A 112,121-nucleotide genomic window follows, 5' to 3' on the forward strand; every position below is an offset into this window, starting at 1 on the left:
TGTTCTCTGACTCTGACCTTCTTGCCTTCTTCTTTAACTTATAAGGACCCTTGTAATTACATCGGGCCCACTCAGATAATCCAGGAAAATCTCTCCATCTCAAGATCCTTAACTTCATCTGCAAAGACCCTTTTGCCATGTAAGGAACATATTCACGTGTTCCGGGGATTAGGACGTGGACATCTTTGGGAGACGTTACTCTGCCTCCTGCAGCCAGGGACTAAATCCTGGAAAACACAACTACATATGGAACAGACAAGCCTTGGAACAAATAGACAAAGAACTAAAGGCAGGGATGACTTCCAGGCAGTCAGCTCCCAGTGACATTTTCAATTCCAAGAGTGTTTTTTCTCTAGTTAAAGTTGCTGCATTGAGAAGTGAGGTTTGGGTTTTTTCCCCTCTCTGTTTCTCCCCGTGATCTACTTCACCAACTCAAGAGTAAGAAGCTATTTTTGGGTGGAATAAAAGCCCTTTAGGCAGCACAAGGATATGCATAAGAAATTTTGCAGGCACAGAATAATATTGTCATTATCATTCTGAAGTTACTCCTCCCCAGAGGGAAATAGGCCTCTTCTGAAGGCTCGACTCCCTCACTAAAAGGGCTGTGACCTCATAAGGTTGTTCCTGATCATGGGAAAACTCTGGGTCTTGTGTGGACTCCCAGAGGCCCTTGTAGCTCCCTAGCTTGGTCCCTCCCTCGCGTTGAGAGGTCACGTCTCCATCTCTGATGACTTTATGGCTCTATGGCAAAGCCAGGAAAGCTAGGATGTTACACTCCCCTCCTGACTCAGGGTCGAAATAAGCAGCCTCTCTCTGACATTTTGCTTGGAAAATGGCTGGCTTCAGAAGTTTGTGATGAACTGGAGAATTTATTGAGGTGTTTATAAGATCCCCTCTGAATTTTCTTCTCCCTCAGCTACAAGCAGGGAGTCTGGCTCTTGGAATTTCCTTGCCTCAAGAACTTTCTGTCATTTGTGACAGCACGAACTTAACTATGAGATGATGCCAGAGGTCAGAGAGTGTCTTAGGTCAAATTCCCCAGAAGCAAACCCAGAGACAAGGATCCATTTACAAGTGATTTATTAAGGAAGTGCTCCCAAGAGAAGCTGGTGAGGGAGTAAGAAGTAAAATGGCTAAATAGGGTGCAATATCAAGGTAGGTGCAGTCTCAGCCTGGTCCCTGAGGGAGCCCCGGAGGGCGGATTACACCTCAAAGTTTGTCCTGCTGAAAGCAAGGGAGCTAGGCTTTCATAAACCCGCACTAGTCAGTCATTGGCTAAGCGCCACCTCGGAGGAGGTGTTCTCCCAGCCGCTCCAGCTCTCTGCACATACACTGAGCATAAACAGTGCCTGGCACAGAGCAGGTGCTCAGTCAATATTTGTTGAATCCATCGATTAATACTATAATATTAATATTATGATAATAGCCTTTTTATCGTTGTCGCTGTCATTGCAACATTAAATAAGATATATATTACATAAAGCACCCAGTACAGCCCCTGGCCCACCAGGCCCTCTGAGAAGGCGTGCACCCTCCCTCCGCGTGTGACTCTGAACATGCGCATTGCATGCATGCGCATGGCATAATCTCACGTAAATCGTTCGTTTTTATGCAAATACAGGAAGCAGGTGCTGCCACTCCAAAACCATCACCAATATATTTTTACTGTCACTTCTCCGCAGCTAAACACAGGTGTGACAATGAAAGGAAAGGATGCAAAACTGGGCATCCTACACTGGAATTTGCCTGAAAAAGAAGAGGGTGACAAAAAGGGGGGAGGACAAGGAGACCTTGAAAATAAATACGGCCTACTTTTACCTGAGACTTAATTATTGCTTGTCAATTGCCTTGGAAATGGAGTCCAGGCCTGAAATCAGACAAACCTGAGTTCCAAAGATAGCTCCCGCAGTGATTACCTGGGTGGACTTGGGTGAGCGGCTTAACTCCTATGGGTCTCAGTTTCCTCATTTATAAAATGAGGATAATAACAATCGCCCTCTCCTCCCAGGGTTATTCTGAGTTAGCGAATGAGGAAATGCTTTCACCATGCCTCGCAAAGAGTACTCAATCGTTCTTACTATTGTTGTTGTTGTTGTTATTTGGCTTTTAGTCCCTTCAGGTCCTTCCTCTGTCCTATTCATTTAGTCACTCAATTAACATTTACTGAGTGCTGACTCAAGTCCACATACTAGAGTAGGCCCGGGAAACACAGTAAAAAATAAGACAAGTATCTAACAGACTAAGAGTTAACACTGGTAATAATAAAGCATTTATCGAGCATTTACAATAGACCAACTTCAATTCCAAATGCTTTATATACATTATCTCACTAAATATTCTCACAGCATCTCTACGACATTGGTCCTTTTGTCATCCTTGTTAGACAGCCCAGGATTAGAGACACCAAACTACTGGTCCAAGGTGGTAGAGCTGGGGTTTGAACCCAGGCTGGCTGGGTCTAGAGCTTCTCTGCTTCATCACAAGGCAATATGATGTCGCCACTTCCAGGGCCTCACCGGGATGTTACAATGATCTCCACTATGTGACGTGAAGTTGTCAACCAGCCTGTAAGCCTGAAGTTCAGGAACACTCAGTACTCAACAAACCCAGTGAATTTTGAGGGCTTTCAGGGAATAACAAATTCTTCTCCTACTAGACCAAAGTTGTGACAAATCTAATTGAATGCTGGAAGCTGCATGATTGCTTATGATTTTCCCAGGATGAATGGCTCTGCTTGTCTTCATTTCAAAAAGCATCACTTCCTCCCTGCGACATGCAGCCCTAGAGAATATATATTCCTTCCCCAGAAAATCAGCAAAAACTAATTTCCAAAATATTGCTAACAATCCTCCAACCCACAAGCCTAGCCAAATGAAATTAAATTCCCCCTTTCTTGGAGTTCAGTCGTTTTTTTAAGCATGAGCTATAGACTCATGATTTATTTCAAATCCCCAAACATTGAGGCTATTGATCTTGATAAGTGTAAAGATTAACATCTCTGAATAAGATATATAGAGGGAAATATCCAGGCAATTACAAGTAACATCCAATAAAGAAACATAATAAATATTTTATAAGTTGAAGGAACTACTGATATAGGAGAAGATGAAAAGAGTTGGAAGATCAGAATACATGTGTGTAAGTGTGTGTGTATACACGCATATATACATCCATACTTGTGTGTGTGTTTGTGTGTGTATATGGAGAGAGAGAGAGAGAGAGAAAAATTACCACTTAGAAAAAACTAGTCTCTCAATTTATGTTTTTATTAGGCCAGAGGACCAATCTGGTCCTATCCCCAGAATTTGCACTTTTCTTCCCAGCCCCTTCTGTTAAAACCTAAAAATTCATACATGTTTTGAGAAATACATATGGAACATGTGAATTTGCAGCGAGAAACATGGCACTAGGGGCTAGCAGTGTGTTATCAAAAAGGAAGAGCTCCATTCTAAAAGATCTAGGGAACAAGAAACGGTGAGACAAAATCAAGTTAGACTTGGAGCCAGCCCAGTGGCATAGCAATTGAGTTCGTGCACTCCACTTTGGTGACCCAGGATTTGTGGGTTCGGATCCTGGGTGCAGACCGACACACGGCTTGTCAAGTCATGCTGTGGCGGCGTCCCATATAAAGTAGAGGAAGATGGGCACAGGTGTTAGCTCAGGGCTAACCTTCCTCAAAAAGAAAAAAACAATCAGGTTAGACTCGATGTTTATACTCTCTGAAATGTACAACACAGAACTTAACTATAGGCAGGTCTTCCAAAAATTTAAAATTCTTTTTTATATTGAGAGAAAAATCTTTCCCCCTAGTGCTTCTGCGTAAATTCTGACATAAATCAACACTGCGTAAAAAAAAAATGGGGGGGCCAGCCCTGTGGCTTAGCGGTTAAGTGGGCGTGTTCTGCTACTGGCAGCCCGGGTTCAGATTCTGGGCGCGCACCAACGCACCGCTTGTCCGGCCATGCTGAGGCAGCGTCCCACATACAGCAACTAGCAGGATGTGCAACTATGACAGACAACTATCTACTGGGGCTTTGGGGAGAGAAAAGGGAAGGAAAAAAAAAGGAGGAGGATTGGCAATAGATATTAGCTCAGGGCCGGTCTTCCTCAGCAAAAAAAAAAAAAAAAATAGGCCACTGTATCATAGTGAGGTTGTGAGAATCAAACGAATTAATATGTATAAGAAAATAAAGGAGTACCTGGCACCTGGTAGGTACTATATATTAGTTAGGGATTATTTGGGGATTTTAAGGAGAACAGCACGAAAAGTTTTACATTTTAGTAAGATCACTTGAGCAGTGGGGTGGATGGAGGATGGATTGCAGGAATGAAACTGAAGGCAGGAAGATCCACAGGAAAGTTGTTACAGGAATCCTGGAGAAAGGCGATGGTAGCCTGGACTAGCTGGCTGTGTTGAGGGTAGAGAGGAGGAGAGAAATTCTGATGAATTTAGGAAGTAGGACTGACAGGTCACGGCAGTAGTTGTCTATGAGCGTAGAAGTAAATGGAGAAGTCACGGGTGACACCTAAATCGTTTGGGCAAATGAGAGGATTGCAGCACCATGTACTAAGATGGAAAACATGGAAAAGGAGTGGATTGGTTGGAAAATTCAGGCTTTATGCCCCAAATCCTTCAATGATTTTTCATGTCACTATTTCAAAGTGGTTTCAGTACAAAGTTCAGAGTGTGGGCTTTAAAATCTGAAAGTCTGGTTTTGAATCATGACTCTGCCATCTTTAGCTCTATGTCCTTGGATACATTATTAAGCATCTCTGTGCCTCAGTTTTCTCATCTGTAAAATGGGATAATAATAGTAATCTGCCTCATAGAGTTATAGGACTTAATTAAATACTTTAGGTATGGCACTTGGCATGGAGCCAGGCACATTGAAATGTTCTATATACATTTTAGTCCTTGATATCTTTACATGATTATCGATAACAAAGTCAATATGCATAATGATCATCTGATTTACTCGCCTCTGAATGGACTCAGTTGGTTTAAGCTCCTGTTAAATTGTTGAGCTCCAATACTAAAGGCAAAGACATTCATTTCCGGTGTTGCAGGGACAGCCTGTGGCCAACCATCGACTGATATGGGAACATAAAAGTCCATGTCCCAGCCTCAAGACAGGGCAATCTCTGTGATGCAATTCATACTCCAGAGCTCTTTCTGGGGTCAGGCTGGACTTCATCTGATAAACACATCTCTACTTACTCCTTACCCATCCCTCCCTCCCTTATGTCTCTGCTAAGATATCCCCTCAATGAATCGCTTGCACGAGAATCTCCACTTAGGGTCTGCTTTTAAGGAACCCAGCCTAAGATATAGGCCCCTGACAAGTCAAACTAGCTGTTAATAGGGTTAACAGGGCCATTGTAAAAGGGACTTTAGTCACAATGCATGAGGATAATGGACCACAGTATAGAAAAAGGAGACATTTTAAATCATTATCAGTCTCATCATTACCCCTTAATTTTCCATCACTGTATAGTATGCAAAAATCTTTCACATATATGTCAGACAGGTGAGCACTGTCCTTCCTTTGTTTGAGATGGACAAACTGAGGCTCAAAGAGGTTCGACTTAGCATATTTAGATACATAGTAAATTTTTGGTAGCTATTGCTTGAATTAACGATTTAAACACCAGTGCCAGATACTATAGGTTGACTCACTCAATACCAACCCAACCATCTTCTCTTCCTCTACTCTAAAATCTTGAAAGTGCAATGCATACTTTCCCAGAATCCTTAGCACCTAGTGGTATCCATGTGACATATCTCTGGTCAATGAAATGAAAAGTCCTGGGGAGGGCTTTTCTCCCAAAATAGAAAGGCAACGTCTTAAAATGAAAGACATATCTTCTTCCTGCCTGCCTGGAACAGGGACATGAGGCCAGAGGTGCAGCAGATATTCAGGAATGAAAGGAGAAGGATGAATAAATCCAGGTGTGGGAGATAATGGAGCAGAACAAGACAAAGATCCTGGACCGCTGAAAATATCATGGAGCCGATGTATAAGCTGTGGACAGCCTGCCTCCTGGTATAGGCAGCCAAACGTAAATATTAACTCAGCTAGATCTTGATCCTGGTTTAGAGAAATTTGGAAATGTTGCACATGGCTAGAAGATAAGTAAAAGTGTTATTTAGAAGGTTCGAAAGGGAGGTGTATAAAAAGAGTCAATGTAGGGCCGGCCCCATGGCTTAGTGGTTGGGTGCGCGCGCTCCACTACTGGTGGCCCGGGTTCGGATCCGGGTGCGCCCCGACACACCACTTCTCCGGCCATGCTGAGGCCGCGTCCCACATACAGCAATTGGAGGGATGTGCAACTGTGACATACAACTGTCTATGGGGGCTTTGGGGAAAAAAAAAAGGGGGGGGGGGAGGATTGGCAATGGATGTTGGCTCAGAGCTGGTCTTCCTCAGCAAAAAGAGGAGGATTGGCATGGATGTTAGCTCAGGGCTGATCTTCCTCACAAAAAAATAAATAAAAAAATAAAGACCCTATAAAAAAAAAAGAGTCAATATAGTGGCAAATTTATTCAGCCTGCTAAAGAGGAAAATCGCGGAAGATCATGACAAATTGTTCTGTTTTTCAGTGATGGAGGACCTAACTCCAACCCTCCGAAAAATGAGATGTCCTTGCGCACCTGGATGCAAATGCTTTCATTCCTACTGAACGTAGTCCAAACATTATTTCACGTTATCTAACATATATTGATTAATAAATAGCAGCCCTATGAGATAGGTTCTATTATTACCTCCTCTTTATATGAGAAAATCAATACTCTGATACTATGCTATCTATTATGATAGCCACTAGTCACAGGAGGCTATTTGAATTTAAATCTAAATTAATTAAAATTAAACTAAAAACTCAGTTCCTCGGTCACACTAGGCATGATTTAAATGCCCAACAGACACATGTGACTAGGGGTTACCATATTGGACAGCACAGATTTAGAGTATTTTCATCATGGCAGAAAGTTTCAATTAGTGAAGTTGCTGTAATTGGTGAAGTAATTTACCCAAGATTCTATGACTAGTAAGAATTTGGGCTTATCCCAGGCTCTACCTCATAGGACATACAACCTCTCCTTGAGACAGTGTATTTGTTTCCTGTTGCCATTTAACAAATTACTACAAACGTAGCGGCTTAAACACCACAGGTTTGTTATCTTCTAGTTCTGGAGGTCAGACATCTGAGATGGGTCTCACTGGGCTAAAATCCAGGTATTAGGAGAGCTGCATTTCTTTTGGAGGCTCTAGGGGAGAATCTATTTCCTTGTCTTTTCCAGGTTCTAGAGGTCACCCCATTCCTTGGCTCACAGCTCTCTTTTCCATCTTCAAAGCCAGCAACATCAGGCTGAGTCTTCCTCACGCTGCCATCTCTCTTATTCTCCCTCTTCCGCTCATAAGAACATGTGATTACATTTGGCCCACCCAAATAATCCAGGATAATATCTCCATCACAAGGTCAGTTAATGAGCAACTTTAATTCCATCTGTAACCTTAATTTCCCTTTGCCACATCACCTAACATATTCACAGGTTCCAGAGAGTGGGATGTGGATATCTTTGGGGGCCATTATCCTGCCTTCCACAGACAGCATTCAAGGCCCTCTAGGATCTGACCGCAACTGTTTTTCAATCTTCTTTCCTTCGAATCTTCTCTATATTCCTTGTGCTCTAGCCAAACAAAACTGTTCACCCTCCCCTACAAATGCCATTCATTCCAATCAACATGATTAAAGTATCTTCTATGCACTCTAACCCAGGGAAATAAAGCTGATTTAGAGCAGGACCCAACCTAAAGGACGTCTTCTCCATGCCTTTGCTTTAGAATGTTCCCTCTTCCAGAAATGGCAATTTGAAGCCCAACCTACAGCCTAATTTAAGGACACCTAAATTCTACTTATACTAAAAATTCTGCTCAAATACTACCTCATCCATGAGACAATGCCTGAGATCACTCCAGATACCAGATGACAACAGGTGAGTGGTGGAGCATTTGGTTGTAGCTCCAAAGATGTTTCCAGTCACATCTAGGTGACCCCTTTGGTAACTCTGAGAGGCAGGATGTACACATGCAATGGAATGTGGATCAGAGTATGGACTCTGAAGCCAGAAGGCCTGGGATTGAATCCCACAAGAACTGGCTTTACCTTCTAAGAACAGAACACATTTGTCCTCCTCTCTACTCTGTGTATATGTGTGGGGAAAGGGGTGGGAGCTAAGGGTCAGTGAGAATATTAAGGTATTTATTTCACCTTGTTTATTTCTTTCTTTTTACCCCTCCAGCTGAAATCGACCTTACCAATATTCCTTATCCTTACATTTACCCATGTCCTTTTCAGGATCTTTGTTAGCTGGTGGGTAGAGCATCCAGCCAGGGTCTATGACGCCTAGTGTCACAACATGCCAAGGACAGGATGATAGTGATAAACGAACTTAAACTCAAAAGAAATCTGGGACCCTCCAAGGAGGACAGATGAAAATTAGAACCACATTTTCCAATGTGATTTATCTAAAGTCATTTATGATAAGACACTTCAGGGCAAACAGGCCACATCAGTGGTGCATATCTCTCAGGGAAATTCAACCACCAAGGAGGGCAAGATCGTTTCTGTACAGCAGGGCCCCTCAGTGCAAGCCAACTACTTCATCTGGTGCTAAAATAAGAAGCAGGGAACTCATACAACACCAGAGGCGGAGAAATGACTTTGTAAATCTTCAGACTGACTGAGAACTACAGCATATACACAAAGTCATGCTTTTTTTGGCGCTTTAGTGATGACTTAAAGGATTTTTAAGGGTAATTTTGACTCTACACAATTTTTGCCTTATGTGCTGACATTAAAGGCTAACTCCCACATAAGGTATGACTCTACTCTTAAGTCCTTTAGCACCTGAGGCCTTGAGAATCATTCATATTGTATGAGTTTCTTGAAAGGCTCTCTGGTTCTAATTGAAACTGGTTGCACTAAATTCAAGTATTCATGTTTGCTTTTAAACAACTCTCACCTTGGTTTAATGCGTAGGAGCTTTTCCCAGTCTCATTTCGGCTGGTTTTAGCATTGTGGGCCCTGGTCCCAAAGAGCTTAGGGTCAGATGGGCTTTGAAGTTTAATTATTAAAGCAGCAATTATACAACTGAGAAGAGTGAAATTGAAAATGAATCCAAGAGCTGATGGTGGGGTGAGTTTGAGGGGAGTCACGGGGACTGTAAGGACTGAGAGCCCCAGACACCGCTAAGCAATTCAACCAGGGGTTTACATAACCAAATGAGAAGTAACACAGTGTGCTTTAGGAAATAGCAAAATGTTTCTTTCTCTTTGTTATTTACACCTTTTAATCAAAAGAGTGAATGTAATTCTAAAACATTGCCTAGCCACTGGAAGAGAGACGATGAACCTAGAAGGAAGGAGATCTCAGCTTCAGACTCATCTTTCAGCTCAGCAGCAGGGGGACCTTGGCAAATGATTTCATTTTCCTTTTTAAAAAGAGGAGAGGGGGCCGGCCCTATGGCTTAGGGGTTGAGTGCGCGCGCTCCGCTGCTGGTGGCCCGGGTTCGGATCCCGGGAGTGCACCGACGCACCACTTCTCCGGCCATGCTGAGGCCGCATCCCACATACAGCAACTAGAAGGATGTACAGCTATGACATGCAACTATCTACTGGGGCTTTGTGGGAAAAAAAAATTTTAAAAAAAAAGAAAGAGGAGAGGGTTTTCTCATAGTGTGTTGCATGGAACATCAGTTGTGAACAGTGTTCCATATGTAAAAGGGTTCTGTAGTCAAATAAATCTGGCCTTGTAATTTTCCCTTCATATTCCCTTCTTGGAAATTCACAACGTATATTAGCATATTAAAATCTCTGAGGAGTCCTGTAGTAAAGAAACTTTGCTTCAACTCAGTAGTTCCCAAACATTCTTAGCATAGTTATTTTTGATGAAACATTAAAGTGTGTTCTAAGGGACACACTGAGAAAACTGAACAACTTCACGTAAGCTGTGTGAGGATAAAGGCCATGTCTATTACTTCACACTGCACCTGATACAGAGTAAAGTAGGGGCTGGCAAACTCTGGCCATTATACCAAATCCAGCCCATGAGGTAAGTGTGGTTTTTTTCATTTTAAGTGGTTGAAAAAAAGTCAAAAGAAGACTACTGTTTCATGACATGGGAAAATTACATGAAATTCAAATTCCAGTGTCCATAAATAAATTTTTTGGAATAGAGCCACACCCACTTGTTTATGTATCTTCTGATTGCTTCCTGCTGGAGTTGAGGAATTGTGACCAAGATCCCATGGCCCACAAAGCCTAAAATACTAACCTCTCTGGCTCTTTATAGGAAAAGTTTGTAGACCCCTGGAGCAGACAACTAAAGTATGTAAATAATGAAAAGTCTATTCTTGCCACCCTCCATACCAAACTGCCTCATTTTCTGGGGAGAGGATCAAGGTTATAACTGGTTCCAGAATGAGGCTGTCCTTTTTTTCAATTGATCTTAATTATCTTCTTTCTCCCGGTCTCTGCTGTAGCTCAGCGTTGACTTGAGCTAAGCGACAGCTTGAATTCCAGGTCTCTTGATTCCTCAAATTGTCCCTAGTTTTCTGCACAAGAGTCTTTCCCAGATAACAGTTATACTTAGGCGGCAATGCCAGGAAAGAGAGAAAAAAATGAAATGGAAAAAAAAAAAGGAATTAAAGTTTGGCTGACTTGGGCTGGGACATCAGGATTTGCAAAAGCATTACCCACTATTTTTGGGGTAAGGTAAGGGATGAATATGGGCAAGAAGAGGAAAGATGGGAAGGAGCAGGTTTGACTTATCTGTAAACAGTCTGATGGAAGGCAGAGGAAATCAGCCCACTGGGAAAAGACCTGGAACATGGGTTCTCATGGCTCCAACCCAAACCAAAGAAGCAACACAGGGCACAAGAGTCAGAGAGAACATCGTTTGAATCCTGGCCCTGCCACTTAGTTTCCATGTAAACTTAGGCAACAAACTTAACTCCTCTGGAAAATGGACAAAATAGAGTCACAGTGAGAATTAAATAAGATGGTTTTTAACAACCACCATTACAAGAATTAAGTCTCTTAATTCTCACCACAACCTTGAGGAAGAAACTGTTATTATTTTACAGATGGGAAGACTGAGACACAGAGAGGTCAAGTGGCAGAGCCTGGATTTGAACCCAGGAAGTCTGCTCCTAGCCTCTGTGCTCATACACACTGTACACACACAGATTGGCACAGCTTAAACATTTGGTAAATGTCAGTTTTAAAATATCTCTTAAAATTAGAAAAATACCAAAACTCCACTTTATTAGACTATTTCCCAATATGAAGAGCAGGGCCTCTGGAGTCAGACAAACCTAGACTCCAATTCTTTGTCCACTGTTTACTAATAGGATTCAATAAATATTTATATGAAGATTAAGCATGTCACTTAACCCCCAAACTTCAATGTCATCTATAAAATAAAGATAACAGTGCCCAATTTAAAGAGTCACTTAAAGATTAATTGAGGTAATGCTTATGGAGCACCTCTAGAGAGTCTGGAATATGATAACAGCACAATGTTTCACGGTGGCTATTTTTTATTACCTAGAACATCCTTCCCTGCCTTCTCTCTCATGAAATCTTGTTCCTTCTTCAGGCCCCCCTCAATCCCCTTCCTCAAATTCTCCTGGACATCTTGTTGGAATTCCATCTTCCTTGTATCATGGAGGGAGTTTTGTTTGGGTCTGTCTCCCTGACTCAGGTGAATTCCTGAGGTCAAGGATGATGACTCCTTAGAAGGAACTTCAGTAAGAGCCCACCTGAACATACCACCAAGGAGATAACAGGGTCTCTCCACTTCCCTAAGGACCCTGCTCAATTCTTCAGTCAGAACAATTTGACTTTTTAAATACATGGATCATGTCATTCCTCTGCTCGTCCTTCCTAACCACTCCTCAGGGTAAAATCCCAGATCCTCAACATGCCCCCAGTGGACCCCGCTACCTCTCTCTGCCGTCTCCCCTTTCCTCTCGGGACTCCAGCCATGCCAGCCCTCCTTCTCTTCCTCAAACTTGCCAACTCATATTTGCTGTTCTTTTGGCCGGGAAGGTCTTTCCCCTCCAGCACCCACCTCACTCTTCGCCTGGCTCCCTTTCCTCATCCTTCAGGGAACTCCTTAGGCAAGGTCGTATGCCCCTACTGGCTGCCCTCAGAGCTCCTGGTACTTATTCCTAAACTCTTGGCACCATTGTAACTACATAACCGCATGTCTACATTGCATGTATCGCCTTTCTTCCCTTTAGACCAGCACTGCCCAACAGAACTATAACACAAGTCATAGACGTCATTTTAAATATTCTTGCAGCCACATTTAAAAACACGAAAAAAAGCAGATGAAATTAATTCTACTAATATATTTCATTTAACCCAATATCCAAAATACTACCATGTCAATATGTTATCAATATAAAAAAAATTATTAAAGGTATATTTTACATTTTTTTCACACTAAGTCTTCAAAATCCATCGTGTGTTTTACACCTACAGCAGAACGCGTTTTGGACCGGCCACAATTCGAGTGTTTAATTGACACAGGTGGCTCGTGGCTATCATCGCGGACAGCTGGGCTCTGGACAGTAAACTCCCTGAGGGCACAGCACACAAGTCTTACTGCTGTATCCGCAGTATCGGACTATGTTTGGCTCAAAGAGGCAAATAAGTATTTGGTTTAAAAGAAAAAAAAATGAATATTTGTACAGAGGAAAAAATGGGGGCCCAGAGGGAGGAAGTGATTGGCCTAAAGTCACAGGACTAGTTAATGGTAAACCTCGCTAGCTCCCAACTGGAGCCATATACCCCAGCACCTCCTGGAAACTGCAGGAATCTCTCAGATCAATCTGCCTCTCTAGGTGAAAATGTGCACCCAAAGGTCAGCCCAAAGCATTTTTACTAAAAACTTTACCGGAAAAGACAGGAAAATTGTGATTTCGTGAAAAAGTTTTCTTTCTATTACTTTGTAAATCCTACAGATTGATAGGTATTATGTAAGCAGCATTAACGTGCTAGGCACTGCCTGCTGAGGAGGTTGTTTTGAAGCTCTCAGTACAGCTATTGTATTATCAGCAAGACTTCTTCAGGACTCAGCCCTCAATTTCTCTGGGCGAAGCTGCGAAGTGAGTCAGAGTTAGCACTCAGTCCCCAGGCTTGTGGGGGTGGGAGGCGGGGTAGGGGTCTGTGGGTGTGAGGGAGATGGCAGGATCACGGTCAGCACGTCTCCCATGCCTAGCCTTTGTTTACTCCCTCTGAAATCAGTTTTAGGGTGGTCATAAGAAAATTCTCCTTCCATCAGAAGCTTTCATTGTAAATGAAGGAACAGTAATCACCAAAAAAAAAAGTGGAAATGAAAGAAATATAGGCTCAGACTATATTTATAAGTAGAACAAAGAGAGTTACACAACGATATCACAATATGATACTATTTTCATTATAAAATTTATATTTCGTATATTTATGTTATAAGAAAGAGATCCAGAAGATTATTTTTCAAAATATTAATTACAGTTATCATTAGGTAGTAAAATTATGAATGATTTTTATTTTCTCTACTCCTGGTTGATCTACAGTTTTGAATTTTCTTCAATGAATATGTATTGCTTGTGTAAGAAGGAAACAAGTGAACATTTAAAGTAAATAAGTCTATGCACACATATATACACTCACATATGATCCCAAATGTTCCAACAGTATTCAAGAGCTAATTATTTTTAGAAGTTCCCAGGAAACTTGTTGTTTCTTTAGCTTTTAAGTAAATGACTTTGCCCCTTTAGTGCTCAAATTAGTCCCAGGGAGAGCAATCCAGCCCTCAGTACAATCAACAGGATGGGGAATGCAGCTTCCCCCAGTTTGTAAACAGAAACCAGCACCCATTTGCGGGCTGCCTAGGGGTGAGAGGCACTGCTGAGGACCGAGGTAGGGGAGTCAGAAGGCTGGTCCTCAGATTTGGCACAGCTGCCAGCAGCTTTGTCAGGAACTCAGCCTTGTTAACTAGGAAACGGGAGAGTCGCCCACCTTTCTTCTGTTTTGTTGATGATGAGTTCAAGGAGCCATTGCCCCCTCTCCTGAGAGAAGAGCTCAGACTGGGGATCAAGGCCAACAGAGAAGGAGTGTTTCAAAACATGCTAAGGGTTTCATTTACCTTACCTGGAGGCTGCCTCTCCAGGCAAAACTCTTAGACCAGTGGTTCTCAACCAGGTAGATTTTGCCCCCTCAGGAGACATTTGACAGTATCTGGAATCATTTTCAGTCATCATAACTGATGGGAGCTGGGTACTACTGGCATCTAGTGGGTGAGGACAGGGATGTTGCTAAACACCCTACAATGCACAGGACAGCCCCCTACGACAAAGAATTATCCAGTCCCTAATGTCAATAGTGCCAAGGCTGAGAAACCTTGTCTTAGATGATGGAAATTATTTGAATGCTTTGAAGGAAGGCATGCGTTTTTGCTGAAATGAGTCAGATCACCGATACCTGGCTGTATTCTCCATGGCCTGCAGGCCAAAGGAGGATTTGAGCTTGTCTATTTTTAGTAATTATTTGAATGTTCTGAGCATCTTGATAATACATCTATCAGTAAGCATTGGCCTTATGAAAGACAAGCATGGAAATATGGGCCAATTCCACACGCCAGCTCTAATCTGTGGGTGGTGACTGCCAGTTGGGTTCTCTGGAAGCAGACCTTGAGACGAAGTTTGGAGTATGAAATGTTTATTAGGGATCAGCACCTGTGAGGAGTAGGGATAAGATGCAGGATTGGGCAGTGGGAAAAGATAAAGCACAAAGCAAGCCTGACAAAGCCTCAGCCAACCTGGTGGGCAGGGTTGGGGGTGGGGGATAGCCTGAGGTAGGGAGGATGCTCTGGAGCCAGTATTTCCGAGTTGTCTGACAGTAGGCTGGAATGGCTGGGCCCTTATGACCCTCTCTCCCCTAGCCACCCACCAGGCTCAGTCACTAGGTGAAAGCTGCCCTGGGAAAGGTATGACCTCCAGGCAGGGGACACTGTGCAGCTGAGGCTGACCTCAAAGATGCTGACTGCTGGAGTGTCTGCTGACCACACTCACTGCAGCTGGACAGCAAGTCCTTCCTTGAAAGGGCATCTGGGTGGCACATCTCCATGTCTACCACAGGGTGCATCCACACTCAGCAAAAAGGCGTGCTGCAATCCATTAGCAATGTCTGCCATGGTACAGTGCAGAACGGTAGCATCTGTGCCAAGTATTTGGCAACCCTGCATTAGAAACAGGAGCCAATGGGTAAGGCCTATAACTGCAATATTACGGTGTTACTTGAAAACAAACTGAATCTGGAGGAGAACCAAAAAGCAAGTAAGTCAATGAGGAATGAAACTTGTTTGCCATCTAGTTAGCTAACTATTGGGCTGGATTGAATATAGAAACATTCCTGTGGTTTTTGGTAAGAAATCTCTTGCCCTCTCTTCATTTATTCCACATTCACTTATGAAGTACCCAGTATGTGCCAAGCTTGATGTTGGAACACAATAGAGATGAGCGAGCCATAAGCAACGGATGAGTTCAGCCTGAAGTCATCAGGCCTGCACTTCTTGCCTCATGGCTTTGGCTTTTTACCCAATTAATTATGTTTGTGCCATCAGCCCATGGGCTTCTTCAGTCTCTCCAGCCCGAGCTAGGAGATCCCAGTACTACAATAACACCGTGTTTGGGATCCATCTAACCCTCTCCGCAAATCCTCCGCTAGCTTTGACCTTGGAAGTCAGGTAAGAAGAGAGCTTACTGCCATAGTTACATTGTTTCTTGGACTAGATTAAAACAACCAAATTCTGTCTGGGAAGGAGAGAATGAATGTGCTGGTAGAGAAGACTCTGAGGATCCAGCATATAGTGTGAGGAGCTAGAAAGTTCACACAGCTAATAACAGTAATAGTACCAGTGGCTAGTAATAGTACTAATGAAACTGACGTTGAAGAGGTTAAAAAATCTTCCCTGGGCTAGAAGAAGAGAACAAAAGCTTTGAGATAAGCTTTGCTAACTGCAGCTGTGCATATGCAGCATAATCAACTGTTGTTTAAAACTAACCAGGTCTTGCTGTCCCTCCTTAGTATATGAGGGAGCTGTCTTTCCCAGGAAGTCAAGGTCTGGACATCAAGATTCAGCCTCACAAGGCCAAATGCAGGCTGAAGATGAAAACTAACCAGAAAAGTCCAGACAGTCAAGGGCAAAGAAATTCAGTCTTCAAGGCCGAACACAGGCTAGTGGGAAGGTGCCAACCAGCACGGCCAAATGCTCCCCTTCCCTTACCTAAAACCCCAGCACATGCTCTCCCTCCCCTATCTAAAACCCCAGATAAAAACCCCTACCTTTTTCCCTTCCACGAGGTGGATCTGAGTTCTGACTCCCATCTCCTCGTCTAGCTGCCTTTTGATAATAGTAAACCTCTTTCCTTGCCACAAGTCTGGTGTTTCAGTTTTTTCCTTTATTGGACCTACTATGTGGCAGTTAAACAAACCTGTGTTTGGGTTTGGTAACACTAATAACAGTAGTAGTAATTAATAGTAGTTATTATAATAACAAATGTAATTGATGACTCTGCTCAAACACTTAACTATACATTAGATACTTTGCTAATCACTTTATATAAATTGAATAGACTGCCATATTGACTTCTTAAAATTAAAGGAGGAGAGAGATAAAGAACTCAACTGATAGTCTTTGTCCTCAAGCCTTACCTACCATCAGGTAGGTTGGTGTCTGTTAAGATACTGCATAATATTAAATAAGGAACTGTTTAAATCTAATGTTACTGTTTACACAATAAACACAAATTAAATTTCTTTTAGATCCAATGGAGTGTCTGGACTGGCCCCACAGCCGTGTGTACTAGTGAGCGATGTTTGCAATACATCATGAACACAATAAAACCGCCAATTTTTCCTATTTAAAGCCATCCTCAGAGAGTTTAGATGATGAGCTAACAAAATTAGATACCGTTAATTACATTTCTAGGTAATTTTGATCCAAAAGGGATCATTTTGCTTCTTCCAGCTGAAAGTATATCATTTATTATAGAGGAAGGAGTGTAATTTTGGAGTTGGATGAGATATAAGGTAACCATACTGAATGGAAGCTATTATGCAGATGTTCTGGTCCACGGTAGCTTCATTATCAGCTAGTGAAAATATGCCTGTTTCATCCAACGGGGCTTCTTGATGAGGAAAAACTCGTGGTTTTTTAATTATTTAGCTCAGATTTTACACCATCAACTAGATTTCTTCTTTGCTTCAATAAAGTAATTCTAATAATTTTTGTCGCTTCACAAAAGAAAGAGTCGCCTGATAGGTAGTGAGTTCCCCATCATGAAGATATTTAAGTAGACCCAAGATCAACACAGGAAATGTTGTAAGGGAAATTAATTTCAATTAGTCTATCAGATAAGGATTTAACCAGGAACACCTTGAAGGTAATTTATTTAATAAATGTTTGTTGGACCTGTCTCTTGGGCCAGGCATTATGGAATGGAACTTGGGTAGGTCACAGCTCCTGTCTTCAAGCAAAATACAGTCCAGTAATCCTTTTTAGCTCTGAGGTTCTACAAATTTATCTTAAAGAAATTTATATCGCATCTCTCTTTTCCACCTTTTAAATATTTTCTTGGGTCTCAATTTTTTAATACCACCTGTTTGTGTGTTTTTTAAAATTGGAGAGAAATATAAGAAGATAGCATCCCATCTTCTTTCTGCTATCAGTTAGCTATTGCTGTATAACAAACCATTGGCTTCAAACAACAATCATTTATTGTTGTAGTTCACATGTCTGAGGGTCGGCTGATCCAGGCTGACCTCAGTTGGACAGTTCTACTCATCTAGGCTAGACTCATGCATCTGTAGGTTGGCTGGGGCAGCTACAGATGGTATGTAGATTAGGCATGGAGGGAATAATTGAAAATCTGCCAAGATTTTTGTCCTCTGAGCCAGAAGAGAACCATAGAACAAGCAGAGGAGAGCCCTACTGTGTGGATCTGAAAGGGAGGATCTCGCTCTTGGAGATCAAGCTCACTGGACGCCTCCCAACTGCCAGAAAGAGTAGGATGTCAGCAAATAAAGAGATGCCACGTCTCCTTGACCTCCCAAGACCTGCAGAAGCGCTGAAAGGGTGTGGGATAAGGCTCCTCTGTCCCTGGAACGGAGAGGCCAAGAGAAGCCCTGTTGTCACGAGGTCTGATGGACTGCTTCTGCTATACTATCAGCCCACATGGGGAGAGACAGCAGTGCCTCCACCGCTGCCTCAGAAAGATCCATAGCAACTCAACCTCAGCCCCAAAGCAGACAGAGAAAAATGACAAAAAGTCAAGGGGCCCAAGAGCCTAGGGGAGCCATGGAATCCTGAGTAAGAAACTACAAAATATTCAGAACAGATCTCTACTGAAATAGACGACAACTTCAACCAAAACAGATAATAAGATGACTTAGATTCGTGCATAATGTGCACGTGTGCATACCTTCTGTACACACACACACACACACACACACACACCTTCCTGGAACTAAAAATATGATGTTAAAACTTAAAAAATCAGTAGATGAGCTGAAACTGAGGGTGGTCACTGGTGAGACCCTAATTAATGACCAAAAAAATCAAGTGAGAGAAATCTCTGAAACAGCAGAGTAATAATTCAGTGGGTTAGAAATCATGAGAGGAAAGGATAAGAGATTTAGCTCCTAAATCCTGGAGACCTAATGTGAGGATGAGCATTTTCACAAGGAGAAAAAGAGACAGATGGAAGCGCAACAATAATCACATAAATCACGGAAGAAAATCCCAAGCGGTAGAAAGATCTGAACTGAGTTTCAAGTTGATTTGAAAGAAAAGCCTCAGATCACTTATAAAATTCCAGAATAAATGAAAAAAAGAATTGAATGTCCTAAATTCTCACCACTAGATAATATCTGCTTACATCATTACAAAATAAAAATAGGGGCCGGCCTGATGACGCAAGCAGTTAAGTGCACGCACTCCGCTGTGGCAGCCCGGCCCGGGGTTCGCCGGTTCGGATCCTGGGCGCGCACCAACGCGCTGCTTGGCAAGCCATGCTGTGGCGGCGTCCCATATAAAGTGGAGTAAGATGGGCACGGATGTTAGCCCAGGGCCAGTCTTCCTCAGCAAAAAAAACAGGAGGATTGGCAGATGTTAGCTCAGGGCCGATCGTCCTCACAAAAAAAATAAAAATAAAAATAACATATGTACAAAGTTAGGAAATTCTATGGTTCATAAAACTATGAGAGGAAAAGTAAAATACTGCCTTCATCCTCTGCATTTCCCTCCCCCCGAGTTTCTCTAAAAAGGTGATCACTGTTACCTGTTCCCTGGGATTTCTCACTGCCCCCTAAAGGTTATGCATATACCAACATATATATCTATATAGAGGCTTATTTTTATTTATTGATGTTAATAAAAATTCTGTTGTTTACCAAACTTTATCACTTAATATATCTTCCATATCAATATATGCCTAATTGTTTTTAATAGCCACATTGTACATTCCATAATATCAACATGAAGTGATTTTTCCAACCATTCACTTATTAATGGGAACTTTGATTTTATTCTTTTTTTTCACTTACAAACAATGTTACCATCAGCAACCATCTAAAAAAGAAATGTTGTAGATCTTTTATAAGCATATCTAAAGGGAAATTCTAAGTAGTAAAATTACCAAGTTAAAGGCATTTGCATTTTAATTGATTATAGGACTTGAAACATTCCTGGCCCATAGCAGACATTGAATAAGTAGTTTTTAAATAAACTAAAATGGTCGTATTTTTCCTCAGAATGAGTGCATTGATTTATACCCCAGATTAAAGACTTTTTTAATTGTAGTTTGTAGAATGATGACCCCCTAAAAGATATGTCCACTTCCTAATCCCCAGAACCTGTGAAGATGATCTTATTTGAAAAAAGTCTTTCCAGATACGATTAAGTTAAGAATCTTATGATGAGGAGAGCATCCTGGATTATTGAGCGGACTGTATATCCAATAACAAATGTCGTCATAAGAGTGAGGCAGAGGTAAATTTGACGGGACACCTAGAGGAGAAAGTGATATGAAGACAGAGGCAGAGATTAGAGGGATGCAGCCGCAAGCCCAGGAATGTGGGGTGGGGCGGCGGGGGCGGGGTGGGGGGGTGGAGTGGGGGCGCCCGTCAGAAGCTGGAAGAGGCAAGGAATGGATTCTCCCCTAAAGCCTCCATGGGGAGTATGGCCCTGCTGACACTTTGATTTTAGAATTCTAGCGTCCAGAACTGGGAGAGAACAAATTTCTGTTGTTTTAAACCACGAAGTTTATGGTAATTTGTAATGGCAGCCTCAGGAAACTAATACAATCATTATTGTTAAATTGGATCTTGTGGACATAGAAAAGAGCATCTAGAGTTTGGAGACAATTTGACTATGACACAATAGAGAGGTCGAGTTCCAGAGTCCTGCCCCTGAGAGCAGCCCTCTTCAGGTTCTGCCCAAACAACTCCTTTGTTGCATCCAGCTGGTGCACTCTCTCGGCCGTGTCTGAAACTGAGACCCCAAACTACTAAACAAAGGAAAAGCTAGCACCAACTTTACGATTTTTCTTGATTTTGGCACAGGCAGATTCAATATTAATTAATCCAATCCAAACTTTGAAAAGGAAGTTTATAAATGCTTTTTTCCCCCCTAAAACTCGGGTAGTGGCAGATGGAGATTCACACATCTATATCCATCTAATCGTAATTGATCCAGCGAGAGCCTTGCTGGAGAGGGGAGAGCATTTTCCCAATCTTTGGTCTCTCCCTGGCGAAGAATTAGCATGCCATCTGGAACAAGGCAGTATAATCCTGTCACAGAAGTTGTGAAGCTAATTACCAACCAGTTCCAACCAAGACTGGCTTAGAAACATGGAGTGACCCTCTCTGTATTGCAAGCCACTGCTCTCTCAGCAGCCAATTCTGACTTAATAAAACGAATCCTGTTTTACACTTAAATAGTGCTTACAGTTTAAAAAGCACTGCCAAATGTAGAATCTCAATTGTTTTATGTTGTTTCTCACAACAAAACTGTGAGATAGAAATAGGGCGGGAATTATCGTATATGTTTTCTAGAAGAAGAAAACTGAACTTCAGAGAGGCTACGTGACTTCAGATCCACTGATATCCTCCACACCATAATGCCTCCTGAGGATCGACCTATCTGAGCAAGACATAAATATGAAATAAGCCTGTTTATTTTCAGGTGCTCTCTCTCATTGGGAGGTGAGGTGTCCCTGGACTGAAAAGGAGTCGTCTGTGTGTACATGTGCAAAGGGGGATAAACATCAAGGCATTTCTGATCATCCAAGCCCCCATTATCCTCTGATGCAAATGTTAGTTCATTGCTCATGGTGTGTATCCCAGGCGCCGGCCCAGTTGCTCGAGCAGTTAAGTGTGTGCGCTCCGCTGCATCAGCCCCGGGGTTCGCCGGTTTGGATCCTGGGCATGCACTGAGGCACCTCTTGTTAAACCATGCTGTGGCGGCATCCCACAGTGGAGGCAGATGGGCACGGATGTTAGCCCAGGGCTAGTCTTCCTCAGCAAAAAAAAAAAAAGAGGAGGATTGGCATCGGATGTTAGCTCAGGGCTAAAAAAATTTATCCCAACTTGAACTCTATTTGGGGTTAAATGTGTAGTTAGCCTCTACCGTCAACAACCCTACTGGTCTTTTGCCATAACGTGTCTTCTGACACCTAAAGGGAGAGCATCAGAGAACTCATCTGTGTTTTAAAACTTATTTGTCTAAGCACATAGCTCTCAAAAGACTCGATTCTGACATTTCCTTGGCAAGTCATTAATAAGTAAAGTTTTCAGGTGGTCGTTTTCCATAGTGCTATAAAAAGAAAATCAAAAGCAAGATCAATTGTGCTTTTCAAAAATGCTGGAAAAAAAGATCCTGCATTTTTTGTGACTGCCAGTAACCAAAAAAGTTCATTTCTAAACATAATTCCCATTTCTGTTCCGTGGGAGTAATAAGCAATTTGAATTAAAGGCAAGAGATCTAAATTCATACATTCAAATTCATTTATTCACCAAATATGTATGGGGGCCCAACTATGAGCCAAGCATGTGCTGGGGTTATAGCAGTGAGCAAAACAAAGTCTCTAATCTTAACAAGCGTACGTTCCACCAACAAAGTTAAACAATGAACATATGTCAATTTAGTCTCTAGTTTCAGCAAAACATGTTCAGAGACTCAAGGTTCACCACTCCTGCTGCCCTCACCCAGACCACCTGAACTGGAAGATTACAGAGAGCTATAAACACAAAGCAGGGGGACTCACATCTGCATCTACAATTTAATTTTAGATAGCCAAGGAAAAACTGCCCATGTCAGTGACATACGCAAAAAAGCATCCTTTGGAGACACAGGAAAATGCTATCCTTGCATAGGAATTTTTAAGGATGTAGACTCCTCAGAATGGTGGCCTCTGGGAGGGAGGATATGCTTGCCAAGGACTCCTCCTTGTGCCTAGGGGGCTTCTTCCACTTTCTTGCACCTATTTTGCTGTTATATTCATACACATTCCTGGGGAGGAGAACACAAAACCTAGAGAAAGTCAATGACAATGGACTCGCAGAGCATTTATTCATCCCCCAAAGTGTTTATTGAGCATTTGCTATCTAGCTGGTATGGTGACGGGTTACTTGTCTTCTCAAGTCTTGGTCTGTTACCAAAGGAGAACTAGAAACAAAATTTGAAGCAGCATGTGATTTCACATGCATTAAAAATTGCCCCTTTAGCACAAGAGGGGTCATTTGTGGTGAAGGAGCATCCTTTATCTTGACCATGGTAGGGGTTCTATGAATCTATAAAAGTGATTAAACATCATAGAACTATACACACAGACATTAAAAAAGAAATGCAATACTGTCGTATGTCAATTATACCTCAAAAACAAAAATAAGTGTGTGCAAAAACTGGTCAAATCTGAGTAAAGTCTGTAGTCTAGTTAATTGTATTAATGTACTAATGTCAATTTCCTGGTTTTGGTGCTATGGTTATGAAAGATGTTACCTTTTGAGGAAGCTGGGTGATGGGTACACAGTACCTCTCTGTACTATTTTTTGCAAATTCTTGTGAGTCTGTAATTATTTTAAAATCAAAAGTTAAAAAAAAAAACACGTCAAACTATTTTTTCAATTGTCCCTAAAGTGACCTATCTTGCACAGTCTCTGAGTTTAATCAGCCAATTCTTCACAGAAACAATAATGAAATAAGAATAAAATACAAGAGAGAAGAAACAGAGTAAATAGGGCCTGATATAATAGGAAGACAACAAGTTGTTTCTTATATGACTAAGATATAATTAATAAATGAAAAAATAACAACAATAATAATAGCTGACTCCAATAGTATGTACTATATGCCAGACTCTCTTTTCATACATTAATTCATTTAATCCACTCAATATCCTTGTGAGATACATACATACATATTGTAAGCCACACTTAGAGATAAAGAAACTGGAACACAGATATGTTAAGTTAACTTATTAATGCCACACCATTTTGTAAGTGGCAGACCTAGATTTGAACCCAGAGACTCTGGCTACAGTATAAATCTCTTAGTATTTACGAACCACCCAGGGTAGGAGGCCATGTCTTCTTTTATTTTGATTAGGCTCCATGAATAAAACAGTGCCTTATGTGTCACATTCTGGGTTCCACAGAACATTTGATAAATGATGGTATGTCACAATACATACAGCTAAACTTATTTTTATTTTAAAATATTTCTCTTCTTTAAGTACCATGTGACACTTCAATGTGCTGAGTCAGGTCTCAAAAATCCATTAATTGAAAGGTGATTCTTCTGCTAGGCCACTGTCCTGGGGTAGACAAGACACTTCCCTGACAACCCATCCCTCTATCAAAAAAAGCTATACCATCCCTCAATAGTGCATGTTGGAACCAGAAAACTAACTGCTGAGTCACACATCAAACAAACATCCTGGTTCAAAATAAGCCAAATGCATCAGTCTAAACACACAGTAACTATGTCCTCAGTATTGAGAAGACCAAAGGTCATGAGTATCAGTCAAACAGTGAATGAGCAAAAAAGTCATTGCTATAGCTCGTTGTCTTTATTGGACCATGTACACTTGTTTTGTTTTGTTTTGTAGAATGGAACAATCTAGGGCCCAGTGTTTGTTAATGCACTGGTTTTTACCAGGCCGTTGGCAGGAGAGGTCATGACTAATATCAAAGTGAGGGTTCCTGTGGCAGGCTAACTGGCTTTTAATCCTGACTCCTTCCTCTCACTAAACTATGATTCTGGGGAAGTTACCTTGTCTCTCTGTGCGTTGGTTTTCTCATTTGTAAATGGAGGATAATAATAATAGTCATTACTTCCTAAATAGTTATGAGAATGAACAATTCATGTAAAAGCATTTTGACCATACTAAGAATTCAACAAGTATTTGCTATGATTTGATGTTAGAAATGCTCTAATAACATCTTATACTAAGTCTGCAACTGCATAGTTATATATAAAGTCTTTCAGTATACAAGGAATAATGTTAAAATTAAATAAGTTACATTGTGGCATTAATAGTCAACAAAAGATGGAAGCAATCCATGTGTCTATTGCTAGATGAATGAATAAACAAAATGTGGTATGTACATACAATGGATTATATCCAGCCTTTAAAAGGAAGGAAATTCTGACATATGCTACAACCTGGATGAACCTTGAAGACTTTATGCTAAATAAAACAAAGCAGTCACAAAAGGACAAATATTGTATGATTCCACTTATAGGAAGTACTTAGAGTAGTCAAATTCATAGAGACAGAAAATAGAATGGTGGTTGCCGGGGGCGGGGGAAGGAGGAAATGGGGAGTTATTGTTTAATGAGTACAGAGTTTCACTTGGGGAAGATGAGAAAGTTCTGGTGATGGATGGTGGTGATGGTTGAACAACAATGTGAATATCCTTAAGGCCACAGATCTGTACAATTAAAAATAGTTAAAATGGTAAATTTTATGTTATGTATATTTAAGGTTAATAGAAAGCGCTTATAACAAGCCTGGTACATTGTAAATGCTAAATAGGTGTTTATTAAATAAATATTTTTAAAAAGTTTTAGAAGGAAACAAGAAATGGCATATGGTAATTTTTATTATTTTCAATAATAATATTTAAGTAGAAAAAGAACCAGAAGAGCCTGGAGGTGTATGGCAGGCCACTTTGCCATTCTTCCACCAAGAAGTCTGGTACAAGACACTCCACCCATCGTGGGCACACATCAGTCTTCTCACTGCTCTCGCGGCCAAGTACCTACGTCCCTCCTCCTTGTCTGCCTCTGTTCTACCACTATTAAGATTCAGTCTCTGTTCTAAAGTGTTCTACCCACTCTTTTCCTCCTTTTCTTTGAAAGGAAAGAAAGCCATGTGACCGTATACACATTCCATAACCTCTCTGAGCCTTTGTTTCAAAGTCCATAAAATGGGGACAATAACGCCATTTCCACTATAGGGTTGTTGTGAGGATTAAATGAGACAAGGCATATCTGGTGTTGGTAAGCACTCAATAAATGTTCACATATGCTTTTAAAGAATTCTCGGAAATTGGCAGTCGTAGAAGCCCAGTTATTTAACATAGATCAGATTAGGATATAAGTAGTACATTTTTAATTTAGTAGTAATATTTCTTTATGAAGAGCTTGGCAGTCAGTAATAAAGCATCAGTAATCTCATGTCAAGACATCTAGAACTGTCAGAATTTAACTTGCTGTAAAGTGTCACAAGCTGTTATAGCGCTGAGTCTTTTGCGACTAATACCGCATGTGAATGACACTTTACAAAATGATTTTTGCATTCATTGCCTTCATGTTTAAACTTCACAATCACCCCATGAAACAGACAAAGCCCACACTGTTATGTCCATTTTTCGGCTGGGAAAAGGGAGACAAGGAAGTTAGGTACTTTGTCCAAGTTCACATGGAGAGTTAGTGGTCGTGTCGATACTCAAACCCAAGCCTTCTGATTCCACACCCAGGGCTTACCAATACCTCTGAGGACTTCCTATTCCTGCCCCTTCCTTTAAGGAAGAAATGCATGGAAAAAGAAAAACTTCTGAAATGTTTTATAAAATGGAGGTGTGATCAGCTATGCAATTTCAAGGTTCATGAGAGAGAAATCTTTAGAACAGGAATTGCAAATCCCTGACCTATCTGGCCTATAGATGTTGTGGCTGATTAAAGATGGTCACAAATTCTTTGACCCTCATCCCTTGACAGGTGGGGTTTATGCTTCTGTCTCTGAATCGCAATAGAGTCGGACTGCTTTAACCAATAGAATGTGGCCCAGGCCTCAAGAAACTGGCAACTTCACCTTCCTATCTCTTGGAACTCTTTCTAAGAGGTCTAAACTGACATATAAGCTATCCAACTTACACTGCTAGCGAGGCCACATGAAGAGGCCCTGAGATCACATGAAGAAAAGGTGGCAGCCACCTGAGCCCAACCCTGAAACTGTCCCCGCCAAGCTGTCAGGCGTGTAAGTGAAGCCACTTTGGACTCACCAGACCAGATCAGCTGCCAGTGAAATACCATTGAAGTCCCTTTTGATATCACATAAAGCCAAAGAATTGCCTAGGTGACACCTGCACAAAATTGTGAGATATAATAAAATGGTTGTCGATCTAAGCCAGTAAGTCTTGGGGTAGTTTGTTACACAATATATAAGCAGAGGTGAAAAAAATACGCTTTATTTGGCCTGCACAATGCAGTGTGTTTTAATTGAATTGGTTACCTACATTTAAAAATGGGCTAATTTTGAGCCAGCCCTGACGGCCTAGTGGTTAAAGTTTGGCACTCTCACTGCTTCGGCAGCCCAGGTTTGTTTCCCGGTGGTGGAACCACACTACCTGTCTGTCAGTTGCCACGCTGTGGTGGTGGCTCACATAAAAGAACTAGAAGGACTTACAATCAGGATATGCAACCGTGCACTGGGACTTTGGGGAGTTAAAAAACAAATGGGCAGATTTTATGTAACAATTTGGATTTCCAGCTTCTTTTGAAGCATCAGAATTCTGGCAACTCCAGGCCTATGACCAATGTGGCAGTAACTTGAAGGAGCTCAGTAGTAACAGCCATGTCCCCCAAGCATCAGTTGCCATTGATGATTGAACTTGGTCTCATATGGCCCCTGTCAGTCATTTATTTTACCTGCCTGGCCCTTGAATGTTTGCCAAAGCAAACAGAGTCTCATTGCAAAGCGTAATAAGTTCATTCACATGGTTTAACATCCAAATAGGCAAAACAGGCTTAACTCAAAAGGTATTTAAGTGCCATACCTGGATCAATGGCTTCTCCATCAAACACAGTCTCATACACAATGGTTTCCTTTTAAAAAGCGCAAAATGTTAGCAATAAAGTTGGCTTGATAAATTAGTTTTGAGGGGCCAGTCTGGTGGTGTAGTTGTTAAGTTCGCATGCTCCCTTCAGCGGCCTGGGGTTCGCAGTTTAGGATCCTGTGCATGGACCTACGCACTGCTTATCAAGCCATGCTGTGGCAGCGTCCCATATAAAGTAGAGGAAGATGGGCACGGATATTAGCCCAGGGCCAGTCTTCCTCAGCAAAAAGAGGGGATTGACAACAGATGTTAGCTCAGGGCTAATCTTCCTCATATAAAAAAAAATCAGTTTTGACCTGTGTTGAGTACTTTGAGCAGACGACTTCTTATAAATTACCTCATCTCTCTAGTCTAGAGGGCCACAGCCTAGGATCCAAAAACTTCCTGCTGCTCACATCTTCTCCCAGCCCCATACCCCACATCAGTCTGCCTGCCATGCCCTCCCTTAACTCAAATCTTTTTATTGATGCTAAGTCTCTTACCTTGGATGGGAGGTGTTATTGCCTGAACTGTATCCCTCCAAAATTTATATGTTGAAGTCCTAACCCCCAGTACCTCAGAATGTGATTGTATTTGGAAATAGAGCCTTTAAAGAGGTGATTAAGATAAAATGAGGTCATATGGGTGGGCCTTAATCCAATATGACTGGTGTTGTTATAAAAGCAGGAGATTAAGATGCAGACAACACAGATGAGGGACAGACGAGGGACAACCGACTGAGGACACAGGGAGAAGGCAGCCATCTGCAAGCCAAGGAGAGACACCTCAAAAGATACTAAATCTGCCAAAACCTTCATCTTGGACTTCTAGCCTCCAGGACTGTGAGACAATACATTTCTGTTGTTTAAGCCACCCAGTCTCTGGGATTTTGTTATGGCAGCCCTAGTAAACTAATATAAGAGATTGGCTGGCATCATTTTCCTAAAGGAAGAGGCAGAGGAAGGGAGCACTGAAAGAGAAACAGCTCATGAAACAATGTCGTGGTCAGCCAGGACTCAGATAGGAATGTCCGTGGTAAACGGGGAAGAAAGTAGAGAGAAAAAAAGGAGAAATGAAGGCTAAAAATGCCATTTCTTGTTCCACTCCACATTTATATTTCCTGGAACCAGCCTTACCCTTGTACAGTGGCTCACATGGACCATTTAATGAATGAGCCTCAGCCAATTTCAAAATGATTTACATACTCCAAGGTGTAGATTTCACTATTTCCTAAGAAACTCCAGGGCTGAAGAACTTATTCAGCTCTATCACATATATAATCTATTTTCAGATCTAGATTTTATTTTTAATTATGGTGGATAATGCTAGATTTCCATTTGTCTAGGATTGTTTTTGCTGAATGCACACATAATATTTGAGGCAAATTTTGACCTAAGCCAAATTCCAAGACTGGATCTCAAATTCCAGTTTTGTAATGCACAGAAATTCAACAGGAGCAGAGAAATTGAAATTATTTTATTTTCTTTCTATGATGCCTGAGTAGAACTGCCATGTTTATATGGAAGAACTTTTCATTGAGCAACAATTATCGGAAAATATAGTCCTCTTTCTCCTTCTGTAGACAAAATCTCCTTCTGTAGATTTTGTAAATCACAAAAATGTACTTACTGTTAATACTTCTAGTTTTTTATTTCTGTTTTAAATGACTGTCTTTTCCTTTTGATTTCTATCTCCTGTTCAAAAAATAAATAAAAGGCAGGTATATGATGAGTGTTTTTTTTTTCCCCCAAAGTCCCAGTGGATAGTTGTATGTCATAGTTGCACATCCTTCTAGTTGCTGTATGTGGGACGCAGCCTCAGCATGGCCAGAGAAGCGGTGCGTCAGTGCGCACCCGGGATCCGAACCCAGGCCACCAGTAGCGGAGCACATGCACATTTAACTGCTAAGACATGGGGCCAGCCCTGATGAGTGTTTTTTAAAATCACGCAATTCATGATAATCATGTGACAATTAGCAATCTGTATCTTACCTGCAATATACTTCATTCTTCCATATGAAAAGAAAATTTGGCAAAATATCAGCTTCATTATGCTAACACATGGCAAAAAAGAGTTTTGTTTTTATGGCAGAACATGACTATTATCATATCTCTCCCACTCCCAATTTTTTAAAAAATGCTGTGTGGGGAATAATGGACTGTTCTCATTGCCATCACCACTCCTCTTACTGAATCATAAGTAAACTCTACTTAGTTAATAAAAATTCTTATCCAACTCTATTTTTTTTCCATTTAAAAAATTTTTTATTAATAGACTATTTTTTAGTGAAGGTTTAGGTTTACAGAAAAAAATTGTGCAGAAAGTACAGAGTTCCTGTATGCCTCCTCTTGTCTTGTTGCATTAGCTAGGATTTCCAGCAGGATGTTGAGTACTAGTGGTGAGAAGGGGACACCTTGCCTCGCTCCCAATCTTAGGGTGAAAGCATCTGGTTTCTCACTATTAAGTATGATGTTGGCTGTGGGTTTGTTGTAGATGTTTTTATCAAGTTGAGGAAGCGACACTTCATTCCTAGTTTGCTGAGAATTTTTATCATGAATGGATGTTGCTTTTTTGTCAAATGACTTTTTTGCTTCTATTGATATAATGATATAATTTTTCTTCTTCAGCTTGTTAATGAGATGGATTACCCTAATTGATTTTCAAATGTTGAACCAGCCTTGCATGCCTGGAATAAATCCCACTTTGTCATCGTGTATAATTCTTTTCTTTTTCTTTTTTCTTTTATTTTATTGTGAAATTTTTGTTGTACATTATTGTTTGTCAGTCACCATATAAGTGCATCCCTCCACCCCTCGTGCCCTCCCCCCACCCCCCTAGCCCCTGGTAACCACCAAACAGTTCTATCTGTCCATGTGTTGGTTTATCTTCCACATATGAGTGAAATCATGCACTGTCTGTCTTTCTCTTTCTGGCTTATTTCGCTTAACATAATACCCTCCAGGTCCATCCATGTTGTCGCAAATGGGACGATTTTGTCTTTTTTTATGGCTGCCAACTCTATTTTTGAAGCCATGATAGTCTGTACTCTGAAGAATTATTTTTGGATGGTGATGAAGACAGCTGCATTTTCTATCCATTTCTCTGGCCTCTCTGCCCAGCTTCACAGAGATTCAAAACAAGTACAGGGAGGGTACCTGAATTTATCACCTGTTTCTAGGCTGCTTCCTGGGGGTTGTCAGACACATGCCCATGAAACTGCTTGCATCCAAATAACATGGGGAGTTGTTTGGCTTGTCTGCTCACAGACTGATTTGTTTAAAATATATTCTCATGGGAAATCTGTTTCAGATGTTCTAAGGTAGAACCCAAGAATATGTTGTTGCTGTTTTGTAAAGAAAGCTCCCCAACTGTTTCTGAGATACAGCAGGTTTGGAGCAATGGTGACAGTGACCAAGTCTTGTATCCCAAGTACTTTCCTCTCTGCCTCTCAAAGGCAAACTTAGGCAGAAGCCGTCAGAGTAAGATCACCAAAGCCCAACTGATTTCAACTCTTTATATCAGAAGCTTAGGAAGAAAAATCACACACATGGGTTTGGACTTGGAGACTTCCTTGGCCACTTTCTGACAGCGTTCCCTAGGGTTTCCCTATCTCCAAAGCAGGAAACCAACCCAGCAAAGAAAACAGGCATCAGAGTGAAGTGAAAGGAAGGTACTAGTCACTGGACTTGTATGTGTTGATAGCTGTGTACACAAAGGTCAGAACTTTTCTTTGCCAGGAAATATTATTTCAAAGCAAACAGAGCATCAGTTTACATTTTCAGAGAGCATCTGTTTATACATAGTAGCCTCAGTATGGAGCCACGGTCCTACGCAGACGGTGGGGTGTTGACTCAGGTATATAGCTTTTTTAAACACCATAGGTGATGCTGAGGAACACCTGAGCCTAGAGAAGACATCAAATTAAGAATCTGAAGATTGAATGCATGTCTGCTCTGAAAACTTGAACAAAACTATTTCGCCTCATTGCCCTCAGTTTTCTCATCTGTAAAATCAAGGAGTTGAACTAGATGGTACCTGAGGTTCTTTTTGGCTTGTATGCCTCTGTATGCCAAAACAGGATAAACCGTTTTGTGCAGCTCGAAAGAACAGTGTGTTCTTGAAAATCAAATATTCTGGTGGAAAGATATATCATCTGTGTTGCATAAAAAAAAAAAAAGCCTCTATTTCAAAGGATAGAATATAGTAAAATACACTAACCATAAAGTCTACCAAACAGACTTTATCCTTGGGTAACTCAGAAGCCATTCTGAAGTTCTGCAGAGGCTTTGCAAATTTGTTTTTGAAATAACAAAATACTAAAAGGTCTGCTAAACTTCACTGGATTAGATCAAAGATTAGATGAAATGATGAATATAAGCCATGTAGTACAGTGCCTGGCACATAGGAGGCGCCCATTACTATGCATAGCATAACTACTAGAGAATAATGATTAAAAGCACCCATTTGTAGAGATTTTTAATTGATAGACTTCACTGATTAGTAGGCCCTTCTGGCGAGCAGACTTTCAGAACTTTCAGACATAAACAGCTGCTTGGGGATCCTCTATGCTCCACCGGCAACTATACAAATTCTCTCTTACCCACGCAGTTCATACTCACAGATGTACACTCTAAAATGTGGCCTGGCGGCTGGGTGTGGTAGTACACAAGTGGAAGGCATATGGGTGAAGGTGCTGCCCTGACTAGCTTTTTAGCCTTTCTAGATGAATCTTGAATTTACAATAGAATATTTTCCCCACACACACCCCCAAATTAAATTCCATAACTCTTTACTTCAGAACTGGTGGTTGGAGGAGGTGGCATATTGGCCCTTATCACATAAATATCTATAATAGCGGTGCCTGTCCTGGGCTTGGTGGCTTTGCCATATTTCAGGTTGTCATCAATTATGTGCACCACAAGATGGTACTGCCACTTCAGTTCAGCTCCAGATTCAAAGTTAAAAGGATTCTTCACAATTAATTTTGGAGTATATGAAACTTGAGTTGGGTCAAATCCAAAATGATTGCTCTCATTTACTTTAAAAGGCATAATTCAGAAATTAAAATTATTTTAAGATATGTTAAAAAGTTTTCTCAAGCTACCTTACATTGCTTTTGAAGCATAGTAGGTGTAAATAAATAAAATTTTTATTGTACTCTGAATTCCCATATCTATACAAGGCTTATAATGAAACTGAAATCAAGTAAACAATAAATTAAGTTGGTTAGAAAAAGTTGTTTTAAAGTTTAAGGTCATGGGTCTGATCCCCATATGTGGTCAACAAGACTTACATTATTATCAAATTATTCTGCCTAGTTGCTTCCCCTTCCTTAATCTCCCACTCAGAGCAATTTTGTTCCTACTTTCAGCTTAGTCTAGACCAATATCAAACGGGCCAGTCAGACTACAAATATCTATTGAGCCACCGCTAAGTTTCAAGTCAAGTCTCAGTGGCCCTGGAGACACTGTTGTAAACAAGATGCACATAGTCCCCACCTTGATGAAGCTTATCATCCAGCAAGAGAAGTAGACATGGAACCAGTGTTTATAATTAATTGGCAATGTGTTTACTGATGTCCATGCTCTCATTCTTTCAGAAACACAACAGAAGTTCTGACCTCCATACTTTAAATACTTCTCTTTGTTATACTGTCTCATGATACCAAGCAGTTTTCCTTTATAGGACTCATCATATTTTATAATCTTGCAATTGTTGATGTTACTACTAGTTTAATGAACAATGAGTTCCATGGATATAAGATCCATATCTGTCTTAGACACTACTGTGTACCTATTTGGTATCCAACAAATTTCTTCCATATGTCACAAGAGGATCACTAAAGCTGATAAGGATGTTTAAATCCAACAATAATACAATTGAAAACATCCATCCTAGTGAATCTGTATTAGCGTCACATGGAAAGGTGGCTGCTGTTTTCAGCTAGTACCACGGACAGCAGACTTAGCTCCTTGGAACTTAACCTTCAGTGTTTCCTACGTAGGTCCAAAGTTTCTTCATTGTCAAGTATCATTGAAATCACTGATCATTTCACCATAGGAGGAATTAGATTGGACATTTGGAAGTGAAAAGTGTTCCTTGAGGAAACTTAATGCTGTAGATATGAAATGGCCTAACCTTTACAAACATAGTTATTTCTACAGTTATATCATGTCAAAGAGGCTTTAACTAATGGCATTTTGACACATGCTCATGATTAAAAGAAATAATAAAATTATCTACCAGAAGCCATCTCACAACTCATTTCAAAATCTTGTGAATCTCTGTCATGGTAGTTTAGTTTGAAGCCATTGACGCTTGTCCCAGTAACAACATTGTCAAAAATGACTGCCTTCTATAGAGAGTTGTGTGCAGACAGGTGCTTCATCATTCTCATCTCATGTCAACATTGACCTGTCAGCAATGAGGGAAGAAGGAACATCACATACGTCATGTGACTATTTATACACAAAATCAGAAATAAGCATCTGGGTAGAGACAGATCATTTAGAATTATTAAATAAAAAGTCTGGAATTTTGAGTTTGAAGAAATGTTCCTGCAGATTTTGGTTCTGTCTGTCAATCAACTAGTCAGTTGGCTTATTATTCCTGGGTCAACTGTGACATTCGGGGTGGCCATTAGGGAGAGCTTCGGGCTCATTAGAAGAACCTGTGGAAAGCTCACAGATTACTTAAATGATAAGGGAAAAAAAGCTGAAGAATGACACCTCTAAAAATTGTAATCCCTTAAACCGTTTAAACATCTATGCTTAATGGCAAACACTTCCTGAGTTTGCCTCCTCTTTTGTAACTTAGAGGCTCCTCTGCAACATTCTCTCAAGCATAATATATTTTTTGGTAACAATATGGTTACTTCAAAGTCTGCTCTGACCTTAATTAGGGGCTGTTATCAACCCTTTCTTAATTAAAATATCATAAACCAGGAAACTGTGATTTACATGGGAAAAGATCAAAATATCAAGGATTTTAAAATGTCAATGATCAAATGCCAGTTAGTCTAGAAAGGTTATGTGCTCACCTCTTAGATGAATAATGACTTCCTCAATAACATTCGCAGGAGAATCCCTGGTGTGCTCTTATTTGCAAGTATTATCTTTTAAAAATGTTTTCTGTAATGTTTTAACAACACAGCTAAATTCTTGGGGAATAATTCATTCTTTAATGCTAACTTCTATAAATTGAATATAGCTACGTGTTCTATTTAATATGTGGTGTTTTCATGTGATTTTAGGGAGATCACTGTGATATGACGGAAACAGTACAGGATTTGGAACCAGAAATCTTTATTAAAATCATGGGCCTTCCACTTGCCAGATCCTTTATTTGGTACAAGTGACTCAATGCTGCTTTCCTCATCTGTAAAAAGATCTCAATCCCTCCCTTCCTAGGATTGTGCAGAGGATAAATTCATCCAGTCAACGAATATTTATTTAACAGCTACTATGTGCTAAACCCTGATCTAGACACAGAACATACACTGGTAAACCAAACAAGCTCCCTGCCCTACTGAAATTTACATTCTAATGAAGGAGGCAAAGCAATAAACAAATCAATAAATAAATATGTTAGGCAACATCATATACAATTAGTGCTCTGCAGGTTAAGGAGATAGAGAATAACTCATGGAAATGTTCTAACAGAATGTTCAGAGAAGTACTTTCTTTTTTGACTTACTCTCCTATTTCCTTCCTCCTCCCCTATATTTGATGCATGTCCTTAAGCAAGTATGTATCCTCACAGAACATGTAGTGTTTGATCATATGATGGTGATTTCCATAAATGATATTGTGCTGTAGTTCTTTCCTGTTTCCTACTTTTCTCACACAGCACCATATTTTCTTGCTCTTTCCATGTTGTTTGTAAAACTAGTTTTCTATTTCTTCTTGATTCTTAGTATTTCATAGCAGGCATCTACCATTTTTTACTCATTTATTCTCCTAATGATGAACTCATGAGTTGCTTCAAAATTCCACCATCACACACAACAGAAAAACAGACCTTGGTGAGCAGGTTTCCTTTGGGCAGAAACCTGATTAAAGAGAGAATGTAAGTCATGTGGCTATCTGGAGGACAAGCATTACAGACTTGAGCAAAGGTTCTGAGGTGCAAACGTCCTTGGTATGTTGAAGAAACAGCAAGAAGTTCATGTGGCTGGACTGAAGAAAGAAGCAGAGATCTAGGAGCTGAAGACGAAGAGGTAGCCAGAGTTCAGATCATACAGGTGACTGCAGACCTTAGAAATGACATAGGAATTTGTGCTGCTTAGTGGGAAGCCATTGGAGAGCTTTGAGGAAGAGGGTGACCTATCTTTTTAAAGGATCACTCTAACTACTGCGTGAAGAGTACATTGTAAAGTGCCCGAGTGGCTACTTAGGAGGCTGCTGCACTAGATCAGGCAAGGGATGACAGTGGCACACCCAGGGTGTTATCTGTGATTGGGTGAGAAGTGGAAGCATTCAGGATATATTTTGCAAGTGGAGACAACAGGATTTGCTGATAGATTAGAGAGAGAATTTAGGGTGCATGATAGTGATTAAATGCCCAGAGTTAATCCTTCTATCTCTTTCTAGCTGGGTAAACTTGGATAAATTGCTTAACTTCTAAGCCTTTGAAATCAAATTCTCCCACCTGTAAAAAGGAGTATCAGTAATGACCTCATGGGATGGAACTGAAGACTAAATGAGAAGCCATAGTACTTGGCCCTCATTAGGTTCTCAATAAAGGATGGATGATGATGATGATGGTGATGACAACAGTTGATGATGCATTCCTAAACTTTGGAGTCTAAAGAACTATCTCCCTTTTCTGAACTTGAAAGTCACATTCATCTGTATCATCAATTTACTTGCTATATACTGTTGAACTTTTCACATGTGAAAATTTTTAAGCTCCCTGAAGGCATATATGGTGTCTTATACTTCTTTGTATCCCAGGGTGCTGTGCTGAGTAAACACTCAATAAATATTTGTTAAGAGAAAGAGGGAATGAACAAGTTCCTGCTTTATCTTTGGGAAAAACATAATTCTTTTTATAAGAACATAGTCACTTGAAGTTGTTTTTTTATTATCTGCTTTCTCCTCTTCTCATTTGTAATAAGCGAACTACAATTGCAAATGGTGTCATCCTATACCATTTTAGAAGTTCATAAATGTCTACAGGAACAACTGCCACAGGTACCTAGGTGTAAAGATCTAGGTGTATGTCTCAGGTATCTTCCTGAGACAACCAAGCCCCATAATCCTGTCCACATGACTGTAGTTCAGTCCCTATGAAAGTCATTCTAACTGTTGATGTGAATGGGCCTGATATTTTCCTCACAATGACACAGACAGGAAACCTAATCACCACATAAGCAGCAAGCCAGATGGGGACCTTAAAATTCCTCAGTCCTAGAGAAAACTGTATTGTGATTACCAGGGGCAATGGGGGTGGTGGGTGGGCACAAGGGGTGAAGGGAGACATATATATGGTGATGGACAAACAAAAATGTACAACCCAAAATTTCACAATGTTAAAAACTATTAAAACATCAATAAATAAATAAATTAATTAATTAATTAAAATCTTCCCACTTGAAAGAAAAACAAAAAAAATTCCTCAGTCCTACTTCTGTCTCTTCTAATGACAAACCCTTATAATCATTAATAACACACACCACATCTCAATATAGCGGTATTCACTCTCAATGTCTTTCAAGAGTCCTTTGATGTTGCTAAAATAATTTAGAGGTCCACACTTTCCCCTACTGTGATTCCAAAAGAATGAACCTTTGTTAAGCACCCTCATCACCTTTCAATGAGGCAGATTAGGTTTGAGTCCGGTTCTATAAACTTTGAGTAACTTCAGGTAAGTGTCCTAAACTCTGTGCCTCAGTTTCCTCATCTGTAGAGTAGAAATAATGATAATATTGCCTACTATGAAGAGTTAAGGTGAAGAGTAACTACATCAACATATAAAACGTGCTAGCACAACATATAAGTGCTAGCACTTATCTTGATAAGTGCTAGATGCATATTTGCAATTATTATAATCTTTTTAATCTCATGAGAATTGTTGTTATCGTTTGACCATTTCTTGTTGTTATTGTTTGACCATTTTGATTGTAATAAATTAGAACCTAATAGATCATCTCTATTATATCAAAACCCGAGGCTCTCTACTTACCGTGGTCATTGCCATGCGAGGATAAAATCTGTCACAGTCTGCAGCTTCCACAGTGAGGTTATATTACTTCATGATCTCGTAGTCTGGCTGTGTGTGAGTTCAGTCATTCCAGAGAGAGGGTGAATCCAGAATATTTGTATAACCTGCATGTCTCCAGTGGTCATTTTGTACGTCACACAGTTTGGTGGGTGGTCTTCATCAATGGCAGTCACTCTTCCAACTTTGTAGAAAACTGCCAATAACATTTATTAAGATTCATTCTTGTCATGCAGATGCACCACTTTAAAAAGCTTAACGTGGTCAAGATGGCGGCGTAGGCAGACTCTGAACTCACCTCCTCCCGTGGACACAGCCAATTTACAACTACTCGTGGAAAAATTACCCCTGAGACAGAACTGAAAACTGGATAAGAGGAACTCCTGCAACAACGGACAATCCTAACTGAGGTGGAAGAGGCAGAGACTCCCTTCTGGAGAGGAAAAACGCCGCCTTCACAAGCCGCCAGCGGCACGGCCGCCGGGAGCAGCTCACAGGTACGCAGCCTCCCTGGAGGCGCGGGGCCCTGAGCCGGGGAGCGCCCCCGCTGTGGGCATTTTGTGGACCCAGCACAATCGAGACCAGCGGCATAATATCTGACTTTGCCTGCTACTAAAACATTGGGGAGCACCCCCAGAAAACCCGGTTCACAAAGAAACTAAAACTGGCTCTTAAAGGGCCCGCGCGCAAACTCACCCGTTTCAGAAAGCATCCTAAAATCACCACAAAGAAAGGTGCACAGTGCTTTGGTGACAAGATACTCACCTAATAGGCCCTGAGTGCATCTCGGTGAGGGGTGAGACCTCTCCAGGGAATGGGACATTGGCGGCGGCCATTGTTGTGGCCTGGTGTGAGTGTGCTGACACAGACGCCATTGGAGTTCTCCCTGAGGCCTGCTAGCCCAGGGTCTGCCCCACCCGCTAGAGCACCGATTTAATCCAGCTCAGCCAGGGCAGGCAGCCCACCCTAGAGACTGGCCCCACCCAACAACAAGCCCTCAGGCAACGTGTGGGCCTGCATAGATTGGTGACTGGATTCTCTGCAGCCTGGCAACTGAGCAGACTTGAGCGGGGCAGGGGGTGCACAGGGAGCCGGTGGAAAGTGTGGGGCAGTGGCGGAGTGTGTGGGGCTCCCGCCGTGGAGAGACTGGGTCCGCTTGGGGAGGTCGGGGTGCTCACACGGGGCAGGACTGTGTTGACTGTGTGTGTGGACCTGTGGGCGGCAGGGCTTGTCAGCTGCAGAAGACTTGTGCTTCTCAAAGACCCACATAGGAGGTTTGCCCCACCTTCCGAAGTCTGAAGCAATTGGGTGCTCCTGTGCCTGAGGCCAGCCCCACCCAGCTGCAATCCTCAGAGAGCTGACAAGAGACCTAATAGGCTAGAGGCTTACAGCAATTGTAAGGCCCTGAGCCTAACAACCTGCCACGCTGGGGGCCTACTCACTTAAAAGAAATACTGCAACACAAATGTGGTATTAGAACTTGCAGCCAACTGTGCTGCGGCTCCCCACACCTGATAAAGAGACTGAAGGGCCCACAACAACTACAAGCAGCTGAGCATTACAACAGCTGGCCAGGAGCATAACTCAGCCTCCCTGGGCGCCTATAGGGAGAGCTAACAGGCCACAACAGAAGGACACACGTAGCCCACATAGGGGCCACCCCTGGAACATTGAGAACTGAGGGAAGCACACTGGAAGCCTCCTAAGGCATCACTTACATAAGGTCACCTATCCAAGAGCAGGAGACGTAGCTGACCTACCTAATACGTAGACACAAGCACAGCGAAAGAGGCAAAATGAGGAGGCAAAAGAATACATTCCAAGTAAGGGAACAGGACAAAACCCCAGAAAAGGAGCTAAGTGAAACAGAAATGAGCAACCTACCTGACAGAGAGTTCAAACTAAGAGTGTTAAGGATGCTCACTGATCTGGGGAGAAGAATAGATGAACTCAGTGAGAATGTCAACAAAGAAATGGAAGATATAAAAAAGAACCAATCAGAAATGAAGAATACAATACTGGAAATGAAAAACTCATTAGAGGGACTCAAAAGCAGAGTAGAGGATACAGAAGAACGGATCAGTGAGCTGGAAGAAAGACTAGAAGAAATTACCCAAGGTGAACAGGTAAAAGAGAAAAGAATTAAAAAGAGTGAGGACAGTCTAAGGGACCTCTGGGACAACATCAAGCACACTAACATCCGTGTTATAGGTGTCCCGGAAGGAGAAGAGCGAGACAAGGGGGCAGAGAATCTATTTCAAGAAATAATAGATGAAAACTTCCCTAACCTAAGGAAGGAAACAGACATCCAGGTACAGGCAGCACAGAGAGCCCCAAACAAGATAAACCCAAAGAGGCCCACACCAAGACACATCATAATCAAAATGTCCAGAATTAAAGATAAAGAGAGAATCCTAAAAGCCGCAAGAGAATGTCAAGTTACGTACAAAGGAAACCCCATAAGGCTATCAGCTGACTTCTCAGCAGAAACCTTACAGGCTAGAAGAGAATGGCACGATATATTTAAAGTGCTAAAAGGAAAAAACTTACAGCCAAGAATACTCTACCCAGCAAGGTTATCATTCAAAATGGAAGGAGAGATCAAAATTTTCCCAGATAAGCAAAAATTAAAGGAGTTTGTCACCAAGAAACCAGTGCTACAAGAAATGTTAAAGGGACTGATTTAAGGGGAAAAGAGAAGACCACAAATAGGAAAAATTATCTATTTCCATGATTAGAACGTAATGGATACAAATGCACAAAAAAGAGGTTAGATATGATATCAAAAACATAAAAGGAGGGAGGAGGGGAGTTAAAGAGTACAGCTTTCAGACAGAGGTCAAACTAAAGTGACCATCAATTCTGTATAGAAGAAGAAAGGAACAGAGAAGGACCACTAAAACACTGAGAAAAAAAAAAAAGTTAAAAAATGTCAGTAAGTACATACTTATCAATAGCTACTTTAAACATCAATGGACTAAATGCTCCAATTAAAAGGCATAGGGTGGCTGACTGGATAAAAAAACAAGACCCATATATATGCTGCATACAAGAGACACACTTCAGACCTAAAGACACTCACAAACTGAAAATGAAGGGATGGAAAAAGATACTCCATGCAAATGGCAATGAAAAGAAAGCTGGGGTAGCAGTACTCATATCAGACAAAATAGACTTTAAAACAAAAACTGTAAAAAGAGACAAAGAAGGTCATTACATAATGATCAAGGGAACAATCCAACAAGAGGATATAACACTTGTAAATATCTACGCACCCAATGTAGGTGCACCTAAATATATAAAGCAATTATTAACAGACATAAAAACAGAAATAGACAGTAACACAATAATAGTAGGGGACTTTAACACTCCACTTACACCAACGGATAGATCATCCAAACAGAAGATCAATAAGGAAACGTTGGCCTTAAACGACACACTAGAACAGATGGACCTAGTAGATATATACAGAGCATTCCATCCAAAAACCGAAGAATACACCTTCTTTTCAAATGCACATGGAACATTCTCCAGGATTGATCACATATTAGGCCACAAAACAAGTCTCCATAAATTTAAGAAGATTGAAATAATACCAAGCATCTTTTCTGACCACAATGGTATGAAACTAGAAATCAACTATAGGAAGAAAATCAGAAAAGCCACAAATACGTGGAGATTAAACAAAATGCTACTCAACAACGACTGGGTTAATGAAGAAATCAAAGAAGAAATCAAAAAATACCTGGAGACAAATGAAAATGAAAATACGACATGCCAGAATTTATGGGATACAGCAAAAGCGGTTCTAAGAGGGAAGTTTATAGCGATACAGGCCTATCTCAACAAACAAGAAAAATCTCAAATAATCTAACAATGCACCTAAAGGAACTGGAAAAAGAAGAACAAACCAAGCCCAAAATCAGTAGAAGAAGGGAAATAATAAAAATCAGAGCAGAAATAAATGAAATAGAGACCAAAAAACAATAGAAAAAATTAATAAAACCAAGAGCTGGTTCTTTGAAAAGATCAACAAAATTGACAAATCTTTAGCTAGACTCACCAAGAAAAAAAGAGAGAAGGCACAAATAAGTAAAATCAGAAATGAAAGAGGAGAGGTTACAACAGACACCTCAGAAATACAAAAGATTATAAGAGAACACTATGAAAAGCTATGTGCCAACCAATTCGACAATCTGGAAGAACAGAAATAAACCCACACATCTATGGACAGCTAATCTTTGACAAAGGAGCCAAGAACATACAATGGGAAAAAGAAAGTCTCTTCAACAAATGGTGTTGGGTAAACTGGATAGCCATATGCAAAAAAATGAAAGTGGACCCTTACCTTACACCATACACAAAAATTAACTGCAGGGCCGGCCCCGTGGCTTAGCGGTTAGGTGCTCGCGCTCCGCTACTGGTAGCCCGGGTTCGGATCCTGGGCGCGCACCGACGCACCGCTTCTCCCGCCATGCTGACGCCGTGTCCCACATGCAGCAGCTAGAGGGATGTGCAGCTGTGACATGCAACTATCTACTGGGGCTTTGGGGGAAAAAAATAAATAAAATTAAAAAAAAAAATTAACTGCAAATGGATTAAAGACTTGAATGTAAGACCTGAAACTGAAACTTTTAGAAGAAAACATAGGCAGCATGCTCTTCAACATCGGTCTTAGCAACATCTTTTCAAACACCACGTCTGACCGGGCAAGAGAAACAATAGAAAAAATAAACAAATGGGACTACATCAAATTAAAAAGCTTCTGCACAGCAAAGGAAACCATCAACAAAACAAAAAGACAACCTAACAATTGGGAGAAGTTATTTGCAAACCATACTTCTGATAAGGGCTTAATCTCCAAAATATATAAAGAACTCATGCATCTCAACAACAAAAAAACTATCAACCCAATTAAAAAATGGGCAAAAGACCTGAACAGACATTTCTCCAAAGAAGATATACAGATGGCCAACAGACACATGAAAAGATGTTCAAAATCACTATCAGGGAAATGCAAATCAAAACTACAATGAGATATCACCTCACGCCCGTCAGAATGGCTATAATTAACAAGACAGGAAACAACATGTGTTGGAGAGGATGTGGAGAGAAGGGAACTCTCATACACTGCTGGTGGGAGTGCAAACTGCTGCAGCCACTATGGAAAACAGTATGGAGATTCCTCAAAAAATCAAAGATAGAACTACCATATGATCCAGCTATTCCACTGTTGGGTATTTATCCAAAGAACTTGAAAACACCAGTGGGTAAAGATACATGCACCCCTGTGTTCATTGCAGCATTATTCACAATAGCCAAGACTTGGAAGCAACCTAAGTGCCCATCAAGGGACAAATGGATAAAGAAGATGTGGTATATATACACAATGGAATACTACTCAGCCATAAGAAACGATGAAATCCAGCCATTTGTGACAACATGGATGGACATTGAGGGTATAATGCAAAGTGAAATAAGTCAGAGGGAGAAGGTCAAATACCGTATGATTTCCTTCATTAAGTAGTAGATAATAACAACAGTAAACAAACACATAGGGACAGAGATTGGATTGGTGGTTACCAGAGGGGAAGGGCGGAGGGAGGAGGGTGAAAGGGATAATTCGGTACATGTGTGTGGTGATGGGTTGTAATTAGTATTTTGGTGGTGCACACGATGTAATCTATGCAGAAATAGAAGTACAATGATGTACACCTGAAATTTTTACAATGTTATAAACCAATGTTACTGCAATAAACAAAAAAATTAAAAAAAAAAAAAGCTTAACGTGTCCTTGCCTTCCGAACAGTATCATAGTTTCTCAAAGGGTCAACCTAAATCCTTCTGGACGATGAAATGTGTTTGAAAAGCCCAACTCTACATGATGGAAGGCAGATTTACGGATGGTCCTCTGTCACTTTAAACCACATGGCATGAGTCAAATGATACAAGTTAACAATAACTTTATAATAATAATAATTAGTTTACTGGTATTGTATGCTTATTTTCTAGCAGGCATTATGCTGAGATTAGCATCATATAATGGTTCTCCTACAGACTCTGGAACCACACCGCCTAGGCTCTGATCCTCGGCTCTGCCACTTACTAGCTGTAACTAACTGGAAAATTCTGTAACATCTCTGGGCTTCATATTCTTTATCTACAAACTAGGAATAACAACTATCTATCATATAGAGTTGTTGTGAGGATTAAATGAGTTAAAACATATGAAGCACTTCAAATAGTGCCTGATATATATAATTCTTAAATGCTATGTTAAGAATTAACTGTTCTTTATACACATTATCTCATTGAATCTTCTCAACAGCCCTATGATATATTATACTGTTACTCTCCCCATTTTACAGATAAGGAAACCACAGTCCAGTGGTATTATGTAACTTGCCCAAGGTTTCAGGACGAGTATTGGTAGAGTTGGGATTCACATCTGTGTCTGCTGAATCTACAGCCCACGTTTTTTTAATCACTTTGCTATAATTCCAGTGTGCGGTTCCCCCAAATAATCTTTCAGAAGAAAGAGGGGTGGGGTAGATTGATTGCATTAATAGGCCCAAATTCTTTACCCTTCCTGTGTTCATGCTCTTCGCCTGCAACGTTATAGTGCCCTCCCATGTGACCCGTTTTGGCCAATGAGATCTTAGCAAACCTGCCGTGAGCAGAGGCCTGAAAAGCACTTGTGTGATAGGCTTGCCTTTCTCCTGCACGTCTCCTCTGCCCTGAGACTAGTCTGATACTCAGACTAGCCTGTTGGAGGGTGAGAGAGGAGTCAAGTCATTCAGGCACCCCAGCCAAAGCCAGGCTAGATCACCAAAAAGCCAGGCAAGCCCTACAATTTTGAGCAAGCCCAGTCCAAACCAGAGAGACAGCCCAGCCAGTTCTCAGATTCATGGACTAAATAAATGTTTAATGTTGTATTACTCTAATTTTTTGTGGATTTCATTACACAGTGTACTTACAGTATTAGATAACTGATATAAGAGGCTTACCCCTCAATCATTTTCTGCCTGGATTATAAACTCCGGGGCAGACAACTTACTTCCTCCATTTAGTGAAATACCACCGTACAATGACTGGGCTCACGAACATGTGTATAGCACTTTTTTGGTTGCTGACACTCAAGAATAAAAAACCACAATGAAGAAACCATTTCATATACTGTCCCCACCACCTTCAACCTCACGGGATTTCTTTCTCTGTTTGCATCTTCCTTTTACCAAGGTTCATCAGTCTCTCACAATGTGTTATTAAGCAGGCAATGAACACAACTCAAAACACCAAGAAGAGAGAAAATACATTGGTGAAAAAGAATGTGATATTTCATTATCTCAAATCCAGAATACAAAGAGTCTAATCCATTGCTTGTGTAAAAGCATCATTATTAAAAGAAATATCACAACTGACACAAGACCACATAAAATAGATTAAGGATAAAATTGCCATTTCTATCATGCAGTCCTGGGCAAAGATGGTGTCATTTTCTCATCTAACATCTTGGGAAATGTATTGGGAAGCTTATTCTTCTGTAGGTGTAAAATTAACGTTTCAATAAAACTAAAAGCTATCTTGAGCATCTTTAGCTAAAGTTTAAAGTAAAGTAATTATGAAACTATAATTTTGCCAAACTTCCTTATCAAAAACTATTAGAAATGAAATAGACTTTCCCTTGTGACTTGCAAACCAGCATGATTTAATTTTCATGTGTTTTCTTCTAAATCATTTCTGATAAAGGAATTTTTTTTTTTGCCCATGCTTACCTCCCTCCAGAGGCATTTTGTCAATAAAGATTCAGCCACCCATCACATACCATCAGAAAATTTTTTTTTTTACTTCAAAGATTATAGATTCCTGTAATTTTGTTAGGAGGAAAAAAACCTCATGTAGTCCTCAAGACACACTCAAATCCTCTGTGCTAATCAACACAGTGTGAAAAAACACTTCCACATTAATGGATTTTTTAAATGTCCTCAAGGTCTATAGGCTAAATGTTTGATATTCAGAGGATAGTTTGTTTCCAGAGTAGTTTTAACTTTCCAATTTCCTCCTATAAAGCAAATTGCCATTGAGTTGTGAAGATTTTGAATCCTCTGATGGGTATTGCCTCTAAACACCAACCCTTTCCTCACTTCATTCAGTTTATGTACTCGGGTAGGGAAGATCAAGGAATGGTTAAAAAAAAAGGAGAGAAAAAGCAAGGAAAAAGTCCTGGCACATTGTAGGCACTCAATAAATGTTAGTGGTTATTATTATTATTATTGGCAATGCTGCCATGGCTGCTGTTAGCATGAATCACATAGTTTACATATACACTATCAGTTAATCCTCATCTCAACTCTGTGACATAGTTATTGTAATCTCCATTCTACAGATGAGAACTTGAAGGCACACGGAGGTTTGTGACCTGCCTAAGGTCATTTGACTAACAGTGGCAGAGACAGAATTTGAAGCCAGTTCTATTTGACGCCAATGCTCGTGGTTTTTCTGCTACATCATATTGTTCCCTTATGAAGTCCTAGAAGTCTTCTCTCTGGTACAGTGGGTCTTTAGCCAGCTATTTGGAGAATAGCACACATAGGAATGACCCACTTAGCTCTTGGTATGAATTCTTAGAACTTGTTTTCAGACTTCTGGTGACCTGAGTCATCAAAATCTATCCAAGTAAAGCAACCTGGAATACTCAACAGAGAACTGGACCAGAAACTTGGAATTCTGCATTTAGCCAGCATCTCTGCCAGCCACTAACTGTTTCACCCAATTCTCTCTCCAGCCCCAATTTTCTCATAGTAAAATAAAGAGGTCGAATCTTTCTAGCCCTTCCAAATCAACAGTGCTATAATTGAAAATTCTAAATCCTTCTCCTCAGAAATCAAGAAGGTATTAAGTTATGCTTAAGAAAACATAGAAGTGTCCAATACATTTAAAGAGTTTTACCTTAAAAACATAAAAGTACATTTCAGGACAACTTTGGATAGTTGGAAAAGAAATTGACATAAAAAACTTGATTCCCATAAAATGCTATCTTTAAAAATACCAGTCTCAAAAGGCAAAACTATAGAGATGGTGAAAAGATCAGGAGTTTCCAGGGGGCAGGGGCCAGGGAAGAACGAATAGGTGAAGCACAGAAGATTTCTAGGGCGGCGAAACTACTCTGTATGATACCATAATGGTGGATACATGTCATTATACATTTGTCCAAATCCATAGAATGTACACCACCAAAAGTGAGCCCTAATGTAAACTATGGACTCTGGGTGGTAATGATATGTCAATGTAGGTTCACCAACTGTAATATCTGTATAACTCTGGTGGGGAATGCTGATAGTGGAGGAGGCTACGCATGTGTTGGAACAGAGGGTATGTAGGAAATCTCTGTCCCTTCTGCTCAATTTTGCTGTAAACCCAAAACTGCTCTAAAAAATAAAGTCTATTAAAAAAAAGCCAATCTCTATTTTAAAACCTAGACTGGTTATTGTTAACATTGGAGAGTCATGGAATTTCTTTGGTAATCTGAAGGCTAAGGGTCTTTTCCCTCAGGGACCCTTGAAGCAATGCTCAGACCCTCTGCTCCAGATTACAATTTATCAGCTAGGAGATAATTAGAAAACTGTGAACTATTTAACTTCTACATAAAGACTCATCATAATGCTCCTTTAACTCTAGAACTCCCTAGAGCTAGAAGACCACCACACAACTGGGAGAATATGAAGGGAGGAAAGAAGTTATGGTAATGCGGCTCTATCAACAAAAGATTACTCAGAAGTCAATATTGAGCGCTCCTGAAACGATAACAGAAGTCCATGGGGCAGGGGATGGGGGACCAGGATCCTGTTTACAATATTTCAATTTAGATGCATTTTATCTGTGATTGTCTGGTCGTATATTGTAAGATTCAACTGTGTTATGTTCCAGAACTAGGATATAAATAGGTGTGCATTTATTTTACAGAGAGCTTAAGAACTTGTTCAAAACTGCATGGTGAGGCAAAGAACTGAAATCCAAATACATGGGCTTTCTATTTCCTAGTCTCTCGTCAGAACAATTGTCTAATGAATGTAGTTGTCTGCCAAGGAAATAAGCTGATGTGAAGTAGTGTGGGTTCTACCCACTGATGTGCCGGCAAATGTTTAACAACCAGCTCCCTGGAAACAAAATGGTGTGTGTGTGTGTGTGCGTAAGTGCATGTGTGAATACATATCCACATAAATACATAAGCTTATTATAAATTTTACTCATATAAAAGAAGTATAGCATAAAATTTACAAATAATAATAAAATATATAATACTCTTTATTGTGAATTCCCATATAGAATTGCGGATCGCTTTCACTGATTTTTACCAAAGTCTCCCATCCACAACCATACTATGATTGCAACTGACAAATGAGGGTAATTCCAACATAAACGTTAGTTGATGTTTTCCTTTAAGTTAAAGAGTAAGGTGAAAGTAAAACAATGTCAGAGCTTCGTTACTTCATCAATGATGGCAATGACTTCTTTGCTGAATTGGATAATAGTTTTTGATTGCTAGAAGAATACTTCCACAATTTTTGTGATACAGTGATAGCTTCAGATACAACAGACTTTTAAGCTTAATCTGCATTATTAATATTTTCTCTATCACTTTCTTAAGTCTAGATGACCAAAAAATAATGAATCAAGTCCTGATATGTCGTATTTGGCTATTTCCCTGGTGTAAATACTCCCATCATAGCCAGTTTTAAGCAATGAGCATAATGACACTATGTTAAGAAGAGCTATATATACCATTATATATATAGATTTTCACCTTGCAGATCAAATAGGTGTAAATAACATCAAGGGTACAGATAACAGTAAAAAGTACAACATAATTAAGAAGTGCTGAGCTTTGAGTATTTAATTTTGTTTTTAATATAATTTATGTAACTAAGTTTATATCATTTTATTTTAATGACAATTATTAATAATTAGGTCATAAAATTCCTGAAAATTTAACAATTGGCCCTTGTAAGCCAGTATGATTTGACTCCAGCACACAATTGGTTCCATCCATCCCTTAAAGCGTTCAAACCAAGCCTGGAGGACCCACCATCCAGAGATGCTGAGGAAGGGATGTATTCCTCTCTTGAATGACAGAAGATGCAAGTATTACCTCTGCTGTCACTTCCAAATCTAATGTGCTTTGGTTTATGCTAGCAAATATGTTCTAATTCATGGCTGAGATAGGACCTTGACCAAAATCTTGACTCTGGACCTAAAATCTGACCTCAGATGTTCACGGGATTTAAATTGCATGGACAATGACCACATTGTCCCTACCCTCTTTACACTTGGACCTAATTTAGAGGCGAGAGGGAAGAGAAATGGAAAAAAAATTAATACCATGTGTATTTTGTCCATTACAAAAATCCTAGATCTGACATCAAATTTCCAGGGAGCCTTTGGGGAACCATCAGGATGATACACTGAGAGCATTACTAGTGAAAATGAACTTCTCTGTAGATCTGGAGCCCTGCAATGCTCCCTCCTCACCTGCTTGTGTTTTGTCAACTTACATGCTCTTTTCCATTGGTCACTCCTTTGAGATCTGGGAGGAGTTCCCTTGTGCCTGCTTTAATACCACAGAAGTGAGGGGTCTCTTACCTCCTAATGTTTCCAGGACGGAGAATGAATAGTGTGCAGCTTTAAACACAGGGCTGAAATCGTTGACAGGAGCAATCTCTACAATGATTGTCACAGTTACTGGAAAATTGAACAGTAAATAAACGCTTTGTTGTGGTGGCGGTTTTATTCTACAAATGAGCTAAATGTGCCCCCAGGAACAGGCTTAGTGGAGAATTTTGAAACTATGATGGGATTCTCTCTGCTCCCAAATGATCCGTGTTCCCAGACTCTCCATTCTCAAGGAACACAAATGAATTCTAGTGCTAGCCAAAGCAATTAGTCAAAGATCTATAATGTACTACATGCCATATATTATTTTATACAGTAGGGATATATCTGTATGTGTATATATACATCATATATAAATGTATAATTACATATTTTACACCAGAAAGTTTATTGTATTTTTCATAAGTATAATCTCTTCCACTAGAGAGTTTGTTGGGGTATCCTCTCAAACCAGCGTATGACATTCTATATGCTGCTTTTAATATATATTCCAGGAGGTGGAATGGAAAGAGACTCAGAAAACCCACGTTCAAGGATTGGCTTTGTCATGTGCTCTGTGACCTTAAAACTAGCTTAACTTCTCAGAGGTCCAGGTTCGTCATCCATAAAAAAGGAATAACATCAGTTTCAATATCCTACTTCACAGTGTGTACGTGAGGACAAAACGAGATCATGCCCAAGGTTTTTTCACACTGTAAAAGTTTAAGTAAAACGTAATTATTACATTTTATTCATCTCAGTCAGATGTCTGTATATTGTGTGTCATACAAAAGAAATTCTATATTTCATACCCACAAACTCAAACTAGCTTATCAGAAAGTTGTCGAAAAGAAGGAATTTGACAGTCAAACATAAAAGCAAGCAAATTGCAAAAAGGGAAAGTTTTTATAATAAAAATTAAATAATAATTAACATTTACAGTGCAAGGCACGGATTCAGCATGAGTATTATTGTCCTCGTTTTACAGATGAGAAAACTGAGGTTCACAGAGTTAAGTTCTTTGCCAAAGGTTATAAAGCTGGTAAGTCGCTGTGTGGGTCTTGCACTAAGTTGTGTCTACCAACATCTCCCAAAATGTCTCCTCTGAAACCCTAATATGTCAAATGCAAAATGTTAAGTTAAACAAAGATTAAAAAGTTTCTTTATGGCAAGACTTCTTAGGGTTTCTCATACGTCATTATGTATTTTGAATCTCCAGCTATGCATTGCTCCCTAAACTTATTTGATCATGGACTTCGTCTTTCATGGGTTATTTTGTAGAAATCATATTCTGAAGAATGCTTATTTATTGTGTCTCCTGAAAATCCATGCCAGATGTGTCAAACAAAAAAATTTAATCTGGGATCCATAGAAACTTCACTTCATAGAATCTGTGACATTCTTTATATTTTGAGATATATTTTGTGTATTTTTCTAGGAATAGGGTCTATAGCTTTCATCAGCATCTCAAAGGTATCCATGACCCCCAAGAAAGGTTAAGAAGCACTGCTCTACAGAGACAGATGATTTATGTGAAAGCCTCTACATTTCCTTCAATAAATTTCATTTATGTCCTATAAGAGCAGGTGTCGTTTACAGCTTGGCCATACTATGATTTTTATTGCACCCATAAAGACTCAAAATTGTGCTAATTAGCTGGCCTATAAAAATACACCGAACCACGTGTGGGGGGTTACAAGCATCCTTATGAGCAGTTGCAGTGAATACTTTGGTGTGTGAGGGCCAGAGAGGATGTGGATTTATTACTGTAAGAGATTTGTTTTTTCTCTCCATATTGGAGAAAGGCTCAAATCTGGTGAGAGGAGTGGATTCTTTTTGATTAGTTAGGCCATCAGGATAAGTAACTTTAAGAAGAAAAAGCATTCTGCTTAAAAGGTCACTTGGGCTATGTAACAGCTTTTGCATGAAACTCCACCAGTGAGGAGCAGAGAAAACACGAGAACATTGCTGGGCATACTGTCATGCTTGGGTCCCTGTCCCGTACGTATCACTTCTCCACAGAGTTGGGTCACTGAAGTCTACAAATCACATTTGGAAACTCGGCCTCATTAAAACTCATATCAGCTAGTCAAGAGAGATTTAAAGAGTCCTAGATCTATTTCTTAAAGTTCAGCATTAAATTCTCTTTGGTTGCAACCTATAGATGCATACTAACATTCCACTCTCCTATATCCATGACAAAGTACTCTTTCCAGCTGCTTCCAGGTTTAACCTCAGGATCCTTCTCAATTCAATGATCCAGGCAAACACCACCAATTGATCAGGAGAGGAAGAGAGGCACAAGAGAGGAAATCCAAATGCCACCCCTATTCTAGGCTCTCCCTTACCAAGCATTGAAATTCTACTGCTAAGCCTGTGTTCTCCACCCAAACATCCACACCTTCTTGGACACCTTTGATGCCAGTACCCGCTAGATCACTTATTACCATACTTTCCAGCTACAACAGACACTTGGCATTAATAATAGATGTATCTAGAAATTTTTGTGAATCCCTATTTTCACAAATACCTCCATGGCAACAAATTCATTCTTAAAATGTGGTGATGTGTAGTTGAACAAGTAAATGATCCCTTGGGCCACCTAATGTGTATTATTATTTGTACAACAATAAGCAGAGAGAAGCAGGTATCAGGTGGTTGACTAAGCTCACTCACTAGCTGAGCACTGTGCTCTGGCTCCACAACACACAATTCAAATCTGTGCCTCAGGGTGTTTTGCAATTAGCAAAACCATGACTGTTAGTTAAATCCACAAATGCAAGAGATTTATGACCATGCAATCTGGGTGGACTTAATCTCAGTGCTCTAAAGGCCCATTCTAGCACAGGTTGACTCAAGATGGTGGGATTGTTATGGGAAGACCAAATGGCAGAGAGGGGTGACCACTCTGCATTTTCATGAATGGAACGAGCAGTGGAACTTGGCAAGTGTCCCATGGTTTGCATTAATAATGGCTCTAACTATATCATGTAAAATAATTCAAATAAAATACCAAAAAAAGCATACAATTACCTATATGTTTGGACTACATGTTACCCATGTTACTGGCTCTTTCCAAATAGGAAATGTCTGGCATTACTAAGTGCTATGGACTGACTATTTATGTCCCTCCAAAATTCATGTGTTGAAATTCCCCCAATGTGATGGTATTAGGAGGGAGGGTGCCTTTGGCAGATAATTAGGTCATAATGATAGAACCCTCATGAACGGGATTAGCACCCTTATCAAAGAGACTCCAGAGAGCTCCCTTGCCCCTTCTGCCATATGAGGTCACAGTGAGAATACGGACATCTAAGAACCAGGAAGCAGGCCCACACCACACACCAGATCTACCAGTGCATTGATCTCAGGCTTTCCCACCTCCAGAACTGTGAGAAATAAATAACTGTTGTTATTAAGCCACCCAGTCTATGGTATTTTGTTACAGCAGCCCGAATGGACTAAGAAACAAGATATCAAGTCATTTAAGTATCAAGCATAAAGGTTGAGATCTACACAGCCCCTGCCATTTCTAGCTCCAAGGATCTCTAGCCAGAGCTGTGTTTAAGAATTATGTTTTCCAGGGGCTGCCTGGTGGCGCAGCGGTTAAATGCGCGAGCTCCGCTGCGGCAGCCCAGGGTTCGCAGGTTCAGATCCCGGGTGTGCACCAACACACTGCTTGTCAAGCCATGCTGTGGCGGTGTCCCATATAAAGTAGAGGAAGATGGGCATGGATGTTAGCCCAGGGCCAGTCTTCCTGAAGAAAAAAGGGGACGATTGGCATCAGATGTTAGCTCAGGGCTAGTCCTCCTCACCAAAAAAAAAAAAAAAGAATTAAGTATTCCTTAAGGAGCTGCTAAGAGGTAAAAAAGATTTCCCAGATCTAATGATAACTTCCAACATGAGACTATTTAATTCTCCTCTTCCTCCCTTGTTTAACTTAACAAAACTGTCCCAAATGTATTTTAAAATCTAAAGTGAAGAGTCTAAAGAAAAGGCACTTGCTGCTCCTTGAAAAGCTTATCAAGCTTACCTGTGTGGGAGGGACATAGGTCATCAAACACTGAAATCATTGTTTCATACATACATCCAGTTGCAACTATCTCTGGGTTTTCATAATCCAATTCTTTAGCAACCTTGTAGAACAACATTATTTCAGGTGAAAGAATTGACTTTTTTTTAATGTACATGTTGTAAGTAATAAATCTGGAAAAGACAAGTATATGGCCATTTTCATTTAATAAAGATGGCATCAGAATATGCCTGGATCTAGTCAAAGACTGACACATAGATGTAAGCATTTTGGTGGAACAAAGGGAGACCTTTAATCTCCTTCCAGAGTGGCTTATTTTTAGACAAAGTTTCCTGGCATAGTAGAAGAAAAGCATGGGTCATATCTTATCTTCACTGAAAGCTAATTGTGCGACCTTAGGCAAAATATTTAAAAAGATAAAATATTTTGAAAGTACTTTATAAGTGATAAAGCACTATAACAAATGTAGTTATTCCCATTATGACAAGTCAATCACCATTTAAAAAATATTTATTGAGGGCCGGCCCCATGGCTTAGCAGTTAAGTGCGCGAGCTCTGCTACTGGTGGCCTGGGTTTGGATCCCGGGCGTGCAAGGGCGCACCGCTTCTCCGGCCATGCTGAGGCCGTGTCCCACATACAGCAACTAAAAGGATGCACAACTATGACATACAACTATCTACTGGGGCTTCGGGGGAAAAAAAGGAGGAGGATTGGCAATAGATGTTAGCTCAGAGCCAGTCTTCCTCAGCAAAAAAAAAAAAAGAGGAGGATTAGCATGGATGTTAGCTCAGGGTTGATCTTCCTCACACACAAAAATATATATATATAGAGAGAGAGAGAGTACAAATTAAGTACCAGGTATAGTTGTAGGTATTAGAGATATAGCAATCAACAATATGATCCCACGGCAGGAACTTGAAGACAGTCATAATATAATAGCATTGGCGTGAATCTCAGTTGGCATTAATTGGAATGGGTCAATACGACACCAAGTATCCAGGCGTTTGGGAACAACTACATTTTTAAAAATTTATTTATCTCATTCATTCGTTCATTCATCCACTAAGGTTACTGAGTACTCACTATGCACAAAGCACTATAGGAGGGGTTGGTACACAAAAATGAACCACTCAGAAACATATGTAAAGCTATAGTCTAATGAGAAAAGACAAACAATTAAATAGGCAGTTAGAGTCTAATAAGTGTTCTGATAGGGGAAGTAGAACTTATAATGTGAGCTCATAACAGTGAGAACCAAGCTAGTTATGGTAACAAAAGAAAGCTTGTTGGAATAAGTGACATTTAAGATTTAAAGGATAATTATGAAAATGTAGAAATTAATTAGAGTTGGGTGATGGGTGGAGGGAGTCATCCAGAAATAGAGCAAGCATATGTGAAGGCCCAAATGCTGGTTAGCATCATGTTTACAAAACTTCCATCTTTATCCAAACTCCATTTTTAAAAATGACAGTTTGGCATTGCATTTCAAAATGAACATCAACCCAGGAAACCTCTTGGCTGAGTGCCTCAGCTTCCAAAACTCACAACATATGCAAAAACTCAGCTTGTAGTTTGTGAAATTTGTCGAGAAAATTTAGGGTTAGGACCAAAGCAAGAGATAGGTCCTTAATGGCTTCCTCGGCCACATTTCTGGCTTAGGTGGAGTGTTTGGTGATGTTTGGGTTAAGGGACAATTAGCTGACAAATCAGCTAACAGGGATTGGCACTTTGAAATAAGGATCTGTGGAAATTAGGAGTTAGGAGGGATTTCTTCCAAGGCAGAATCTCGTCTTGGGAAGGCAAAAACCTTACTGTGTCCATCCTCTACCAATGGAAAGTTTAGAATTTCAAGAGGATGACGGAGGAGCTGATCTACCACTCCCAGTGCCAAGAGAATGAGCCATCACCACACATGTCATCACATAGACTTATCTCTGAGGAAATCAGCGTGATTTTTAGCCTCTGATTCATTTTCCCAGCTAAATAGGATGTTAAGTTATTTTGTGCTCATTACAAAAGGGAGAAAATGATGGCTGGTAGCAAGATAATGGACTTGCCCAAATGCCTTCCAGCAAGACAGCAGAGGAGGCCCGATTCCTCTCTGCTGTGTCAGAGCTCCTTTTGCTGAATCTACCAACACTACGCTAACTGTGGCCATGAAATGACTCCAGCCTCTTGGGAAAGCTCCCTGGAAATACAGCAACTGGTGCTCACCTGGATGAAATTTTCAGCATTTGGCGCTTGCTCAAAGAGTTGTCCAGAACCAATTGGCCCCAAGCTCAGGGCATAATGGATCATGTCAGGAGACTCGTCAAGGTAGTGACACAAGAATTTTGCAACTACTGTATCTTTTGCAATCATCTCTTTGCCTGTATACCTGTTTTATTTTTTAAGAAGAAAAAGCACTTTAGATGGATAGCTTTTAAAAATGTCATGCTTTTCCCATAAATATCCACTAGTTTGGATAATGCATATGTGGGACTGCCCTATTTATCCCGGTGCAGACGGTCCAGCTTTGGAGCATCATCTGGGAAGCCATTTCCTAAAAGGTGGTATGAATTTGGTAAGACTTTCCGCATCTGGGAATATTTCTTTTCTGCACCGAGCTGGGTACTTGTTCAGAAGTCTTTCAGGGACATCACCTCAATGGAAAAGACATGAGTGGGAATCAGATAATCCTCTGAGATTGTTTCAATCTGGAGCATCGGTTTGGTGTCGTCAAGAGGGACATTCCTTACCATTCTATAGTCACAGCAGACTTACTTACACCTTTGTATGTTCACCCACTTCTTCACTGGGCTCTCTCTACCCCAAATGCTCACTCTTAAGTCTTCAACCTCTAAATCCTACTCACTCTTCAAAGACTCACATAGATTTCACTCCTCTAGGAAGCTCCCCTGAATACTCTAGTCCCACATGTTCTTCCTCTTAACAGTTAAAGCACAACACATACAACTTAATTTAAATCATCTTGTATTTTCTATTGTTGTTTTATATGTATTCATCTTATCACCCTAACAGGATGCAACCTCCTTACAGCAAATGAGCACAGCAAATACTCCTCCTGTCACCTCCAAGGGCTACAGCATTGGGTGCAGCATGTGGTAGAAGTTTGGTTAATTAACTAGGATCCTCCTGGGGGAAGAAGAAGGAAAAAGAGAAGGAGTATAAAGATAGCATTTACTGAGTGTATGCCAACTCCTGTACAGGATAAATTCCAAGCTTGTTGTATTTGATCATTATAACAATGCTATGAGGCAGGTGCAATTATCATCACCATTTGGAAGGTAGAGTAACTGAGGCCAAAACAAGACCACATGAGTAGTAATTATCAGAGGCTAGGTTTTATTTCTCATTAGATAATCAGGAATAAAGTTTAGGAAACATGGGGGCAGCTGACCAATGAGGAATCGAGAGATTGGAGTGGGGGGCAGGGGAGAGATAGAAGAGTGACAGAAATGTAGGTTCGGAGGCTGCGCTTCAAAGAATAAAAATAGCCACACTGACAGGAATACAACCCCATAATCCCTTATCCAAATTCCATAATCCAAAAGCTCTGAAACAGAATTTTCTCATAATTTATTTGGCACTAAAACCTGACCTGACCTTAAATTTTTGATGTCCAAACATTACCTGAACTGTCAGATCTTTCTTTGTCTCACTGAGTATGAGTGAGTAATGCTTCACTGCAGAGATATTCATGGGTTTGAATTTGGGGTACTTGCATAATATATGGTATATACACCATATTACCTTTCTAAAATTCAAAAAAAATGTTTATCCTGAAACATATCCAGTGCCAAGGGTTTCAGATAATGGATATGGAACTGTGATAAATAGTATTTACGAAACAGCACATGCTCAGCACTGTGCTCAGAATGTTGCATAAATTATCCCATTTATTCTTCACAAACACCCTAAAGAGTAAGTCTCATTGTTATCCCATTTTATAAAGAAAGAAACTGAAGATCAAAGGGCTCAAGTAAATTACCCAGGATCACACAGCTAATAAGTGATAGAAATAGGATTCCAAGCCAAGTTTGTGACTCCAAAATGGAAGCTTTTAATAACTTACTATCAGATCCAGGAAACCCAGTTTTCAACAGGTCATTTCCAAGGACTAGAATATGAGACCGAAGAAGAGTCAATTTGATGATACCACATGTCCAGTTGAGCCAATAAATATAGCAATACTTCTGCTCTCCTCTCACTCTGAATTCTTAAGTCTGCTCACCCGTCTCAGCTCACCTAATCAGATACCAATCACAGAAAGGTGAGCTGTCATTAACGACACAGATATAGGCAGTCACTGGAATTGCCACACACCGCTGGAAATGATCACAAGCCTTAATGGATAAGGACTGAACACGTGCAAACCCAGCTTTCTCCACATCAAGGCAGGCAGCAGTAACCACGGTCCCAGGCTCTGTAACAAAACAGCACATCTTGCTGCAAACTGGCCCATGCTGTCATTTTCAAAATTACTTCATTACATAGGGAAGGAAAAAATTAAGTGTGAATTATGCTCCATTCATTAGAATTAAGAAACTGATTCAAAATATAGGCACAGTGTGTAATTGTTTATCACCTAAATACTCTCATTAATCATATGGTGTTAGCTGGTATCAAAAACAAAAAGGGAAGACTTTGTGGAAAAGGAGCCCCTTATTTTAGGCCTTGCAGGATATGTAGGATAAGGACATGGTGGTGAGTGGGGGGAGATCATTCCCAGCAGAGAGAACATCATAAATGAAAACGCAGTAATGAGACCATGACTCACTGGACTGCCTTCCACCCAATGCATCCATCCATTCATTCAACGAACATTTATGGAGTGCCAATCATGTGCCAGGAATTGTGCTGAGGACTGTATACACGACAATGAAGTCCCTGCCTTTATGGAATTTACAATCCGGGCCGGGAGACAAACACCAGACGATTGTAAAAAAGAAAAAAAATTTAAATAGATATATTATTAAGGAAATGAAAACTGTGATGTGATAAAAATAATGTCTAATGGTCAGGTCCTGAAAAACGCAAGGACAGAGGTCCCGTGGCAGGCAGAGGTCTGGCTGCAGTGTAATGGACATGGGGAGACAAGGAACAGGATGAGGTTGGAGAGAGAGGCAAGGACCAGAGAAAACAGCGGCTTGGGGCTGAGATGAGAAGTCTGGATTGCATTCCAAATGCAAAGGAAAATTACAGGAGGATTTCACGTGGAGGAGGAATATGATCAAATTTGACTTAAAAAAAAATTTATTCCAGATGCTCTGCTGAGACTACGGGAGGGGGTAAGTGTGTAAGCGGAAGCCCAGTTAAGAGATCTGTGCAGCAATTCAGGTAAGAAGGGATGGTGGCTATCTTTATTGGGGCTCCCCCAGAAGCGGAACTGGAGATGAAGATATGAGTGCAAGTAGTTTATTTGGGAAGTGATCCAGAGCAACGTGGTATAGGGGTAGCGAGACAGAGAAGGGATGGCTGCCAATAAAAAGTGTATTATCAAGCAAGTTACCACTGTGGGCAACTAGAGCTTAATGGCACGGGGGAACTCTGAAGCCAGTGCAAAACACACACTGGAGATTGTCCCATGCCTGGGGCAAAGAGCTGTTCTTCAGATATTGGTTGAGAGCTTTTGGGAGTGGGTAGTATTTTCCCAACACTTTGAACATGCTGTTTGTGGAGGAGGAGTAGGGCAGATGTCAGACCCCAAATAACCCCTCAAGCAAAGAAATGCAGATACTGGCTGTTGGAAGTCAGGCCACTGAAATGTTAAGGCCTGAGGAGTTACGGGCGGGACACTGACAGCATCTGCTACAGTGGTTTAAACCTGCAGGTGTGCTAAAGATGACTACCTATCTTCTCTACTCAGCCCCAGAAGAACCTTACATATCACGTAATCTGATCCGCCCCCAACCTCAGCCACAGCTGATTGGATGAGAAGTGAATGACTGACGATAGAATGTCGAATCAGATTCTCTCTCACAAAAATTAAGACCTGAAGCAGAGAAGAGTGATTTAGATCTGAGAAGATGAGCGGGAAGGTCATGTAGAGTGGAGAGCTAAAGCAGTCATTTTGTAGCAGCCACAAGTTAGTTCATCAGTGGGCAAGGAATTGTGTCTTGCAGAGAGTTAGTCAACAGATATTTATCAAGCATCTACTATGTGCTTCTTGTAGGGGTTCTGAAAATGAAGACAATCCAATACCTACCCTCAAGAAACTCAGTCTTACAGAGGAGTCATAATATAAACAGATGAAAATAATAGCATATAAGAGAGAAAATTTGCTGAGAACAATTCTCAACCTACCCTTGTCAACTGCAAAGTAAACATTCCATGGATCTAGTTCAAAGGTTAAATCTCCCAAATTGTCTTCATCAGTTGCCTGGCATGCTCCAACCGTTTTCCCAATCAGAATTTCTTCATCCAGTGTGATGTTGACTTTATTGTGCAGAGTTGAGTTTATAGAAGTAACACTCAAGACAGCATTTTCAATATTGAATAAAATTGTTTTAAAAGAAAAGACTATCAGAGTGGTATTTGCTTGGTGTGTACTCTCTTCCACCCCTTATGGTTGGCGGAGGGGTAGGGGATAGAGGTAGTGATGATGAAAGTGGAAACTCTGACTATGATGTTAACAGCTAACCTGTTTATTGAGCACTTCCCCAGTTCGGACACAACACTAAGCACTTTTCACGTGTTTTCTCATTTATTCCTCACAGTAGCCCCAGGAAGTAGGTATCATTTTGTCCCCATTTGACAGATGTGGAACCTGAGATTTTAAGAAAGTGACTTTCAGAAGTAATTAGCAAAGTGGCCTATCAGGCCCTAAAGACTGTATGCTTCACCACGATGCTCTTATCCCCCTATAGTCAGAACCAGTTTCTTAAAATTGCTGTCCCCCCAATATGGGTTTATAAACTTCCTGGTGATAATTTTAACCAGAATTTTCCTTGAGGGTAGTGAAAGATAATTCAGCCCCCCAGGCATTAAGAATATATTGCACTAATAACACCTATTCTATTGCAATTCCAATACATTTTATACTTCAAAACTATTTTTCTTTCAGTTTTTAAGAAAGCTTTTTGTTTAGAATCTTACATTTAAGTGATTCTTTACATCTTACTTGTTTATTTTCCTTCTCAGCACAAAAAAAAAAAAAGGACAAAAGAGAAGAAAACCATTCCGTTCTAATGGAAATTTACCTAATGAATTTTAGAGACTATGATTTCATATTCATTTTTCAAGGTCAAGTTAAAAGAATATGTTTTATTTCCTTACCTGCAGGTAAGAATGGTGTCCTTAGTGTTAACATTGATGAGGAAAATCTTTAGATTCCTAGCGGAAAACAGTACTCCAGGATCAACCCCTTTAATAACTAGTGAGAAACTGAAAGTGTAGCGACAGGAAAGACAGCTAAGATTTTATAGTAACTAACAGGCTTTCACAGAAATAGAATCTATTGGGCTTAACTGACCAGTTAAAACAATTGATTCATTTAGTGAAAATGTCAGTCAAATCAGTAATTTTAACAGTTGGAAATGACTGATATTTTGTTAGGAACCAAATTAGTCAAATCAGTTGAACGGACAGGCAGGAACTTAGAAAAGTCTGTTAATCCCTATCAATAATAAAAAAGCAAAAGGAACTCCTTAGCATGGTAGAGCAAGCAAAGCTATGGCTATGGATTCCCACACTTAAACATTGACTTTTCAATATCAAAAACCGACAAATGCAAAGGAAAAGCTTTAAGAACACTTCAAAACAACTTAATGACTATGAGGAAATACAGTAGTGCCCCCTTATCCTTGGTTTCGCTTTCCACGGTTTCAGTTACCCATGGTTCCCCACTGTCCAGAAGCAGATGATCCTCCTTCTGACATATTGTCAGAAGGTCAATAGTAGCCTAATGCTAGGTCACAATGTCTACGTCATTCACCTCACTTCAACTCATCATGTAGGCATTTTATCATTTCACATCATCACAAGAAGAAGGGTGCGTACTGTACAATAAGATATTTTGAGAGAGAGAGACCACATTCACATATCTTTTATCACAGTCTGTTGTTATAATTGTTCTATTTTATTATTTGCTACTGTTGTTAATCTCTTACTGTGCCTAATTTATAAATTAAACTTTATCATAGATATGTGTGCATAGGAAAAAACATAGTACATATAGAGCTCGGTACTGTTCAAGGTTTCAGGCATCCACTGGGGGTCTTGGAATGTAACCCCCATGGATAAGGGGGACCTACTGTATTAGGAGGGTTAGATGATTAAAGGGTCTTTATTTTAGCAGAGAGGTTTATGGGTTTGAGGACTGAGAGTGCTTGAAATGGGGAAACTTAATGTATCCTAATGGAAAGATGAATGTGTACATAACCGTGATCTAGGGTCACCAACGGTCCCAATTTAGCTGGGTCTGTCCCAGTTTTAGCACTGAAAGTCCCACAAACATCCCAGGAAACTTCTCAGTCCCAGGGAAACCGGGGCAGTTGGTAATCCTTTCATAAAAAAAAAAAAATTCTACTTTAACTTGAAAGGTACTGATAATTGAGACCAAAATTACCATTTTCCTTCTATTTATTATAAAAATTAAACCAGTTCTCAATTTTCCTCTTATTTCATAACTTCTTCTATGAGAAGATGATTACTTATGAGATACCTCTTGACAAAAATCATAAAGCCAATCCACTTTTAAGAATAAAGATATTGGGCCGGCCCCGTGGCTTATGGGTTAAGTGTGTGCACTCCGCTACTGGCGGCCCGGGTTCGGATACCGGGCGCACACCAACGCACCGCTTCTCCGGCCATACTGGGGCCGCGTCCCACATACAGCAACTAGAAGGATGTGCAACTATGACATACAACTATCTACTGGGGCTTGGGGGAAAAAAAAAGGAGGAGGATTGGCAGTGGATGTTAGCTCAGAGCTGGTCTTCCTCAGCAAAAAGAGGAGGATTAGCATGAATGTTAGCTCAGGGCTGATCTTCCTCACACACACACACATACACAAAAAAAAGAATAAAGATATTTCTTTAATAATTCCGGGAAGTCTTAACTACAAGAATGGAAGGAATAAGGTGTGGGCAGGGTCCCACAGCCCTAAAGACCTCAAGTTACTTTTGGTCCAGCTGGATGCTGGAGGGTTGACAGCAAGGGAGTAAGGAAGAAATGAGCCTCTCTAACTCTTTCATTAGGATTTGAACAAGCGATTTCACAGCTCCTATGTCTCCTTTGAAGGGAGGGAATTGATGAGAATCAATGAGGCATTCCAAAATTTCCTTCATTCTCACTTAAAGGTCTGCTCAGTGACCCTAGAAGCTCTGGAGTTAAGAAGAAAATTAAGGAATGCTGTGCTCTCTATAGAACTTTAGTGAGACTCCATTGCAAAATTTTAGCCAACTAGTTGTTTTTCAAACACTACAAAGAGAGCTTCAGTTTTTCAGTGTCAGCTCCTCTAATTTCAAAGATACTGAAAAAAGGGAAAGCTTTAGTTTTCATTTATCAAGATAAAAGTTAATTTCTTAAATTCTCATTAATGACTTTTACTCTCATTTGTTAACAAATCTTAAGATTTATAAATATCTTGAACGTGCGTGATCACTTTTCCATGAGATATACCAGGCCAAAAAAGAAAAAAAAGGAAATTGTGGTGACACTATCCATTATTCCCTGAGCTACTTATGAGATCAGATAAACATGGGGCAGAAGATCTTGGAAGTAAGAGAAAATGGATAAAGAGTTTGGTGATTTCTACCCTAAAAATACATAAAGATAATACAAATTTAGGAGCAGTCTTCTCCTGCCAACTTTATGAAGCACACCCCATTTTTGAACCTGAATCTATTTTACTGAAGATGTTAGCACTTAGGATATATCCCATCCTCAGCTTTCATAATGGGGAAGAATCTTGTTATGAGAGTCAGAAGCAAGCTGACTGGAATGGCTTAAAGGTCAATTTCCCTTCCTGTAAAGGATTTTGATGCAGAACATATGACTGAAAAGGGTGGTTATAAAAACCATTATAAAAATAGCAATAATAATTATGAACCAATGGCTATCCATTGGCAGATGTAGAGGAAATAAGGAGAAAATGTCAGTCCATTAACTTTTCAAAGTTGATGGATTACATTGTAAATGAATTCTGTGGCCCAGCTATCCAGAAAGAAATCCCCACCGACTTCCACAGCATGTCAGAAACACTACCGCTGAAATCACCTTGATGCTTGGCTCTGGAGAAAGCGGGGGATGCAGAGAGATGCCAAAATAGCCACATCTAGTACCTAAACCAGCAATTGCGCAATTATAGTTTAGATGATGATTTCATATTGAAGGCAATGCCAAAAGCATCTTCGTTTGGAAGCACATTAAGGCCAGATGGGGGAAATATTCTTGAAGAGGGAAATATGAACCAAAGGGTAGGCATTTAGAGTGAATGAAAAGCCAGTAGCAGTATTTACCTTCTAGCTTCACTCTCAGAATCAAACACTGCTGTTGTAGAACTTGTTCCGATGCTGTCGATTGTGAAGCCAGAGCCCTCCAGGGAAAGGAAGTACTGTTTATTGGACAGTAAAGAGAAAGCAAAATATTATGAGACACCAACTGGTTCCCTAGCGAGATTATGCGTAGCTCCAAGAACTAGGCCTGAAATTTTGTGCTCTGGGCTACCCCTATCCTGCCCACCCTACATGTGATGAGAGCTCATTAAATGTTTGCCAATAATGATGATGATGAAATTATGCTCCATCCAACAGACTTCAGGCCAGACAACTTGCCCTTAAATATTAAAAGCGAATTTTCCTAATCTCTTACATTCAGTATATCATCTGAACATTTCTCACTTACAACACTCCAACCAAAGCCAAAACTAAATAAAAAGGAATTACGTTTAGAGAAACATGCTGACTGTTTAATGAGAAGTCAGAGATTATTTTGTTTGTTTGGTGGTACTGAAGATAGGCTTTTTGGAGGGGGCTGGGGGGACAGGGAGATGTAGAAGGGAAAAACTAAAAGACTGGGACATCTATTCATCTCATTTCATGTCACTGGTTACAGGCAATACTTTATCAAGTTGTTTTTCTTAGCATCTCGTTGACTTTCATTCATATTTCTTCCAGTTATTCTGTTAAATGCTTCAAATACACTGTCTTTTAATTCTCACAACAACTCTGTCAGAGGTACTGATATTATCCCCATTTTACAGATAGGAGCACTGAGCCTTAAAAAATTCAAGTGGCTTGCCCTCAGTCTGAGAGCTAAGTTCTTAGTCACTTTACCTAATGCCTCTCTGCTCACCATGTTGTATCCCTAAGGCAAATTTTTTGTCGAAGAGGGCAGGTGAGGTCAAGGTTTCCAAACTAGGTGAGAATCAGATGATTAGAAAAAGCCAGGGCAAAAATCCATGAGAGGATTAATATCAGGAGTTAATTACACCGAGCGCTACTGACTTAATAATTATGTAGACACAGAGATAATTTAATAGAGAAGATTAAACCCAGAAGGATTGCAAAGCAACCTAAAAATCATTTGGATAAATTAGTGACCTTTTAATTTATTGATTTTCTGATGAATCATTGTGTTCTGACTAATTTAAATTCATACCATCCATTTCTACACATATAAATAAGATGGAATTGATTTCTGCTGCTTCTGTAGAACAATGTTGTAGAATATTAGCATTCAAAAACTATAGGAAAACCCACCACGTATTTACTTTTAGGGCAAACACAGGAATAATGATGCCCATTTCATGACAGGACAGAGGATGGTCAGTGGTTCCGTCACCTGCGAGAGCTCACAAGCACTAGATCTGGTTAGATATAAATATATATCATTTTTTTAAAGACATCCCCATTTATGTTTATAGCCACTCAAGAATTTGCAGCTCCCAATTCAATTTCAGTATCACACAGTTGTCAACAATTGTTTGGGAACAACAGACATTGGGAAACTGTATTTTTATGATGTTTAATTTTTTATAAAACGAGATAGTCTTTTAAAAACATTGATGGCACTGATATGAGCAACTCCTGCCATTGTTCAGGGAAGGTCTGAGCTGGTGGTTGCTAGGCAGCCAGGGCCATCACTGGGAAAGCCACCGAAGTGAATGATGCCCTGAACAGGCAGGCAGTCTGAGAAACAAGAAATTAACTCTCTCTGGGGCCAGGCAACTTAGATCCATTTTTTCCCTGTTTTATCTGTAATAACACCATCAACTAGTAAAGAAATATCTCGGCCATAAGAATAACAATGGCAGCCCCACTCCCAGGTTCCAATGCATGACAGCAGCTTACATAGGAGAACATGTGGCAAGGGGAGGCTTCAGTCCTTCTGGATGGGATTATCTTCAAAATCCAATGTATTCCTTTCTCTAAAAGGCTTGTTCATGACTATTTGCTCTCTGAGAAGCTCGGGGATTGGAAATGTCAGAGCTGGAACTGCAGACCAAATACAATGAGGAGAGTTGGGGCCTCAGTACTTAAAGAGCAGCGACACACAAACCATGGCTGGATTCTTCTGTGTTCCTGGCATCAGTGACAACAACTGTGGTGGCTCCCAGTTTCTCTGCCCCAGATTCTGTGCTCAGCATTTTTCCTGAATTATCTCACTTCACCCTTAAAATGATGCTAGGAGACTGGTACTCTTCTCAGCCCCATCTTACAGGTGGGAAGCTGAGGCTGACAAATGTTAAGGAAATGGTCCAAGAACGCACAGATAGTGAGAGGTTAAGCTGAAACTCAAACCCAGGACTTTGTGACTCCGGGGCCGTTATGTAGTATGGCCTGTCTCATGGGAGAGTGTCTTTCTGGAGAAAGGCAGTATACATTTCTATTTGTAAAACATTATATTTAAACTTGTTTTTAAATGTTTTGGGTGGGGATTAAAGAATCTAGGTGGGTGAAGACATAGTGACAGAACAACTCAATGTTACTGTTTACAGAGGAAAAGAAGGAAGGGAAAGGAAGAGAAAGGAAGCGAAGGCTAACAGGGAGCCCTGGCAGCTTTCAACATTGAAGGTCCAAAGAGGAGGATGAACCAGGGAAGAAAGTAAGAGTAGTCAGAAAGGTAGGAGAAAAACCAAGAGTTTATTATCAGAGAAGAATACTGACAGTATCTAATATTTATTGAGTGCTATCTTCCAAGCACTATTCTAAGCCCTTTGTACGTGTGACCTCATTGAATCTTCATAATAGCCCAGAGGTAGATCCTATTATTAACCCCGTTACAAATAAAGAAACTGAGGCACAGAGAGGTTAAGAGTTGCCTAAGGTCACAAAGCCAGAAAGTGGCAAAGCCTAAACTTTAACCTAAGCTATCTGACATTAGAATCTGAGCTCTGATATATTGTGTCTAATTTGGTAGTTTGACCCAAGGTAATAATTTCTTGAAGGAAATTAGTACAGAAGTATGATCTGGGCTAAATATCCTCTATATAACAAAATACTCTGTGATTTTTTTCAAGCACAGATGTTGGCTAATCACTGATCGCCTATAAAACCTTTTTATAGGAGAGATACATTTTCAAGAAAATATTTTCAAACTATAAACACATATATGATTCTAGGCTAAACATTCACTATGTTAGTGTAACCTTGCAGTGCAGTCCTAGGGCCGTGCAGAAAGTAACAGCGCCTCACCCTGAGCATTTTCTTCAACAGAAACGTGATGAGAGTTAAGCTTGCCCTTGAAAGCCTCGGAGTTTCACATGAGATCCTTTTACTTTCTTCCAGAGTATTAGGTCACTCTCTTACATTCACTTTATAAACAACAGGGATAGTTTGTTACCTATACACTTACACTGGACTATTAGAGCCCTCATTCTTCCTAGAACAAAGCCTTATTAACCACATCTAGTATTTTGTCCCAATGGCTAGCTAAAGTTAGGGACCTCTATGCAAACGTTCATTTTAGTAGTATCTTTGCTGGCTGAACCTAGACTCAGCCTCAGAATCCTTCTTAACACACCTGAGAGCCTCTATCCATCAGTTAGAGGGGGTATGCAAGTTAAAACTGATGTGTCGTCCCTGACTGAGCCAGATGTTCCTGGCGGACTTATCCTGTTGTTTATTGTTCACCTGTAGCAGTTACAGCATCTGAAAGCTAACTTTACAAACCGTTTTGCAATGTTCCTCAGCATGTGGCTCATGGATCAGCTACACATTAAAAACTTTCACTCGCGAGTTAATTGTTGAAGCTGGATAATTCAGTGCAAATTCATTATACTATTCTACTTGTATATCTGTATGAAATTTCCATAAATATTTACTAGATATGCAGACCTACTTGATTCCGAGTACCTAGGGTAGAGAGGCCTGGGAATGTGAATTTTTAACTGGCCGACCAGCGTGATTCTTTTATTTACTTATTTATTTTTTTGTGAGGAAGATCAGCTCTGAGCTAACATCCATGCCAATCCTCCTCTTTTTGCTGAAGAAGTCTGGCCCTGAGCTAACATCCAAGCCGATCTTCATCCACTTTATGCGGGACGCCACCACAGCATGGCTGGATCAGAACCCGTGCAGCCAGCAGTGGAGCATACGCACTTAACCGCTACGCCATGGGCTGGCCACCAGTGTGATTCTTTTTTTTTTTTTTTTTCTTTTTTTTGTGAGGAAGATCAGCTCTGAGCTAACACCTGCCAATCCTCCTCTTTTTGCTGAGGAAGACTGGCCCTGGGCTAACATCCATGCCCATCTTCCTCTGCTTTATATGGGATGCCGCCACAGCATGGCTTGACAAGTGGTGTGTCTGTGCGCGCCCGGGATCCGAACCTGCCAACCCCAGGCCGCCTCAGTGGAGCACGCGCACTTAACCGCTTGTGCCACCAGACTGGCCCCAGCGTGATTCTTTTAAAGTGATTCTCAACCTTGGCTGTACAATAGATTCACCTGGGGAGCTTTAAACTGCCAATGTCCAGACCACATCCAGACTAAGGAAATCAGAATCTGCAGGTATGACCTGGGCATCTATATTTTTTGAAACTCTTTGGATAATTTCACAGTGCCGTCAAGTCTGAGATCTATTGATATCGCTCATCCTACCTTTTCGTACATATCAATCCAGTACTGTAGTCTATTTAGGTCCTACGTTTTTCATGGATCGGAGTAGACTAGCGTCATTCATTCTTTCACAGGTTCCCACCTGATGGATTAACTCTGCATGATTTAAAGCCTGGTTTGTATAGATGCTCCTGCAGCCTGGTGGACTTAGGTCTGTCTTGGGGGTTTCCCAGAAGCAGATTCTGAGATGAAAATTTTTGTGCAAGTGATTTATTAAGTGCTCCAGGAAAACTAGGGTGGAAGTAAGGGGATCAGGACAGGGAAGGGGAGAAAGCCCAACAAAAGTGCGACCTCAGAGCCCCAAGAGGCAGTTCCATCCCGATCCCACAGGAGAGCTCGCTGTGCACCTGATGCCTCAGAGTTGTCCCCACCCAAGGAAAAGGAGATGGGGCTCTCCTGCTGCTCGCCTCCCATTCAGTGGTTCAGGGCTATCCCAGGGAGACGTCAACTTCCAGGCACTTCCTGCCCTTTGAAGTGCAAGAAAAGCCCCAGGATAGTCCTCCTTTTGCTGAAGGAAGCAGGGAACACCTCACAGACAGAGCACAAAGATACCCATGGGGATCTTGGAAGACCATGGATATTGTCCCCTACAGTCTCCAAAACTTTCTCTGTTATAACCGCTGAAACAATTGTTTGGCTGAATCATGCTAGAACGCAGTTAGTTACCACATTAAGAAACCAGTCACCTTATATGTGAGTAACATTTAACTCTGTCCCATATTCTTTGATAACTCCGATAGCCAGTAGGCTTCATTTCAACTCTGAATTGATTTGTAAGGGCTACCCAGAGCATTACATTGGGAAAGACTATGAGCTCAGCATGGAAAAGTGCCACATTCAATTAGTGATGCCCACCACAAGCCATAGAGAAGGCAATCACAGTACTGTCAGAGAACTGGAGGTTTAGGAGACTACCAGAACTCCAGGGGAGCTTTACAAAGTTCTGACGCCTGGGCCCCGCCTCCAGAGATTCTGATTTAGTCTGAGAAGGGGCCCTGGCATCTGTATTTTGTTAAAGCATGTGTTAAAGGTGATTCTATTATTGCAGCAAAGGTAAAGACCACAGAATATTCAACATGAATTGCCATTCTATTTTCCAGTTGTCCCAGAAAATGTTTTCAGGCATACTTTCAAATAATGAAATAAATCCTCCAAAATAAATTTTATTTATAATTCCTTTCTTAGTCTTATAAAAATGTCTTTTCAAACATGAACAGCAGAACATCTTTGTTCGTCTTGCCATATACCTTCAATATGGTGTCGACTTTGAACACGCTGGTCGTTGCCAAATCGCCATTGGCTATGTGTGAATAGACTTAAATTATTGATTTCTTTTCACACATCCTTCGAATGATTACACTTCTATTTGCATATCTTTGTAAAACGATAACCTTTATCTATAGAAAACATTGCCAAAATGTATACATTTGCAATTTGTAAGGTAAAAAACAATAATTTATAGTGTGATTGTTCAGTGTTACTGCTTGTTACGAGATGATTTAGCAGTAGCATGACTACTGGCTTAAGTATGTTACAAACTTGCATGCCATCTTGTGGAGGATGGCGCAAGTTGTGCAATTATGAAGTAAATACTCCTCCAAAAATATTTATTAAAAACAGGACTGTGGTTTTCTCCAAACATCTGCCTTTCATGTGGAGAATTAAAGATTTTTTTCTAGGTAATTAAAGCTTTTCTTAAATCACTTTTCCCCCAATTATATACTACTTCAAGCAAAATTGTTCTTTAGCTTGAATAACCCAGATAATTGCCTCAATTCTCAAATTCGCTTGGCTAGTATATGCCCAAACTAAATATTTAATCACATACCAGAACTTTCCAAGAATGTCATAATGTATGATTCAAACCTTCGCCCCCTTTCTCTTGGTGTCACAAAGAGATGAAATTTTAAGGTGAGGTTAGGGTAGAAGACCAGGCAGCCCACTGAGAACAACTCAGAAATGAATCTTTCAGATAAATACCCAGAAGTGAAATTGCTGAATCATATGGTAACTCTTTTTAATTTTTTGAGGAAACTCCATACTGTTTCCCACAGCAGTTGCATCGTTGTGCATTCCCATCAACAGTGTACAGCTTTTCCAATTTCTCCACATCCTTGCCAGCACCTGCTGTCTTTTGTTCTTTTGATAATAACCATCCTGATAAGTATGAGGTGTTATCTCATTGTGATTTTGACTTGCATTTCCCTGATGATTAGTGACATTGAGCATTTTTTTCATATACCTTTTGGCCATTTGTATGTCCCCTTTGGAGAAATGTCTGTTCAAGTCCTTAGCCCATTTTTTAGTTGGGCTATTAGTTTTTTGTCATTGAGTTGTAGGAGTTCCTTACATATCTTGGAGATTAGCCTCTTATCAGATATATGGTTTGCAAATATTTTCTCCCATTCTGTCGCTTGCCCTTCACTCTGTTGATGGTTTCCTTTGCTGTGCAGAAGATTTTTAGTTTGATGTAGTCCCACTTGTCTATTTTTGCTTTTGTTGCCCATGCTTTTGGTGTCATATCCATGAAATCATTGCCAACACCAATGTCATGAAGTTTTTCTCCTATCTTTTCTTCTAGCAGTTTTACAGTTTCAGTCTTCCATCTAAGTCTTTAATCCCTTTTGAGTTGATTTTTGCGTATGGTGTAAGATAAGAATCCAATTCCATTCTTTCACATGTGAATATCCAGTTTTCCCAGCGTCATTTCTTGGAGACTATTCTTTCCCCACTGTGTATTCTTGGTACCCTTGTTGAAGATCAGTTGACTATATATGCATAGACTTCTGGGCTGTCTCTTCTGTTCTGTTGGGCTATATGTCTGTCTTTATGCCAGTACCATATTGTTGTGATTTTCTTTGTAATGAATTTTGAAATCCATAAGTGTGATGCTTCCAGCTTTCTTCTTCTTTCTCAAGATTGTTTTGGCTATTCGTCGTCTTTTGTGGTTCCATATGAATTTTAGAATTACTTTTTCTATTTCTGTAAAAAATGCCATTGGGATTTTGATAGGGATCGCATTGAATCTGTAGAATTGAAATCAGGATCTCGAAGAGATATTAGCCCTCCCAAATTGCAGCATTATTCATAATAGCCAAGATGTAAAAACAACCTAAATGTCCACTGACAGGTGACTAGATTTTTTAAATCTTATATATGCAGACAATGGAATATTATGCAGTCTTTAAAAAGAAGGAAATCCTGCAATACGCAACAACATGGATGAATCTTGAGGGCATTATGCTAAGTGAAATAAGCCAGTCGCAGAAGGACAAATACTGCATGATTCCACTTAGGTATCTAAAATAGTCAAACTCATAAAAGCAGAGAGCAGAATGGTAGTTTCCAGGGACAGGCAGGAGGGAGAAATAGGGAATTGCTAATCAATGGGTTTAAAGCTTCAGTAATGCAAGCTGAATAAGTTCTAGAGATCTATTGTCCAATCGTGTGCTGATGGTATTTATTGTCTATATTATATATATATAGTATATATTATCGTGCCTATATATTGTATTGTACACTTAAAAATCTGTTAAGAGAGTACATCTCATATTAAGTGTTCTTATCACAAGAAAACTAAAATTTAAATTTAAAAAAATGAAATGAATCTTTCAAGTTATCCTACAAAAATTTCCTGAGAGTCTCCCATGAATTAAGAATAAGACCACTGCCTATTTATGTGAAGGAAAGACACAAATGCAGATAATGCAATTCTAAAAAAGCATCGATATGTCTATACTACCACAAACCAATTAGGTAAAAATAAGTCATTCCCTTGCTCTATTAATTGACACTGAGCAGCCAAAAAAGTTAGTTTTTCTATTAGGAACAAAAGGTTTCCTTTTAATGAATTTGGGCAAGGATTTGTGTAGGTGAAGTGAAGTGATATTAATTTCTGACTAACTTTTTGAATATGAACAGAACATTTTTGTGTGTTTTGTCTTGTTTTGTTGGACCTTCAAGACAGCTATTGACTATGAACAGGATATTCAATGAATGAAGATTCATTGCTGAATCTTCATTTTCATTCTGTAAATAGACTTAAATTATGGATTCCTGTGTAGTGGCTCCTGGGATGGTTGCCCCTCCCCAACCTTTTTACACTGACCACAGCAGGTTTTAAGGGAGCCATGAAGAGCCCTTCCTGCTCCCAGTAAGATGGTCACCCTTATTTTCCCCTCAGCAACAATGACTGCATCAATGATATAAACTTCCTAAGACACCAATCTCAAGCAGTTGTTATAATCAGTGCAGATTATCCACATCTTGTCCCTTTAAGAGACCATCAGGACATGTCCCATCATAGCTTACATACTTCAGTCACCCCAGAAGTTCAATCCGTATCACCACGACAATGCTCATCCCACCCAACACTCCCAAACCCTCTCAACATGCCCTCAAAAATTCTCTCTTCCGCTCTTGGAGGTAGCAAATTCATGCCTTCTCCTCTTTCCTCAAATCTCCAGCACTCCCCACAGCATCTTCCCTCTCCCCACTCTCTGCTGCTTGCCTTGTTTCCTATTTCACTGAGAAAAATAGAAGCAGTCAAAAGAAAACATCCACTGGCCACTCTGTTTAAAATCATTGATTATCATTTTAAAAATTCCTTATAGAATTCCTTCTTCCCTTCCCTACTTGGTTTTGCCCCATAACACTTGGCAGCATCTGATATGCTGAAATATACATATAGCCTATCTTCCTCCCTCTAGAGTATAAGCTCCACGAAGGCAGGGACTTTTGTCTGTTTTCTTCACTGGGGAAGCCCCACTTCCTAGAACAGTGCTTGGCACTAGTAAGTGCTCAAAAAATAATTGTTGGGTGGGCAAGAGAATGAACATGCAACCACAATTTCTACCAACATTTTTGCATACATCCTCTTCTACCTTGTATTCCTGCCTGTTTCTACAGATGAACAAGCTGTGCTTCTAATGTCAAGCTCTCCACCCATGCACTGAATGACATCACCCACTGCCTACTAAAAGCCATCACTTCAGCAATTGTTGCCACTATCTCCTGCATTATGAATTTTCTCCTCTAAACTGGATTATTACCATCAGCATGAAACATGCCTCCATATTTCTCATCCATCAAAAATGAAAATTTCCCTTGATTCTATATCCTCCTCGAGATTCTGTCCAATTTCTCAGCTCTGCTTTTTAGGAAAACTCTTTGAAAGTTGTCTCTGCTCATTGTTCCTACTTTCCTCACCTCTAATTGTCTTGAAGCTTCTCCAATCAGACTTTCATTCTCGCTACTCCACTGAACTGCTCCCCTTGTCAAGGTCACCACAGATCTCCATTCATTCACTCATTGACCATCTGCTCGAGTGCCAGGCACTTATCTGACTTCTAGCAGTTAACATAGCGCCACCATCAGTGGTCAGTAATCGCGGTTCTCATCTGCCTCAACAGCTCAGCAGCTCTCCGTCAGGCCCTGCTTCTTGAAACACATCTTCCTGTGCTTCCGGGAGACAATCCACTCTCCTGATTTTCCTTCCTCCTTAGTCCCGCTTAGCTTCATTTTCTCAATCCTCTTCCTCTAACTTCCAAGTCTTGGGGCACGCCGAGACTCAAATCTTGAACTTCTTCTGTTTTCTTTTACATTCACACTTACTCCCTAGGTAATCTCATTTAGTCCCGAGCTATAAATACTATGTACAAGCTGGTGATTCCAAACCGATGTTCCAGCCCCCATGTCTTAGCTGAGCTCCAAATATTTTAATCTAGCTGCGTATTCTTCCTGGATATCTAACTGGCTTCTCGATCTCAACAGGTCCAAAACAGAGCACTTGGTTTTCCTTCTCTACCCCACTCCTCTTCAACAACTCGCTCCAGTTAAAAACCTAGAAACTATCTTGATTCCTCTCTTTCCTTTACACTCTACATCCAATTTGTCTACAAGTCTGTCAACATTACCTTTAAAATATATGCAAATTGCCATTTTAGGAGTGAAGGGTACTATGCCCGTAACTTACTTTAAAATGCATAAATAAAATAGGAGGAATTGATGGATGAATACAAGGATGGATAACTGTGTGATGATATAGCTATTGTAAAATAACAACTATAGAACCTAGTGTTGGGTATATGGGTGTTCACTCTTTCAATTTTTCAGCTTTTTCAACTTTCCTATATGTTTGAAATTTTTCATAATAAAATGTTGGAGAAACAAATTTGTAAAATCCAATGACTTCTCACCACCCCAACTGCCACCGTCCTAGACCAAGCCACTATCATCTCTCACCTAGACTATTGCAACCTCTTCTAAATGGTCTCCCTGCTTCCAGTCTTGCCTCTTCACGGTCAATTTTTTCACACAAAAGCCAGCATGATCTTTTAAAAATGTAAACAATATCATTTATTCTCCTACCCAAAAACTTCCAAGGAAATCCCACATGAATCAAAACAAAATCCACAGTCCTTACCAATATTTAAAAGGACCTATGTAATTTGATTGCGGCTACATCTCCAGCATCATCTTTCTAACTCTCCCTCTCACTCTGCTTTTTAGTGTCATTGTTTCTTTGTACAGACAGTCTCCGACTTACTATAGTTCGACTTCACGATTTTTTGACACTATGATGGTGCAAAAGCAATATGCATTCAGTAGAAATCATACTTCAAATTTTGAATTTTGACCTTTTCACGGGCTAGTGATATGTGGTACAATACTCTCTTGTGATGCTAGGCAGTGAGCCGCAGCTCCCAGTCAGCCATATGATCACGAGGGTAAACAACCAATACACTTACAACCATTCTGTCCCCGTACAACCATTCTGTTTTTCACTTTCAGTACAGTGTTCAATAAATTACACGAGACATTCAACACTTTATTATGAAATAGGCTTTTTGTTTGATGATTTTGCCCAATTGTGGGGCAATGTAAGTGTTCTGAGCACGTTTAAGGTTAGGCTTAAGCTATAGGCTAAGCTATGATGTTTCGTAGGTTAAGTGTATTAAATGCATTTAAACTTACAATAGGGTTTATTGGGAAGTAACCCCATTGTGAGTCAAGGAAGATCCATAGTTCCTTAAATATGCTAAGCCTGTTTCTGCCTCAGAGCCTTTGCACTTGCTGTTTTATTATTCAACCCAAAATATATGCATGCTTTCGTCCCTCACTTCATTCAGGTCTGATCAAATGTCCCCTCCTCAGAAAGGACTTTCCTAACCACCATATACACAATAATACACACAATCATCCCTTCTTCTCATCACTCTCTTTCTGTTTCATGCTTTATTTTTTTTTCCACATCGTTTACTATCTGACATTATATCATTTATTTGTATATCTGGTTGTTGTCAATTTTCCTCACTAGATTGTAAACTCCATGAGTTCACATGCCTTATTCAATGTTTATTCAGTGTTGTATTCTCAGCACCTAGAATAGTATTCACAGAATAGGCACTCAAGAACTATTCATCCAATGGATAAATTGAAGTTTCAAGACAGTTCTAACTGCTTTGCTGTAAATATGTTTTTAAATGTTTGAAAGTTCTATTCCATACCAAAATATTTTAAGCTATTTTCTTGGAAAATATTTTATCTTGTAGCCTTCCCCATTGATTTTAAGTTTTATTTATTGAGCACTTTATAAATACCTGATTACTGTTGTGAACAAAACATACCCGATTCCTGCTTTTACGGAGCTTCTGGTTTCATGCGAGAGGCTTTTTTTAATGATGACAAAGTATGATTAGTGTTATAAAAAGGCAAGAAGAAATTATTTTTTTTGCCAAACAATAACCCACACTAAAAGTCAATTGTTCGAAACCGTTTCTACTTCTATAAATGTTTTCAGGGGAACATAATTTTAATATTGACCAACATGAACTAAATGAGAAGGGATTTTGAAATTTTCAAATTATAAACAGGCTCTGTCTACACAGAATTAAGTTAAGGAAGATGTGACAAGTTTTGATAGTCTGACTCAATACAGTCTCACTTACAGTAAGCAGCATTTGGTTTTGGACTGCAGAGCATCCATTCAGGTACTTATAACAACAGGTCTTTGCTGAACCAATCTCCCTCATTCTCAGTGCCTGTGGTGTTGCAGTCCAATCCCCTCCCACCTAAAATTCCTGGTAGGACATGTGACACAGGCCTAAGCCAATCAATGCATTATATTCTACCTTGCCACAGTGATTGGTTAAGGGCTAGCACATGAACCAATCAGAGCCATCAAGATGCCCTAAACTCTTGGGGAGGGAGCTTTAGATGGGTCTGAAACTGTTAGGCTGTAGGGACTCAAATTCCTGCCATCTATTTGTTACAAATGGAAGACAGAGAAGACTGAAGTTCACGGGTCCTCTAATAAACCTGCTTACATCATGTCCTGCTTACACCACGTGAATCCAGAATTCAGCTGTTGTGCTGGAAACCCAGTCTTTTCAGTTATTGCAGCCACAGATCTCGTTTGGGTCAAGTTTTCTCTTAGTTGTAAGATACATACTTTCTGAGTGATCAAGGCTCACAAAAGGAAGAAACAGACTCCTATTTATTAATTCTGTCTGCAAAATATGTACAGAAATGACGTGACCTAATACTTCCAACAGTTGGGTACATTTTACTTATTTGGTGTGTTCCCCCCCCACACACACACACACACATGAAAGTTACAGAAATTGAAAATGTAGATGCTATTCAAAGGACAACGTGGGCCTTTTCCCTAAAATGATTATACTTAAAAACAATCTATTAAAACCAGAATTGCCACCCCAAATTATAAAGCAAAATTAACATATTCTGGTTTCTAACTCAATAGACTCACTCTTTTTCTCCCCTTTAATGTTTGTTTTACAGCTGAGTTATAAAATAGGAGTATATAGTTAAAATCCTCAGATCCATAATTATAAGCTCTACTACAGTAGAATTGTTGAGTCTTTTGATGATTCCATCACTAATTATGCCTCTTAGAATTTCCAAATATCACTTCACCATAAAAATCTGATCACTGTCAGCCTTCAGTCAATATAGTTGACTGAATAGAAAATACTGTTTATTTCCATATATAATCTGGGGCCTACATTGGTTCATCGCACTTATTTTATCAAAGAGGGAAAAATAATGAAACCATAGAAACAGAGTTCTATTTGTCAGTAAATGGTGTATCTTTTTACCTTTCAAGAGCTACCTTGAAACTTTCAGAAATTATTCTTTATTGGAATTTTTAAAAATCTTTCCAAAATGTTATTAGAATCCTGGTTTAACTGATTATTTCCTTACCCTATTATATAATGCCCCAAAGAAAGTAAATGTTTATTAATGAAATGACAATATATATCTAAGATCTATATTCTAAGATTTGTCACTAACTTTGGGAGAACTTTAATGAGATATTTACATTGAAATGGATATATTAAACCTTATTTCATGAAAATAGCACTATTCCATCCCAATTTCATCCTTCCTACCCTCCACCCCACTCTCATCCCTCCCCACTGTCCCGCCATGTTGCTTGTCCTCAAGGCTTGGGCTAATTTTTCCAAGTGCTAATTAACTGTTTTGATAGACACGATAAGGCACAACACACGAGTTTGAAAGATGACTTTTAGGAAATAAGTTTATTTCACCATTAAAAAAGGAAAAGACAAGATACACATTGAGCAAGATAACTCCCTCCCCCCACTTCTTGTTCACAACAGTGAAAGGCATCTACACTGCCTCAAGAAGTAGGATTCTTAAAGCAGAAGTGAACTGAGATAATGTATTTAGGCTTCCAAATCTGACTTTCAATGTAATAATAATAGAGAAAGCCCCATGCTACCCCCTCACCACACTACTCCCACCACCACCTTGTTAACCAGGAAGAAGATTAAGAAGGTCACATGGATAGTGGTGGGTGGGGTTTGTAATATGGACATGGTGTGACAGGGAATGCTGGAGTAGAGCTGAGACCCAGGAAGGCGAGGGAAGAGCTCTATGGGGAGGAGTAGGGTCAGCCTCAAGTCACCAGGGATCTCATTACAGCAGTGTGGGAAGAGGATTGAGTCTTCTGTCTGCAGCCATTTTTTAATCATTCCATTGCTGATTTGCGCTTTCTGGATATTCCCTAGCTGCCCACTCTCCACTTTTTGTTTGAAATTAATACAGCCACTCCAGCTTTCCTTGGATTGATATTAATAGGGTATATCTTTCTCCATCCCTTTACTTTTTAACTTATTTGAGTTTTTATATTTAAAGTAAGTTTCTTGCAGATAACATATAGTTGGGCCTCATTTTTTTTTTTAATCCAGCCTGACAATCGCTGTCTTTGAATTGGTGCATTTAGACCATTTGTATTAGCTGAATTATCTACCATGTTTGTAACTGTTTTGTATTCATTGCATTTACCCTTTGTTTTTTCCTTCTTTGTTTGTTTTAATTGAATGTTTTATCTCATCTCTTAGCATATCAATTTTACATCTTTTTAAATTTTTTTTAGTTATTGTCTCAAAGTTTCCATTATACATTTTTAACTAATCTAAGTGTAGCTTCAAGTAACACTATATTGCTTTATAGGTAGTGTAGGTATCTTATGACAGAGTATCCCCAATTCCTCCCTCCTGTCACTTATGATTTTGCTGTCATTCCTTTCACTTATCAACATGCTATAATCTTCCAATATATTATTGGAAGATTACTATTAAATAAAGTTACATTTTAGAAATTAAAAGTAAAAATATTATTTTACCTTCATTTATTTCTTCTCCCATGCTCTCCTTTTCTTTATGTAGATTTGAGTTTCTGACCCATATAATTTTCCTTCTTGCTTATGAACTTCCTCTAATATTTCTTGCAGGTCAGGTATGCTGGTAATGAATTTCTTCAGTTTTTGTTTGTCTGAGAAAGTCTTTATTTTTCCTTTGCTTTTGAGAGATAATTTCACTGGATATAGACTCCTTGGTTGGTTTTTTTTCTTTCAACACTTTAAATATTTCATTCCACTCTCTTTTTTTTTTTTAACTTTTTTCTTTTTTAAGCCTTCAGTGCATGGTTGTATATCCTAGTTGTTAGTTTGTCTTGTTTTGTTTCAGTTCTCTATGTGAACCACCACTACAGTATGACAAATGACAGACAGGTGGTGTGGTTCCACAACTGGGAAACACACCCAGCCCACAGTGGTGAGAGCACCGAATCTCAACCAGTAGACCACCAGGACTGGCTCTCATTCCACTCTCTTCTTACTTGCTTGGCTTCTTATGAGAAGTCTGTGTCTTTCTTATCCTTGTTCCTTCATAGGTAAGGTGTTTTTTTCCCTATGTCTTCTCTCAAGATATTCTCCGTCTTTGGTTCTCTCAACCTTGAATATTTGCCTAGGTCCATGTGTGTGTATATCCCAGATGAGATGAGGCTCAGGAAAATTCTTTTTCCCTGGTGAGTAGGTCTTTGTTATGGAGAAGGCTCTGGGTTTATTTCACAATGATTCTCTTCTCTCTGTCTCCCAGAGACACAAGGTGATCTTTCTTGGATCTTCACTGTGAGAACCTAATAAAGTTCTTGGTCGTAAAACCTATGAAAGTGCAGGGCCCCCCTAAGACTGTGGCACCCAGCAGTTTCTCACTCTTATACTAGTCCACACTCAGCCTCCAGCAATTCATCAAAACTACCATGTAAGTCTTTATACCAGTTTATGGCTCTAGCAGTTTTTGCTCCAGGTAAGCAGATCCTTCTGTGACTCTCTGGATTCACCTGTCTCTCTGGATTTTGGAGTGCTGGTTTGCCCTTGATGTGTCCAGGAAAAGTCATTGATCTTCAGTTTGTACAGGATGAGAAGTCCCACTTTTTCTACATCTCAGATCACTCTCTGAGCCAGAGTGTCAAGGATCTTTAAACATGTACAGCAGCAATGGTGGTGCAGCTTGAAAGTCTTAGTCTAGGAACTTAAACTGGGTCTAGATATGGAAGAAATCTGCTCTTGTTACACTAATTACTATGGGCCAGGTCCTCACCTGGAATTTCATCTTTCATCAATTTAAACCTCCCACAGATATGTCAGGTTATATCAATCTCACAGCAGGATCTAGTATAATCTTTCTACTCTGTGGAATGCTAGTTAGGCATTACATGGAATGTTAACAGGTATCATGTTTTATTTAAAAAGTGCTATGACCCAAGTGTCCATCAACAGATGATTGGCTAAAGAAGATGTGGTATATATATACAATGGAACACTACTCAGCCATACAAAAAGAGAAAATCGTCCCCTTTGCAACAACATGGATGGACCTGGAGGGTATATGTTAAGTGAAATAAGCCAGACAGAGAAAGACAAACACTGTATGACCTCTCTCATATGTGGAACATAAACTAACACATGGACAGAGAGAACAGTTTGGTGGTTACAAGGGGGAAGGCAGTTGGGGGGTGCGCACAAGGGGTGAAGGGGTGTGTTTATATGGTTACTGACAAATAACAATGTACAACTGGAATCTCACGATGTTATAAACTATTATGACATCAGTAAGAAAAAGATATTAAAAAAGTGCTATGGACAAATAATTAGAACAAATCTGACTAAACAAACATCTCTCTATTAGAGAACTCCTCAGGGCATTTAATATGCTGCGTATTGTGAATTCAGAGGAGCCATATGTAGACATCATTTCCCAAAATCATCTGATCACAGAATCTCTTCTTTTTCTCATGGAGCATCTGGTGGAACTTACGTTTTGCGGAAGACAATTTGGGAATTGTTGGTATAATAGGAAACATATAGGCTTTAGAGAAAAATGGACAGAGGTGTGGATCTCAACTCCATTACTTATGCTTTAGGCAAATTGCTTGATCTCTGTTAGCCTAGTGTTCCTCATCTGTAAATGAAAGACACAATACTCTAGTTTATTGATCTATTAGTTAATATCATAGTAGACAATAGCACCTACTTCAGGGATTAAATGGGGATTCAATATATAAAGTATGTGCCCGTCACATGATAAACACTTAATGGTTATTAGTATCATTATTATTATCATCATATATCAGGCTTCAAAACAGTGGTGAGCTCTTCCCCAGATTAGAAGCAGTTTTCCTTTGAATCAATACGAAGGTTCAAACAAATGAAAGTTGTTGCCCAGTCATGAGTACTTGAATAACACATCTGGTCTGATCTACTGTGTCAGAAGGATGTGTGTAGGAGTGTGTCTAAATGTAAGTCTCCACAGCCTATGTCAACACTGAAATCTCATTCCATGTTTGGTAAAATTCACAAAGAACATTGCATGAGCCTTCCAAATATGGCCCAGGAACCAATTCTTTTCTGAGAAAAGTATAGGGACAGGGCCAAAAGCATTTAATCTGTATGAACAAGCATTTGGGAGTCCTTCATTTGAAATGAATTACTTGCGTTAATTGGCTAGTAAGTCATTGTGATTGCGTGTTAGAGTCACAGCTAAACTCTGTTGGACTGTGATGTGTTTTCCACCCTAAAATGTCAACATGGTGGGTGAGCTGCCATGGAGAACACCAAGGAAGCAATTGCGATATGATATCTGATTCCCATGTGGCTAGAATTGCTCAGTGCTGGATTCAATACTATAATCTTGAACATGTTGATCTGGAGCAATATGCATGATTAGGTGGTTTAATTGCATGTTGTAAAGGAAGCTGTGACCTTTCCAGTCCCATCCTGGATGTGGTATTGTTCTGTTGGGAGGAGGATGAGACAAATGTATGTGGGGGAGCTTGACAACAGCAGTGTTTCTTTTTGTTCTTACTTGAGTGTATTCAATGCTTTTAAAAACCATATGGACAATGCCTCAACTATTAGTGGCCATCTATTATTTAAAGAAAATTTTGTAAAATCACGTTGCTTTGAACAAAGATCTAGTAGCATTACCAGTAAATTGTACAGCATCGACATGTACAATTCTCTAATTTTTAGCCAATTTGGGAAACTAATACAACATTAAAAATTAAAAACATGATATTCTTGTCTAGTAATCCATTAGCCAAAAATGTTACAGCTTAATAATGCTGTAACCATTCCATATGGCATCAAAAATTAAGACAGTAATATAAATCCTATCATTTGCAAGATATTTTACAGTTTAAAAAAGTACTTTCAAGTTTATTATAATATGAGAAAAAGTAATATGAAAGAAGACGAAGCAGATATCCTTTTCCCAATTTTACAGTTGAAACGGAAAAGTAGAAATGTTAAGTGACTTGCAGCAGTAAAGTTAGGATTTAAATCCAGGCCTCTTGGCACCAAGTCCATAGTTTCCTCCTCCTCCCATGGTATCTCCAACTGGAAGACACCTCTTCTGAAAATAAGTGCATGCCTGGGGCATTATAAAGCCTGAGGATGAGACTCAAAGTTTTGAAATACAAATTAATTCTGTCAGAGAGCTGTATTGTTTCTCGACATTGTGTGCAGCCAAGATCCCCAAGAACAAAATGAAATGGCTTGGCATCTTTTGTCAAGTTACCTAAGGATTAGGCTGGGCCTGCCTACACAGCATGGAATGCACTAGAAGGGAAGCTATTACTCAGGCAACACAGCCTTCAATCATTTTCACCTGAAATGTCCTAATAATTGAGGCAAGAGGTATGTTTGGAACCTGAATTGTGGGTATAATTGACCTGATTATCTCCATGGCTCTATTTGTGAATGTATGCACACATACAACCACCAGGCACTGATATTCTCTGCCCCAAACCATAAATTACTTCCAAAACAGCATCCTCTGGATCCCTGGCCGCTGCTTCATAAATGACTGTGCCCGGGGCAGTGTCTTCTAGGACATAAATCTCAGTAACTGCCAGAAAATGTATAATAGATATGCTTAATTGAGTGTCACCATTAAAAGCCCAAAAACCCCTCAACCAATCCTGGATTTTAGATAAAACTTAAGGCATTATGCTTGCTCAGCACAAATGTTTTTATAGGGTGATTTCCAATAATCATAATAATCATAACAATAATAATAATAATAGACATCATTTGTCAAGTGTCTATCATGTGTCAGGTATAGAGCAGAGAGTTTTATAAATTTAAACAATAATGATGGTGAACATCTTCTGAGCGCTAAGCACTTAACATCATTGGTGATTTTATTATTATTTCCCTTTTACTAAGGTTTAGAAAGATGGAGTAACTGACTCAAGGTCACACAGGTAGTACATTAATATTGTCTGATTATTTTATTAATGTCTGTCTTTTCCTTAAGTTTGCCCTCTTTCTATCCATTTTCAAAACAGTGGGGACCACAAACTTGCAAAGTTGCTAGTAGAACCACTCTTCCAGGATCGGGAACACTGGGGCAGTGGAGGACCCCTCAGTGCCTGAGGGGAGGACTCACCCCTGGAGACGCTGCTGCACCATTTGGGCAAAGGGGCAGGATTTGTGTATAGCAAAGGTGTCCACAGAGCTGTTTGGACCATAGCCAGGACCCTGGCCTGGCCATCCCATAAGCAAATGCTCATAGAGAGTCCACAAGCAACCTAGCACCAGGCTGGCTATTTTAGGAGTCAGAAGTGCATGATTTGACCTTGGATCTGCCCTTGAGGAGTTTATCATCTGCTTGGGGAAAGGAATGGAAGGGACATTTATTCAGCACCTACTGTGTGCCTGGCACTATGTTAGGCATGTTAACACACTGTCTCAGGGGAGCTTCATCAAGAAAGTATTAATATATCAATTTAACCAATGAGGAAACTGAGGCTCAGACAGGATTAGTAACTCTCCCCAGTTAAAGGCCACTCCAGCATCTAAACCTCAAATGTTTATGTTTTTAGTAGAGAACATGGATCATCCACACGTAGGTATTAAACATTTGACTACGCAGAAAGAGACAGAGATGAGAAAGAGAGACAAGAGGGAGAGAAAGAGATTCATATGTAGTGACAATCAAAGAGAGAACAAAAAGGACATGGTTCCTGCCCTCACAAAGCTTCTAACTTAATGACATAGACACATCGTTAATTAAATAACCACAAATAAAGGAATAAATTTAGGGTAAAATAATCAAACAGATAAACGAATAATTTTTAACACTGAGCAAGTTTCTTCACCTAAGTCTGTTAACTCATCCATACAATGCGAATATGAATAGAACCTACCTCCTGTGGTATAAGCATTACACAAACGAATCCATCTGAAGCTCTTAGGACAGTGCCTGCTACACAGTTAGTGCCCGATAAGTGGCAGCTGTTCTTCATGCCTTTTGCTATCATTATTCTCCTTATCACTCATATAGCCATGACACTATGAGAGCACATAGGACACAGGGCACAGAGTCTCCATATACATATCCATTGGATCCTTCTTCCCCCAAGAGAAGAGCTCTCTGTACCTTGGTATCCCTGAGCAAGGGACCCAATGAAAATGGGCAGCTCATTCACATCTGCAGTCTGGATTAAAATGGTCTGAGATGCTGTTGCCCCTTGGTTGTCTTTGGTATAAATTATCAAGGAGTAGAGAGCCACCGTCTCAAAGTCCAGCTTGGGTAGTCCAGTGGGGAATAACTAAATTAAAAAAAAAAAAGTGTGGAATAATAGAGTTAATGACTGGCTTCATAAGGATAAGATCATAATATTTTAGATCTATAATCCCCAATATGAATCAGCATTTTTTTAAAAAAGACATAAAAATTTTATTTAAAATGTGAAAGCAAGGTGATTTGATTTATTATCCATTGGATTATAATTAATGGATTTATTATCCATTAATCCATTGATTAAATCTCCATGAACAGAGAATTCATGCATTTTATATCAAATGGTTTCCCTTTCATCCTTCTCACCTTTCCATGTTATTCTTTCTAACAACAAAATTTATTGAGTCACTCTCACAACTCTAATTTGTCAGGGATTATCCTAAGCACTTTACAAACATCTCATTCTATCCTTGCTATGGCAAGTGAGTACTATTAGTAGGTGCATTTTACAGATGCAGAAATTAAGGCCCGTAGAGGTTAAGCAGCTTGGCGAAATTTTCACAGATAGAAACACAATGGTTCTGGATCCCATCTGACTTCACACTCATGCTCTTAATCATATGCCTAAACTGCCTAGCACCTAAAAATGGACCAAAAGGAAGCATGAGAGCCTCTCTCGGCCCTCCCACATTGAGTCACCCCACATCTCCTTTTCTGGGTTTCCTTTGTGGTTTCACACTGGTGTTTGAACTGCTTTCTGCAAGGATCCCCTAAGGCTGAACATCAAGAGAACTGGATTCAAGTTCCTCCTGTAGTATGAAACGGCTCCATGGCCCTTCAGGTCTCTAACCTGGATTTCTTCACCCTCACACGAAAGCTGTGAGTGTTCTGTCGCTAATGTCCTTTCCATATCTGGCATGATGCGAGTAGGTTAGGAAATGTTTGTTTCTAAAGCTTTGTCACCGGTAAAGTAACAGAAAACAAAGATTTTATTGAGTAGCAAAACTTGTCTTACATGTTCCTTGTCAAGCCATGAATCCCTTGTCTATAACGGTGATGGGTTCTAAGGCAATACTAATAGTTTGCATGAATTGAGTACTTTCTATGTACCAACTGCAAGTGTTTAATAAGAATTACATCTTTAACCCTGAAAAAAAAAACAGCGTGATTGGTACTATTAGTATGCCCATTTTACAAATAACAGGAGCTTGGAGAAATCACTGAGCAAGGAACAGAAGCAGGATGTGAATCCAGGTTTGACACCAGACTCCATGCTCTTAACCGCACAGCTACACTGCTGATGAGCCTGCCTTCCCAGTAATAGCATTACTGACTCTCAGAAGAAAGGATCCTCATGCCAATTCACCAACCTCATACTAACAAGAGCTAACATTTTTTGAGCACTTTCTATGTGCCAGGCATTTCTCTCAGCTCTTTACCTCATGTAACCTTCAAAACCAACCTGTATTGTATTATTATCCCCATTTCACAGATGAGGCAACTGAAGCTTAGATTATATAATACAGCTAGGAAAGTCAGGCTGCAAGAAGAGGCAGAATCTGGACCTGACCCCTGCCAGTCTGCCCCAGGACCCTTGCACTGACCAACACTATGGCTGGCTGTTACACCTGGGTGTTTTTCTCCCACTGCTATGAGAAGTCAGGAATACATTCATACACGACAGCTCTCCTCTTCTGAACACTGAACACAGACTGGACGCTTAATCTCTTTGATTAATAGAGCAAATGCTATTATCATCCTCGTGTTACCAATGAGGAAACTGAGGTTCAGAAGTTAGAAGACCAAGTAACACAGCTAGTAAGTGACAGAGCTGAGATTTAAAGCCAAGTCTTCCCGACTCTAAAATCTGTTTTCTGCTTGCTGATAAGTTAATTTATTCCTATAGCCTGATTTGAAGATATATGAGATTTTCAAGCTACAATTAACACAGCCTGTTCTCAAGGACTTAGCCGGAGTCCTTGAGAAGTGCGGGCCCAAACTCAGGCTGGCCCTACTGGCTGTGATTCCTTCTGCCCCAGGAGCCCCAAGGGAGCAGCAACTGTGTCCTTCTTGCTCCTGGCACCTTACACGGTATCAGGCTTTTCGACAAACACTTACTGAATTTTAAAAAATGCAAATGCTCGTTCTTTACACGTTATAATGGAAGAAAACAGGAAGAAGGTTTAAGTCCCCCTCTGCCTGATTACTCCCATCCAGAGAACAGAAAGTGCACACACAAAGGGTAACTCGCATTTCTTTTCCCATCCTTCCTGTGCAACTCCATTTATGTTGCTCAATAACAGGTAGCAATTTGAAGATTACATAACTGGATCATACCTTGTCTCATTTCCGTGAGATTTTGATTCATCTAGATAATCAGTTCACTTAAGCTCTGCTACTATTTCGCCAGGGGACTAGTTCAGTTTGGGCTTTTTTTTTTTTTTTTTTTTTTTTTTTGCCTTGACTGCCTGCCCAGTCACCTCTCCTAAGCTCAGTCTTTTGAAAACCAAACAAGCATATATCCTGCAAAGAAGAAAGTTCAGCAAAGGATAACCATATGCTAAACCTCTAAGAGAACAGTATATGCCCTTTTATAGCCCTTTTATACTGTGACGTTGTAGAGACATATTCATTCATTTAGTTTTGCCTTTATCTGTAGATTTATTTCCATGCTATGAAACTGTTTCGTAATTGAACTGTTTCTAAAGCTATCTAGAACTAGTCTATGATACAATTATGATAATATGCTCATCTTTCTTATAGTTTTTTATTGTCTGTAATTTGACTACAATAGTGTTAAATATTGAAGTATATATGTATTTATGATAGTAACAGCTATTGTGTCTTAATTGCTTGTTATGGGCCAAGTACTAAGATTACACTTTGCATACCTATCACATAGGATCTTCTTACCAACCCAAGAGAGGTGGTATTTTTATTATTAATCTCTTTGGACAGAAAAGAAAACCAAAGTGTAGAAAAGTCAAGTAACTTTTCAAGGTCACGTTGCTACTCACTGAAGGAGCTGTGGTTCAAACCTAGTTGTGTCAAACCCCAAAACCTGTACTTAGAACAGCTATGATTCACTACCTCACAGACCAAAAACAACTGAGAAACATAACTATCGAACAGTCTTTGTTACCATTTTGCTGTTTAGATTTGTAGCAAAAATCGAATTAAGAACAAGCATGAGATAGCATTTTACTCCTAATTGAAGTAGGAAGTGAATGTAAAATCCGACAATACCAAGGTTTGGCAAGGATATTCAATAGCCTCCTAACAGATATCCCTTGCCTCTCTACAGTCTGTTCTTCCCACAGCAGCGAGAGTAGTCCTTTTATTTATTTATTTATTTATTCATGTTATTTTTCTAATTGTTTTTTTTGTTTGTTTGTTTATTGCGGTAATATTGGTTTATAACATTGTATAAATTTCAGGTGTACATCATTATACTTCTATTTCTGCATGGATTACATCATGTTCTCATGTTCACCACCCAAATACTAATTACAACCCATCACCACACACATGTGCTGAATTATCCCTTTCGCCCTCCTCCCTCCTCCTCCCCTCTGGTAACCACCAATCCAATGTCCTTCTCTATGTGTTTGTTTGTTGTTGTTATTATCTACTACTTAATAAGTGAGATCATACGGTATTTGACCTTCTCCCTCTGACTTATTTCACTTTGCATAATATCCTCAGTGTCCATCATGTTGTCACAAATGGCTGGATTTCATTGTTTCTTAAGGCTGAGTAGTGTTCCATTGTGTATATATACCACATCTTCTTTATCCATTCGTCCCTTGATGGGCACTTAGGTTGCTTCCAAGTCTTGGCTATTGTGAATAACGCTGCAATGAACACAGGGGTGCATGTATCTTTACGCATTGGTGTTTTCATGTTTTTTGGGTAAATACCCAGCAGTGGAATAGCTGGATTGTATGGTAGTTCTATCCTTAATTTTTTGAGGAATCTCCATACTGTTTTCCATAGTGGCTGCAGCAGTTTGCACTCCCACCAGCAGTGTATGAGAGTTCCCTTCTCTCCACATCCTCTCCAACACATGTTGTTTCCTGTCTTGTTAATTGTAGCCATTCGGACGGGCGTGAGGTGATATCTCATTATAGTTTTGATTTGCCTTTCCCTGATAGTTAATGATGTTGAACATCTTTTCATGTGCCTGTTGGCCATCTGTATATCTTCTTTGGAGAAATGTTTGTTCAGGTCTTTAGCTCATTTTTTAATTGGGTTGTTAGTTTTTTTCTTGTTGAGATGCATGAGTTCCTTATATATTTTGGAGATTAACCCCTTATCAGATATATGGTTTGCAAACATCTTCTCCCAATTGTTAGGTTTTTTCGTTTTGTTGATGGTTTCCTTTGCTGTGCAGAAGCTTTTTAGTTTGATGTAGTCCCATTTGTTTATTTTTTCTATGTTTCTCTTGCCCGGTCAGACATGGTGCTTGAAAATATGTTGTTAAGACTGATGTTGAAGAGCGTACTGCCTATGTTATCTTCTAGAAGTTTGATGGTTTCAGGTCTTACATTCAAGTTCTTTAATCCATTTTGAGTTAATTTTTGTGTATGGTGTAAGGCAATGGTCTACTTTCATTCTTTTGCACGTGGCTATCCAGTTTTCCCAACACCATTTGTTGAAGAGACTTTCCTTTCTCTATTGTATGTTCTTGGCTCCTTTGTCAAAGATTAGCTGTCCATAGATGTGTGGGTTTATTTCTGGGTTTTTGTTTCTATTCCATTGATCTGTGTGTCTGTTTTTGTGCCAGTACCATGCAATTTTGGTTACTATAGCTTTGTAGTATATTTTGAAAACAGGGAGTGTGATACCTCCAGCTTTGTTCTTTTTTCTCAGGATTCCTTTTGCTATTCGGGGTCTTTTGTTGTTTCATATAAATTTTAGGATACTTTGTTCTATTTCTGTGAAAAGTGCTGTTGGAACTTTGATAGGGATTGCATTGAATCTATAGATTGCTTTAGGAAGCATGGACACCTTAGCTATGTTAATTCTTCCAATCCAAGAGCACGGAATATCTTTCCATTTCTTTTTGTCGTCTTCAATTTGTTTCAGCAATGTTTTATAGTTTTCAGTGTACAGATCTTTCTGTACAGTGTACAGTGTACAATTTGTTGCAATTGTAAATGGGATTGTATTCTTAATTTCTCTTTGTGCTACTTCGTTGTTAGTGTATAGAAATGCAACAGATTTTTGTATGTTGATTTTGTATCTTGCACCTTTACCATATTTGTTTATCACTTCTAAAAGAGTTTTGGTGGATTCTTTAGGGTTTTCTATATATAAAATCATGTCATCTGCAAATAGTGAGAGTTTCACTTCTTCCTTTCCAGTTTGGATCCCTTTTCTTTCTTTTTCTTGCCTGATTGCTCTGGCTGGGATTCCAGTACTATGTTAAATAGGAGTGGTGAGTGTGGGCATCCTTGTCTGGTTCCTGTTCTTAGAGGAATAGCTTTCAGTTTTTCACTATTGAGGATGATATTAGCTGTGGGTTTGTCATATATGGCCTTTATTAAGTTGAGGTACTTTCCTTCTATACCCACTTTATTCAGAGTTTTTATCATAAATGGATGCTGTATCTTATCAAATGCTTTCTCTGCATCTATTGAGATGATCATGTGATTTTTATTCATTTTATTAATGTGGTGTATCACGTTGATTGATTTGCAAATGTTGAACCATCCCTGCATCACTGGAATAAATCCCACTTGATCATGGTGTATAATTTTTTTAATGTATTGTATGTGATTTGCTAGTATTTTTTTGAGGATTTTTGCATCAATGTTCATCAGTGATATTGGCCTGTAATTTTATTTTTTCGTGTTGTCCTTGTCTGGTTTTGGTATCAGGGTAATGTCAGCTTCGTAGAATGAGTTAGGGAGCTTCCCCCCTCCTCAATTTTTTGGAAGAGTTTGAGAAGGATAGGTATTAAGTCTTCTTTGAATGTTTGGTAGAATTCACCAGGGAAGCCGTCTGGTCCTGGACTTTTATTTTTGGGGAGGTTTTTGATTACTGTTTTGATCTCCTTGTTGGTGATTGGTCTATTCAAATTCTCTACTTCTTGATCCAGTTTTGGAAGGTTGTATGATTCTAAGACTTTATCCATGTCTTCCAGATTGTCCAATTTGTTGGCATATAGCTTTTCATAGTATTCTTTTATAATCTTTTGTATTTCTGAGGTGTCCATTGTAATTTCTCCTCTTTCATTTCCGATTTTACTTATTTGAGCCTTCTCTCCTTCTTTCTTGGTGAGTCTAGCTAAAGGTTTGTCAATTTTGTTTATCTTTTCAAAGAACCAGCTTTTGGTTTTGTTAATTTTTTCTAGTTTTTTTAGTCTCTATTTCATTTATTTCTGCTCTGATTTTTATTATCTTCCTTCTTTACTGATTTTGATCTTTGTTTGTTCTTCTTTTTCCAGTTCCTTTGGGTGCCTTGTTAGATTGTTTATTTGAGATTTTCTTGTTTGTTGAGATAGGTTTGTATTGCTATAAACTTCCCTCTTAGGACCGCTTTGGCTGTATCCCACAAATTCTGGCATGTAGTATTTTCATTTTCATTTGTCTCTAGGTATTTTTTGATTTCTCCTTTGATTTCTTTGTTGACCCAATCGTTGTTCGGTAGCATTTTGTTTAATCTCCACGTTATTTGTGGCTTTTCTGATTTTCTTCCTATAGTTGATTTCTAGTTTCATACCGTTGTGGTCAGAAAAGATGCTTGGTATTATTTCAATCTTCTTAAATTTATGGAGATTTGTTTTGTGGCCTAATGTGTGATCAATCCTGGAGAATGTTCCACGTGCAATTGAAAAGAAGGTGTGTTCTTTAGTTTTTGGATGGAATGTTCTGTATATAACTACTAGGTCCATCTGTTCCAGTGTGTCATTTCAGGCCAATGTTTCCTTATTGATCTTCTGTTTGGATGATCTATCCGTTGGTGTAAGTGGAGTGTTAAAGTGCCCTACTATTATTGCGTTACTATCTATTTCTCTTTTTACGTCAGCTAGTAATTGCTTTATATATTTAGGTCTCCTATGTTGGGTGCATAGATATTTGCAAGTGTTATATACTCTTTTTGGATTGTTCCCTTATGGCATTATGTAATGCCCTTCTTTGTCTCTTGTTATAGTTTTTGTTTTAAAGTCTATTTTTTCTGATATGAGTATTGCTACCCCAGCTTTCTTTTCATTGCCATTTGCATGGAGTATCTTTTTCCATCCCTTCACTTTCAGTTTGTGAGTGTCTTTAGGTCTGAAATGTGTCTCTTGTATGCAGCATATATATGGGTCTTGTTTTTCTATCCAATCAGCCACGCTATGACTTTTAACTGGAGCATTTAGTCCATTGATGTTTAAAGTAGCTATTGGTAAGTATGTACTTATTGTCATTTTTTAACTTTTTTTCTTGGTGTTTTAGTAGTTCTTCTCTGTTCCTTTCTTCTCTTGCCCTCTTCCCTTGTGGTTTGTTGGCTTTCTTTAATATTACCTTTGGGTTCCTTTCTCTTAGTTTTTTGTGTATTTGTAATAGTTTTCTGGTTTGTGATTACCATGGGGTTCATATACAGTAACCTACGTATATAGCAATCTATATTATGTTGATTGTCTCTTTAGTTTGACCTCTATCTGAAGGCTCTACTCTTTATCTCCCCTCCTCCAACATTTTATGTTTTATATCATATCTATCCTCATTTTTTTGGCATTTGTATCCATTACCCTCTTATCATGGAAATAGATAATTTTTCCTGTTTGTGATCTTCTCTTTTCCCCTTAAATAAGTCCCTTTAGCATTTCTTGTAGTACTGGTTTCTTGGTGACAAACTCCTTTAATTTTTGCTTGTCTGGAAAATTTTTTATCTCTCCTTCCATTTTGAATAATAACCTTGCTGGGTAGAGTATTCTTGGCTATAGGTTTTTTCCTTTTAGCACTTTAAATATATTGTGCCACTCTCTTAGAGCTTGTAAGATTTCTGCTGAGAAGTCAGCTGATGGCCTTATGGGGTTTCCTTTGTATGTAACTTGTCTTTCTCTTGTGGCTTTTAGGATTCTCTCTTTATCTTTAATTCTGAACATCTTAATTATGATGTGTCTTGGTGTGGGCCTCTTTGGGTTTATCTTGTTTGGGGTTCTCTGTGCTTCTTGTACCTGGATGTCTGTTTCCTTCCTTAGGTTAGGGAAGTTTTCAGCTATTATTTCTTCAAATAGATTCTCTGCCCCTTTGTCTCACTCTTCTCCTTCTGGGATACCTATAACATGGATGTTAGTGTGCTTGATGTTGTCCCAGAAGTCCCTTAGACTGTCCTCACTCTTTTTAATTCTTTTTTCTGTTCAGCTTGAGTGATTTCTTCTAGTCTTTCATCTAGCTCGCAGATCCGTTCTGTACCCTCTACTCTGCTTTTGAGTCCCTCTAGTGAATTTTTCATTCCCAGTATTGTATTCTTCATTTCTGATTGGTTCTTTTTTATTTCTTCCATTTCTTTGTTGATGTTCTCACTGAGTTCATCCGTGCTTCTCCCCAGATCAGTGAGCATCCTTAACACTCTTTGTGTGAACTGTCAGTCGGGTAGGATGCTCATTTCTGTTTCACTTAGTTCCTTTTCTGGGGTTTTGTCCTGTTCTCTTACTTGGAACGTATTCCTTTGCCTCCTCATTTTGCCTCTTTCGCTGTGCTTGTGTCTACGTATTAGGTAGGTCAGCTACGTCTCCTGCTATTGGAGAGTTAACCTTATATAAGTGATGCCTTATGAGGTCTGGCAGTGTGCTTCCCTCAGTTCTCAATGTTCCAGGAGTGAACCTTATGTGGGTTACGTGCGTCCTTCTGTTGTGGCATGGTTGCTCTTCCCATAGGTGCCCAGGGAGGCTGAGCTATGCCCCTGGCCAGCTGTTATAATGCTCAGCTGCTTGTAGTTGTTGTGGGCCCTTTAATCTCTTTATCAGGTGTGGGGAGCCCCAGCAGAGTTGGCTGCAAGTTCTAATAGCACATTCCTATTGCAGTATTTCTGTTAAGTGAGTAGGCCCCCAGCGTGGCAGGTTGTTAGGCTCAGGGGCTTACAATTGCTATAAGCCTCCAGCCTTTAGGTCTCTTGTTAGCTCCCTGAGGGTTACAGCTGGGTGGGGCTGGCCTCAGGCATGGGAGCACCCAATTGTTTCAAGCTTTGGAAGGTAGGGCTGATCCACTATGTGGCTATTTGAGAAGTACAAGTCTTCTGCAGCTGGCAAGCCCCACTGCCCACAGGTCTACACACACAGTCAACACAGTCCTGCCCCATGCGCACGCCCCGACCCCCTGAAGTGGACCCAGTCTCTCCAAGGTGGGAGCCCCACACATTCCACCACCGCCCCACACTCTCCGCCCACTCCTTGTGTACGCCCTGCCCCACAGAGAGGTGGACCCAGTCACCAGGCTGCAGAGAATACAGTCACCAATCTATGTAGGCCCACAAGTTGCCTGAGGGCTTGTTGTTGGGTGGGGCCAGTCCCTAGGGTGGGCTGCCTGCCCTGGCTGAGTTGGATTAAATTGGTGCCCTAGAGGGTGGGGCAGACCCTGGGCTAGCAGGCCCCAGGGAGAACTCCAATGGCATCTGTCATGTCTGTGTCAGCACGCCCACACCAGGCCACAACAATGGCCACCACCAATGTCCCAGTCCCTGGAGAGGTCTCACCTCTCACTGAGATGCACTCAGAGCCTATCAGGTGATTCTCTTTTCACCAAAGGGCTGTGTACCTTTCTTTCTGGTTATTTTAGTTGCTTTCTGCAATGAGTGGGTTTCTGCATGGGCCCTTTAAGAGCCAGTTTTAGTTTCTTTGTGAACCAGCTTTTCTGGGGGTACTCCCCAATGTTTTAGCAGCAAGCAAAGTCAGATATTATGCCACTCATCTCGATTGTGCTGGGTCCACAAAATGCCTACAGTGGGAGCACTCCCGGCTCAGGGTCCCGCTCCTCCAGGGAGGGCTGCATACCTTTGGGCTGCTCCCAGGCGGCCATGAGGTGCTGCGGCTTGTGAAGGTGGCGTTTTTTCTCTCCAGAAGGGAGTTTCTGCCTCTTCCACCCCAATTAGGATTGCCGTTTGTTGCAGAGGTTCCTCTTATCCAGTTTTCAGTTCTGTCTCAGGAGTAATTTTTCCACGAGTAGTTGTAAATTGGCTGTGTCCACGAGAGGAAATGAGTTCAGAGTCTGCCTATGCTGCCATCTTGACTTTTCTCTGAGAGTAGTCCTTTTAAAATGTAAGCAAATCATATGTCTTTTCTGCAAAACTCCCCAGTGGTTTCTTAGATGTGGGAGGTGGATTCAGTGTCCCTAATTCTTTACCCATCCCTATATTCATGTCCTTTGCCATGTGACTTTTAGTTCCTCCCACTAAAAGAAGTGTATGTATCTCCACGCCATGGCTTGGACATGTGACTTGCTTTAACCAATGGGATGTGAGCAGACATAGGTCTTGAAATGCACCTGTGTGGTTTGGGTCTCCTCAGTGTTAAAGGAGGATGAGAGTCAGGAGAAATAGACCTGAAACCAACATGCAGCCTGGAACCAAACCAGGCTAGATCAGCCTACCTCTGACCAACCCACAGATACATAAACAATAAATAAATGCTTATTGTTGTCTGCCACTGCGTTTTGCGGTGGTTTGTTATGCAGCATTGTCGTAGCAATAGGTTAATAATGCCCCCCTCACTCAGAATATATCTAAAATCCTACCCATTCGCCATAAGGCATTTTAAGGCCCAGGTCTGTGACCACTTTTCCTACCATTCCCTCTTGTTCACTCACTTCGGCAATGGCACCCTCTTGCTGTTTTTTCAAAGCATCCTAATGTGCTTTACAAAGTATTTTATATCATTTGATCCTCCTAATAACCCAGTGAAATTATGAAGGAATATAGTATCATTATTTCATTTTGCAGATGTGAAAACTATAGATCTAAACTTTGCAAAAGGAGCTACAACTATTTAGTGATAGCATTGGGGCCAGCAATCTGTCCATTAACCTTTGTATTGCCCCATATGGTTTTATCCATTTTCCTACTAGGATATTTAATAGTATGTAAACAACCATAATCTAAATAAAGGATTAAAAAAAATTAATCTGGGGTTACACTATGTATCCACATACAAATTGGTCCAACCATTTAACTGATTGTACCATTTTTGGGGGGCGGGGGGGTCATCAACTTGGTCACCAGTGTCCCCCTACCACTGTCTGACAGTGTGTATTTCTTCACATCCTTACAACACTGAGCATTATTAAAATTTATTAACTTTGCCAATCTGTTAGACAAAATGCTCTTTATTAAACTCAAAACTGTGTATGTTCCTTCTGCATTTATTTACAACTTTCGGTGGTTTTTCAGTGTCTGCAGGAGAAAGTCTAATCCACTTAGCAAAGCAGTCATTCATTCACTGAACTTTTCCTGAGCACCTACCATGTGTCAAGTACTATGATAGGCACTGGGCACACAAAGATCAATAAGACCAGGCACTTGCCCTCAGGAAACCCCCAGTCTAGTTGGGGAGACCAATATCTGTACAGCAAATGGTAATACAGTATAATAAGTGTGATCGAGCCTATGGTGGAAATTTATCTACCACCCCAATATTTTCTCTTATCCTTCTGGCAACCGTCCCACTTTTTGAGTCTAGATTTTTATTTGTGATTCCACCTCTTTCTCCAGTAGTCTTAGTGGGACTGTGGTCCCAACCAGGGTGAGAGGCAATGACCCAACTTTAAGTCAGTCATCACATCTCATTCCACTGGCCTTAGTGATTGGTTCAGAATGAACACATGACCCAAACCAAACAAATCAGATTGAATCTCAGGACTTTTGAATGGAATGCTGGGAAATGAACCTGGAGGATGTAGTCTGGCCATTGTTGGCAACCATCTTGCAGTCATGTGGAGAGAGCCTACCTGAGAATATAACCATACAGAGAAAACCAGAAAGAAACCAAGTCCTTATCACATTATTTGAATTATGGATCAAGCTGTACCTGAAGTAATATTAGATCTACTTTCTTGGAAAGTTCAGATTTTAAACAAATCCTTTTTTGGCTTAAGTCAGTTTGGGTTAGGTTTCTCTTATTTTCAACCAGAAAAATGCTTCTTTTCACAGGGGAAAAGAAGTTAACTTTGACTGAGGATTTCAGGGATGGCCAACTGGAGAAGGGGAAGCCCCAGTTGAATCTTAAACCTTGAGAAGCAAAGATCAGGCCATCCAAGCCAGGGAGACAGTGTACTGGGAAACTGCTTGCTGGAGGGTGAAGTCTGAGATGTACAGACCCCTTCTGGATGTGATTCCACGTACATTTTTGTGTCTCACTTCTGGCCACCTCCTCCCTCATACTCTTCCAGCCACACTGACACTTGGTCTGTATGAGATGCCATATTTTGATGCTTCTAGGCTTTTACTGTTTCCTCTGAAGTAATGCCCTTTTTCTTGAGTCATTTGAAGGAGTGTTAGCTCCTTGCCAGAGCCTCTCCCAAGCCTTCTCAGTTTGGATTTCTCCTCTGGGTTACAACTGCTCTTTGGGCCAACCTTTATCTAGCCCAGATCACCATTAGAACAATGTAACTAACACTGATATAGTGCTGATTGAATACCAGACACTGTTCTAAGCACTTTATGTATATAATACTGCGTAGGAGGCAGCTGTTGTTCTTATCCCAATTTTATAGATGACAAAATTTTACTTTTTTATCAAGATTTCTGTAATACTTCCCAACCTCTTTAATATTTTAAAACCAAAAAGGAAAAATAGGATAAATACTTAAAGATCCTTTTTTATTAAAAGTCTTAAAATCAGTTCAGTTGGCTTGGTAGAATCATCAAAACTGTGAAGGGTCTGAGAACTTACTATACGTATAAGCTAACAAGTTAGCCTACCACAGTTTCACAGACGCTGGCAGAAGGCACAAGACTCTTGGGTTAGAGACTGTGATGGTTAATTTTATGTGTCAACTTGACTGGGCCACAAGGCTCCCAGGCATTTGGACAAACATTCTGGATGTGTCGGTGAGGGTGTATCTGAATGAGATTAACATTTGGATTAGAGCCCTAGAATTATGGGCCTAAGCAGAATGCCATAGACTGAATTGTGTCCCCCCAAAATTCTTACATTAAAACTCTGACCTCCAATGTGACTGTATGTGGAGATAGGATCTTTAGGATATAATTAAGGTTAAATGAGGTCACAAGGGTGGGGCCCTAATCCAGTAGGACTGGGGCTTTATAAGAAGAGGAAGATTGCTCACTCTCTCTCTCTCTCTCTCTTTGCCATGTGAAAACATAGAAAGAAGGCCAGGAATAGAGCCTTCACCAGAACCTGACCATGCTGTCACCCTCATCTCAGATTGCCAGCCTCCAGAACTGTGAGACAATAAATGTCTGTCATTTAAGCCACCCAGTCTATGGTACTTTTCTTTTAATCCTCCCAACAACTCTAGGGTGAGGGGTATTATTGTTATCACTTCCATTTTGCACATAAGAAAACTAAGGCACAGAGAGGCCAAATGGCCTTAAATCACACAGCTAATAAATGGTAGAGGCAGGATCTGAATCCCAAACTTGCTGGATCCAAATCACATACTCTTAAATGATGGAGATGAGTTCATGATTCAGAGTGAAGTTCTTTAGGGTAAAAATTGGGAAGAGCACAAGTCCTCAGAATTTCAAATTTTGAGAAGGCCCTCACCAGACTGATAGCAATAGCTCCATGGAGGAAGGAGAGGGACCACATCAGGAATGGACTTTTGAATCAAGCAGACCTTGACTTAGATCCCAGTTCTGACTCTTACTGACCATGTGACCACTTGGGCAAGCAATTCATCTTCTCTGAAGCTAGAAGTCAACTGTTGCTTGATAAGAAGCCTCTTTGGCTGAACTAGGTCGGGAACAGATCACTGTATCTAAGAGATAAGTGGTTTGGATTATTGGCCATTATTTTAATAAAGATTTGCCATTCACTCTCATAAAAAATGTAAGATTTCTTTTTACATCAATTCATTATAAGTTTTATTAGACATGATGCATGAAATGTGGGTAAAAATAATTCCTTAAATGACGTTATTCCATACAACTTCTGTCTAACCCTGCAGTGTCAGAAAATTACTCAATGCTCAAAGTCACAATGCACTCAGAGACAAAAGACATTATACATCCTACTGGGCTGGCCTACTTTGATTCTGTTTTCTATCTTTCCCCCTCCTTTATTTGTTCTCTCCTCCCCCTAATTTTAGCAGGGCCTTTTCTTTATGGTGAAGATTTTAGCTAAGATGGACTAAAGCTAGACTCTGAAAACTGGTTTGGAAAAAGCAAAGATTAAGATAGTGCCCAGGGCCGGCCCCATGGCGTAGTGGTTAAGTGCGCGCCCTCTGCTGCTGGCGGCCCGGGTTCGGATCCCAGGTGCACACCAATGCACCGCTTGTCAAGCCATGCTGTGGCGGCGTCCTATATAAATGGAGGAAGATGAGCACGGGTGTTAGCCCAGGGCCAATCTTCCTCGGCAAAAAAGAGGAGGATTGGCATGGATGTTAGCATAGGGCTGATCTTCCTCACACACACACACAAAAGATAGTGCGCTGAATTTAGTTGCATCTCCATTCTCAAATTAAAACTCTGTTCCAGTTTAGTGGGTCAAGCAATTATTAAGTGCTAAGGAGGCAGGCCAGATACTGTTATAGAATCATTTTTTGCAATTTTACAAAATGTGGTGAATATTGCAATAGCCATTCACAGTAAGAGAACATATATATGCTCTTATACAATGATGAACAGGGCCTGGTACCTGCTTTTTCTCTCCTAAGCCAGGCAGTCCCAGTCTAATAGGAAGCGTGATGTATCCAGGAAGAGGAATGAAGCAGGCACTGTGAGTTACCCACCCATATCCCTTCAGCTCTTCTTATTTCAATGCACACAGGCCCAGCTGGCATCTGCCACACCTGCACCTTCTTGCTGGATGAGGTCTTCTTGCACTCAAGTGCTAGAGAATTAATGTTTCTTCTTTCGTTTTTTAATTTTTTTTTTTTTTTTTGCTGAGAAAGATTCACTCTGAGCTAACATCTGTCCCCAATTTTCCTCTCTTTTTTTTTTTTTTTCTTTTTTCCCTTCCCAAAGCCCTGGTACATAGTTGTATATTCTAGTTGTAGGTCCTTCTAGTTCTTCTATGTGAGCTGCTGCCACAGCATGGCTACTGACAGACAAGTGGTATGGTTCTGCGCTCAGAAACCTAACCCCAGCCACCTAAGCAGAGTGCGTCGAACTTTAACCACCAGGCCATCAGGGCTGGCTCTTTTTGTTTTTATTGGTCTCTATCCAAGGAGCCTGTCTTGACTCTCAGTGATTTCATGAATCTGTTTCTAAAGATAGTTGCAAGCCTCTCTCCAGTCATAGATACCTTCACCATACTCTTTCCTATATCAACAAATTTCCTTCTGTTTCTAAATGTGTACTTTAGGTCACAGTACAGCCTTTCTGCTTAAGAAATGATCTGAAAAATTCTGAAACATGAAATTTGTAAATGGAAAAATTTGATTTCTCTTCATTGATTTCCCCTCCAGAATAGTGTCTCAAAGTCTTATTCATAATTTTTTCTCCAGAGCTGAAATTTGCATTCTATTAAGAGTATATGTGTATGTTGGGGTAGAGGATTGTGTTTATTTAGCAAAGTATGAGGCTTGGATGTTGTAATAGAATAATGGCCCTGTCCCAAAGATGTCTACTTTCTAATTCTCAACCTCTTAATATGTTACCTTCATGGCACATGGAACTGTGCAAATGTGATTAAGTTAAGGGTCTTGAGATGGGGAGATTATTCTGGGTATGTGGATGAGACCAACATAATCACAAAGGTCCTTCAAGTGGAACAGGGAGGCAGAAGAAGTGAATCAGTCAGAAGGAGATGTGAAGAATGGTCAGAAAGATGCGATTTTGCTAGCTTTTAAGATGGAGGAAGGTGATAATGAGCCAAGGAATGTGGGTGGCCTCTAGAACCTGGAAAAGGCAAGGAAATGGATTCACTCCTAGAGGCTCCAAAAGAAAACGTAGCCATGCTAATACTTTGATTTTAGCCCAGTGAGACCCATGTCGGACTTCATTTTTTTTTTTTTTTTTGTGAGGAAGATCAGCTCTGAGCTAACATCCATGCTAATCCTCTTTTTGCTGAGGAAGACCGGCTCTGAGCTAACATCTATTGCCAATCCTCCTTCTTTTTGTTTTTCCCTCCCAAAGCCCCAGTAGATAGTTGTATGTCATAGTTGCACATCCTTCTAGTTGCTGTATGTGGGATGCGGCCTCAGCATGGCCGGATAAGCGGTGCGTCGGTGCACGCCCGGGATCCGAACCCTGGCCGCCAATAGCGGAGCACGCGCACTTAACCGCTAAGCCACTGTGCCGGCCCCCATGTTGGACTTCTAACCACAGAACTATAAGGTCATAAATCTATGTTGTCTTAAGGCACCATCAAGTTTGTGGTAATTTGTTATAGCAGCAAAAGAAAAATAATACAGGGGTTATTTAGATTATGTTAGAAAACATCAATAAACACATTTTCCATGATTGAGCTACCCATAGTGGAGGTGACAATATACTAAAACTAAAATCAGGGAACATCACTGCTTTTCTCAAAATCCTCCAACAGCTTTTCATCTCACACTGAGTGAAAGCCAAGTTCGGATGCTGGCCTCCAGGCCCCACAAGATAGATAAGTCCCCCTTTATCTAACTGGTCTCGTAGTCCAACACTGCTGCCCTCACTCCCTCTGTTCCAGCCACACAAGCCCTTCTGTTCCTTAAACACCTCAAGCAGGTCCTGCCTCAGGGTCTTTGTCCTTACCATACTCCCTGTCCAAAATGCGTCTTCCTTGTATATCCACGTCTCATTTATTTACTTCCTTTAGGACTCTGATATAATGTCCCTGTTTCAGAGAGATCTTCCCAGGCTGCCCTTATATAAAGAAGCAACATCTCCTATTCCTGCAGATGAAAATTATGAAATTTCATATATTATTTCTTTATTTTTATTATTTTGTTTACTTATATTATATGTTTATTTCCTACCTCTTCCCTCCCACTTCGAATACAAGCTTCGTGAAATTGGGGACCTTCATCTGTTTGGTCCCCACTGTGTCCCCAGGACCAAGAACACTGTCTGGCCATAACAGGCACTTAATAAATATTTGTTGAATGAATAAGTGAATAAACGAATGAGGAAAATGATTCTTTTTTGCTAACTGAAGTAAATCAATTAGGTACTATTGACCTATTCTTCAAGACCTTATTATTTTGTGACACTGTATGCACTTGAAAACTTGCAACTGTATGTCATTCCATTGGTTCAGATTTTCTATTTAGTTCTGCAGGTTGGGCCACATCCATGCTGGCTTCTGCATTTGATGATGCCTCGTTGCCATCACATTAAAGAATGAATTGATTTTCAGTTTTATTCAATATATTTTTATGTGCTGAGAAATTTGGGAATACTTAGTTTTCCACTAAAGCTGTATTCTGAAAAACAGCTCAATACCTTGAACATACAATAATCTCTAGGAAAGAGGACAATACTTTTCAGAGCATATTAACCAATTGTTTTTTACATAAGTAGAGTTGGCATTTTATTATGCATTTCTTGTTCGAATAGTTCCGTAATAAACTCTCCACTTTCCGAAATTAAATCAATAAGTCAAAATAAAAAGGATAAAAATAATGGTAGGCCCATAGCTGGTTCATAGGGAGAAATTGTGAAAAAATACTTAAAGCTATGTTAAAATGCTGGCGTGTGACTTCATAGAATGATGGAGACTGAGAGGCTACATCTTTGTACCCAAGGACAAGAGGAGATTTGAAAAAACTAGTTGAATTTCTTTAATGGAGATTGTAAAATAATGCCCAACCACTGAGTGTGGGACATCAGGGAGTAGTGGGGACTGCAGTGAAACAAAAGTTTGTTCCCACCTAATGGGGCAGCCACTACTCAGCCCATATGGGAATGCAGACTGAGTTGCCAGATCTTCTTATTTTTTGTGAGGATCCTAGAGTGAGGACTTTTATGTGAAATCTTCTGATATTCAAAACATCTTGTACACCGAATGCATCTGAGAGTCTCTAGTTTGTTACCCCAGGTTTAAGATAAAAATCTTCACCCAAATACACAAAAAAAGCAAAATAGAACAAATTAAATTGAAATAAAATCTTTCTGAGACTTCATTATATACTTACTTTACTAAATATCCCACCTACTGAGTTGATGAAAGACTGATGCATATGCAAAACAGGAGCAGTGGACTGAAGTAGAGGATTCCATGCCTTAAGAAAGATTCTGTTACAGAATTTCTAGGACTACAGAATAGCCCTTTCTAGTATGTAATTTTAAAATTTCTAGTAACCACATTAAAAACAGGGTATAAAAAAGGGTAAAATTAATTTTAATATTATATTTTATTTAACCCAATGCACTTAAAGTATTATCATTTCAAAATGTAATCAAAATTTTTAAATGTTAATAATATATTTTACATTCTTTTATTCATATGAAATCTTCACAATCCAGTATGTATTTTACACTTACAGTACATCTCAATTCAGACTAGCCACATTCAAGTGGTTTATAATCATAAGTGGATGGTGGTCACCATATTGGGCGGTGCAGCTCTGGAAGTTTCTTGTTATTTTTGCAAATATTATCATTTATTTTAATTGGAAATATCAAGTATAATCAGGCCTAACTAAGAAGCTGGAGACTATCTCAGAGAGCTTTTTCAGTTTTAGGATATTCATCATTTATTCTTAGAATATTAAACATATTTTACATGACTTTTTTGGCAATAATGATAGTTTGGCTTTTATTCAATTCTAGAAGTGACTGATTCTAAAGCAAGTGCCTAAACTCATCAATTGAGTTATTTTATGAAATCAATCCATGCAACAGCAAGGAAAAAAAATCACTTAAACCAATGTTTAGTATTATGCATTCAAAATTTGGGTAATTTTTAAATTCCCCGATTTTTAAATTCTTGGGTTTCATTTTTTTAGTGTAGACATGCTCATTTTTTTTGTGTGTGTGTGTGAGGAGGACAAGCCCTGAGCTAACATTCAACGCCAATCCTCCTCTTTTTTTTTTGCCGAGGAAGACTGGCCCTGGGCTAACATCCGTGCCCATCTTCCTCTACTTTATATGGGACACCGCCACAGCATGGCTTAACAAGCAGTGCGTCGGTGCGCGCCCGGGATCCGTGCTGGGGATCCAAACCGGGAACCCCGGGCCGCCGCAGCGGAGCGTGCGCACTTAACCGCTTGCGCCAGCGGGCTGGGCCCAACATGCTCATTTTTTAAAAATCAAACAATATAAAGTAAAAAAATTTAAATCGAGGGCCCGGCCCGGTGGCGCAAGCGGTTAAGTGCGCACGCTCCGCTGCGGCGGCCCGGGGTTCCCGGTTTGGATCCCCAGCACGGATCCCGGGCGCGCACCGACGCACTGCTTGTTAAGCCATGCTGTGGCGGTGTCCCATATAAAGTAGAGGAAGATGGGCACGGATGTTAGCCCAGGGCCAGTCTTCCTCGGCAAAAAAAAAAGAGGAGGATTGGCGTTGAATGTTAGCTCAGGGCTTGTCCTCCTCACAAAAAAAAAAAACAAAAAAAAATTAACCTACTTATTCCTCCCCACCTAAGCTGCTCTACCACCACTCTCACTCTCAATCTTAAAGGATAACCACTGTTAAATCTTTGGTATGTATTCTTCCAGAACTTTCTATGCTTATCAGCATGTGAATATAGATAGGTTTTTTAAAGAGATCTTCTTGTGTTTATAGTTTTAGGACATCCTGTCTTCAATCCACAGTACACCATGAATTATCTTTTACCTGCACATCAGAACACACAGATCTGCCTCCTTCTTTGAATGGCTCCAACATGCATAGTATGTCTGTCTGTAGGACTATTTATTTAATCCTCTTTTGATAGATGTGCAGGTTTCCTCTAGTTTTTGCTATTACAAGTAAACCTACATATATCCTTACGCCATTATGTGAATATTTCTGTACAATAGGTTCCCAGAGATGGAATGCTGGCTCTGAGACTACGCAGATTTCAAATGCTGGTAGATATTGCCAAACTGCCCTCCAAAGAACTTGCACCAATTTACACTCATATCAATTGCATCTCAGAGGATATTTTGATTGAAATGTAGACTTTCCAATGTGGCACAGCCCAGAGCACTGGACAACTTCTAAGACCAACACTGAGAAGTTACTAAAGAGAACAAAAGCAAGCCAAATGGTTATTTCAAAGCACTATGATAAGAGTACAAAGTTATTGATACCAACCTGGGGCAGCAACCAACACAAACAGCAAATGAAAGAAAGACGTCATTTACATGAAAGCCTCTTGTGCTTCAGAGACGTTTGGCTCTAGCCAGTGCCTTCACTGACTTCTAGGGAGTGGCATCCTCTTGGTGAGGAGCCTTCTCTGGAGAAATATTCTGTCTCTAGGCACACTATATACACTTCCTCATGACACAATTGCTAAGTGAACTGTAAAGTGACACCTTCTCTCAAAAAGCAAAAGCTTCAGTAAGGAGATTTGCTTGAGCAAGGAGAAAAAGTCCTCAACTCATATTCCTCTACATGCAAAGGCTTCCTACGCCTTGACAAATCTGGGGTGGCCAGAATTAGTGGGGACTCTTCAGGGAATAATCAACTTGCTAGACTCATTCATTTTCAAAAGGATTCAGTTATAAAATGACTCCGGGTCACTAAGGCTCATTGTCCTGCCCTGTTCTATGTGTTTATCATTCCCAGACTTGGAATAAGATCCAGAATCGCTGTTTACCAAGTTTTCAAAGGGTTCACAAGTTGCTAGGTGAGGTTAGTATGCAACTAGGTACAGATAAGATGCAAAAACAATTTAATAATTGGCCAAAAGCCAATAGAGTGCAAGTTAATGCATTTAAGTTAAAACTTGGGGGGAAATCAGCTTTAGGACAACTGACGGGAAAGACCTGGCTGGCTGAATGCAGAGTTTACATAAAAAGATCTCTGGGCAACAAATAGGTGACCCACAGGCTAAATATGACCCACAGACACACTTTTTAAATGCATGAGTCTTCTTAAAAATTTTGAAGTTCAAGAGCATTTGATTGGTCAAGCACTCTACAGTTTACCGCAGTTCCCACCCCTCCCTATGACACCCCACAGCTTCTTACCTTTACCTGCCTGGCTCCTACAGGCATTCGTGTTTGCAATCTCTGACTTGGTGGTTTCAATCAATTGCTCTCTCAATAGGCGTTAACTGTTGTTATGGTTACCTAAATAGGATTAAGCCGTCTCAGATGTGTTCAATAGAAGGACAATGTTGGGAACAAGGGAGATTGTGTTTTGACCAGACTTTGCCCTGCTCTGGCTTTTAGGCTGTTCAGAGGGACATTTACAAATGTTCAGGAAATGATGGTATGGGTAAGACTCCAAGTTGAAAAGAAAAGTAGACTTATGGGGCTCTTGAATTGGTGCCCTTCTCTTTATCTCCATTACCCCTACTTAGTTAAACCACTACAATCTCACACTGGAGCTACTGCAACAACTTAACTTCCCAGTCTAGTATCTCCCTCTCTCTACTCACTCCCCCATACTCAGTTCATTTCAGTATTATACCTCCTAAATATTTCCTGAATCTATACACGTCTATCTCACTCTACTCCTAACCACCATCGTCTCCAGCCTGGACCAATTGCCTACCTAATGACTTTTCAACAACCATACTTTTTCTTCTTCGATGCATTTTCCAAGCTGCACACAGCAATCTTTTTAAAACACAAGCATAAGGTTGCCTTCCCTTGTCACCTATGTTCCCACCACATTGGTCTCCTTTCTGCCCTCAAACATGGCCTAGTTCCCACCTGCCTCAGAACCTTTGTTCTGGTGGTTTTCCATCTTTGGAATACTTCTTCTTCCAGAGCTGACCATAGTTTGTCTCCTTTTCAACATGAAATGTCTCAACTCAAATATCACGTCGTCAGGAGGTCTGTCTTGATTTCTCTGGCAGAAGCACCCACTTCCACGCACTGTCTACCATGTTTTCCTAGTTTTTTCATCACATTCCTTACCAGTGCCTGAAATGCTTTATCTATTTGTTAACATGTTTGGTGTCTGTCTCCTCTACTAGAATGTAATTCCCAGGCAGGGATTCCAGTTGTTTTGTTCAATGCTGAATCCCCATTGCCCAGAATAAATATATATTGACTAGCTCCTTAAAAACCCTTATCAAATTCATAGAAACAGAAAAGTAGAATGTTGGTGGCCAGAGGCGGGGGGTAGGGGCAACAGGAGGCATGGGATGTTATTGTGTAATGAGTACAGAGTGTCAGTTTTGCAAGATGAGAAAAGTTCTGGGGATGGATGGTGGTGATGGTTGCACAACAGTGTGAATGTACTTAATGCCAGTGACCTGTACACTTAAAAATGGTTACAATGGGGGCTGGCCTGGTGGCACAGCGGTTAAGTGCACGCACTCTGCTTTGGCGGCCCAGGGTTCGCAGGTTGGGATCCCGGGTGCACACCAATGCGCTGCTCATCAAGCCATGCTGTGGCGGCATCCCGTATAAAGTAGACGAAAATGGGCACGGATGTTAGCCCAGGGCCAATCTTCCTCAGCAAAAAAGAGGAGGATTGGCATCAGATGTTAGCTCAGGGCTGATCTTCCTCACCTAAAAAAAAAAAAAAAGATTACAACGGTAAATTTTATATGATGTATATTTTACCACAATTTTAAAAAATGTTTAGTGATTAAAAAAAAACCTTAATAATTCTCCATTGCTCTGAAGATCGAGACCATAATCTTTCATTTGTTCTGTAGGATCGAGCAGGTTTGGGCCTGCCTCTCTCTCCAGCTCATCACATACATCCATCTCTTTGCTGCAGCCACCCTGACTATCTTATACATTTCAAAGACGTCAGGCTCTTTCCATCTTAGGGCTTTGATACCTGCTGATTCATCTGCCTGGAACAGACAGACCTTCACACGACTGACTCTTTTTCTCTGTTCAGCTCTCAGATCCAGTAACCTCATCAGGCTGGCCTGTCTTCCCCGACTCCTCATCTAAAATTGGCCCTCACCCTCAGTAACTCTGTCCTATCATCCTCTTTTACTTTCTTCGTAGCTCTTCCCACTAGCTGAAGTTAATCTGTTTTCTTGTTTGTTATCAGCCTCTCCACCACATTTTAAGTTAGATTAGGTCAGAGACTTGGTGTGATTTGTTCACTGCAGTGTCCCAGGTGCCTGGAGTACCACCGGCAGCCACTAGGCATTCAAATAATTTCCTGGTAACTGCATAGTTACCATGGGAGAGGGATGCATCCCTGGAAGGTAGCAGTTACTATCCCTATTTGATAAGATAAGGAAATGGAGGTTCAGAGCAGTTTTTTCACTTGCCCACGTACCTACAGCTTGTAAGGGGCGGAGCTAGAATTTAAAAGTGGATCTGGCTCAAAATCAGCGTCTGTCCGTGCCCCCAGCTCTTCTCCTCGCTCTGCTCCCTGTTCCCTCGCTCGAGCTCCATCACCTGCTCCAAGACTCCTTGGAGAACCCGTGCATCTTGTCACAGAAGCCAAAACAGCAGATGTTCCAGCCGGTTACACACACCCACCCACAGACTTGCACATTCACAGACATGTGCAAACACAGACACACACACAAATTAACATGAGCTCTCTTTTCCTAAAGTACAATTGATCCCATTCATCCAGATATTTGACAAAACACAATAGGTTTAGGATAACTATTCCAATAATGGAGTTAAAATAATTGGCCTGTGGTGAAAGAAAATGCTTGTTCATTTATTCCTCCATTCAAGCACCTATTATTTACTGTGCTCTGGGGATTCCAACAAGTGAGGAAAAGCTGACCAGGTAGAACCCTACACCCATTCGGCTAACGCACATCAGGTATGTATTTCAGTGCTTCTCAAAGAATCACCTGCACCCACTCTCCTATGGCTTGGGTGCTATTATTATCCCTACTTTATAGATGAGAAAACAAGCACAGATAGGTTAAGTGAATTGACTAAGGGCAGAGGGCTGGGCTGGAACAAGAACCCAGGTGTAACTCCCAAAACCACCTTCTTAACTCCTCAGTTATAAATTTCATTCTTGATCATTTTTAAGCTCTTTCCTCCAGTACTGGAACATACAAGACCCTCACTACTCAAAGTGAGGGTCTTTGAGTGAGGGGAAGTGGGTATCGAAATCTGCATTTTAATAAGATTCCCCGGTACTTTGTGTGCACATGAAAGTTTGAGAAGCATGCTCATGATTACTGATGAGTACAGAGAAAGTAGAGTAATTCTTGTATCTCCCAACACTTTGCTCCAGTTTTTCTTCTTAACATCTAGTCTATTTCAGACTGAAAAACTCCAGGTGCCAGAGTGATGGGAATAAATCCTAGTGTCTGCTGCCACCTTGTGGTGAGAAGTTCCAACTCAGCCAGAATTTGCTCTTCTCCATGAAATAAATAGGGAAATGTTGGAAGGGAGGTGTGGACCAGGTACTCAACTTTTTCAGCCATATGCTTTGAGAAACCGCTACAGAATTCCAAGATATACTAAAATAGCCTTTGGGGTGTGCTGTGAGAAGGCCGAATAATAACTGGCCTTTTCACGGGTGTCCCCCAAGCCAGAGAGAGTATCCATCAGCTATAGTTGAGAGATCTAACAAAAGCTGAGATCATTGGTTTTCCTATAGGTTCTTTCCTCTTTGGAATTCAAACATGCCCATCTGAATGTGATAATCAATTGGTATGTGATTATTTTATTAACAACTCAAATGGCGGTGGTTAGACAAGCAGGTCATTTTTTCTGCATTTGCCTTGCCCAGGAATCTACAATACGTGTTCCACCAAGTCCAACGGAATTCCCCACCACTCTGTCAAATGCATCACTGGCGAATTCTGTGAAGTGGTCAACAGGGCCAGTCCCACCAACGATGTCTCTAACACCTGGAAAGGAATAAGGGAGAGATTCCAAAAATTTCCTACGTACTTTACCCCAAACAGCCCAGAAGTTAAAAGTGCCTCAGTCACTGGATGATTTTGTTTTGAAGTTTGTGAGCTCAAGAACTAAAGAAATCAAGACAGCTACTACAGATGAAGTTGACAGTGATGGACTGCCCTCAACTATATCTACCAGAGCCCTTTAAGGCTGCTTTTGGAGGAGCTGGCCGGTACTGAAGATTTCAGCAACCCAGAAAGAAATATGGCTCATTCAAAAGGAACGGGATTCAAAGGCAGGTAATTGGGACTCATTTTCTTTTCTGTTCAGTGAGAGTCTTTGGATTTTGCATTGAACAATATTCACCGTGATGATTAGAAAGGGTAGCATCTCTTTTTAAGCACTGGGTTTAGAAACGAAGTCTCTGTATGGATGAGAGGAGGAGGGGACTGCATTTATACATTGGATCAGGTAGCCTAGTGCCACAATGGAAGCCTCATTTTGTCGTCAGAAAAGTCTTAATTGTAATGTGGAAAACCTTTCCTTTCCACCTGAATTTGAATTTAATGTGGCATATGATACTAAAATAAGCACTGATATTAAGTTGATATTTCAGTCTCAGAATTTTAGCCATCACGTGTCCCATGCAAATACTATTATTTTGAAAGTTCAGTAGCATATTCTTCAAGATGAGTCAGTGATCAACGCTTTCTGTTCCCTTTCCCAGCAATTTTGGCTGCTGAGATATGTACTAATTGTACTTCACCCATGTGCATGCTCTTTAGTGTAACCTTAAAACTATCTTATACCTGATACCTTATTTCTCGCCAATGGCAAAACCATAAAGACAAGCATGAAATACTCCAAACATAATACACTTTAATCTGGAAAGTCAGTGAGATGATTTATTTTCCAATTTCTTTGGGCTTTTTTCTTACCAGGTTCATGAGTGATAGCTCAGACATGTACAAGACATATGCATGAGGCCTGAAGCATCAAAGACCAAACTTCTGAACTTCTATGGACAAAATGAAATATTGCAGAGATTCTCAGAGGGGTCCATGGGGGATTAATCCTAGTCCATAAACGATCTCTGGGTCCATTAGAAAATGCCACTCCTTCTTCAGGACATTTTACTGCCATCTGCTAGAAGGTAATTATAATAACTATATGCTACTATAATGACTAAATGTGAATAGCCCCCCTTAGAAATTGTGTGTACAACTGGCAGAACTCTATGTCCCAGTCCCAAAAGGGAGGCTGCTAGCCCCTGAAGTCTCCCTTGCATTTTATATTTTTCCCACACGGATCTGATCTGCATGGGAATAAAAGCTTTCATTTACTGAATGTTTTATTAGGTTCCAAGCCCATAAATTATTTCCTTTTATTTGCACATTTCTGAGAATAGTATACGCATTTTCAAATGAGAAAACCCAAGCTGATAGAGGTTAAATAACATGCCCAAGATCACACAGCTAGAAAGTGTGGTGCTAGGTTCAGCCAAGACCGTTTAACTCCAGTGCCTGGGCTCTTGCTGAACTACTTCCCCTGTATAATTACAGAGAGGCTGAATGATTTAAGTCCAGTTTAGAACAGTGTTTTCCTGGAGGATGGTACACGTGCTACTGGTGGTACTCGAGATATTTTCTGTAGTGTATGAAGAACATTTTTTAATAGTCATGAATTTATTTACATCCACATTAGAAATATATATTACATGTATTATAAATATAACATGACATAATATAATATAAAACCTGGGATTTCACTCAGAGAAATGAAGATTTGTGTTCACACAAAAACCTGTACACAAATATTTACAGCAGCTTTATTCATAACAGCCCCAAACTGGAAACAACCCAAATGTCTTCCAATGAGTGAATGGTTAGAAAAAGTGTGGTACATCCATGTCATGGAATATTACTCAATAATTAAAAAGGAACAAATTATTGATATACATAACAACCTGGGTGAATCTCCAGAGAATTATGCTAAATGAAAAAAATAAATCACAAAAGTTTATAAACTGTATGATTCCATTTATATAATATTCTTCAAAGGACACAACACACCTGGAGTACAGCTTGGTGGTTGCCGTGGGTTAAGGTAAAGGCAGGGGTGAGTGGGAAGCAGGTGTGGCTATAGGAGACAAAGGACCCTGGTGGTGATAGAAATGTTCTGTATCTTGACAGTATCACTGTCAGTATCCTGGTTGTGATCATGTATTATGGTTTTTTCAAGAGGTTACCACTGGGGCCGGCCCCGTGGCTTAGAGGTTAAGTGCGCGCGCTATGCTGCTGGCGGCCCGGGTTCGGATCCCAGGCGCGCACCGACACACCGCTTCTCCGGCCATGCTAAGGCCGCGTCCCACATACA

The 112,121-nt window shown here is 40.1% G+C and overlaps 1 pseudogene; it reads right to left on the minus strand.

Annotated features, from left to right (window-relative positions):
• Positions 1-22,372: 22,372 nt before the first annotated feature.
• Positions 22,373-85,677, minus strand: LOC147917064 (cadherin-related family member 3-like; annotated as a pseudogene).
• Positions 85,678-112,121: the final 26,444 nt, after the last annotated feature.

This window comes from Ceratotherium simum, chromosome 5 (assembly GCF_057802395.1).
Source record: "Ceratotherium simum simum isolate JZ-2026a chromosome 5, ASM5780239v1, whole genome shotgun sequence".
NCBI classification, from domain to species: Eukaryota; Metazoa; Chordata; class Mammalia; order Perissodactyla; family Rhinocerotidae; genus Ceratotherium; species Ceratotherium simum.